Here is a 144,179-nt window from a genome sequence, read left to right on the forward strand (position 1 = left end):
TGGAAGCAACCTAAATGTCCACTGACAGATGACTGGATATCAAAGTTGTGCTATATACACACACAAGCATGCATGCGCTCACACACTCACACACACACTCAATGGAATACTACTCAATCATAAAAAAGAATAAAATAATGCCATTTGCAGCAACATAGACAGACCTAGAGATCATCATACTAAGTGAAGTAAGCCAGAGAGAAAGAAAAATACCATATGGTATCACTTATATGTGGAATCTTAAAATGACACAAATGAACTTATTTACAAAACAGATAAAGACTCACAGACATAGAAAACAAACTTATGGTTACCATGGGGAAGGGGGTGGGAAGGGATAAATTGGGAGTTTGAGATTGCAGATACTAACTACTATATATAAAATAGATAAGCAAGTTTCTACCATATAGCACAGGGAACTATATACAATATGTTGTAGTAACGTATAATGAAAAAAGAATATGAAAAGGAATATATATATGTATAACTGAATCACTATGGTGTACACCAGAAATTAACATATTGTAAACTAACAACACTTCAACAGAAAATTTAAAAATGCTTATTACCTTGCAACCCAGTATAAATGTGTATATGTTCAGCTGTAAAAATGTTTCACAAATCATTATTTTCCTTCACTGTGTTCCATATTCTCTAGTTTCTGTGCTATTTGATATTTTTAAGTCCTGGTCACAACCTACTAAATTGCTTTCTCATCTTCCTAATGTGACAGGACCTACAGTTGGAGAACTGTACCACTCCTCACTCAAAAGTGCACGTGCTCAGTAGCAGATCAGCCAGCAGCTCTAAATTTGTTTAACAAAGACTCCAAAACCAATTAAAGCACCAAAGTTTTTGTCAGGAGTGGAAACAGTTTGCTTTTCTTCAATTTTATACAGACACTTTTTGGATTCATTTCTGTTTCTGATTGAAGTTCAGAACTACAGTGTGGTAGGTAAAAATGGTCCTCCAAAAGATGTCCACATTCCAATCTCCGGAGACTTTGAATTTGTTACTTTACATGGCAAAGGAGAATTAAGATTGCAGACAGCATTAAAGTTGTTAATAGCTGCCCTTAAAATGGGGACATTATCCTGGACTCTCTAGTTGAGCCCCATAGGGTGACAAACATCCTTAAGAGTGGAAGAGGTAGACAGAAGAGGAGGTCAGAACAATACGATGTGAACGAGACTCCACTGGCTTTAGATACAGGAAGGGGGCCACCAGCCAATGAATGTGGGGCAACTCTAGAAGCTGGAAAAAACAGGAAGTGGATCTTACCCAGAGCCTCCAGCAAGGAATCAAGCCTGGCTAACGCTTCGATTTTAGCCCAGTGTGACCCACGTCAGACTTCTGACCTACAAAACTATAAGATAATAACTGTGTATGTTTAAGCCACTAAAGTTTGTTACAACAGCAGATGCAAAATAATCTGTGAATACATTTAGAAAATTTTAATCTAACAATTTGCCAAGAAACTGGTAACTACAGTTCCCATAATCCTTACCTCTGAGGAAGGAGCTCAAAGCTGCAGACAAGGTATTACAAATGCAAGTAGAGTTACTTAGCAACCAGAAAATAAACAGTTTCAGAAGCAGCCAGCTGAAGATTAGACTCACCAACATCTTCTTCCAGACTGCGTCTCTTGGTACAAACTTTTTTTTAACTACTTAAAAAAAAATCCAGAGAGTTAATTCAAAAGATATGTATAAATCATCATTCATGATAATCTTCTTAAATATGGGAATTTATTGGCTGGTAAAAATGGTAGAAACAATGCCTCTCAGAGTCCCTGGGTAAAGATAATATCTAAATCAGCAGTTAACGTCTCTTGGGCCACAGATCCATTTGAAACTCATTTTAGAAAAATATACATATATACCTACACACAAAATTTTGCATTTGTTTTTATTGGTTTTACAGCCTTCGTCATGATTATAAACTCAAGTTCAAGCAGCTGATTTAAATGGCTATTTTCACGACATATTTGATTTCAGTGAGGAATAAATTTCTTGGCAAACATTCATGTAACAGAGCACAAATTAGCACACTAGAAATAATATTATCTTTATTCGAGTTAGCTGTGAGGAACTAGATTTTCTTCCAAGGGCTTATCTTTTTGTTTTTGTCATCCACAGGATCTAAATCCAGTTCTGCATTGGGAAAGGATGTGGGCCCGTAAGCCCTACAACTGTGAGCGCTGCGGGAGTGATTTTGTCAGCTGCACGGCTCTGAAGCATCACTTTCAGCAGAAGCATCTTGGAAAAGTTCACTGTGAAAAATGTGGCCAAGAAGTCCTGAGGGAGAAGCTCCAAGATCACAGTAAGGTATAGTGGGAGAAAGTGGGGAAACCCTCCACTTTTTCTAAAATACTCATACCTTTTGTTGGTTTTGTTTTTTAATTATCTTGTGGAGAATCATGAACAGAAAACTAGAAGTTACACAGAATTCCTGGCCATAGGCCACAGATGGGATGCTGTGGTTAAAGCTGTGTGTCTCAGTCTTCTCAGCTATAAGGGGCCCATCTCTCAGGGCTGCTGCGAAGGACACCCTGCAGAATTCCCTGGACACAAACTACAGCCAGGGAGCTGCTATTATTGTAATTATTATGCCAAAGTGCCTACGTGGGGATAGGATTCTTGCAGCCCTAGAATTTTTTACTTTCAATGTGACCTTAGAGGTACATTAATGTATTTCCCTCCTTCCTCCTTCCCATTTTACAAATGAGGGATCAAAGACCCAGTTAGGTTGAATGAGTTGCCCAAGGCCTGCAAAAGTGGATGTCAGAAAAAGAACTAGGATCTCATTCTTCTGATTTTATAAAAACAAAACATAGTGCATTAAAAAATGTATCTTTTTTTCAGTGCTGTGGTTCTCATGGTTCATTGCTTTATTAATCTGCAGCAGTTTTCCATCTGTGTCAAAAAAAGTTAATGGACTTTGCTATGTTTTGAGAACACAGAATGAGAATTCGCTGTGCCCATGAATGGGAGCATTTAGTGAGAAGCCAAATGAAAACCAGCAGATCCCTCAAATAGCTCTTATAATTCCTGTGTTAAGTATTTACTTTTTTCAGTCCATACATGACAGGTCAACCATGGAGACACACAAGCTAAACTGGGAAAATCTTGAAGAAAGGAATATAAAGAACATGGCTACAAAAATATCACAAACCTGTAGGATGTGTTCTAGGCACTTTGGAACAATCCTTAGCCGGGAGAACCACGAAATACAAGAGCATCACTTCACAGCCAGTAAAAGAGGTAAACGAGGTGTCTGGTGCTTCCTTTCTGTGGATGCTCACAAAACATAGAAACCATACTGTGGTCTCCCTCACTGAGGTGTTACAGGTGGTTTCCAAGAGTAGCAGATAGAGAAGAAAGAGGATGGAACTAGGATGTGGCTTGAGACTACATATACTTGGGGTGGCAGGGGCAGAGGATAATTCTGCAGAGCCACATTTTATTTTTTCAGTGGAGGCTTTGGGAATTGAATCCAGGATCTCATGCATGCTATTCATAGGCTCTACCACTGAGCTATACTCCCAACCCCTCTGCAGAGCCACATTTGAGAAGGAAGCTGGGAAACTGAGGCATTGTGCAAAGAGGCAACTCAGACGCACCTTTCTAGGGGCTTCCAGTCAGAAATGGGACAGAGTGTCAGGATCCAGGTGGGAGTCAGATTGTGGTCTGTCAAAAATAACCACAAAACTAATATACTATATACCTTTTGCTCTCAAATTTATGGGTCTGTCCTCTAAACAGACTGGTGGTTGCTACTCTATGAAAGTCTTCTAATAAATTTAAATTTTTCCCAGGAAACAATAATTGACTCTGAATGCAAAGTAGTCACTGAAAAGTGATCAATTTTTGATGAAATGTCCCTAAAAAGAGTGGTATATAAATTGGCTACTGTTTCAAGCAAAAGAATCAGTGTAAAACAAAAAAACAAAAAAACAAAAAAAACCCTAAACTGTTAATTTGGCATAACTGATGAAATTTAAACAAGAGACTGTATATCCTGAGTGTTGGTATAAAATTTGTTGTTACTGTTTAGTACTGTGTTCTGATTTACATTATGGTTTCTTCTGTGATCCATGATTTATTTGAAGTATAGTTTTCTTTAAATTTCTCTATGTATGGGATATTTTTAGTTATTTTCTTACTGACTTCTCATTTAATTACATGTATTCAGAGAATGTCATCTATATGATATCAGTTCTCTGATGTGCTGAATTTTATCTGTAACTGAGTATATATTCAGTTTCTCTGAATGCTCCATATGTGCTTGAAAAGGAAGGTCCAGTTGCAAATTCATTCCCAGAAAGGATTCCTTGAAGAATTCAAGGCACTTGGGCCCTCTTGGCACTTGGGTCAGAGGCCACTCTAAAATTAATTCTCAGTGATAATACAAATTTGTTGTGTAAACCCAAGTGAGGGCCACTTTATTATTGCAGATTCCTGGGATTTTTTTTTTTTTTTTTTTTTTTTTGGTGATCTATCTAGTGCAAAAGTTATGGAAGTTTCTGTGCTGTTGAAGTGGATCAGGATATGCCACCCAAAAATGTGCCAATTTGGCATATTGATTATTTTGATCCAGAGGCAACTGAGAAACAGTAGACGCAAGAATAGCTCTTTGATCTCTCCCTTTCTACCTAAAAGTAGAGCGTAAATTCTATCCAACCGCTACTTCCTGTACCAGGAAGAGGATGGTGGCCCTTTTCACTGGGAACTTCCAGCCAGCATGTGAGTCTGTATAGACAAACCTTAATAAAATATCTTTTATCTTCTATTATTCCCCCGTATATATTTCCTAGTCACTTACCCACCATTTACTGGCCTTAGAAGTCCCAGATCTCCTTTCCTTTGTCTAGTCACTTCTTCACAATTTCTAGTCCTTTGTTGCAATGGTATATAAGTACTTGCATCTGTTTCTTTGAAGCTTACATTTCTTTTCTGTAAAGGACTCTGTGCACATAAAAAAAATAACATCAGTAAAATTTGTATGCCTTTTCTCCTGTTAACATGTCTATTTTCAGTTTAGTTTACATGCCCCATTCATTGAACCTAAGTTCAGTTATTCAGTTCCTTTCTCTGTAGGGTGTGATCAGTCTTCTCAGCTCTTCTGGCTTAAAATACACATACACACACACACATACACACAACCCTTTAATGTCCTCATTTAAAAAAATGTACTATCTCCTGATTTCTAGATGTTGGCTCAATTTTGTCTTTTTAAAAACAGTGCACAGGAGTAAACCAAACAACCTACACGTAGAGTATGGCTTATGGGCTGACAGTAAGACATTTAGAATAGATGGCTTAACTTGGAGTTCTTTACCTTGGGATCATTTTATTGAAACTTGTTAACATACATGTTTTTCACCTAGAAACTTAGAATGATTCATAAACTGGGGCAAAGACTTTTCTGACGTAAGAATGAATATCTCAGTTTATCTCAGAGAAATTGAGCCACTTCTTTATTGAGACATAGGGTTAACATGCCAGCTAAGTCTGGAGGGAGTAAAGTCTGCTGGTTCGCCTGAAGCTCTATCAGCAGAGAGAGTAAGTCTCCCTGTTATCACAAGGCAGTCCTGACAATTAACTAGACATAACTTGCATACAAAACTAGATTCTTGCCTTAGACACACACACACACATCTATTTCTGTGCAGTGACTATCCAATGTTGATCATTCTTCTATGCAGCCCAAATGTCCACAGGATTTTCACCTCATAATATGTTGGAGTGTAAAGGTCCCCAAGAGCTACAGAGATTTGCAGACAAAAAAATCCACCCTGCCTCGGGCTCCCAGCATGCTGCTTGTGTGGCTGAAGTCGGCGCCCTGCTCCAGCTGATCCAGGGTTGCTTTCCGGTGCCGGCCTCCCGAGTCATCCAGGTAATCTGAGCCCCCTGTCCTCTGGCTGGGCCACGTAGCCCTAAGAAGCCATTCCTTTCTCTTGGAGGTGATGCACATCAACCTGGGATGGGCCACATGTTTAGAGGCCAGCTTCACCTTCTGCATGAGGTGATGTTCTTGCCCTTTGAAATGCCAGGGCAGGCTGCAGGCTGGCGGCGCAGCCTCTCAACCATGCGACAGCTGGAACCCATTAAGGTTGGCAGTTTTTGCCCAGGGGGTGAAAGTGCCTTTACATTGGCAGGGCCAAGGACTTGGCTCACACTTAACCAATATTTGTAAATGCTTAAGGGAATTTCAGGCATAGGAGGTGAGCCTACCCCCTGGGGTGCTGTTTCATGCTTGGGCAACATGCCTGTGGAAGTAATTAGGTGCTGTGCTGATGGGCTCACGGTCAACTTAAAGACAATTCACTGTGTCCAGGAAATGGTTGTCCACAGCACAGTGTCATTCTGTGAAAATTTCCTTGAAGGAAAATGGCCTGAACACAGGGAAAGGATCCAAACAATGATGGTGTGGTTTCCCTTCTATTATTGTTATTTTTAATGCTAATACCTTCACTACATACTATCTAATGAGTGTTTAGGAAAGAAAAGTACAGGACATAGTTCTGGAGACATTTTTTCTGACAATTTTTCCATTCCTTCATTGAAAAATTCACACATAATTATTATAAAAGTATTTTAAGCCCTGTTAATTTAAAAATTAACTTTTAATGCAACAATAGCCAATATGATTTATGAGTATGATTACATTCTCGTTAATACAGCTGTGGGAAAGCCTGAATATGAAACAACATATTTTCTTCTACAGACATAAAGCATAATCACAGAGATTGAAATTGAGAGTCAGAGTTTTATTTCAGTACCACCAGGTGCTGGCTGAAAACAAGGATCAATGATCAATTAAGGTGCAGAATCTCCATGCCCTATATCCCATTCTTGGAGACTGACAGTACACGTTAGCATATTAAGAACTCTCAGGTTAAGCAAGCATGAAAAACTCCATTTCCCATACACTGTTGCCACTATGACAAAATAGCTTTCATTTGGCTGCGATACTGCAAGACTGAGTCCAGAACTGAGTTAAGTCCCAGGAGAGGCAAAAGGGCATGAGGCACCCATTTTAGCTAGTCCAGTTGTAACAGGTACAGGATGGCTTTAAAGCTGAGTTCTGGCAATGACTTTCAGTCCCTGGATTTACAGTAGGATGGGGGTTCCAGGGGTGCACAATTGCAGAGGCAGCTTCTTGATTCCTCGATGTCAACTAAGGCAGTGTGGTCCTGGAGCCAGCAGTTGCCATAACAGCTCTCAGATTCGCAGTTCTCTGATGGTAGCTGGGTCAACATGTCTCTTAGCAGGTGAGCTCTGCTGTGTTATTCTGAAAGTCGCTCCTAAAAGTTCAGTCTAGAGCCTGTTCTTCTAGCTATTCCAATGATTCCCTGAATTAAATACCTTTCTAGAATGGTTTTTCTTGCCTGCATCTGAACCCTTTTGATACACTGTGATTCTCTCTTTTGGCAATGTTGTTCTGAAGTGTGAAGCCATGAAGTGGGAGATACATACAAGCGCTTTGCACTTCATCTACCCTGCTCTTGTTGGTAGGCAGTATTTTTTCCTCTATTTTCTTTAGTAGTAAATACTTTCCGTAATCCATTAATTCTCCCCTCTAGACAAGCTGCTGTGTCTCTGTGAAGAGCTCAGTCTCCTTCCAGGGCAGCTAGGTCAATGCGAAGAATAAAAATGACACATTATTGCTTACTTCAGCGAGCCACGCAGTGACTGAATGGGCTGTTGGAAATCCGTAAGAGATTAACATACAATAAATGGCAGAGGGTTCAGAGCCTTGGAATGTTTTCTAACTTCACGTGAAATCATGTTGTCACTTTATGTGTCACAGTCTACTTTTGAAAGATTGCTTTTGCCTTGTGGACATGATGCTTCCCAAATCATAGGTAACAGGTTTTTTTTTTGTTTTTTTTTTACTGCTAAAGAGCCTCCTTTGGGAACTTGCAACCTAAAGTTTTCCTTGAGTGCTAAAGAAGGCAAAGATGTACTGTTAACTACTTAAAGACTTTTATAGAATTATGTTTAGCAGGAGATTTGAAATAAATTGACATTAATTATAATTACAGAATATTTATTAAAATCATTTATGATCTATCTAGAAACATAGTACGCTAACACCCTCCAGAAACACCAGTCACTTAATGTTCTAACTCTCACAGGTACGGTTTGTTTCAGAGCACCTGTGTCCCAGGTTGTCCATCCAGGTGTTCACTGAAGGCTGCCATGTGTGTCTTGGGCTGGGTTCTGGGTGTACAGTGGTGAATTTAATTCCTGCCTTCATGGATTCATCACAATCAAGTGGCTTTCAAGCGGAAAATCTGAGAACTTCTAGCACTAACTCTTCATGAGGATTTTCAGGCTTTTTCTGCAAATTGTGCTTTCCTTTCCATAACTGAACCTAAATTCTCAGTAGACTATGATAGATTACTTTCTCCTTCTACTCCTGTCTTTTTTTTTTTTTTTTTTTTTTTTTTTTTTTGGAGTCAGGTGAGGTCGGGGGGATAAACTGGCACATATTTAAGCTATTCACAGTGTTAATTGACCCTAAAAATGCTACGACTAGAAATCTGCACTTCCCTTGTGGTTAGTTGAGGTTTCCCCCACATCTGTTGTCTTCACAGGGTGGCTCCTATGTAAAGGGGACTGACACCCAAGGACGCTCTGAGATTGACATTGTGTTGCTCAGTGATTTGTTTGCCAATGTGAACCCTTGCAAGAAACAACTGAGAGAAGGGTTGGAGGCTCTGAGAGAAAACTTAAAGCGAACTTCACATGGGAACAGGTCTGAATGTGTTTCTGCAAATTCTTTTATTACAAAGGTGGAGAAGACTGCTAAAGGAAACTTAGCTTGGCACAGAAGACCATTATTGAGTAACAATTACTTGTGCATGCTAACATTAAATTCTTGGAAGAAAACTTGGAAAGATTGCCCCAGAGGCTTTTTTTTTTTTTTTTAAAGACTTCTAGCTAAACTTTCAATGAAATTTCATGAATTTAAGATCCTATGATTTAAGGACTAATTATGTCTTCTCCAAAGCACCTTTATTTAATTTCCATCCCTTAGCTGAAACCTGACTCTGGAATGCAAACAGGAAGGGCTGAGAATGGTGCCTCCAAGAACGAAGAATCTTTTGAGACACACTTGTCTGATAAACATTCCCTTCAGCGATGTCCTGGGGTCTTTTGCTGAAGTGGTTCTACTGACATTATACATAATGTCTTTTTGCCTCCAATGTTGAACTAGTCAGGACTCTTTTTTTTTTTTTTTTTTTTTTTTTTTTTTTTTTTGGTGAGTTTCAAAAAGCAAAAAAGAAAGAAAAAAGCCTTGATGTATTGTTTTTTATTTTTCTATTTTATTTTTACATCTGCTATTTTTTTGCAGTCTAATGAATTGTGGATGAAGAAAAATGCAAATAACTATATTGTAAAGTGAATAAAACATTTTTCTTGAGAAAAACAGACTAGGCTGTGTGCCACTTCAATTCTAAAATAAGATCAATGTTTTAAAAAGAATGTCCCAGAACTGTTTATTAATTTAAATAATAGAGTCATTACCAAGCCCTTGCTTCAAATGAGCATAGAGAACTAGCTTGAATGTGTCTTTTAATGAAAAACACTACCTTCAGGAATACCAAACACCTACTAAATTGTGGTAGTTAGCAAAAGACGTCAGATGAATGGCATGATGGTGACTATAATGAAGCATGTCGGGGTTGGAAAGGCAAAAAGGGAAATGATGGAGTTTCACATATGATTACACTTTGTACAGGGAAAGACCACCTTTAAGAAAAAGAAAAAAAAAGAAGAAATGGGAGAATGTGTTTTTCATTTTTACCCATTGCTTCTTCCAAGTGTTCCCCATTAAATTTGTAAACTATATTGTACATTATATCATTGTTATTATTATTTATCAAAACAGGACAGTTAATGTACTCTAAAGGCACATTAAAAATAAGAGTTAGGGTATACCCTTTCCATGGTGCCTTATTTGGGATCAAAATCTTTGTCCTTCATTGTTATGTCCCATTTCTATCCTCCCTGCCCACCCAATGACAAAGACCCTTATAGATGAACTCTCCCTAGCTCCTTTACCTCTCCTCTGTATCTCAGGCAGGCACCCTGCTCCTGGACAAAACAGTGCTTGAAGTTTTTATTTTGTTAGAGTTCCAGAACAGATTTTAAAGTAGAGCCAATGAAAAATAACAGCTCTGAAAACCTTTGTTTGCTTGCGCTAATTGTTCTAGAAAACAAACAAACTCATTTTCTAAGCTCTGTTCCTTCTATTCTTTCAACTCATTAAATAATTTAATTGAAAAACGTTTAAAGTTGACCTGAATTCCCAGATAACCACTATCCTTTAAATGCCTGTTTCTTTTCCCTTCCTTGGAGTGATTTTTCAAGGGACTGTAATGGTTTTAATTCAGCCCAGAAGGTATTTTATCCCATATTTTATTTTGCTGAACAAGTCCTGTGGCAAAAAGGAAGCATATTTGCAGAAGAATGAGACTTCAAGACAGACTGAGGGAGAAGGATTGTGAAGTCAGAAAAGGAGACAGATTGTCCACGAGGTTTCCTTTGTACTCATGTCTTTATGCAGCAGTATTTTTCTGGCTTTATTCTCTGCTTCTCAGAGCAACCAAGACCATACCATGATTCATTTGAAGGGAGAATTGAATTAAAAATGGAAAAGAAGCAGATATGCGAGTCTGACAGTTGGTTTTGACTCCCACCCACTGAGAGAGTAAAGAAGTTTATTGTTCCAGTTGATACCTGGTTTTTGGTGATATATTGTTTGTTGCTGTTATTTTTAAAGCTATTCAGTTACTTTATTTTGAAAGATGGGTGTGAGAAAAGCCTTTCTTGTCCCCTGGAACTAGTCCATGTCTTAACCTACCAGTAACAGCAACTGTTCTATGTCAGTCATTTTCCGAGCCCTGCTTATGAATGAAACCTCAGGAGACTTGGCCAAAAACCCAAGTACTAGAAATCATTTACACTCCAGGGGCACCGTGCTCCCCTCTGCACATACCAGTGTGTTTATCATTGAAAACCACACTGGGGAAGCATATGCTGAGCTTTTAAGGAGACAGTGCTGTAAAATATGTGTCATGCCTCTGACAGTCATAATTGGGATTTCTTCCCATTAGCTCTTGTTTCTAATTACTTTAATTTAGAGGTATTAAAAACAAGAATCTTTTTCTTTATACTATGAGGTCAGATAGTCTTAAGGCTCTTCTCTGATAAATAGCCCTTTTAAAGTCTCATTGCAGGACATGGAGTTGTTCTGGTAAGACATGGCCAAGACAGGACATGTCCGTGGACTGAAATGAATCACCTGAGGACTCATGACCAAGCACTACTAGGACCCATGCCCCATTTCCACTTATAATAATAGCAAAAATCTTTCGGGATACTCATTGGACAGTAAGGTTCATTTAAGTTACTTTAGGATAGTGCTGACATTCTCATGACCCATTCTAGAAGCGACCTGAACTCCCCAATTGATTCAGTACCTCACCTAAACCCTCTGGTATCCACAAGTGTAAACTTCACCCACCTAGGGCTGTGTCTCCTAAACATAGTTACCACATTGAGCACAGCAAGATCTGCCTCTAAATTGTGACAGAGTGTTAGGCTACTGATTTATTTAATTCCTTCTCACTCTCTCCCTGACTGAGAGAGAAGGATATACTCATGAGAAAAGGTGAGGACATTTAATAATGATTTTAATGTATTCCTTTCGTGGTAAATGGAGTCAATTAGAACTTCACAGCCTTGACATTAAAAAAGAAGTATTGAGGAGTCATAAAATTTCAGAAACCTCTGTTCAATTTAAATGAAAGATTGAATATATATGCATATATATGGCTATATATAAATACGTGTATATATATGACTGTATATATATTTTGGATGATGCCTATTGACCTTACAGTTCACTGATTCTCTCTTCTCCTATATCTAATTTTTGTTAAATCAATAAAGCTCTTAAGTTTAATTGTTATTTTTTAGTTCTAGATGTTTAATTTCTTTTTTTAATATATATAAAATCCAACTCTGATTAAACTTTTCATCTTTATGTCTACTTTTACTGTTGATTTCTCTATTCTTTGAACATATCAATCAGTTAAAATCCTCATCTACTTATGGCAATATTTGGATCACCTATGAGGTCTGTTGCTACTGTTGGTTTTTGTCTGTTAGTTTTAAATCTTATAGCCCTATCTCTTGAAATTCCTAGTGATTTTTAAAGATTAAAACCAGGACACTGTGCATTAAAAATCCGATGTTATCCTTTTCCAGAGAGGATGTACGGTTTCCTCACCAAATGGATAAGAAATGATCACCTAGGTCATATCCCTGTACCCATTAAATAAAAACGCCTGGAGGTGAGAGCATCAGTACATTTTAAGGATCCCCAGGTGATTTCCAATATGCAGCAAAGTTAAGGAACAATTGTCATAGCCCAGTAGTTTCACCAAGGACTTTCCCCTGATCCTTGTATCCTCAGTTCCTGAAACTGAACCTAATCCATGTTACTTCAGCCTGGGGAGATTGCCAACACTTCCACTTAGCTTTCCAAGACATTCTGCTTCATTTCATAACCAAACCTGTCTCAGGCATCTTCAGAATTCAGCAAACGTTTGGAGGGAAAAGCAGGGCATATCTTGTGCTCAATTCTCCACTTTCTCTTTTTCATCAGGATTGTGGCCTCCAAGTCTCTAGCATTGCTTCAGCCCCATATGCTTGACAAAGTTCTGCTGGGTTTTTTTAACCCCAGAAGATTCCCTTTGCCCAAAGAAAAGTCCATATTTTCAGCCTCTTGTCTATTTCTCAAGTTGACATATGTCCTCAGGGAAAAAAGGCAGCAGAGTATCAGTCCATCTGTCCGTAATCTGCTGCCCCACTCCTCACTATGTCTTTTTTTTTTTTGGAGGGGGGAGTGTAAAACTATATCTTGACCTTTCTAGCTACAGCAACTCTCCAGTGCCTCTAAATTACACATGTAGTTTTTAATCAAATTTTCTAGTTCTCAGTGAGTACTGATTGGTTGTTAGCTACTTCATCATACCCAGAAATAGATGTCTGAGTTCTTTTTACTTAATATTTTCTTAATCATATTCATGATTCACGGTATCTTATGCTCCAATCCATATTCAGAAAATAAGTCATTAAAAATTGTTAATCATCTATTTATTATATATCAGATACTAGGGACAGAACAGTGAACAAAACGAACACAGTTCCTGCTTTTGTGCTCCTAACACGTGAGAGAAATAAATAATATAGTTCTAAGTAGTAATTAAATGCTACGAAGAAGCACAAAGCAGGGTAAGGGGGCAGGGAATGTGGAAGGAGCTCTTGTTTTAAAGGGTGTCCAGGAAAGGCCAAATGGTGCAGTAGAGAGCTGAATGAAGCCAGAGTCCAGCCATGTGAACTATCTAAGTATAGGCTAAGAATAAAAAACCTTAGCAACTGAAAAGTCCTGAGAAGGGAACATCCCTGGAATGTTTGAGAAATAGCCAAGAGAGAAGCAGGACTGGAGTAAGCGGAAGGATGGTGGAAAATCATCCAGTGTTTTCTTTTTTCTCTTTCTATTACCTCTCATATCACATCATGTTCCTTTTCTAAGGATCCTAATGGGGAAAAGAACACCATTGTCTTTAAGATTCAATTTTTTGTGTACTGAAAGTCTTCACAGTCACTCTTTTGAGATCATGGCCTACTATGATGTCCTGGGACCTACACCCTCCACAGGTAAGATTTATTTGTTTTGTTTCACAGGAAGCCTTTAAAATGGCTGTTCATTCAACGTGTATTTATAGAGGATTGACCACATCTAGACACAGTATCGAGCTAGGCATACAGAACCAGGCTGCATTGGTGGCATTGCTGCTTTGGCTGGATCAGTGCTTTTGATAGCTGCAGCCACAGAAGGCCACTAAAGAGCAGAGGAGGATAAAGCAGAGACCATGTGGTACTGAAGAGCCTGCAAGCACATGTGAGATAGTCCCTCGGGACTTGAGTAGGTGAGGGAATTTGAGAGAGTTGGAACTACTAAAAGAAGAGGGAAGTAATAAAGACAGAGTGATAGAATGACGTTGTTGTGGCCATTATGATGTTATTTTTATTCCTAAGATGTTGTGGTATCTAGACTGAGTTATGAAATAGAAAATCTAATCATACTCATAAAAGGGGGGACAGAGTATCTCCATTTTAGGCAAAAATATAAAGTCCCTCTTATAGACTGGATATTTTTGTCCCCTCAAAATTCCTATTTTGAAGCTCTCTACCCACGAATGTAATGGTATTAGAAGGTGAGGTCTTTGAGAGGAAATTAGGTTTAGATGACATCATGGAGGTAAGGCCCCAGTGATAGGATTAATGCCCTTGTAAGAAGAAAAAGAGACACCAGAATGTCCTCTCTCAGCCAAGTGAGCGTACCGTGAAAAGGTGGCCATCCGTAAGCCAGGAGGAGGGCTCTTACCAGGAACCAAATCTACCAGCACCTTGATCATGGGCTTTCCAGACTCCAGAACTGTGAGAAAATAAAGTTCTGTTGTGTATGCCACCCAGTCTATTGTATTTTGTTTTAATAGCCCAAGCAGAGGCCCAGATGACTAAGTGACTTATATAGATGTAATGTATTCTCCAGAGAACTTGGAGGTTGAATCTAAGCTGCTGCTTGACTTAAAACATTTATATATTCTCTGTGTGGCAAAATGACAGAACTGAAAATGCCATAGCAACTTGTGAACCAATACATGACCAGTGACCCTGCTCTGGCTTAGCAGCAGGTATCAAATATTTTCATTGATCTATTATTCATTTATATATTCCATTCAATCATCATTTCTGGAATACCGACCATGTACCATTAAATACTTCCAAAGAATTCGGTAGGAGCTCAAGATTTTTGCTGTTTGGGGGCTCACATTTGGTAGAGAAGAGATTCGTGAGCCAGTAACCCTAAAATATTTCTCTTCTATCTCTATGTCTTTGCACAATGCTTCCACTGATATGCTGATCTTAACCTAGCCCATCCTACACTCTGCCTTGTAAGTTCCTGCTTACACTTCAAGACTCAGCACAACTCCAGTGAACTTCCTTCCCTAGTCAGTCCTTCCTAGTCCTGCCTCCCCCACTTTCCCATAGATCCCTCCCTGGTTTACTGTTGGATCATGATCCTCTTGTCATCATGCACAGCTTTGGCTTCCCATTGCATCTGGAGCTCCTTGAGGATAAGGTTTATCTTGGAACCTAGAACTGTATTATTCAATAAACATGTACTGAACAAAGGGAATGAACTGAACATGATGTTGGTCCTCCCCTCTCTCAGCGAGACTCCAGAGGAACATGTAGACTTCCCTGAACTGGTTTTTTTATTTATCAGCACTGTTGGACAAAGTGCTGCTCATATTGTATAAAATAAAGTTCTCTTCTGCTGCGCTGTACTTTGTCAATATACATGTACTGCATGCCTACCATGGTCTAGGAACTGTGTTAGGACTAGGAGTACAAATATGAATAAGATATGGTGGGGTTTATAGTCTGGAGGGGAAAACAGACACACAAACAGGTCATTGTATGGTATGGGGACAGAGGTATGGGGAGCTCTGAGATAAGACAGGATACTGGGAAGGAGAGCATGAACTCTTAGCCCAACCTGAGATTTTAGGAAGTCTTCTTATCTGATAATCTTGCTGGGCCTAGTATGAGATTTTTAAATGCTGTGATTTATCCAGCACCTATTATGTGCCATACATAATTCTTGTCCTAAAATTAATCTGATTAAATGAATCCCTTTCGATTTGTACAACAAACCTGAAAAAAGATATTACACCAATTTGAATATTTAAAAACTGAGCCTTAGAAAATTTAAGCAACTTGCCCATGGTTATGTAGGTAGTAGGTGTAAAAGCTAGGATGCAAATCTAGGCCTGTCTCACCGGGTAGGTCCTATGTAGACTGACATCAAAGTTGTATAATGGAGAGGATACACTGGGCTTAAAATCAAATCCCAGATCTATTTCATATTATCTATGTGACTTTGGGTAAATCATATAAAATACTGGAGCCTCATTTTTTTTTTCATCTATAAAACTGAGATGAGAAATTATCTCATAGGGCAGTTGTAATAATTAAAATATGAAGTTTGATTTGAAATTATGTAGCATGTGCTTAGCGAAATGAATATTTATTAAGGAAAGAACTTCCATCTCCCTAGGTCTCACCATAGGTCCATGAGACTCTTGTATTTGTGCAAAATGATTTCTTTCTCTTGTGTGCAAACTTCAAAAGCACAGTTGTTAGCCAACCCTCGGGTAATTGTCTTGAGGATTTGAGGTTCTATCAGTAGCTTTCAAGCTAAAATGTCTCCCAGAGGAGCAAAAGTGTATTTTTACTCTTGCTTCTAAGTCCCCTAAGTTCTCAAAGCACAGCTGTGTGAAATGAATTCTAAAGGGACGGAAATTATTATGTAACCCCACTTCTCTCCACTGATGAGGGAGAATGGGTTTGTAAAGAGACCAGCAATTCAGACAAGTCCTAGGATTTCAAGGGATTTTAATGGGCAGCTGAATGTTGCTAATAATTGTCAGAGCAAGACTCAGATGATCACATCAAATCTTCACAGGCATTTTAATGTAATATTCCCTGCACATCTTACATATGTGCTATACCACTAACAGCTTGGCCCACATGTCATAATGCAGCCCAGAGCCATGAGATTTGAGAGGACATGGTTGACGATATTCCTGATCCAAATATGATTCTCAGATCAGCAGTATCAACATCACTTAGGAACTTGTTAGAGATACAGACTCTTGGGCTTCACTCCAGACCTACTAAGTGAGAAACTGCATTTTAAAAGATCCCCAGGTGACTCTTGTGCTCATTAAAGTCTGACAAGTATGGAATTAGCCACTGATTAGGAAGCATTTGGGCTCAGTAGACTGGCAATAGATGGCAGCTGAATGTCCTAGCTGTGTGACTTTGGGCAACCTACTTAACTTCTCTTACTCTATTTCCTCATTTGTAAACTGAGGATAATAATAGTTTCCATGTCAAGTGTTGTTGAAGAGTAAATGTGTTAAATAAATATAAAGCACTTAGAATAGTAGGTGACTCACAGCAAGACAGCTAAGAATTCTTGTTTTACAAACGATGATGATGAGAAAATAAAGCTTAACAAGCTCAGCTGAGTCACACAGAGTAGAAACAGACAATTATAATCCTCAAAAATAATTTAAATTAGAGACCATCAACTTGGTTCCCTGTCGGCAAAGCACCTTGAAGGGGGGAAATGTTGATACAGAGGCGGCTTTGAGTAGATAGTCTCTAAGTCGGCCATGGCATCTCATCAGATGATAGGAACAGGTCATCAAATACCTGACGTACCTACTGCGTACCAAAATTTAAGTTATTGTTCTGTCCATCTTTCCTCATCATAAACCTTAGTTTTTGACTAAGTTTGTTTGCTAAGAAAGGTAGACAGCCTGTCAGTAAAATTGAAAGTGTATTTTAATAGTTATAATGACTGTTGCCTTGTAGATTTAGGACTAGAATGTTTGTTGTAACCGCATTTATGAAAATATTTGCCATAGACAACTCTATTTGTTCACCTTTATTTATCATAGGGATTTGATTTTATTCTCTAACCTGTTGATAATCAACCTACTATTATAAGTCTGACTTGGCTCTCAACAACTGGACCAGTATAAAAGGATACTCTTAAAATTAGGTATCAAGAGAAAGGCATAAAGCTTTTTTTTTTGTCTTTGGTCTTTTGTAAAATGTATTTACGAGTAAACTTGTAGTTTACTACAAAGTTACTTGCTTGTTAACTTTAAATTAACTTTAAAATGTGTATTGCAGAAGCTAAATTTGCCATAAGTAATGAGTGTGCTTTTGTGTGACAATTTAATTGGGCAGAAGGACAGGTACATATAAGGGGTGTACAAAATAGATTCATATTAGAACTCCTAATTGTGTTGAATTGGGAAACTTTAAGTAGATTATGATAAAAGATACTGAACACTTATATGTCATACAACTAGAATGAGCACAATCTGAGTTAATGATGTTTTATGAGACTATAGTATTAAGCTATAGATGTTTATTTGCTTATTTGCTATAAATCTAGTTTTCTTCCCTCATTAATGTATCACTAGCTGCATAGATTGTTTTCAATTTGACCTAAATACATCTTTCAAAGTCATCTCCATCTTTATAAATATAATCAATCCCTTCAAGTGTCCAGGTGGTGGAATCTCTTCTGCAAATATATATACAGATGACAACAATTTAGATAATAAACAGAGGGAATTATATAGGTTATTGTGCACAAAGCATAGAGACATTTGGTTTCTATTGCTAGATGGTATTTGCTTAAAGTAATGAAATTTGCTTCTAAGAAATAAATTTCCTCTGCCAATAGAGAGAAAATCGCTCATCTGATGAGAGAGATTTTCTGGTACCAGGGTTTGCTCAATTTGAACTTCTCTGGTATCATAATGTTGAAGGTTTCTCTTTTAATCACTTGGGTAAACTGGAATAACTCTCCTAAATACAGAAACTGCTTTGTTTTTTAAATGCTCAGGGTCTATAATTAATCAGAGTAACACAGCTTGTTTGTACCACAAGAAACCCAGAGAGGAGAAGGGGGAGGAAATTCTCACAGTTGTCTTTGTTCCTTGGTGTTAACAGATTTAAAACTTCACCTTTACCGCAAACTGCACCTCTGTAACGACAGTGACGAGGCCCAGCTGTGTGCCTTGGCCCTCTTGCCATACCAAGTGGATTTTGTCAAGGCGTCTGTCTCGAGGGTGAAGGAGCTCATTCGTTTAATGATGCATTGGTTTAAGACATCATTTGCCAGCACCACCGAGGAAAATAAGTATGTAACCAGCACATGGGCACCATGTGAGCCTTTCTCTTTTCATGTCCTTTCTTTATTCTTTCAGACCCTACCTCTTTCCTTGGTAGGCAGAGGGAATATATAGAGAGATGGAAAGAGAGAGAGGGGCTTGAGAGAGAGAAAGAGAGAGAGAGAGAGACTGAATGACGGCTTTTAAAGAGTATAGAATATCTGTGTTACATTATTTCCAATGGAAGAGTTTGGTAGGAACCAAAGAACAGAAACCAAAATATTCAGTGGCATAACCAAATGGATTGGTACAAGGAAGGAAGGCACAGAAATGGAAAAGGGAAACAACCAGCATGATTTGAATGAGATGTTTAATGTTCAAGCTTCTGCTGTTCTAACAGAACAGAGCTGTCCTCCAGAGGAGGTGATCCCTAAAAGTTGATATGAGCATGTTTCCGTATCTTTCCTATGGTAGCAACAGGCTCAAGTGTATGGTGAAGTGATGTGAGGGAGATTCAGATACCGGTTTGAGTATTTTAAAATAAACTTTTGAAAAACAGGGAACTAAGATATATTTGTATGAATTCTCCATTTGGCAGAAATAGAAGAGATGGAGGATTTATTAAAACATATTTATATATGGTCACTTTCTACAAGGAATATGTTTTCATCTTTGTATGAAGCTGCAGTACTCTTGATTTATTCATCTGAATCACACACTCTGTTTACTCTTTGTGTACTTTTGTCTTTAACATTGACAAAAGCATTAGTCACTTTGTAAAAACATGTATTACTTCTGTATAATTTCCCTTACCTCTAAGCATCTCTAGCCATTCTGTTTTTTTTCTCATTTGGTTGAGGAAAATTTTATTAGTGAAAATAGGAAAAAAGGAAAACAAAGAAATAAAGCTTCTTGCCTTGAGTAGATCCTTGGTCAGATGATTGGCCTGGTTTTGGCATCTAACACTTTTTTTGGTAGTGGAGAGCATTTGTAAGTCTGAAAGAAGAAATTTATCTATTAATGTAGCAGAATCATAATTCTAAGGCTTAAAAGAGGTGGTATTGTGGGGAAATTGGACCACATATGTTCAAAATTTGATAATTGGTTTTCTATTTTGGGAAAGTAATCTAGTAATGTGTATTAAGTATTTATTATGTGTTAAGGATTTTAAAATATTCACACCATTTATCAAGTTAATTCCCCTCTTTAAAAAAAAGGTAAAATTAAAAAGTAAAAAAATATTTATTATATTTTTAAAAAAACAGGTGAGGCCATTATTTATATTAAAATATGTCATAAAAAAAGAATACTCAAAATAAATATTTTAAAAGAGAGCTCAGAAATACTTCAATGAACTACCTTTATAAAAATAATTTGAATAAGTAAATTAGGAATAGTGCTACTAAATATAATGAAAAGTGGGAATGAAAATTCCCCTGAAAAGCAAATAAACTTGTTATAGAAGTATGATGAAATACTATTTGAGACAAGTTTGGGAAATATAGTAATACATAGATAGATTTACATGAAACAACTTTAAATGACTAAAATAGGACACAAAATAGTATGAACACATATCAGTGCTAAATAAACACATACGTAAACATGCTATAAAAATGTTAAGTAAAATGGTTCAATGCTTATTAAGTCTTTTACCCCCTCTAAATTTTGCTTCATAAAATTTGAAGAGTATCTCCTGCTTGAGCAATGTTCAACCATGGTTTACTTTGTGCAATTGGGAGCATCAGATAATTAAAGCAGAGATGGGGTTTAAGTCTTCTGTCAATTGTTGTCAACCCCTGAGGGAAAATTGCAAGAACTGAGTTACTGATCAGCTGAACTCTAGTTAGCTGTTCAATACTAGGACAAGAGGTTTTGTCCACTTTCAGTTTTTTCTATTTCTCTTGTTGAGGTAAAAACAAATGATTAATATCATACTAAGAAAATGTTACCATTTTATTAGGGGGAAAATTGCATGATTTTGCAATGTATCATGAAAAGATATTTTTATGGCTAATGAATGCCAAGGCAGCACAAACACATATTTGGATGTCAACCACCATGTAATCCTGAAAATGTCATGTTGGCTGTTTTCTTTGGAGTTTCTTTTTAATCCTCAGCTTTAGTTTTTCCCCTGGCGTATATAAATAGCAATTTAACAGACTTAATGGTAAAAAAAAATTTCCTTCTTAACCCGCTATCCCCAACTCCCCACAATATCTTTAGAGCACATTTTCTAAATTTGTTTTTTTATGTATACTTAATTAAAAAATATATTTTCAGTTTATTGCTTTAATTTGTTTTTCAATTAATCTATATCGTATCTTTATATCTGTACATTGTGATCTTGCTTCTTGGAATGACTGAACAGTATAGGTCAATGCTGTAGAAAAAAAAGAGTGTGATGTTCAAATACAAGCCACATATGCAATATTATATATTTTAGTAGTCACATTAAAAAGGTAAAAAGTAATAGGTGAGATTAATTTTAATAATTTATTTACCCAGTATATCCAAAATGTTATTTCAACATATAACCAATATAAAATTATTAATGAGATATTTTACTTTTTATATATGACTCTTCAAAATTCAGTATATACTCAAGTAAGACTAGCCATGTATCAAGTGAGCAATAGCCACACGTGCCTAGTGGCTGCCAAACTGAACAGCAAAGTTAGAGATGTGCCATGAAACTATCTAACTAATCCTCTGTTGATGAACATTCTAGTATTTGCTATTTCAAGCAATAAGATAAAAAATATCTTTTTGTGTATATCTTTAAGTTCTTGTAGATGTTTCTACAGAATGAATTCACAGGAGGGAAAAACGCTGGATCAAAGAGATGAAACATGCCAAATTTTAATAGAGGTGCCTCCAAAATAGACTATTAATTTAGCATCTCATCAATAGAGTGGAGAGTGCATTTCCTCACAAACTCACTAATGGTGAATATTATAATTCTGTTTTTTGCCAGTCTGATTGGCGGAAATATTATTATTGCTTGGTAAGCTGTGAAATTGAAAATAGAACTTCTACTATAAGTAGCCTTTTGAGCTTGGATTTTTCTTGTAACTAAATAAACCTGTCTTCATTTTCTGGGTCAGTGAAAGTAGGCACAACCCTTCATTCTGTGTTTTTAGATTCCGGAGACTTCCCTCCTCTTACACAGTGGAGCTCCTCACCATTTACATCTGGGAACGGGCGGAAAAGCCCCTGTTCTTCAGCCTGGTGCAGGGAATGAGGGCAGTCCTCAAACTTCTGGTTCGGTATGCAGAAATCGATGTGGTTTGGCACAGACACTATCATCGCAAGTTCCCCATTTTTGTAAAGGTTTACCAGAAACACACAAGGTAACTATCTTTTCTACACCCTTAGGATACAAGAAGCAGGTCTGCCATCAAGGAAAAAAGTCTGAAGCAAAGAGTAGCTTTATGGGGATTCAGTGCAAATGGGAAGGACTTAATTACTCCAAAGTCAATTCCCTTCCATTACTTCTCACAGAACTTGAATTCTAAAGTGTGAATTAAGAGTAATTTGAGTGAAATGAATCGAATGTGGATATAGACAACAAAAGAGGAAGACACTGGAGGCTGAATCCAGGAAGGACATGCCTCCTCAGGTGAAAAGGGAAAATGGGAGAAAGTCAGAGTTGCTGTGGCAAAAGCAAGTGACTGCTAACAGGTGTGTTTACAAGTGTGGTTAGTCCTCCGTGGACTCACTCCCAGGGTTCCCAGAGAGTCCTTTTCTTAACAGAATTCCTTCTTTAACTCAGACATTCCCCTCTTCTACCTATTGAAGTTGAAACTAGGTTTAGAGATGCACAATTTTAGGTTTGTTTTGTTTTATTTTAGGCCGTTCATTTTAGACCCTGTAAATCCTACCATCAACGTATGTGACACCTGCAATGCCTGGGATGAAGTTGCCCACGTGGCAAGACGCAGCCTACTGAAGCCTCTTTTCAGCAGAGTGAGAGCTGAGCCCCCCTGGCTTTTCACAAATGACTGGTAAACTGGGCAAGGAGCTACTATTCTTGCATTCTATGAAGAAAATAAAAAGGATGCAAAACATATTGCCAGTAAGAACACTCTGGATAAAAGGCAGTGTGAAAGAAACTTGTCCTAACTTAATTCCCGACTTTAGTGAACTCAATCTTTAACAAACATCACTTCAGCTTTTGAGATAACTTACTTCCCCTCCACTGTGTTTTGGATTTATTTGCTTTGGTGGCCTTGCAACCAATAAACATAAAAAAAAAATCCAAGTGGCTGCAATAAATAAATAAACAAAACATAATCCCCCAGATCCTTTGAGAGAAGATTAACTGAAAGAGTAAAATAGCTCCTAGCTTCTATTTCTAATTTATTAAGTTTCAGGTTGATACCAGATTGACCAGATTCAACTCTCCTGGCAATCCGATATTTCCCTGGGTCACCTGTGTTTTCACAATTTTCCTATGAAAATCTGCTTGCACTAAGTACTATTTACTTCCAGACATCATATAACAAATCATTACATGGAAATATGAAAATATCTGGGAGATTCACAATTGATTGCCTCAGAATAGATTGTTTCCAAAATCATTTTATAACTACCTGTGTCACAATTCATGGGTCAGAGTGGAGCCATACTTAAGGTTTGCAAGTTACTCAGTCATGGATAGGGATGAACAAACTACCCAGGCTATTGAATGGTCCGGTTTCACCACAACTGTTTTCAATTGTTGGGATCAACTGTTTTCTTTTCTATTAAAAGCATTAGCAGCCACTGATAATGAAAGCCAGGGCCCACCAGAAATAGACCAGAGGAAATTTCCTGACTCACTAGCATTGCAACAGTTCATCAGCACTGAAGATATATGAAGTGTGACTGCAGAGTAATGCCAGTGATTAGACTTCTCCACACAACAGAACTCTTACATATAAGTGAGTGCCGTCCCCTTCAGGACAGTGCTCAGAGAACCTGTATGCTTATTCCAGTGATGTGATTGGTCTGGAAACACTTTTGGATTTCCTCTCTAGGGGAAAATGTTCTTTTGAACAACCTTAATGGTGACAAAATTTGTCCTTTGAGGGTGAATTTGATTTTTGGAAATGGTACAATGTATTCATAGTGAACATCTGTTGTTTTTTGTCTGCCTGGAATCCTTTTCCCCAAATAATGGCCAGGGAGACTTCATTTCTACTATTGTTCATTGTCTCTGAAGGCTCTCAAAGAGAAATAGTTTCAAAAAGTCTTGGGAAATGGCCATATTCTCCCCATTTTGGTAACTGGATGCTTTTTTACCTCAGGTGACTACTCCTCCCCGCCTAGGTCTAAGTCATTCAGGTGGGATGACTTCAGCACTAGTTCCAAGGGAGCAGACATGTGACTTGGGCCTGGAACAGCAGTTGGGTCAACTGAAACACCCCTGTGACAGTCAGTTCTGGAATTTAGATTTGAACTGCTGGGAAGAGAATTTCCCATTCTACTCCAATGTAAGAATGAAACTGCTGGCCACCATCTTGCTGCTCCAAGGAGAGGGAGCCTGCTTAAAAATGGAGCAAACATGAAGGAAAGATTTGAGAAATAGGCAATGATACACATGAATGTGCACATAGAATATATCCATATAATGAGAGAGATCAAGTCCTGGTTTGTGCTCCTGGATCCAGATGTACTTGGAGCAAAAACTATCCCAGGCCTCTGTTGTTTCAGTGAACTCCCCCTTTGCCTGGTAGGTTTGACTTGAGTTTCTGTCTTACTAATCCTGACTAATTAGTGAGTGATTCCTGACTAATCCAGTAGAACAGAGCCAAGTCTGAATGAATTAACTCATCAAGCAAGGAGTAAGGAAGGCACCAAGACACTGATGACAAATTTCTACTCAAGAAACATTCATTGAGGTGGGTGGGTACAGCTCAGTGGTAGAGTGAATGCTTAGCATGCACAAGGCCCTGGGTTCAATCCCCAGTACCTCCATTTAAAAAAAAAAAGAAAAAGAAAAAAATATCCATTGAACACCTGCTAAGTATTAGGCGTAATAGTCGAAAGATTGAAATAAAATAGTCAGTTCAGGAAGGTAAGGTGCTCTCTGCTGACAAAAGAGACTGCTTTTCTCCCTTTGCTCACACAAACTCAGAATACCACTCCCAAGGAGTTCATGACAGAAATGTCTTTAGCAAAGACAGCACTCTTGAGCATTGTCAGAGTGTCAGAGCACATTAGTTTTCCAAGGTGACTCACTTCTTAAGGAGACAACAATAATTTGAGGTCATGAATTCTATCCTTTAAAAATGGAATCCTATTTCCCTCTGTGTTCATAGCTCCTGTGGAATCAGACAACACGGGAATTTCTATGTAGGGGAGCAACAACATGATGGTTAGCACATAATGCATAAATTTATTTCAGATTTGGGAAGGACTCCTGACCAGTGTGTGACCTTAAACTGGAATAGAAGGAGCAGTGAGTAGGGAAAGAAATTAATTCAGTAACCAGTCCTAAGTCTAGCTTTTTTAGCAGCATTTCTATTGCTTGAAGAGGTTTTTTCCTCATGGCAGCTTTCTTGGTCTGTTCTTAGGATGAAGAGTCCAGGATAGTCTAGAGTAATTTCTCTCTGAAATTAGTAAGGTGGAATTTCTTTGGCTGCAAAGTGTGTGATCCCCTTGGATAAAGACAGTGAAGTTACTGCAGGGTACTTGGGCCAGCAGCTTTCACCATTTCCTCATGGGCCTCATGCTTTCACCTTCTACTTGTGTTTCTGCCTCTCTGTGCATCTGCTGTCTACACCAACCACCTTCTCCTCTTTCTATGGACCAGCTTCCTCTGCTGACTCATGATTCCTACTTTCTCATCACTTCAGCCTGCACAGACATGACTCTTCCAACTTCAGCTCCCAACTCGAACTGCCAAATTCCTTCCATGTTTCTTAGTTCACGTGCCTGAGGGGGACAGACCAATCAGTCCAGTTTGTAGTTTTGAGCCAGACTGCACAGAATCACTGGCTAACTATGGGGTATCTGTGATCAGGATAGGGCAATGCCACATGGAGCCAGTGAGAACACCAAAGCAGGAAACCTTAGGGGTCTGCGTGAGGAGGACAGATTCCATGATCAGCCTGCCCAGTGCAGTCCTGCTTTGCATGCCTGTGTGTTTCCCTACAGGACCTACAGAGAGGCTTAGTGGCTGCCATTTTTAGGTCATGCAATGTTCCTGTTTCTAGTGATACCAACTCTCAGAAATTTTCAAAGTACTTGTAGGGAAAAGCAGGAAAAAGACATCTCTTCTTCAATAAGTCAGCAAGTAGAAGAAACCACGATCAGAAGAAATAAGATGTAGTGGCAGTGGTTGGGGCATTGTCAAGCTAACCTGTGGTGGTACAAAGAGAAAATAAAGGGAACTATCTAGAGAACCAGCTTGAGACTGGGAAATATGCCCCAGGGAGGTCTTCAGTAATGTGCTCTAAACCCACAGCTGCCCTTTGTTCCATCTCCCTGCCCACTTACAACCTAGAGCCATGTTAGTCCCATAGATCAGTATTTTAGGCACCCTATTGTTTATATAGGCTAGTCTGGGAAAGTTGCCATCATTTAGACCTTGCTCCTGTAGAAAAATACATCCTCAGGACTGAATAACTTACTTAAAAATGGACTTGTAGACCATAACTGCTGCGAAAATTGGGAACTGCCTATAAATAGATAGCAATTTGGGACTTTCATTTGGGAATCAACAATCTCGAGAGATTCAATAGTTCTCAGGAAGAAGTTTCTGCTTGCCTTTCCCACAGCCTACTTTGCTCCAAGGAAGAAAGTGCTGTTAGAGCTTGGTCAGGTTTAAAAGAGCGACTATAAGCATAGAGATGCACTAGTAGGGATTTCCATGGTTTCTAGTAACGGGATTAAAAGTAATTCCAAATGTTGGAGCCAGAGTGATAAAAAGAGTGGAGATGCTTTCTGGGGAGAGAAAAAGCAGCTATTATCTCTTCCCCTTCTGCTTCTCTCTAGCTTCCAGGAGGGGTAGAGAAGCAACCTCCCCCTCTCTCCTTATGCCTTTCTGGGCTCTCTGTTGAGAGGCTGGTTCATCAGAAGGGCCAGGGCTGTGCTGCCTACTAAAGAATGTGCTCGGTAGCTTTAGGCCGAAACAGCTCAAATTAGACTGTGATCAGAAACACCTGGTGAAGTGGTAAATAATCCAGACCTTTTCCTGGAATTTGGTCTGCACATATGGGTGTGGCCCAGGAACTTGTATACTTAAAGGATGATTCTGGTGCAGATAGTTTGCGTATCATATTTGAGAAAGAAAACCTGGACCCTGGAGCAGAATCTGGCTCTCCTGCTGAGATAAGGGGAGTGTGTGTGTGTGTGTGTGTGTGCATGTGTGCACGCACATGCTTGCCCTGCTTTAGTTCTAGGCTCCAGGAAAGCCTCTTGCCCGAGCAAAGGGTTTTACTCCTACCTAACTCAGAAGACCTCAACATTTTGAATTTGGGGCCAAGGCCAAGTGGAGTAATAGCTCCTGGGATTTAGATCAGAGACCTCTGGACCAGAACTTCCTTGTTAGTGCACAATGGTTCTCAACCTTCTTGCACGTTGGAACTACCTGGGGAACTTTAAAAAATACTGATGCCTGGGCCCCACTTCCAGGGAGTCTGATTTCATTAGTCTGGGTACAGTCTCAACATTGAGGGCTTTTTTTTAAAGCTCCTTAGATAATTCTAATGTACAAAATTGAGAACCACTGTGGTAGGAAAAATCATCTTTATGGAGCTCTGGCTAAAAATAATCTTAATACTTACTCTTTAACATGGTGGACACCATAGAAGAAATATTGATATTTGCATTTCTCTAAGGTAAAACAAAAAATATGAACAATATATAAGAGATAATGTCTTTAATAGTGTTTACCTGTAAACATAGTCAAGGATAATAAAAATATTCTTAGTCTTGCTTCTTTTGTCCTTTGGAAAGAAAGAAAGACATGGCATGATGTCACTGAGAACTCTTTAAAGCATTTCAGAGATAAAGCCAACTACAACAATACTCCTGACTTCAAAAGCTTTCCCTAAAGAAACCAGAAAGTGTTAAAACTTTATGTCTTCTTTCTCCTTTTCCTGAGACCTAGCCTATCAGATTCATAGTTGATGTAGGTACAGTATTTCAGGATTACATATGGCTTGATTCATTTCTGTTTCTAGAAATAGATGAATGAATTTAACAGCAAACATATCAGTGGATTATATCACTTTTGAACAAATAGACAACTGAATTCTGATCATAAAAGGAACAATGACTTTATTAAATCTGTAATATTCTGATAGGTTCACACAAGTTTAGTGACTAATTTGCATTAAGCAGCTTTCTCATAACAATCTAGTAATGTATCTGGATTTTGCGAAAATTAAACTATCTCTTGTCAAAATACAGTGCAATTCTGTATTTAAGGATGATGACATTTATCTTAGAGATAGGTTAATAGGGCAATGTCTGAACTAGGCTGGATTCCTGCTGAAAAGTTTAAAAGACTATAAAGTATATGCTCAAAATTAAGAGTTCGTAACTGGGGGTCCTTAGAGCAATCCATGTGTTTAGGGGAGGTCCACATCCTCTCTGAAACTGTGTAATTTTGAATGTACATGCTTTGTTCTCTTTTCCTAGAGAAGTTTCATAGCTTTTGTCAGATTATCAAAGGGTTTCTAAGCACAAAAGGTTAGGACTCAGAGCACCATATATTTAGAGAGAATCCTCCACTCTAGACCCCTTCAACATAGTATGTTATTAAGAACAAGATATAGAAAATGAAAAATTATAATAACCTACTTTGCTCTTCAATGCTGTTCTTCTCAGGGCCAGGATTATAGATGTTTATGTGATGTACTGACAGTCATTAGGTCTTAGCTGAAATTGATTTGCTATAAATGAGCATCAAAGGGACCTACCGTGGCAAAGATTCTGACTTTTTCTTCTTTTGCTGTAACTTGCACATCATTCCAGGCAGTGTGCAGTTTTGACCAGCCAGGAAAATCTGATGGTGGCCAAGGGAGAACTTCTGCTTTTAGTGTACAGAAAGGGTACAGTTTTGTCACTGCAGGGCAAAGAGTAAATTTAATATTTTTCCAGCTGATTTTTGTTCCTGCAGCTAATTAGATGGTGTCAGCTTGAGGAGGTCATTGTCAAAGGCTACAAATGTAGTACAGACGTACCTACCTTTAATCACACCCAACATGGCTTTTTGGAAATGATAAAGAGTACTGACTTTATAAAAAAATTACTTTAAATAGGAAGTAATTTCATTTTAAAATGTATTCAAATTATAAATATTAATTCTAATTCCTCTTCTGGAATATAAGAGAATCAAGTTTTCTTCTAGGTGACATTTAGCCTCATTATGGGGAGGAATATGACTTTTGTTAAAACAGTATTTTTTAATAAAATTTATCTAATATTATATAATACTACCTTTTCAAGACATTTGAGGAGGGCAGATATGTAGCTAAATTTTCCACTGGTGTGAGAAATATGATGTACAAAGTTAATTTTTTTATTATAACGGCTAATTCCAAGATACATGCTCAGTATACAGTAGTTTTCATGGGGATTCAAGAAGTGACAATTACCACTGCAGATATTTAGCTATGACGCTGAATTATCATGCTTTTGTAAACTTTAATGTAATTATAATTATGTTTTAGCTTTCATGAGAGTTAATGGGCATTTCCCTAAACAGGAAGAAAAAGAAACCTTATTTAAAATTGAGAAAACTGTTTTCTCTTATTTGAATTAATGGAGTAAATTCAAGATGCTCCTTTCCATGTTACGGACAGGAAAACACCTATAAGTGTTTGAAATTGACACTGTTGCCATTCTTAAATCTGAGTGACCAGGAACCATCTAAAAATTGGTTTGCATTTGCTTTTGGTTTTCTAATCAGTTGACTGACTCAAAGCATCTTCAAAGTGAGATGGCAATGTTTTATCCCTTCTTTAAAGAAGATTCCAGAATTTAAGCTGAAAAATGACACTACATTGGAGCTACTGGTGGCTTACGTTCTTGCACAACAACAAAGACAGCTAATGATTCCTTTTCTCTAATATATGAGAAATGAATCAAATGTAAATGTAAGCACTGTTAAATGCTAATGATTTTTCAAAATGTTCTAACCTTTGAAATGCCAGTAACTTTCTCCATTATAGGTATATGACTGAGGTGGCAGAAATAGAAACAAATCATTTCATCTATCTGCAAATTAAAAATGAACATGACATCATAGGACTCATTAAAAACTAGATATTATTCTTCTTGAGGAATACAAGTGAGGGTACTACTCTAGGTGACATTTATCCCTGTATGGAAGAGTGTGAATTAAAAAAAAAAAGTATTACAATGACATTTTAGGCCACATTAAATTTATCTAGTCTTTTCATACTATTACCACTATAAGATCTTTGACAGTGGGATGTTCAGATAAAACCCCACAGAAGTTTTGTATTACACCTAGTAGAGTGTAAGCTAACTTACTTGTAGCTTACAAAGCTTAGGAAGAAACTCTGACCTTTGGATATTTTTAAAAACAATTCATATTGTTATTTAATCCCAAATACTTTTTTAAATTGCTGTCATTCTAATTTCCATTTCCGGCTAATGTTCTTTTGGGGGATGCTACATTGGCCCATTCTTTCACACAACATATATAATCCAGCAAGGCACATGTCAACCAGGCCTCAGGTTGGAGCCAGGCCTGGAAAATATTTTTCAGACAATCCTGTCTCCATCTTTTCAGTCTGAGGTGTAACTACTGAGAGTGTGATGGGAAAGCTGCATGGAGTGGGCTGTTGCGTCCTGTAAGGGTCCTACTACTCTGAGATTCTGTGGCTGGAATGGGAGGGGAGAACTAGTACAGCCTTCGGGTAGCAGCTATAGGTACTAAAGCCTCTGATGAGCTCCTTCCATGGGCTTCCTAATATTAGAGTCCGGCCTCTGCTCCCCTCGGGGGCAGCTGGGACCTGGCCTTGCTAGTGATAGCCACAAAGGGCTGTGAGGCTCAGCTGATCATCACTGGGTGAGGAAGTGTCGGGATCACTGTAGATCTGAGTCAGGGCTAAACTCAGGATTTCTTTCTTTTCTTTGTAAAACCGTAGTTCTTGTCCTGCTTTCCTGGCTTCCTCCAACTCCCTCAGGGCCATTCGCAGCTCTTGGGAGAGAACTCCTGGCAACTCCCGCTCCTTCATGATCCAGTCCAGGGCCATGTGGCTGCGCATCTTTTCATCTAGGGAATACTGGGAATAGTAGGAGATGACTTCCTGGGAGCCAAGAAACAAAGTCCAGAGCGTCAGTAAAGAGAAACAAAGGCACCTGTGCTCATGGCCTGCCAACATCTCACTTCCTGCGCCTCCACCCCCACCCCCCCCACATCCATGGGTGTTCTACCAACAACTAAGCCTCCCTGATGTTCATAACCCGAAGCCAAATCCAGGTTGAATCAAAACACTACCACCAGGAATGACTCAGTAATGTTCACAGAATAGAATCCTAATCTTGTTTGCTTTGAAATGCATTCTGACAACATGTATGAACATTACCTCATTTATTCATTGAACTCTTCTGCTCAGTGTTATCTCCTTTGGCAAGATAGACAGAGGGAAACAGCTATAGGGAAGGATTCAGGCAGAACTGGGTTTGGTCATACCCATTGCAGAAAGCAGGAAACCTTGAGTCAGGACAAGACTTAGACACCAGGAAAGTCAAATTCCTAACTGCTGTGTTGTTAGCATAAGGAAGATGACAGTCTGAATAGCATATGGGAACTACAGAAAGAACTTTAAAAATGTATTATGGAACATAGGCATCATTATTATAGATACATACACATGATTGATATGTACTTAATGTACATTGTCTCTTATTTCTGCAAAAATCAAAAATTAGTCATTACCTGTCAATTCTCATGTTTAAAATTTGCCAATACATTGTAACCTTACGTATAAGTTTGATGGATGCACTTTAAGAAGATCTTGTGGAGTGGATGCATTGCTTATTTTTATTTTCAAAAACATATGGTATTTATATATGACCTTAACAAATTAAAAACGATCATGGAAAAGTGTTTATAACCAACCCAGCATATTTCAAAGGCCTTTTATAAAATCAAAGAAAAGAAAAAAAAAGCCAAAGCCATTGTCAGCTACTCATTTCTTTTCCATCTTAGACATATTTAAAGCCAGGCTTTCTAAGCAAAGAACAACTTAAAACTCCAGGGGCTGCAATGCTTGGAAAACTCTTATATCCACGCTCATCTTGCTGACTAGTAAAGGCTTTGTTTCCCAGACAAATTCCTGTTGGAAAATTCTCAAAAACAAACTACCATCTACAAAGTCTAATGGTGGGTAAAGGAAGAATAAATGTAGGGAGAAAATAGGTGAGAACCATTAAGTGCACAGCAAAGGGTTTGCCTTTGCCATTAAAAAGAGGGGATGAGTGCTTCTCATAGGCAGCAAAGAAACAGTGAGATGCTGTCTCTGAAAAACAAAGAAGAAACTTTCAAAGTGAAAAATTGGGAGATTGAAATGCCTGGTTGCCCACCTTTATAATCGTTTCTGTTGTCCACTGGGGCCACTTGGTGGGGGTAGGAAAAATCCTCCCATCCACAACCAACTCTACCTGAGCTCAGTGAGGAGGTTCAGAAGCAGTGCAGACTCCAGTTTCTTTCTGCTTTGGAGAGTGGAGGAGGTACACACTCCAAGCAGGCAGGACAGGTGCATAGAGTAGACTCAGTATTCGACTTAGAAACTAAGTCTCTCTTAACGATCCCGCCGTTCCGGCATTCAGTACAGTTATCTAAATCAGTCCCGTGCCCAGCCAAAATTCTTCTTAGTGTGCATATCTGGTTAGTCCCTGATGCAGCATATTTGGTCATATGTATGTCCTCCGCTCTTAATAAATAAATTACTAAGTTTAAACACAGAAAAATCCAAACAAGAGAACCTCCTTGGAATATGATGAGCCATCTTCTCGGTGCTTACAACACAAACTTGTGCTTGATTGGAAAATCTCACCTGTCGGGAACACTTTGTTTCACGAAGGGCTTTTAGGCTTCCATTCCAGTGCAGAAGTTGGAAAATGGTCATCAGCTCCTGTAAAACCCAAATACCTGTCATTAATCTCAAGGCAGAAATGTGAAAAAAGGTGCCTCAGTGATTGCTGAGCAGGGCAACTCTGATCCCCAGCTGTATCAGGGAAATAGAATACACTGTACTGTCAGAACACTTTGAGACTTCTCAAACTCCACAGTTTCAGGCTTCTGAGCACTTTTCCTTCCCTCCCCTGCTATATCCATATCTGGCACAATAAAACGATTAAATAATTGACAAATACCTTTCAATATTAAAAATATATATGCTCTAACAATTATACACTCAAGAAGTTATGTGAATGTACTGGCATGTCTGAGAATAATGTACAGGCAAGGCTATTTTTTTCATCATTTGAAAGAACTGCCTTAGACTGGGAATATTTTCAAGTTCATTTTTAAAGGAATGGTTAAATAAAGTATGATACTGAAGTGCAGCAGAATTTGCCACCCCAAAATATGCCACTTTGGTATATTGATTATTTTGAGCTGTAAGTACTTAAAAAACAGCCAATGCAGGGAGAGGCTTTCTCTGAATTCCCCTTAACTGCCTAAAAGACAGAGCCTCCCACTTGTCACAAATCCCCTCCCCAGGAGTTTTGTCAACCAGGGAAGACTGACTCTTATCATAGAAGTGGAAACTGAAGTCTACTCCACACCCAGGCAAACTTAGTCACAAACTATCATACCTCCCATCTATTCTTCTAAGGGCCCATTCTTCTTTCTTAAAGATTACTCTCCCCTGAAAGGCCTACATCCCCTCTCCTTTCCCTAATAAGATACTTAACTCTGAATGCTAAGCCACCTCAGCAAGTACTCATTTTCCCCTGTGTATCTGTCACGTATACATGAGATGTACTTCTGTTTTTCTCTTGTCAATCTGTCTTTTATTACAGGGGCCTCAGCTAAGAACTCAGAAGGGTAGAAGGAACATTATTCTTCCTCCCCTACAATACGTTTATACTATCAAATATGTTGCAACTGTAAAGGGTGAGAAGGCTCTCTAGTTCTAATATAATCTCTATGAGGTGTTAAAATAAAAGCAAGGCACACAACATGTATACTGTGTGCTATTATTTGATTAAAAAAGAATAGAAGATCCCTATAAACATTTGCTTGTAAACGCCTAGAAGAGTTCTGGCAAGATACAAAAGAATCTGGTAACCGGAGCTGCCTCTGGGGAAAGAGAAGGAATGCCTGGCGGGGAAGAGTGGGAGGGAGAACTTACTCTGACATTCTTTTGCACCTTTTGAGTTTTGAATCATGTGACAATATTACATGTTAAAGAAAACAATTGAAATCTTTAAAAATTTAGGCCAAGAAATAAAAATAAAGTATATAATGGACCAGCTACAGAAACTGTAAAATACCCCCCAAATTGATAAATTCAGTTGAGAAAATGCCTTAAAATATGGACAATAAGGACATTAAAACCCACCCATAGCTTTCACATTCAGCATTCAGGCCTGAGCACAGCATTAAGCCTTTCTGTCTGCATCATCTGTTCCCTGCACGATACCAAGGGCAAGATAACTGAAGGTTTTATTTTCCTAATCTGATTAGGATTAGCAGTCTTCCATTGATGTTATCTACATTTTTTGATTTTTGATCAAGAAAACAACAATTGTGGATCAATGATACAAGTTACAACCCATAAAATTATCAGAAAATAACAAGGAAATTTCCGGTCATGAAACTAATTAAGAAAACAACATTTAGGAGATGGCCTATGCCCATTGAAAAAAAAAAGCACTTTTATTGTCTTTATGCCTGCTTCCTCTGGAAAATGTTTTCATTATGAAAATCAGGAGGTACAAAGTGACTCTGAGATTCCAGTCATCTTAAAATGATGAGGCAAAATTTAAAGCCGTAAGACCATCAGAAGAACAAACAGCACTATTGTCTTGTCTAACATTGCCATTAGAATGTAATGCTTTTCTTCTTTTCAGCTTGGGGTCCAGTATGGGATTTTGTGTATGCACAGTAAGCACTCCAAGAGTCCATAGAGACCCCAGTCAAAGCAAAACTGTGTGTTTCTGTTAATTAAAATATGACATGGATACTGGCTGAGCTATGCCTCCTGCCCCAAACATGGACCTCCTGGTCTGCCCAGGGTCCTGGATCCAGTGCCCAGGGAAGCCACCCCTCCCATGCCTTCTCTTCACTTCTCTCTGCCCCCATCCAGATTCCCACTCTGTCACATCACTACGTTAATCTGGAAAAGTGATTTGCTTTGTTCTATAAGCAAATCTTGCCTAATCTGTCTGGCTCTCACAACTGTGCTTCTTATCAAAGTAACCCCAGTGACCAAGGAAGGTAAATTTATATTGTCCTTTTTACTGTACCCTCAAACCTACTCACCAAATACTCCACAGCCATAAAAATGAATAGGAAAAATAGAATTAAAAAATGCTCTTTAGGTCCTGATATAGAACAGTCTCCAAGGTGTTACAAGAGGGACAATGTTTACAAATAAGACATTTGTTACATGTTCTATCTACTTAAATTTTATATCCAATTATATATGTCCATTTAAAAAAAAATAAAATAAATACCACTCCACTCCTTTACCCTGCAATCTTTATGTAAAGTTGACAGCCCAGAAAGATACACCAAGTTTATTCTGTGGCTTCCAATAGCCCTCTTGACATTGTCCCTACATCCTTTGTGGCCCAATTTGAGAAACAACCTATTGCTAACAGGGCTCTTAATTCCATCCTCCAACGATTGTTGCCTTAGTAATATATTTTTCCTCCAATGTTCTCTAATCTCTCATTCTTATCTATGCACTGAGTCCCTCTTCCAGATAAATTCCAGTCATTCCACCCCACAATCCTTGTAAGACTTTCGAACCCACAGTTTTGCTGTGAACAGAACCAGAAACCTTTCTCATGTCCCTTGGCAACCTACATGTCTCAAAGACTTCCCCACAGAGACTTGAACTGGTTTTACAAGCAGGAAGAGGATCATCTTCCTTACCCACTCTGGTTTGTCTAAATTTCTATTCTGTCACCAGGCAGTTTTTCCATCTGCCATAACACAACTGCCTCGTCCTCATTGTTGCTTGTTTGTAAAAATCCCTCGGGAAAGATGACCTTCTTTGTGCCTTCTTACATTATGCTCTGGTCGAGTTCTCACCCTCCACCGTGGAGATACAAATCTCACCATCATTACGTGAAATATATTGAAATATTCCCACATTCTTCCTGTCCCACTTCTTTTCCCTTGGATGACCCAGTTCACTATCTTCAGATCTTCCTGAAGCTGTGTAAGCCCTGGGCTCAACCCCAGGAAACCCTTGATTCCACTGGAAATCCTCGCATTTTGGCAGACTGGCAAGGAGAGGGCTGCTGGGGACTTCGGTAAGGATTCGCTTCCTAGTTTCACCATGATTCCTTGCTGCCTGGCCTTCACAGCACTGCTTTCTATCTGTCGAAGCCCTATCACTCTAAAGGAAGCCTGTACGACGAGCTGTCTGTCCTGCCCCTTCCTCACTATAGTCTTTGTCCTGTATTTGTTACACGGGCTGATCTAGAAGCCTGGGGAGTCTGAGTGGGCTGACAGGTAAACAAGAAGCTGGTCTAGAGGTGGGGCTGAGACTCGGGTGAGGTGAGTGAAGCAAGACTTAAGATGAGTCATGCTAGTTCAGGGGCTTTTATTTAAAATTCTACCTTTATTTAAAATGTTGATGTTTTGTTTGTCATGAATTTTTGCACATTTATTTTGAGTTTTAAAAATACCGCATTGTAATATTATTTTAATATTATCCTGATTACTGAATTTTTTGATGCTCCGTTAACTTTTGTGCCTGAGTTGAATGCCTGACTCTCTTTACTCTAGTCTGGACCCTTCTGGGGTCCATCTCAGGGAGCAAGGCCGCTTCACAAGCTTGTGATCTGTGCAGTCATACAGGGTTCCAGCTCGGTTTAGTGTTCCACTGTATAAAAATTCTCAGTACTTGTTGAACAAAAGGCCTTGCATTTTCATTTTGTATTGGGCTCCGCAAATTACATAGCGGTCCCCATCAGCTAAGTCAATTTAAAATCTATTGGTAAATCAAGCCCTCTGTTTTCTTTCTCTTCAGGGAAAATTGCAGTTTCAGCTCTCATTCTAGAGCTTTCCTGGTTCATTTTGTCATTCATTCAATTTAAACCAACAACTGGGCTCTGTCTTCACAGTGTTTCCTGGTGTTACCTCCTATGAGAAACAATGTTTGGCCTTTCAGCTACGTCGTGGGGGGAAAACGGACACTGCTTCTCTCTAGAACTCTGTCTGGGAGACTGGCTTGGTTCTGTGATTCATCAGAAATAAGAAAAACAAACAGTGTAAATGGAGAACTTGAAAAACAGGTGGGCACCATCTCCCCACCCAAGAGAACGGATTTAAGAGGAAATTTGTTTATGGAATGAGGTTTTAAAAGGCGACCTGGAGAATTTAGCAAAGATGTAAATAAACAACGAGTCTTTGGATTGCATTAGGCTTCAGAATAAATATATTAACCAGCTCAGTCAAAGTCGGCCTCAATTCTGACCCTGACAAGACCCAGTGGCTAGGGCTGTCGCCATCCCACCCTTCAAACACCAGGCAGTTTTCTCTATGGCAAGACTACCTTAACAGGCATCCCAGCTTCCTTCCCACAAAGTGAAGGTAAGCAGAAGCCTATCACATTTCCTTTGTGCGCTGTCCTCTTGCTGGCCCACCCTGGGAAGGCTGCGGGCAGTTAGGAGACACCAGCCTTGTTTTAATATGATATAGTCATCCATAGCTAGATACAAACACACATCTATTACCCACCAGGGGTACAGAATTGCTGTGTTGACTGCAAGCAGCCCAGGTCTGTGGTCAGTTCCCATTATGTGCAGAAACAAGCTGATGCATTTAACCCAGGCCACCAAGGAATGTGTAGGAACCCAGCAGGCGACCTGGAGCTGGCTGAAAGAAAAGGGATGTGCTCCATGGCCCTCCTCCTGGGTTGCCAGCATCCCTACTGGGAGGAGGGAAGGGGGATTTTTTTCTGCCCTCACATCTTCCTCTTCCTTTGTCCCTCATCCAGCACGCAGCCTCCTTTATGAGAATTTATGAAGCATTTCCACAGTATGATTTAAATTATTATTTCACACATTTAAATACCTTGCTACAAGGACCACACAAAAAACATGTAGCTCATAGCAAAGCAATTAAAATATTACCAAAAGGTGGTTGAGTACAGCCTTTCATAGTACTTGGACAGAATTTTAAGCATAAAAAATTTTTTTTGCATTCCTATCTTTGGCAGCCTAACTTGTGGCATTAAAAAAACATGCCTGATTTTCTGAAAATAGCTACTAAATCCCATACAAGCTACCATATACTGGGCCAGGCAACGCTCATTCTATAATAAAAGAAGTACAACATTCTTTCGTCAGCATTGAAGGGGGAGGAAATAAACAAGGTTCTTCCTTGGGGAAATCACTGTGCTAGATGCTTTATAGATGTCATATTATGTAAGTCCTACAAACATCCTACACAATGGGCATCATGATGCTTATTTTACAGGAGGGAAAACTGAGTCTTGGAATGGTTGAGTTCACAAATGCCAAATGGTAGTGCAGGCTTCACACTTAGGTCTGTATTTTTAAAAGTTTGTGTTCCTTCCCTTCTGTCATGCTCCTCCCTTTTATTTTTTTTCTGTTTGATTTTAGACTGTTAAGGAAATTAAAAAAAAAAAAAAAAGACCCCTTACAATTCTACTATTTTATTCTATGGCAAGGGCCCTGAGACATTTAGTGCAGGGGAGTTACCATGTCCTCTGAAGCCTTTATGCTAGATGCTGTTGTCAAGGGGATCTTTCCAGGAGCCTCTGGCATTTCGAGTAAAGCAGTCCTTCTTCAGAAATAAATATAATAGTTGTTAACCTTCACTGAGCAGTTACTATATGCCGGGAGCTGTTCTGGACTCTCTGTGTGGTCCCATTTAATCTTCACAATGCACATCGAGGTAGCACCACTACTACTGTTGCTACTACTATTCTTCCTGATTTACATACAAATGAGGAAACAGATTTAGAGGTGAGGAAATGAACTAGGCTAAAATGGACCTGCCCACTCCCAAGCCTGGGCTCAGAACCACTGAGCTGATGTGTGCCCCCATCTACACCGGAAGGTGAGATTTAAGATCTCTTCCAAACCAAGACAAGCAACATCAAAGGTCAGTGAGATCACAGCCACTTAAGGAGAAACCTGGGTGACTGAGATCTTCCTAGGACAGGGCATTTTTGCTTTAGAGTATTTTTGCTTTAATCAAACAAGAGAATGATGAGGAAATGGCTGATTATTAAAAACAGGCAGGGGGGCATATCCACCAGGAGAAGTGGCTATGTCATTTTCATCAGAAAAAAGAGTTTGAAAGGTAACAAAGAAGGTATTTGAAAGTTGGTGGCTTCAGGGCTCAGCCGGAACATCACTGTAAATTATACCATGATGGACATTTTTGTCCATAAAACTTTATATGTCTGATTGCTTCTTGGAATTTAACCCCCGCCTCCAAAAAAATTCAGGGGGTAAAGGCTCTCATTATAACATTTCACATTGATCCCTACTAGTATTGATACACATGGATGGTTAACTGCATTCAAGTTTAGATTTTTTAGCACAATGTTCATTCTCAAACACTACTGAATTTTCGTCTGGACAGCACAATATAGGATGAAAAGTCAGGAGTGTGAGCTCAGAAATCAGGCTGGCTGTGCCATTTACCAAGCTATATAGCATACCTCCTTCAGTGATGACATGGGAATAGTAAATACTCATATGTCCATTGTGAGGGTTAAATTCTGGTAAGATTTATTAAACGCTTAGCATAGTGCCAGACAGAGTAAGCATCCAGTAAATGTTAGCTACTATTATTCTTATTGTTACTAATACAATTATTTAATTTGCAAATAACAGGTAGTATATTTCCTCAACTCTATTATTGCTTGTTGGCAGAGGAATGAAAATGGTTACAGCTTGCTCCGTTTTTTGATTTAGTTAACGATAGAGGGTGGCAGATCTTGTTTAACAGGAAAACCGTAACTGAGGGGGGAATTGTTTAATATACATTGCAGGCACCTTCATCTATGACTTCTGAAAATTAAGAACCAGTCACAACCAACACTTCAAACTGTTTGACTTGGTTTAAGGGAGAGTTTTATATCGAAAAGCTGGTAAAATGTTACAGAGTCGTAAGACAGTCATGTTCCTCACCTGTTTCTTAAGTCTTTTACTTCCCTTTAAGAAAGCAAAGATTGTGTGTTGTTTGCTTGTTTGTTTTAACCTACTGAGGTGTGGCTAAAAAGGAGCTACGGTGCTGGATCCTAAGAGGGTTAAATTAAAATGACCAAAACAAAAAAAGTGAAGATTATTGGGACAGGAGACGTTAGTGGTAAGAGTAGCAACCTCCCAGGCTTCTGGGTTGGGTAGCAAAACTAAGATGTGGCAGGAAGTCAGGTACCTGAAATTCCAGCATGGTCTTCCCCATGTTTGACTCCAACATGTAGTGATAGGCTCCGATGCTGGTGCTGGGGTCATCTGCATCATCCAAAGTGCCCTTGGGAAGGAAGCAGAAAAGGAAAGTATTACAGAGTTTTCCTCCTCTTCTTTGAGTGGTCTTGAATTAATCCTGTGGCCGCAAAGCGAGCCTTTCATTGTCCTTCAGGTGTGCATTCTACAACCAGTTGATTGCTGATAAAATCCTTTACCTCATTATGACTTAGAGTAAATATGATTTTGTCATCAATTTGAATCTAGCTTTTGATTAGAACGTTAACTGATTATATAACCGCTAAAAGAATAATTATCCCAAAGCAGAAATCCCCATATCTCTCCACAGGGTTTTTGTTGGTGGTAGCGTTAATGTTTGAGCGGTTGCCCTCTGAGGCTGCCTCCATCCGTTATTGAAATCTTGAAAAGCTGACCTTGCTCCTTTGGATTCCAATGATCACCAAGCAAATTATGTAGCTGACAGGGAAAAAAACTCTCCGGTTGTATGGACCATTCGTATTTTACCACCATGATTCTTAATGGGAGCTGTTCATAATATGCCAGTGTTCGGCCTGGAGACATAGATTTTTATATATTTTTTCACTTCTGGACCACTTAATCTTTCGGAAACAAGGTGGGTGGGTGATGGGAAGAAATGAAATTCCTCTTCAGTTTGGTTAGGGGAAGTGGCATTAAAAAAGCTAACATGAGCACTGGAATGGCATTGGGGCCTGCCCTTCAATATCCCACGGCCTTGGATTCCTGGGAAGGTGGGCGATGGCTTTGTGAGACTGAACAAACAACTGCCAGCATCAGATAGCAGCAAATTTATAGCTTTTGAATGCAATAACATTAACACACTACTGCTGAAATATTTATGTTGGCTTTTTAAATATCCCAGAGGAAATCCATCCAGAAGCATGCAAACCATATATATTCTCTTTCCTTAGAAATTTCCATGAAAAAATGATAAATTACATTTATACTGAGGGCCCTTCCCTGCTCCTGAGTAAATTCCACACATATAAATCAGGCATCATTTTCCTAACTCCTCTCCCTCAAAGGCACTTGAAATTTACAGGGCAGGAAAATAAAGGCTTCCTTTCATCCGCAGGGCAGATATAGAACAGAGCTCCCTGACATCTCTCTGCCAGGAAAACCACTCTCTGTCCTCTGCCTCTTCCCTTATCTCTCCCCTGTATGATAAGAGCATTTATAAGGGGAAGAGGAGCAAAAAGATCACTGCTAGTGTGATAATATCACCCCCATTATCAGCAGCTTCTTCAGAATGACAGAACCTTTAGAGTCAGATTAAGGGAATCAGAGAATGAAAATCTCAGATGGGGTTTACTTATGCTAAAGGAGAAACCAGGAGGTCGCTAATCCCTTTGGTAATGCCAAGTTCCTGCACTTGGAGGACACCAGGGTGACACCTGTCCCAGTGAAGACCCAAGGCTTCCTCCATGGCTTATAGTTTGGAGGTATAAGGATTAGGAGCTCCAAATAATTCATGGGGCAAATCATCGACTCCTGGGTTGTGGAGAAAATGTATCATCTAAATGTCTAAGACAGAGTTTTTGGCTCTTAAAGCATTTTGCATTTAATTATGTCCATTACAGAAATTTCCAAAGCTCTCTGAAAAAAAAATTGGTATTAAGCATGATAATTCTAACAGCTAACAAATATTGGACACATGACTTTTCCCAAATCTAGGCAGTCAGTGTTTCCTCATGCTGGCTAGGGAATCAGCCCTTTTAATAAGGACTTCAGGTGATTTTTATGATTAGTCAAGTTTGGGGAAAATTGAGCTTCCTTATCTCTAGATTAAAGCACTATTCCACTGCATGCATTCTCAGGCCCTAAAAGAATCAATGCTCCCTAAACAGCAAATATTCAAATAAACAAATCAAGGTGGATCAGATTATCTACCTTGATTTGAAGCTTGATTAACCATGATCCAAGGAGGCTAAAGAATATTACTGAGACATGGAATAGGGAACCAGCTCCAAATTCAAGATTTCCAACCTAAGAGTTCTTTTTGCTGAAATTATTGATTTAATGGGTTAAAAATTAAACCTGAAGAATTCTTAAAGAACTTGTTCACATTAGTATCTCCCAAGATTCAAATGCCTCAGTATTCTCAGCACAGCCCACTCCTCCCTTCCCTAGTTGGTACTCACACTGGTGGAGGCAACTGCTTCCTGCACACTCTCCATTATGAATTCCTTGGTGATCCTCCGGGACGGCAGCTCATTGAAGAGGGAGTTGATTAGGGCCACTTTAGCTGCATCCCGTCTGGCTTCAGCTCTACTTAAGCAGCACTTAAGAAGGGAAGGAGAAAAGGGAGTCATTAAAGGATTCAGCATCTCACCATTTTACCCTGCGTCTCTGGACATTTCTATTTATACATTTGCTGTCTGTACTTACTCTTTCATACCCATTGCTAATTCCCTGAAGACCATGAAGATTTTCTTTCAATACCTAGAGCCCATGCAAATATCTTGTTTGGTCTTCAAATGCTTTTTGTCTTATTTCTCAGTCATTGAATGTCTACTGTGCACCAGAGGCTTTGCATACTCTCTTGATAAATAATAAGAAAAATAATAATGGCTACTATTATGTGCTAGGTGATTACATTCATTATCAGGGTCTTCTTCAAATTGTTATTTCACTGAAAAAAGAAGGAAAATGGGAGAAAATTTTAACACAGTAATTAAGAACACAGGTTCTGGAGTCAGACTCTTTGGGTTCAGATCCCAGCTCTGGAACTTGCTAGCTGAAAGACCTTGGGCAAATTAGTCTTTCTGTGCCTCAGTTTCCACCTCTGTAAATGGGAATAATAGTAGTTCCTATGTCACAGGGTGAGGATAGCCTCAATTAGTTAATACAGACAAAGCACTGAGAGTATCTGTCACATGGTAACACTCCATGAGAACATCTCAGGCTTATACTTTCTTAGCTTCAGGTTAGGAGGAGGGGGCTGCCATCAAAATCTCTTATTTTAGCTTTTCTAGCACTTATTCTTCACCCTCCTTCTAATAATAGTTCCCAGATTTTCCTGAGGACCACCTTTTCTACTTTGCTCTCAGTCTATGCAGTTTGGGTAGGACATACTCTGTTTGGCCTTCCAAAAGTTAAGGGCCATAGGCAGTCTATGATTAGTAACTCACAAAAAAATTCATTTTTCTCAAATGTAATATTGCTCTTCATCCTCCTAGTCTGGCTTTCCTGTGGCTCACATGGGTCTGCTCAGTTTATCCTGAGTCTTTTTTGTCCTCTCTGTATCTTTTATTTCCAACTCCTCTTATTCAGTTTCTGGCTTGGCGTGGATCTGGGGGTGGAGGGTCAAGATAGAGGATGAAGCCCTATGAGAACTGTACTATCCCCTGAACCCACACCTGTTGGAGGACCTCAGGGTGTGATGGCCTCTCTGCTACAGGCTCCTGGGAACTGTCTAGGGTCCTACACACTACTCCAGGACTCCTAGTGGAAAACAACCCCCAGAAGAGAAGCCTAGTCCCAGGTCCTGGTCCATAAGGTGGCCATGCACCCCTGGCTTTGCCACTCAGTGACTATGAACCTGGGATGCCTGAACTTTGGAGGTTATTTCCTCACTGGACAAACGGGAAGGCCAGACTCTCTAATCTCCAAGCCTCCTACTACCTAAAATGCAAGTTTCTCAGAATCAGTACTCTTTGGTGACTGATGTTGAGGAAGAGGGAAAGTACCAAAGATCCCACTTCATTTTGCAGTTAATCAGCCTCAAGGGTTTGGTAGCACCACTTGGAAAAAGCCAAACCCTCCTTTTGCTTTTAGCACGTTCCACCTCTACCTCATCTGCCCCACGATGACCATCCTTGACTGACCCAAGAACACTCCAAACTCATGCTCTTGTGTCCTCCAGAGGCTGCCTCTCCTCCCCTTCTCCACAAACCCAGTATGAGTCCCCCGAGGTAAGGCCCTGGCCCCCTCTGATTTTCCCACTGCGACCTCCCTTCTGGAACAGTTCTGACTATTAATTCTTCCTTTCCCTCTCCCAATCTCCAGGCCAGGGAAGGGCCTCTTATACATTTCTTGGGCATCCTCCAGAGTGCCCACTCCCAGGGTCAGCTCTTGGAAGTGCTCACACATGGTTAGTATATAGGTGGAGTAATGACAAGACTTCTGAAATGGTAGGAACATGACACCTAGGAGGATGGGGAAAAAAACGTGCAGGGAGCCTAAAAAACTGAACAATTAAAGGCAGCTATTTTACCTTACAACACAAAGAGATTTCCAATATTTCCTTTAAATGAAGAGTGGAGCTAAAGTTCTAAATGTGTATGTGAGAAGTGGTTTGGGGTTTTTCTCCTTAGTGTTGAATGACAAGCTAGAAGGCTTTGGGGTAGCTTCAGGCAGCAAAGCCATTCAAATTTTAGACCATTCTCAAGATTTAGGCCACCTGCAATAAACCCAGGAGCGGGTCAGGAAAGTTGGGCAGATAGGTTGCCTTTGCATTATGGACTTGGCTGGGTATATACAAGACATTGAGTTCTGAGTCAGCAGGCTTTCACTGAACCTTGTATGCCAACTCTTCCATGAAGCTTTCCCTGACCATTCCTAATTGCAGGTTGTGAGGACCGCTGTTCATGAGAGGCACATATAATACTGCCATGTAACTGTCTAATAGTGCTCTCTGCCCCGACCCCAGGCTGTGGGCAACCTAAGGGCAGAGTCTGTGACAATCATCTCTGTGTCTCTATACCTGCAACAAAGTTTGTTGGATGAATAACTGAATGCAGCCTAGGAAATTGAAACACAAGTCAGTAAAGTGCCTGACAAAATATTCAAGAAAACCTCTTAAAGAAGAGAATTCAAGATATATATTTATTACTTTAAAAAGTCCCATTTCAATAAACCCTTTATAGTATTCATAAACCAGTAATATAAAAATATAGTAATATGTGAATTTCAGAGGGAAAATTGGCCATTAAGTTCAGACACTCTGAGAGTACTATTTTTGCCTGAGTGTAGGAAATGTTTATTATTCTTTGGAAAATCAGTTCCCTGTTAAAAAGCAAACAAAGTTTTTGCAAATATTAACCTGACATCTGTAGGAACAGCTCATTTTAATAGGAATTTGCTGTATCAAATCTATAATAGAGCTGGTGAAGTTTAGAATTTAGAGAATTAGATTCAGATACAAGCACTCTTAAGAAACTTTATATAACTTTCTATCTAAATAATAGCAATTTAAACCATCTTTCATAGAGAGAGACCTAGTAAACACTACTTAGATAAAAGAAGCTATCTATTTTAAATAAGACCAGCTAAGTACTAGATCAAAGGCGCCACATACATTTACAACCAAATGGCACCGCTTCCGAGATCAAAGTGCTGCAGGGCTGAGAACAGAAAGAGCCTTTACCCAGAAAGCATGGAAAAGGACTATGAGACTTAACCAATATCAAGATTTTAAAGGAGACACATGTCTTTAGTTATTTTATTGTTTCAATGTACAGAATCTTTGGTTAAAATTGGGGAGAAAGTGTACCAATTAATAAGTACATAAAATAAAATAAATTCTGAGCCATCAAAGGCTTTCTTGCTATTGTTCTTTGCATTTCTGAAAGACAAGTACTTCAAAATGTCTATAATACTAACCAGCCGCTTGCTTTTACATTTTGAAGCTACAAATCCAAGCCAGTAAAGCTGCATATTTTCCTTTAGGGATCTTTTAATGGGACCTCTCAAACCATAAGGACCTGTGCTTGGGCAAGAAATTTAACCAAAGGCAATCTACTTGGCAAATCTAAATCAGCACGTGGAGTCTGCTGTAAGAACAGGCACTGTTAGAGTTACCATCAAACAGTGGGAAACTCTGCAAGAAAATAAAATATGGTAAGTGACAGGACGTTTTATTGATGTGTCCAAACCGGTCATCAAAGACATCAGTTGGGGAGTGAATGAAGTATGATGTTATTTCAAAGCAACTTCCTGCTGGAATTAGACTTCCCAGGTTGTATGGTTTATTCTCACTGTTTTTCAGCCAGACCCCAATCATAAATACAGATTTGTAAACCATGCCTTTTCCGCTAACCATTCTTGCTTGTTAATATAGAGAGACAACTTCTGTCCTTTGCACTCTGTGAAAGTGCAGAGCTGGAATATTTAATAGTCAAGATTTTACTAAAGTCAGCTGTGGATTTCTTTGGCATGTGGAGTCACATGCTTTTCAAGTGGCTAGCAGACCCCACTCAGACAATTATTTTGATGTTTAGATGACTTTCATTTGTTGGTAGATTAAAAACCACTATAATCATTTCAAAGCCTCCTGGCTCTAATCTAAAATTAAAGCCCCCCCCCCAAAAAAGAGCATGTGGCATTGCTCAGGAAAACTATTTAAAGGTGGTGGTCGCCAGCCTCTGAGACAGCCCCTGGCATTCACACACTTGTGCGGTAACCCCGACACTGTACAGGGTTGGTCAGTGTAACCAGTAGAATATGGCAAAAGCTACGGTATGTCACTTTTGATGTTAGGTTATAAAAGGCCCTGTGGCTTCCATCTTGGTCACATTTGCTTTCTCTCTTGGAAAAGTCAGCTGTGTTGTGAGTAGTCCTACTGAAAGGCACTAATGCCTCCTGCCAACAGCCTTCTGAGTGAAATTGGAAGCTGATCTTTCAGACTCAGTTAAGCCTTCAGATGACTGCAGCTCCAACTGATGGCTTGACTGCAACCCCTGGGAGACACTGAGCCAGAACTACCCAACTAAGCTGCTTCCAGATTCCTTATCCTCAGAAACAATGTGAAACCATGAAAGTAAATTTTGAGGCAATTTGTTACCCAGTCATAGATAGACAGTACAAAGGTTTTGCTCACATCAGGTAATTAGGAACTCCCTCAGCCCATCCTTGAGAGAGAGCTCACTAACAGTAATCCTCATTGCTGACCCTATGTGCTGGGCACTGAGCTAAGCACTTTATATTGACTGTCACATTTAGTTATTACCACAATCCTATGAAGTTGGTTTTGTTGTTATTCTTATTTTGCCCATGAGAAAACAAATGTTACATATCCCAAGGTCACACAACTAAAAAGGGACCAAAACAATATTAAACCCCAGATCTGACTTGAGAGCTCAGAGTTTTAACCATGACACTATTCTAGTTGTCACAGAAATGGTCACCCACCACAGACTAGAGAGGATACATAATTTGGCCAAAGTCTCATAGCATTCCCCAAATCAGTATAGATAGTACTTTAGCCCAGGTTCCCACTTTGATATTCCATGGGTCAGTTTGGCATAAGACTCCAAGAGTATCTCCTCCCATCCCCACATGATGAACTCAATGTCATTTAGAAGAAAAGGCCAAGGAGGAAGCAGTACACTATAGCAAGAAACTGCCCAATGATGAGGGGCGTGTGCTGACAATTATGTTAATACCCTCTTCCCACCTATTGTCCTTTTGATGCTTTCCCTCACCTGGACTATAGGGAGAAAGAAAATGGAGAGAGAAAGGCCAGCTATGTCTAGACGAGAAGATCAAATGTCATCCTCTGTTGGAAGTTTCTTGTGTTGGCTGGAAAGGACCACTTGATTAAGTATAGAGTCAAGACAATAAGGGATTTTACCACATAAGATTGCTCAACAATTTTTAAATGTGTTTGGTAACAATGTGGTAACTCTTCAAGAGCAAAAGCCGTTCAAATTAAAAGTCCCCAGCTCCACTGGATAAGAAATTCTTTCCAAACCAGCTCATTCTGGCTTTGCATTTTATTTTGGATGTTGGCTCATCAACAAGCTTCTAGGAGCCCAACGGCTCCTAGGCCAGGAGTCCAAACCAATAGTTCAAAAACTTTAGTGTTCATAGTAAGAACCTCTGGGGAATTTGCTCAAAGTTCATATTCCCAGACCCCAGTCTGAACTACTGAATTAGTCTTTTCAGATGGATTGTGATGGGGAACCCTACAGTTTAACAAGTTTTCCAGGTGATTCTGAGGCAGGTGGATCCAGGACTATTCTTAGAGGAATGTTGCTCTAGCTTCTGTCCCTTCTGTGACACATTTCTAATTGGCAGAGGCAGAACCAGGTTTTGTGGGGCCTGAAGCTTACACAATTTGTGGGACCTTGTTTAAGAAAAGCAGTATGGAATCAAAAATTTAAAATATTGGCATAGGAGTTGAAAGGAGCCTACACAGAAGCTTCACTGGCTCCATGGTTGAAAGGGAGAACTCTCTCCTCTACCATAACACTCTACACTTCTATACTCTGGTCACCAACCCCCACACCAACTAATTCTCTGACACTAGCTAGGTGTCCTACAGTTTAACTCAATTCTGAAACTGTCCATCTGAGATAGCATCAGATTCCACAGATTAATGACTCTGTCCTACAAGTCTGACCCCACTTCAGATACAATCACAGGTCCAGGTTGTCACCTGTGTTTCTGACCAACCAGCTAAAAATGGCAGAGTCCCACGACTCCCTCTTCTGCTTCCATCATTTGCTAGAACAGCCTACAGAACTCAGGAAAACAGTTTACTTAATAGATTATTGACTAATTGTAAAAGGATACAAGTCAGGAATAGCTAGAGAAAGAGATACTTAGGGCAAGGTATGTGTGAAGGGGTTTAGAGCTTCCACGCCCACTCCAGGCAAACCACCGTCCCAGCACCTCTATATGTACACCAACCTAGAAGCTTTCTGAATCCTACCATTTAGGATTTTCATGGGGGCTTCATAATGTAAGCATGATTTTTTAAAAACTGAAGTTTAGTTGATTTACAATATTGTATTAGTTTCTGGTGTACAGCACAGTGATTCAGTTATACATAAATCTTTGGCCATTGGTGATTAAGTCAGTCTTCAGTTCTTCTCCCTTCCCTGTAGGTCAGAGGTTGGGACTGAAAATTATAGACTTCTAATCACATGTCTGGTTCTCCTAGCAACCCTGCCCCATCCCTAGGAGCATCCCCAAAAGCCATCTCATTAACATAAACTCAGGTACAGTATAAAGGGGTTTGTTATGAATAATAAAAGATTCATTTATCATTCCTATCACTTAGGAAATTCCGAGGGTTTTAGGGGATCTTTGCCAGGAACCAGATCAAATGTATGTTATTATAAATCACAATATCACAGAGATATAGCCACCTCTGCTAACGTCAAATGTGCTAATTTCTCACTAGAGAAATTGCTTCTAAACAAAAGTCAAGGACAGCAGCATTCATGCTGAAAAAAAAAATCTGTTATGAATGTTCCTCTAAAATTAGGCCCTTAGGAAGTATATCCGCACTCCCAACTTAGCTGAGGTCTCAGTTTTCCTTTAACACTCAGCAGTTTTTATCTCTTCAGTGATAATATTCCACGTGTCACACTATGCAATGGCAAAACTAAATCAAGATTGAATTTGTGGGTCAGTAGGCTATTTGGAAATAAAACAGTGACTAGTCAATTTTTTTGGATATACAGAAGTTCTTAAATTAACTGAAATAAAATGTTGGTAGTCATGGACATGTTATAAACGTAGAGATGTATAAGATATTAGTTTTATTGTTAGTTATTTATTAAATACTTTAAAATTATTGATAAGTGTGTTATTGTTTACAGAAACATTTTTTAGCCAGGATGACACAATTTATACTCTGGACAGTAACTTTCCTGGCAACCCACATTTTATTACTAATTTTGTCCATGCTTTGTGTTAGAAAATAGGGAGGACACATGTGTTGAGTAGCTGCTTCTGGACATTAAGCTTTTTCTGTCCATACATCCCAGCTTTTCTTTAGAAAAGCATGTGGAAAGACATCAATATAAGTAACTTCTCTCCATCTTAAACAAACAACAGACTTCTTAGAATTTTTCATATTTGTATTTTAAAGACATCAAGGGAAAAAAAAGTCTGCAGATCCTAAATGTATAAAACCAAATTAGGTACAATTCATTCTGTGCCTACCAATGGTATTCAAGGAATTGAAAAGTGGTTTGTAAGGAGAGAGATTTTCTGCATAAGATCCATCATGTATCATACATGTGACAGGTTGTACCTACATGCAAACTCAAAGATGCTGTCCTCCCTGGGGCCAAGGGCAGGTCAGTGTGATTTAGGTGGCATTTGCCCAATGGCACTTCAGACCCAAGGGGCTGTCCTAAGCTGGGACTTTGCAAGTGGCAAAACCAAATAAACGGACTCTGTAAGAGGTGAGAATTCTTGTCCAGATCCTTTAGACTGTCAAGTCTGTCATTCAGGTGGTTGGGAACATTTTGCTTTTGTAACTCAGGGTCCAAGTCTCAGCAAGTGACTTGCAGAGTTTGTGTGTACAGCCTGCCAGCTCTGGTCAGTGTCACCAACACCTCAGTTTCATCCTGACAGGAAGCCATCAGCACAAAGAATGCCACAAACCAGGCCCTGCTGCTAATTTTCCCCCTTTTAGTTCTTTAAGACCTTGACTGCCCTGGTCTAAGCATGAACATTTGCATGTGTTCCAGTTTATCTAATTGTAGATATATTAGCATTTTTTCCCCTTCCAGATGGTGATGTGAAAAAGGGCAACCGTTGAAACTCAGTCACCCAAGTTAATATTGTGTCTCTTTCTGTGTTGGTCAGGCTGGCTGCAAATACACTGGGAACAATTTGGAGCTCTGTGTATTTGGGAATTGGGGGGGTGTCTTTGCTAGGTATGGGGGAGGGGACTGGTCTGGGAGTCCAATTTTCAGAGAAAACTCACCAGTTCCTGTCAACTGAAAGAAACGTTTCATGCACATGGTGGGTCAGAATGTTATTTTTATAATATAAACCACCTGGCCTCCTCCTCGTTTACCTCTGCCGCAAATGCTATTCTACACACATACCTAGACCGAAGTCCCTGGTAACTATTACAAAACCATGTTGTGTTTTGCTCCTTGAGGTTTTTTTTTTTCTTTTCCCTTTTTTCTTTTCTTCTTATTCTTTTTTCAAGTTAAGGTGAAGACAAGATGAATTGATCAGGGCTCAAAGTTTGGGTTTATTTTTATAGTTGCTTTGATGTAAAAAGACTTGGCTCTGATTGCACCTAGAAGGGTGGGGGGTGGGGTAGGGCAAGAGGGAGTCAGTCTTTCTTCCTCACTCAGCAGCTCATGAGACAATGAGCATCTTCCTAGCTTATCAACTAAGGCTAGGAGACTCCCCCGGAGACTACCCCAAGTCTGTTTACCACGGAGCCTTTTCCCAAGTGTACCTTTCACTACACACTGCTGTTCTATTTGGAACAGCAATATGTGAATATCTCTATTCACTTTGCTTGATAAAAAAAATTAAAGTTAGGAAAGGAGTCTGGGGAATAAATAAAAGGTCTCATTAAAACAATATGCACTCCCAGTTTCATGGGCAAGCCATTAAAGCCTGATCATTAGCCTACATATGACTTTCAAATAGGAAGGGGTTATAACTAACCTTCCTATCTTTGAATCTCATTAGTTGCAAAACAGGATGCTTTCCTGTGGTGCTTTCTACCAGGAAGCACCTCCTTTAGAAGTTAAGTTACACTGCATAGGGTGTGCATCTGCATCAAGGTATACAGCTCTAGAGACAGAGAAGAGGTCATGGCTGTTTTCAAACAGTAATAGTTGGCATTAAAACAGCATTAGTGCAGGGCAGTAGTCTCAATTTTATGGCAGGAACTAAATCTCTATTTGGGGCATGGAATATTAAGGCTAGGCCTGATTTAATAGTCAGTAAAAAGAGAGCATTACAATTCCATTTAACCAAGTCTACGAATTAATCAAATTTTCTCTTGGTCCTTCTCTCTCGGGAAAAACTTAATTTTATAAACTTAGTTTATTGTGATTTAAATATACTTCTAATTCCCTGGACTTTGAAAAGAAGAATCATTTAATGCATGAAAGTATAACATATGTGTTTTATATCTGAAAATATAGGTGATGTGTGCTTACTGCCTTAAAAGTAAATAAAACAAAACAAAGTTAAATACCCCTATCCTTCTTTTAAGCAGTATGTACTTTGGAAAAGTAGTTTTTCCAAGTGTCTTTATAGGCAAAGGCTTTGGTTTGAAAACCAAGTGGCATAAAATTGGAAGGCCTTTCAGAGACAGAACTTTGGAAGAAACTCATCTGTTCTCAGTGTTCCCTCTCATGTCTCCCAACTGTGCAGCCCTGTTACACAACACCAAATATTGGTTGAAAAATTTAAAAAAATCAATCAACAGTTTGCCTATGGAAATATTAAATCTCTTAATTTCACATGGTGCCTAGCATGATACAAACAGCCTAAGTACCCGACCCCAGTGTTTAACACCTATTTTAATGTGAAGCAATTTTAACAATAAAATATTTATATAGAAAAAGATGTAATATCCCAATGAATTAGTATTCTACATTTCAAGTAAATCGAGTTATCACATCAACATTGTAGCCAGGGGATACATTTTTTATTCAATCATACTTGTGCACATAAATAATCACATGGTCTAGTACTATACGCAAAGGAATTTTTGCTTTTTATCCCAAACAAGAATAAAATTCATTAATCCAAATCATTCTAGCAGACTATATGGAAGACCATGTAACTGGCTTTAAAACAAAAAGCAAATCACAAACCTTTTAATCAAAATATAAAATAAGACAAAACACTAAGTTAAGTTCCCCTTTTGGATTTGGAAACAAAAACAGCTGCTGAAACAATGAGAGGCTTTCCTTCTGAGTTCATCAAGAGGGGAGCCAGACATTGATCTGTTGGCCCTTGTGTTGCTCTTATTGTAAAAAATGGAAATTACTGCAAGTTTTCATGGTCATGATATGTGGCTAGGGAAGGATTAACTGCCTAGACAAAAATGGCATAGAGAAAATACGTCCAAAAATGCATGAATTCTTACTTAATGCCTGTAATATTAGAAGATGGTTTCTATATATCATATCTTATAAAAGATATTATAAGCATTAATGCCTTTCAATATAACTTTCTAAAACAAAAATAATTTAGTAACAATAGATCATTTCATTTATTGTTTAGAAATTCAAAAATGAATCATGTTTTCGCTTCTCTTTTTCTATACTAGAGTAAGTTTATGAAGGCATGGTTAAAAGGCAGGCTTATGGCTGCTTTCTTTCCCTCTGGCTCTCTGTTTTGTTCAGGTGGTGGCGTTAAGACTAACTGAAAATTCTTTAATTAGTCTTCTTGGACCCAAGCCTCCCATTTACTTCAGTGGGAGGTTTCTTTGCATAAAACCAATGGTCTGTGTCCACCAATCCTTTTGACTGCTTTCCTTTGATTAATCAGAAAACTAAAGCTCAGTCTGAACACAACTTTTCTAAGGAATGAATAAGCATAATCTCTTACAGCTTTCATGAAGCCAGAAGGATTAATCCTGAAATCCAGCCCCATACTCCACTTCAAGTATTTTGAATTACTTGGCACCACTGGAGGTGACGTCCACGGCTCAGTAAGAAGGCTACTGCTGGCATAATGGTTTCTCCATGTTCCAGCACATGGTCTTGGCATTAATAATCCATAGTGAAATGATTTGCAATGCACAAGGGTGACATTTGATTACGTGAAAGGCATTGCAGGAATGAGCATGGCGGCTCTTACAGGCCAACTGCTGGCAAAAATATGATGAAATGTTATATGGTGAAAACAGCATTTAAGACAGTTTCTGAACTGACCAAGAAAAGTGTAAGAACACTGCTTAAGGAGAAATTTTCTTTCTTTCTTATTTTTTTCCTTCCTGGTTTTCCTTTCTCAAATCACATTTTGGGGAGTCAAATGGGTTAAAGGGCCAGATTTGGCAGCCAATCACCCAAACACATTTTCAAAACATATTTGATTCAGGAAATTCTGAATCTTTTAAAGCAAGGATGTTAACAATCCTCCTGAGAACCTTAAAATATGATGATTTAAACATAAGGAAAAGGAACCCTGAAATGATCAGAGAGATCACCAAGAGGCCTCCCTGCTGAAGAGTTCAGTGTTTTCTTTTTCTTTTTTTTCTATTTTTTAAAGACCACAAGGAGGATGCTGAATATGCCACCTATGAGAAGTCCTATCATTTGGGGTAGAAATTTATTAGGCTATTGGGAAATCCATAATTCTCAAGGTAGCAAGAACAAAATAAGAACATTAGAATTTCTTAGACTCATATCCTTTGAATCCATTCACTGATCTGTCAAATGCATTATAGTCTAGGTACATTATAATGAATGTAGTTATTACATATGAACAAACATAATGGATACCTGGGTGTGAGTATGGCCCAATCTTGGTTACTTGAGGTCATAAGTATAGGGTAGAGGAAAAGTTACTATGCATAAATGAAATTCAGAGAGAATTAGAAGGTTTTTTTTAATGAATAGTTTCAAATTAATTCACTTTCAAAACCTGAACCACAAATGTGAACATAATAATATCAGCTGATTTTAATGTTACTAATTTTTCCTTTGTAGCCCACCATCTTGCAGTTTGCTGAAATATCTTAGTTGCTATATTATATATAATAGTATATACTATATTGTATATCAGTCAACAGTGATTATATTAAAAAATGGACAAATATAAACTTCATTGATTCTTAGGATTTGTTATTCATCATTTACATTTAGCTATTCATTCAACATTTGTTAGGAACTTACTATATGCAAAGGACAGTGCTTGGTGTCCCCGTCCTCAAGGCACTTACATTTTATTATAGAGACAGAACATGCACACAAGTAGCTGTAGCATAAGGTGAGAAAAACATTAAATACTAGAAGAGAAACAGAGATAACTGCTTTGGGAAGTCAGAGGAGGTAGAAATTTCTAGCAGGGAGATTTAGGGAAAATTCATGGAGAACGTGATATTTGAGTGAAGTCCTAGAAGATGGTCAGGGTTTAGACATGAAGAAAGGTGGCAACAGCACTTGAAGAATAGCCCACAGTGTGAGTGTGGGAGTGGCCAGAAGAGGTCAAGTCATGGGTAAGAAGCAGTTAGGCTGAAGCACTGAGTGTCAGAAGAAGAATTCAGGGAGATAAAGCTGGATAGGCTGGAGCCAGCTGTAAAGTCTTTATTGCCAGAATAAGGAATTTCAACTTTAACAAGAAAGTAATAGGGAGCCACTGCAGCCATTTTTTTTTTTTTTTTTTTTTTACTTTTTATTTTGAAATAATTTTAGGCTTATAGAAGAGTTGCAAAGATAATAATAGAGAGTCCCAAGAAAGTAGTCAATATTGTCTAAGTTTTCGTGTTTTTTTTAATAGTTCATGTAGTATTCTTGTATTAACGCTTCTATGACCTTTCTCATGCTTAGTGTAGTATATGTCTTTTTTTTTTCCTTAACTCAGAGATGCCAAAGATTTGTCTTTCTTACTTATCTTTTTAAGGAAATAGTTTCAGGTTTTGTTGACCACGTTTGCCAGTTTTTGCCCTATTTCATCAGCTCCCTCAAAGCTATCCTACATATAAATTCAATCTACCTTAAAACAAAACAAAACAACCCCCTCCCAAAACAGTGACATCAATGCACAAAAGTCCTTTGATCCATCTTTTAAGCAGTTCCTAAATCCCATATAGCTACAGAGCTTTGTGATTTTTCGGTCATGTCCTGCTTGGAATATGGTAGGCCATTTCAATATGAAAATTTGCACTTTACTTAAACTCAAAGAAAATTGCTTCCGTTATTAATTTCCTCCCCTTTACCTCCTTTGTCTCTTTATAGGACTCTTATTAATGTTTACCTCCAGGATTTATCCCCATGTCTCCAGTCCTATTTTTTCCATCTATTTTTCTCTTTTGCTCTAAGTTCTAGAAAATTTACTATTTACTTTTCGCTTTTTTATTCTTTACTAATTTGGCTGTGATCTATGTCTACTCATCTATTTATGCCCTTTTTACTTATTTATTTATTTATCTAATTTGGCAATCACATTTTAAATTTCCTGTTCCTTGCTTGCTTCTTTTTTCATAGCTGTTTTAGGGATATTTACTTTCCCACAATTTTCTGAAGATAATCACTGTAATCTCCTCTTATATACCCTGCTGCTTGAATTATTTCTAACTCTTATTTGCTTGCCTTGGCCTTTTTTCTTTTGCTTTCGGTTTTCCTCACTTGTTTGGTGATCTTTAGACCACTGACATTCATGAACAAAAAAAACCCAGATTCATTTGGGCAGCTGGCAGGAACTTGCCTGTGGCTGAGTAGGTCTGTTTTCCTAGGAGTCCTCCCCTGAATGGGAAGAATGATGGGAGATCTGAATGAGTGGGCAGCCTTCACCTTAGAATGCTTGATGATAGACCCGCAGGCTCACATGGATTAGAGAACCCCTTCCTCAGTCGCTGCCTTTCTCCCCCCTTTCTTGCCTCTTCACCCCTCTCTAGTGTCTGTGGTTACACCAAGCTCTGTTGTAAGGCTTCTAGACCCACTTTCAAATCATCCTCATCAGGCAATTCACTTTCATTAGTCAGAGGTCAAAATCCACTGCTGATCACTGTTCAGGACAGGAGAAGGCAAGACCTCACTGGCTGGTGGTGTCAAGAGTTTTGAGTTTCGAAAACAGTTCTTTAAAATTACCCCATGCTCCTGCGAGACAAGTCTTTCTGAAACACATGTGAATATATCACAGTCCTGCTCAGAATCTTTCAGAGGTGTTGATTTTTATATAGAATAAAGCCTGTTCTTTGCAAAGCATAAACATGCTTTATAGTTTGATGTGAGTGCCTAACCATCATCTTCCACCGTTTCCCTGTCACAGACACACTTATGTTCCCAAATTCCAAAAGTGGTTTTCTCTTGCTCCACGCCTCTGCACACACTGTCCCCTATGCTGGGAATGTCATCTCCCCTTGAGCGATTGGCAAAAACACCCTCAACTGCACCTTAGTTTGTGACTGCATCCGGTGAATTCTTTTTTGACTTTCTCTGGGCAGACATAGGTTTGTGGGTCTGTTTATTAAACTACATCCTTCCCTCACCCCACAAAGGATTTAGAATAACATAAAACAGATACATGGTAACAGGATAAAATAAATGAGAGGCACACTAAGTTCAAAGGGAGAGTAAAGGTAGAAATATAAATAGTATCAGGTATGAGGTTAGTCCTAAAAATTACTTAACACTAAGTTTTATAGACTTAAACTACAAAGAGATACACTGAAAATTTGCCTCTGGGCTCCTTAGTTGTCAAAGCTAAGGGGGAAAGTGGAGTGCTTGTGAGTTTCACATTGTCCATAAACCATCAATGAGGCATTTTTGCCACTTTTTGAAAATTGAGAGGTAGTTCACTGCACTAAAGGGGTACTTATAAGGGTGACTGGTAAACTAAGTTCCTTCCTTTATGCTTTCATTGACCCTCAAATATAACTCTATGTAATTACTGTAATTTTTTGTACATTTAGTTACTCAAGGTATGGACCATATCCTCATTACTCAGACCAGTGCTTGATATTTTCTAGTCACTCAATGAGTATTTGTTACACACACAGGATAATCAGATGCTGATTGTTTATGCAGACAAATATTTTTGTGTGAGTAGGAAGACAACTAGAAATGTATCATCATTTACACCCATCATAAACATAATAAAGAATTAATCAACTGGAAGAGCCTTTATAACAATTATCAAAACAACACTTGGAATACCTACTATATAAACCAGATAAATACATTGCATGTATATTTCATATGACTCCCAACCAACCCTGTGGGCATTATTCCTCACCTCAAAGTCAGGGAAATCAAAAAGTTAAATAAGTTTCTCAAGGTGTGCAGTTATTTAGAGGCAGGATTTGGGATTAGCACAGGTTCTTGAACCCAGTGTTGTGAATCTCAACCAAAGTTGGTTCATGCTTTCGTATATAGTAGATTGATTAGTAATTGATTACAAATTTCATGAACATCAAGATATTCTACTCATGGAAGGACCCTGATGGAAGGGCTTTGCCCAAGTTCCTTTGTTCTTTCAGATTTTTTCCAAAATATTTTGAACAGAAAGGCAGCAGCTATCAGGTAAATAAAATGCTATAAAATTCACTTTATATAAAGAAATATCAGGGGACAACACCCTAATAAAAAATACTTCCATTTGAAAAACCTGGAACATCTGACCAATTTTTCTGTTACATGATGGAATGTGGCACAAGTTTTTCCACTACAATCAAGAAAACTTACAGTGTTACCATTTTATAAAAGGGCTTACTCTATTTTAACTGGTTAATTTTCACTGATTTATGATTGCCTCTTACCTGGAAGTTGCCAAAACAGCTTCCCCCTGGGAGGGTCACATAACTCACGAAGGGTGGTCCAGGAGATGGCAGCGACTCATAGACCACCACACCTTCACTTGGGAATGCAGCCCTCTGTTGCTGCTTGCTTTCCCAAAATTCCTGTAACATTGACACAACATTCACTGGAAAAGACAAGAAATAAAATCAATTATTAAGGATGGACATACCCAGCAAAAACAACGTTTTATTTGTGGGTTGGATTGTGTAACACGTCATTTCCAGTTAAAGCAGAATGGAGTACGTATAGTGTTGGTAGGGTTGGTGGGGTGGAGGACGGAGTGTGTGTACTTTCGGTTGAAAGAAGCAAATACTATTTAACACAAATGTGTTTATTTTTTCATGAGCTCAAGTAGTTTGGCGGCATGATTCTAACAACACTGTAGTATTAAATTTACTTTATACTTTTGTATGTCAAATTAAAACATCTCACTCTTCTTTGAAAATTTTCCTTAATAATAAAATTTGTCCAGAGCTAAGATTATCCATGACCCGACTCCCGTTTCTGTAGATTCTTAAATCTGCAAAGTGAAAGCTAAATTCAAAGATGTAAGCAATGAAATGAAGCATTATAATGTACACCAGAAATTGACACAACATTGTAAACTGACTATACTTCAATAAAGATATATACATAAAAAAATAAATTTAAGAGGAGAAAGGCAGAAAAAAGAAAACTCTTTCATGTTCCTATTCACCCCGTTCTAAAGGAGAGTGAAAAGCAATTGTGTAATAAGCAGGAGGCTGGGGAAAAAGACCCATAAGTGAAACTAATAACATGGAAACCTTGTTAAGGGCCACGTCTGTTAGATGACTTCAGAAAACATAGTAATGGCTACAGCCATGTGTTTTAGATTAAATGACCTGTGATAGCCTGCAGAAGTTCCAGATCAAATTAGGTTGGTTTGTTTATCCTGTACTGCAAATTGAATTGTGGAAATTAACAAGGATAATAGAATTGTAGAGGCAAAAGAGACCTTACAGGTCATGCAGGCAAAGCTCTGCCTGATGCAGAAATTCCTTGCACAACACTACTGACAGCTGCCCATCTGGCCTGAGTCTGAACATGTGGAAGGACCTGGAACTTGGCACATCTTGAGGTAGTCCACTTCAACTGCTAATGGTTTTTAACTGTAAAAATGTCCGTTTGGGGAGTGAGCTGAAATCTGCTTACCTATAAGGTTCATGCAAGTGGGCCATTTCTCATTTCTGGGGCCTCACAGAAGTTAGCCCCACTATCCACAAGAGAGCCCACCAAGTATTTGAAGGTGGTGTAGGACATCTGTTGTTTTTATCTGCCTGGGCATTTGCTTTCTTTCTTTGTAGGAACAGCACAAAAGTTTTCCTTGAAAAAACACCTTTCCTTCAATCATGTCTTCTCCAAGGCTGAGCGGTGGGGATTTGACCAAAGCCAAGTCATTTAGCGTCGAGTCCAGGATTTTTGTTGGGAATGTTGGAAGACTGGATTCTTCTTTTTCACTAGAGTTGCTGAGGATATAGGATGGAAGTGTGCTGCCTGAGCAAGGGGGAATCATGGCTGAGAAGAAAGCCAACACAGAGAGGGGTAGAACCAAGAGAGGGAGAAAGAAAAAGTTCTGATGACATAGTTTGAGCTCCTGAACAAAAACATCTGCTTTTTCCTTAAACCATTTTGAACTGGTTATCACTTACTTGAATATGAAAGTATACTAATATTCACAATGCTCAGGTTTCTTCAAGCTCTAGATTAAATAACTTTTGTTCTTCCAAATATTCTTTGTGTGACATGTATCTATGCCATTTGGCATTCTCCTGAATACATGTGCTTCAAAATGCTGGGCTTTGTTGTTTTTCTGGGAATCAGAAGTCACAGAGTTTAACCTGGAGGCAAAAATATTGCACAACCACCTTCTGAGCTGCTGACTAAAGCACCTGGCTCTTTCACTTCATCCCTAGGTCACCAATCAGGTTCCAGCTTCACAGGGTGTTGTTCAGGCAAATCCTCAAGATGCCTAAGGAAATGGATACCTACGTATATTTAAAAACTGTAGTTTTTAGTATTTAAGATGTGTTTTGGGAAAGAAACTGGGAAATGTAAAGCTATCAGAGGGGATAGTTGAATTAACCAATAAAATACATGCTTAAGTGGTCACGGTGAACTTGGTAATTACAGACATTTTTCATTCCTTCAAAAATATCTGAAGTAATATTTTCTACCAGTTGATGTGACTCAAAATAGAATTGGAACTTTTATTTCCCGAACTGTTTATCTGTTCCCCATCTTCCCCTCCCTCCCATGTCCAGGAAAACAAGTATTTTTTGAACTGGCCGATTTGTGTTTCTGCTTGCAGTTGACCTCCAGAATTCAGCAGAGGTGTCTTAAAGATTGAAGCCTAAAACCAAAGCCAGCGGCTTATTGTTCTGATAGTCAACAAGGGCCATTAGTCTGCTATTTTAAGTTACTTCATCTTTGAATGCTGTTTAGCTGAGAACTGGAGTTGGCAGATGAAGACTCATGCTTATCTAGGTAAAATGAACACAAGAATTTTGGCATGTAAAACTATATGGATTAAAGGGTTCAAAAGTAAGAAGTAAAATTTCTGCATGAATAAAAGTAGCAGTTTTAAATTTTTTTTATTCTGCAACCTTGGAGGATTTCTTTGATGGTCTTATGTATGTCATCACCTCTAAAGTGTGCAACATATATTCATGCATACACACAATCCATCTTTCTATCTCTATCTCCTCTTGTCGACTAGAAAACCAGATGAATGGAGTGCAGAGGGAAGGAGGCCAGCTTACTGTTTGGAATTTCAAAGATGGGTATATCTGAAGATGCTCTATTTATCAAACATATGCTCCTTTAAATTTTGAAGTAGCAACAAGGTTCATGGACAATGTCAATGAAAATTCGAGCAAAGGGTCAAGTATTGCTGAAGAAAACCACCCAAATGTGAGGAAAAGCCTCACAAGACAGTTTAGTTTCTAGTTGTGGTTGCTCCTTCAGTGCCCAATGATCCTGCCTTCCATATTACAAACTCAGGCCACCAAGCATGCGATATTCATCCCAATATCTAGTGACCCATCTGCACAAGTGTCCAGCTCCATTTTATTTCCTTCAGTCTCAAATCAATTTGTTTTGCTTCTTCTGGACGTTGTGTTATTAGTCATCCTCTCAACCTCCTATTTCAATTTTATTTTTTAAGGTTAACAATCCTTTATTTATTTATATGGGGGGGAGAGGTGATTAGGTTTGTCTGTTTGTTTATTTATTTGTTTTAATGGAGGAGGTACTAGGGATTGAAGCCAGGACCTTGTGCACACTAAATATGTACTCTACCACTGAGCTATACCCTCCCCACTTTAACCTACTTTTTAAAAATCAACTGTACTTCAATTAAAAAACAACCAACCAACCAACCCATCCATTTAAAATATGGGCAGAAGAACTGAACAGACATTTTTCCAAAAGCGGAAACACAGATGGCCAACAGGAACATGAAAAGTTGTTCAACATCACTAATAGCATGGAAATGCAAATCAAAATCACAATGAGACATGATCTCACACCTGTCAGAATGGCCATCATCAAAAAGAACACAAATAACAAATGCTGGCAAGGATGTAGAGAAAAGGGAACCTTTGTACACTGTTTGTGGGAATATAAATTGGTGCAGTCATTATGGAAAACAATATGGAGTCAATCTCCTATTTTAAAATGTTTCCTCTTTACTCTCTCCTTCTCAGTAGCCATAAGTATGCTCAAGATGACAAATAAATGAATGAATGAATCAATTAATTAAAAGAAACTCTTGGGACTATTTTTTAGCTACTAGTTATTAAAATTTTCCAAATTATAGCCAAACTGCTATAAAGAATATTCTATATTACTATCTCTGCTTCCCTATCTTCTTTCATTTTTAATCCACCACAATCTGGCTTTCCTCTGTATTATGCCACTGACACTATTCTGGCAAATACCACCAATTTCTAACTTTCAGTCCTTATTTACTTGGCCTCTAACTGCATTTTTTGACACAGCTGATCAGTTTCTTTTAGAAACTCTAATATCCCTAGGCCTTTCTGACAGTATTCCTCCTGATTTTGCTTCTCTATTTCTGATCACTTCTTCTCAGTCTCTTTTCTGGCTTTCTCTTCCTCTGCTTAACCCTCATGTTGATTTGTATGAAAGTCTTGCCCTTTCTTGAACCTATCTCCATGACTCAATCTACCATAATACATGCAAATAGTTCCCAAAACATTCTCCTGTAACTCCATCTTTGTTAATAGATACTTCCATTGGATGTTGCAGAAATTCAGCATATTCCCAAACTCAACTCATTTTCTTTTCCATAACCTCTTTTCTTTCCCCAAATTACTTAGTGATATTATCATCTACCAGTCACATAAATCAGAAACATGGCAGGAACTTTAATTTCCTATTTTCATATCTAATAAGTGCCCAGGTTTTGTCAATTCCATATCCTGATGTCTCTCTGATAATCATCACTTCCTCTCAGTTCATATTACTGTGGCTGCATTGGTTCATTTCTCACCAAATATACCACAATACCCTCCTGACTCCAATCTTCCTCCCATCCAACCCATCCTCAATCATTTCCAGGGTAATCTTTCTGAATCTTATAGCTGATCAAATCACTCACATCTTCTTAAAATCTTTCTGTGAGTTTTTCATTACCTACAGAACTAACTCCTTGGCAAGTCATAGAAGACCCTATGTCTTGATGTTCTTTCTCATTCCAAACTTCTCTCCTCAAGTCACTCTCCAGGTCCCTCACACTCCCATACTTCTTATGCTACTAACAAGCCCCCTACTTCCATTCCTCCTCTTGGAAAGCTCTTTCCACTCTCTGTTGTCTTCCTGGCTGGCACCTACTCATTCTCTCTCTTTTTTTTTTTCCTTCAATTTTAAGATTTACCTCCAGCATTAACTCCTTAAAAATGAAACCAAACACAAAATAATTTCTAAACCCTCCTGTGGAAACTGCTGTACTTTGAGAGACAGCATGAACATCACTTGAGGACTTGTTAGAAATGTGGGATCTCGGCCCCCTCCCAAGGTCTACTGAACTAGAATCTAGTTTTAACAAGATTCTCAGGCAATCTGATGCACGTTAAAGTTTGAGAAACCGCTGCAGAAAGAAGCTGCTATTCTCATCTCCCTTATCGTGTACCCATTATATGCCAGGCACAATGTGTTTTCTCACTTTAATTCTTACACTACCCTCTAGAAATAGGTATTACCACCCACAACTTGAAGACAGGAAATAAAAGGTGCTCAGAGCACAATCACACAGCTACTGAGTCTCAGACTTGGTATTTTTAACCGAGTGCTGTCTGGGTGTGTAGCCTATGCTCTTTGTTCATCCTGAGATACTCCTAATTATAATGAAATTTAAGTGGTTTTCATGCATGTCTACTTCTACTAGAGGGAGTTAAAGATGCATAATAAATGTTAGTTGAATATTTGAATATCATCAAAGGTATGGAAGATGTGATGCCTTTGTGAGGCTGTTGGTAGGGAAGGCATAGGAGGCTCTGCACAAGAATTACTTCTAACTTTTCTTAGGGGCCATTTTTCTGATACTTGTTCTTGAAAAAGTCAAACAAAGCAAAGGTCAATATTTGTACTTTTTTCATGCAAGTGATGTTTCCAGCTTGTAACTATCAAGATGAATGAGCAATCTGTGTCCATATGAACAGGTATCCTGATCAACCTTGAGCCAACAATTTGCTTTGGTTTAAAGCAATGGTATAAATACCCACCAACTGTGAGCTTAAGAGGGGACTGTGATTAGGCCTCCCATTCCAGTCCCTTCTTTCAAGGAAAAATGGTTAAAGGAGACCACAAGGGAAACAAGAGAAAATGACAAAAGACTGAGGAGCGCCTTAGAACAGGCTTCCTGGGAAGAAGGTCATGAACAACAGTCAAGGTCAAGTATCTCTGCCTGATTATGCCTTTCACCTCAGGGTCAGGAAGTAATAATCTGGAACACATAATTTTTGGCTATGCATTATTTCTCCTAAAGTTCAGTGAAATTCTTTTTGAAAAGTTTCTACTTTGTCTCAGTGGACACTAAAGAAAACACTCACAGGTCATCTATTGGTCTTGCCTTGTCAAGGTAACTGATGTTTAACTGGTAAAATTACTATAACAAAGTAGAAAAGCAAGTGACTGAGGCTGGGGGTATGGGAGGAAGCAGAAGGAGAGAGAATTTTGGGGGAGAGCCTGAGAATAATAGCATAAAATCTAAGTTCCTTTTTGTGACTTCTATCAGTTTACAACATCTGAGAGTAAAGAAAGCAATTTAACCTCTGAACTGACTCTGCACATCAAACTTCTTAATCCATTCCATTGCCCCAAATTATTTTCTCAGACACATGTAATACACCTTGTTATGGACCAAATATTTGTGTCCCTGACAAATTCATATGTTGAAGTCCTAATCCCCAATTCAATGGTATTAAAAGGTAGGGGCTTTGGGAGATAGGTTTAGATGAGGTTATGTGGGTGGGGTCCCATGATGGGATTAGTGCCTTTGTAAGAACAGAAAGAGACCAGAGCTTCTTCTCAGCCATGTGAGGACAGAGCAAGAAAGCAGTCATGTGAAGCCAGGAAGAAGGCTTCCACCAAGAACCAAATCTGCCAGCAATTTGATCTTGGAGTTCCCAGTCTCTAGGCCTGTGAGAAATAAGTTTCTGTTATTTAAGTCACCCACTCTATGGTATTTTGTTACAGCAGCCCAAGCTGACTAAGACAAACCTGTTCAGTGGTTTTAAATATTTTGTGTATTAACAAGAAGACAATTTGCTATGCAGCTTATAGACATTAGTGTGGATATTCTCCTCTTCACTGTGTTTTGAAATTTGAACTTGACAAGAGTTTTCAGTGGTATGCAGATTCCCAAGCAAGTCTGCCAAAAACAAGGTTTTCATCTTCCCCTTCCTCAAGCTTTCTTTTTGATTATAAAGTTCAGCATTGAGACTTTCACAGAAGGCAGCTGACCAATGGAGAAATCCAACAATGTGAAACACCTTGACCATCCAACCTTGACCCTTTCTAGCAGAAATCTTCAATTAGGTTCAGCAAAAGCAGTATCTTTATTTGTCCTTGAACATATACTGCATTGTTTCCCCCTGGGCTTTGGTTTAAGTTCTCCTTCCTATCCTGAATGTTGTTTCTGTCCTTCCCCTCTAGCCATCCAATTTACTCTCATGCTTTAGAGGAAATGCCACCTCTTCCATCATGCCTTACTCACTGGTTCCAGCCCACATGAACGTCTTTTTCTGAGCTTCTGTTCCATTAGTGGCCCGATGTCTTAGCACTTAATCTCCTATAACCCACGCTAATAAAAATGGATGTGATGCTCCTGGCTAAATTTATCAAGTCAGACTTGGCTGGACTTATGTCTGGCAAGAGGGAAAAAATGCCTTGTGATAACAATTCGTCTTATAGAGTACAGTTTTATGTTATTTACCTCGCAGCAGACTGTGATTCTAGAGGACAGGGAGGGGCTGGTTCATCCTTCTCTGTAGTAGCCTCCTTGGTATCTAGCACAGGGCTATTCATCTTGAGGCAGTTGTTGAACTCATTTGGAATCTAAGAAAACTAAATATCTGAACAGTGCAACTGAATGAACATACAGAAGATAAGTGCAGACACTATTACTCATGAAGAAGTCAAGACTTCCTTCTGGAATAGGAAGCTTCTTGTATGAACCACCATGGTGCCTACACAACCTGGATGTGGCAGTGGCAGCCATGCCTCAGCTGGCTGAATAGATGCAGGAAGATCAAATAGAGCAGACACAGGGACAGAGTAGACACATGATTGCTAGGTGCTTGCCAGCTGGAGATTTACCTCCATAATAACTAGGGCTTAGAGAAATCCTGAACAGAGATGGTAAGTACTTTTGTCTTAGAGTGCTAACTCGAATCCACTTATGCTGACTGCCTGGAGCACTCTGTTTAAAGGATTTGAAAGTAGTCTCTGGGATCAGTGGAATAGAATACCACAATTAACCAGCATTGTGGCACTGGTCTATTTGGTGACCCTGACCTTGATGGTATGAAGTAAAAAAAAGTTCAAAACAGTCCTCTGCCCATAAAAATTTACAATTTGATTGCAGAAATAATATATTCATAATATAATTTGTTAAATAATATTACACTGCTACATTGTAGAACAGAAATGATTTTAAAATAGTATTTAAAACTTTATAATTTAAGGCATAATAATTAAATTGATATGAGGGGAAACGTAGATGAATGTGGACTGAAAAGATCAGGAAAAAATCTGCATAAGAGAAGAGCCTAAACTGAGCTGTTTCAGAAAAATGAGACTCAGACCAAGATGGGGGAAGGGATAGAAGTAGTACTCCCAAAGGAGTGATAGTTGCATTTGACAAAAATAAGAAAAACAGTAATGCCTTAGCTGAGGAATTGTGCAAGGGAGCGATAGGAAAAGATGTCATTAGGAAGGGGTTACAATTTGATAAGAGACAGGGTAAGGGGACTTCACTTCTTTCAATAATTGGAAATCAACCCCATTGTTTCAGTGCTCCAGCTTTACTCAAGTGGGAGAGAAGGGCAGGAGCAGAGTCCTTTGTCCTTTGTCCTTTGTCCTTGCCTGAGGCTCTGTGCTGTCTGTAGTGGATCCATCCATGAAGAAGGGCCCAGACACTTGGAGAGAATGTGTGATTGCTCTTGTGCATCTGGGTGAGACCAGGGAGAGTGCTTCTCTGGGAGGAACTCGGGCAGAAAAGCTTTGAGAAGTGGGTAGGAGATGGAGCAAGCAAGAGAGCACTCTTTCTGCAGTCTGAAAGGAGCATGAAGCCCCTTCAGCAAAGGACGTCAGTAACTGGACACTGAAAGGTTTTTTATCCTAAAAACTCAGAACTTGTCTTTTCACAGTTTGGACACGATGGAGATGCTGATAGGAACATGTGATCTATGTTTTCATATGGCAATTTTGAGATGCAGAGGATGTAAAAGCTCCATGGATTATAGAGTTTGTTGTAGAAGAGTCCTCATGTACAGGCTGTGGTTCAAACACAATAAAATGTGTACTGCATTTTGTCTCCCCGTGTTTTATCAACAGGCAGACAGTTTACTTAGGTAGTTAAAAGTATGGACTCTGGAGCCAGAATGGCTGGGTTTGAATCCTGTCTCTACAGCTGTAAGATACCTGCCTAGTGCTCCTGTTCTATCTGTAAAATGCAGTACTTAAATCACAGGGTGCTATAAAGCTTAAAATGGAAAATGTTCAGAATAGAGCTTCACACACAGTAAGTGCTAGAGTGTTAGCTACTATTTGTGGTTAGAGAAGGTGAAGGAAAAAAAGAAAAGGCATGATTATATGCTTGCATGTTGCATCTTTGAAACTGTTCCTGGACTGGAAACCATATCATTAAATGTTCTAAAAATAATCTGCAAGTCTGAAAATTCTCTAATTGTACACATTGTGCTATTTAATTTATTTCCAAAATATGTGAAGAGTTCAGAGATGGAAAAGAAAAGCTCTTTTAACATCATTAACTGGTAAAGTCAAAGCTTCAGAATAGACAGAAAACAAATGGATGAAATGCTACATTTTTCAAAATCTGGAAACATGGATATTTGTCCTAAATTTTCACTTTCTAATGAACTCTAATAGCAATAGATGTGCTCTTAGCAAAAACTACAGAGAGGAGCTAACTTTTATTTTAAATTAATGTTTAATGACTGCTTATGCTTCAGGAAAGTAGATACATTATAGTTCACTGCCCAGTTCAATTACCTAATATGAGGTAAGTCCTGAATGGAAGACAGTCATTTGTCAGCAATAAGGGATCTTAAAACTGTATTATCAATCTATCAGAAGAAAAGAATCAATTTCTTTATGCCTTACATGAGAAAAAATTCTAGCTGAGTAAAAGTTCTCTTGCCAAAAATAATTAAAGACAAATTGGAAAGGCTACCATTTAAGGATAAATCATTAACAGGCTTTCAAAATTAACATATTTTCCAATTGATTCTGTGCCTCCAAACAGATGGTTTTATGTTATGTAATATTTTAATATAATATTTAATTAAATTACCCTTAGCAGGTGATATTTTGAAATAATTAGTATTTTCTATTCTAGCAACTCAATTATGTGCAACTTGTTTTGCCAACGTGATTTCCTAGTTTTGTTGAAGAGAAAAAGGAAAAGGACCCCCAAATAATTTAAGGAGCAAGCACAAGGCATGATGCCAATTTGTCACTTATGCAAAATAGGCTGCAAAATGGTGTACCTTTGGGTCATGTGCTTGGCTTGGCAAACTCCAGGACACTGACCAATAGAGCCAGCTGTCTAAACATTTATAACCATCCTCAGGCTTTGCCAAGTTTTGACCAGACTAATGGAATCTTGCTGACACAGCTTGTGTGTCGGGTATAATACGTAGGAATCTTGGGCCCCTTTTTCTTTTGTGTAGACACTCTTTCAAAGGTAGCCACAGCCACACAGCAGGGCTGAGACAGCTTGGAGTCTTGCTTTGTTCCCAGCAGAGGAACTTTCTTTTAGTAAAGTTCCAGAGTTAGTGCCTAGCTCCTCCAGCAGCTGGGAAGCTGGTTGCGTTTTTTCTTTTGTTTGCTTTTTCTTTTCTTCTAGTCTGGTCCCTATCCTCTACCTTGAACACCTTCTTTAAGGGAATTAATGATCCTTTGAGGTGGTTCACAAAATTAACCTCTTGTGAGATTCTCCAAAATATGCAAAAAAAGTACACCATCTTTTTTGGGGGGGGGGGTCTAATTTTCACCTTCCGAATTTAAAATCGCTGAACTATAAATCATTTGGGGAGAGAGGTAAGTAACATTTAAAAAATACCTTTGGAAGTACAGGGTATTTTTTAAGAAGGCAGAGGGGAGAGAATATCAGAAGCAAGAGGGAACCACGAAGACAAATTAAAATAAAAGGTCATTAAATATACTACAATTAAACAGCAGCAGCAACAGCATGTCTGAACTCCCAAGTGTGGTTTTACGTGCACCATGGGTCAGATGATGTCATCCAATCACAAAAGCTACACAAAATAAAAACCTGATGTAATCTATTTAACCAATCAGGAAGTAAAGCTTTCCCATATTTCACTGGACACTGATGGTGCACTATATTTAAGAGATCTTGTAGGACTGTTGACTTCAAATAACAACCAAGGATTCAAGAAAACAAAAAACAAAAGAGAGCAAACACTATTGCTTTGCTGACCAGTTCTGTTTAGTTAAAATGGTCAGATCTGTGCACATGTGGCTTGAGGCATATAATATACCTTGCTTGGGAATGGTCATTATAAGAAAGCTCTCCATGACCCTACCAAAGAAACTAGGGTTTTGTGTAAGACACAGACAGTTTGGCTGTAAAGAGCTTGGTGCACAGCCTTTGGTGACCCAGAGTTGAGGGTAGACCCTGAGGATGAGTATGAAGATTAGCAATCTAAGTCACTATGCCAGTGTGGTAAATGGGATGATTCAGGTTACTCTACCAAGACCAACCCAAGACAGTGGTCCGGGGAAGTGGCTGGGTTTACTTTCAGAACCCCTTCCTCCATGCTCCCTCCTGTCTCATCTGGCTGTCAACTTAACCCTGTATACAATTAGGCTGTGATTAAGTTGTCAATGGCTTAGAAGGTCCCAGTACAGTTTATTTCATCATAAAGAAGAACATCTGACATTGGGAAAAATCTTCCCCCTTTTTGTGAAGGAGAAAACCATCCAATCAGCAACCAAGAAAAGGTCTGTTGTGCACCTGCTAGGTGCCCAGCCTTGTGGGAGGCAAGCTGAGGGTTACAAAGAAGTGCAAGGTATGGCTTTGCCCTCCTGGGACTTCCAACTTAGATGTGGCCAAAAATGTGCTGGTAAAACTATAACCCATAGAGCAGAGCCATGTGAGAAAAATGTAAACTACACTGTACAGGCCATAAGTGCCAAAGGAGTGGTGACTAAACGATGGGTTCCCACAGCTGCATAATGGGATGAGATCAAAATAAGGATCAACTGATTATCATCACAGCAGAAAAAAAAAAGCAAAACCATAATTCAAACAGTGTTCCACGGACACCAGAGAGAAAATACAGAGAACTACAGGAGTGTAATAATTGCCTATTTTGTCATTATTAAACTTTCAGTAGGATTCTTTTATTTCTTTTAAAATAGGATTTTTAAAAACTACCTTGACAGAATAAACTTATGTAAGAATTTGAACACGGAAGAAAAGAAGTAAGAGTCTTTGGGGTTAAAATGTCAATATGAAACGTATTAAATAAAGAAGATTCTTTTATGAAAGGCTTCTAAAGTTGTCTTACATTTCTTAAATCAATCTGTAGCACATAATCAGTACAACCGTATCATTTAAACAGAAAAATCGTAACTTAGAAACTCACCCTTGTGCAGCTGTATCCTATTATAGGCTGTAACTTAACACATGAGTTTCAGAAGTTGTTAAAGTTGTGTTCAGGCTAACAAATCTTAACTGTTAAAAAAAAAAGCCTATGGTGAGACGAGACAGCAGACCATGAAGAGGTACCAGATTTGATCACAGGATACGTGTCAATCATATTTTATTTTGATTTTTTAAATCTTATTTATATAGTAAGAAATAAGCGTATTAAGAAAGTTATTGCCATTAAGTGATCAAGAAGCCATTTCTTTTTTGAAAAATTTTCCTGTGGTGCTGAGACTTTTAGTATTTACACTCTGCCAAAGATATCTTTACTGAAAAAAGAAGAGAAGAGTGCATATGCTACTGATAGTTGAGCTGAAGTCTGCATTTTCTCTTAGTATAAATTCAAATAAAAGTAGTTGTATCCTGTAATTAATTAGCATTTGAGTAGGTTTCAGTATAACAGACATCCACAGTTTAGATGCTAAAATTATCAGTTCAAATTATTGTAATTAAGATGTAATCATTAATCCAAAATGAGCTAGCAAGCAGTGGAGTTTCTTTCTTTCTTTCTTTTTTTTAAACCATATTCTTTCCAGCACACTTTATGTGGTAGAATGCAATGCAATATGTATAGGTATTTTACTGCACAAGTGCCTTCAACTCTTATGTCCTACTCCATTCCTTTATGTGAAATGCAAAAACCATAACTGTATCATCGAATTTATAGATTTCAGATAAGTACACTAAAAAGCATGGAATGAAGAAAATACCTGACTCTTGAGAATTTTTGCTCTCTCGAGTTCCGTACAGCCAGATTCATGATTACTAAGATGTTTCCAATATCTCTATAGTCTGGTCCAGTTTTTCCACATTTTTGTGTGCTTTTTGAAGTATTCACCTATCTGATATAAATAAAACCTTTCATGTAGAAAAATGTCTCCCTAAATGGAAGATTTAATGCACCTCAAACATGTGAGAAACTTGCTTCTGTGCAATGTTTAGTAAAGGTTCCATGTTATTTTTTCATTATAAAATTTGGGGAAACATATTAGTGAAATCTAACATATCACTTTATAAGTCAATGCTAGAAATCAGTATATTCTCATGGCTTCAGTGATGACTAAGATAATTTTTAACAATCTGTTTGAGAACAGTTGCCTTGATTTTGGCCTTCATTTAGTGAAACTGATTTCTCCCTATAGACATGTTGACTTCCACAAATCCTACATCTTGTCTGAATGGGCAAAAGGATTCTTTCTGGGAAAAACTGCAATTCTCCCCAACTTAGTAACTTAGTATCAGGAAGTGTACCTCAATACAATCTCTTCTCCAATGCAACATAAAGCCATAAACTTCCAGAACTAATCTAAGATCTAACTCCAATGGCTCCTTGCTGCCTGCACTGGAGCGTGACTCCATCTGCCTTCCCAGCTTTGTCTCCACCTCCTCTTATGCACTTTTCTTGTATTGCCTGATCTGCCTTTGGACAAGCTGTTCTCTTTCCTCAAAAGTGCCCTACCCCTCTCACTCTCCTGTTACACTCCTGTGTCCACGTGCCTATCTAATGGGTTCCCTCCATACACCCAGAAGTGTCCATTTCAGTACCACCTGTTTTCCTAACAGATACTGCCATGACAACACAAAAGGCATGGTAATGTAACATCTCTGAGAGGCAATGTCTTGCAGTGGCTAAAGGTGAGAAGTTGGAAGACAGAATTTGAATCCTGGCTCTATCACTTTACTAGGTATGTGACCTTGGGCAAGTCATCAGTTCCCTCACCTATAAATCACAACAATACCTAAATTATCAGCTTGCTGTGAAGAATAAACATTGTTAGCATAGTGCCTGTCATCACATGATGAGGACCTGACATCCTAGCATTACTATTGATGCATGAAGGAAGAGCCCAGAGATGGAAGATAAGCATATTATGCTCTTGTAATTTGAAGAGTTGATACTCAGAGTAAGATCTGAAAGTGTAGCCATCTTGAAATCACATGATGGTGATTTCCTTTGAGAAAACATGTAAGAAACTGTTAAACAGTGGCAAACAGATAGTAAGCTCGTACGTACACTCTCAAATGAGCTGACAAAGCTACTTTCAGGATAGCTCATCTTTGGTTGTGACACATGACACATCAAAAAAATTTGGATGTTGCACAAAGCCAAGAATGGAAGGCGACATGGAGATATGCCTTAATTTCTCTGCAAAGAGATTCTGTCTGGTGGTGGAGACTCCCAGAGATACTTGTTACAAAATGGAGACATTTAGGTAGTGGAGAACAGTCCAGTGTCAGCATAGATGAGCAAACTTCAAATTGAGAGCCCACCTTATTTAAAATTTCTTTCCATCATTTCTCATTTGAAATGCAAATTAGGGAAAAGGAGAAAAATGTAATGAAATTCATTTCCTTTTAGGAAAGAAAATAAAAAACAAATCACAACTTTTGCCAGATGAATACCTTGTCTAAAACAAATAAGAGAATTTATGCATTGCAAAATGCCACTTGGAGGGCCTCCTTGGCTGAGAGAAGCATCCAAATTCTATTTCCTTAAATGAATGTAACTATCCCCATTTGCATCAGTCTCAGATCAAAAAACTCTCTGGATACTTTTCCTGACCAACTTGAAGAGAAAATTCAATTTACTATTGCTTGCTTTCAAACAAGTCAAAAGCCAAGTGAGGGCAACAAATTAATCAAATGATCATTTACATTTCTTGTATTATGTGTTTCTGAAGAACAGAGAGAGAAAAATCTGCCTTTACATTTACAGAAGAGAAATTTAGAAAAACACTTTTAGAATGTTTTTATTTTTTAATGGTCCTTTATTCAACAGTGTAGGGTTTTAAAAATTGATGGATTGGCTTTTCATCTTGTAGGAAAGCAAGATAGCAATTTTTCTTAAGGAACTGGCAGTGATGTGCTCAAGTGCTTAGCTCCTTCCTTCTGGCAAAAAGAGACTGGCCTGGGGTGGGGAAGAGGAGCCACGAGTGACTAGGAGAGGAAGCTGCTTAGAACCTGCCATTCAAGGCGGATGGCAGCCTTTTACAGGTTGTATAAAGCAGGAGTTTAGTGGCAGCAACTTACGGGTGTGCCAAAGAAAATGAGTCCGGGTGCTAAACCCTGGCACATGTATGATAGGTTGCCAAGGCATGGCATGGGCCCCAGGCAGACTTATGATGTCTGCTCCAGAACGTGAGTGAACATGTTCCCATTTATTCCGTGAGGATGGTGAGTGTTTAGATGTTTTGATATAAAAACCCCTGGCACAGAAATTTGCCATTTGGCTTAATTTTATTTAGTCATTTTTCAGATTAGAAACACCTGAAGGGAGAGGCTCAGCAGTTAAAATTCACACCTATTAAGCCATGCAAACAGCTGCAGGGTGGCAGCCCATTCTAGGGTAAGCAGGCAATGCTATCTGATCAAATTAGGTTCCATGTTAATGAATGAAATATATAAAATAGGATGCTTCTTTGCTTTTCCATATCAAAGAGTTCCCACAAAGGCCTGGAAGAGAACATAGTGTATGCTTTATTTTAACCTTTTTCTATTTTATTCTCTCTGCTAAACTGTAAACAATTGGTGGTATTTAGTTCAGCTCAAAAAGTGGGCCATATAATTTCAGATTAAACTTCTTAAATTCACAATGAACTCAGTGAAAAATTTCCCTTCTGTTTCTTTTTACTGTTTCCACTATCCAAACCCTCAGCACAAGACGCCTAGTCCTATACAATTTATCCAAAGCCTTAGGCAGGTCAAGAGCCCTTTTACTCTACAGTAGTGAATTCAGTGCTATTGTAGGAGAGAGACATTCTTTCCTTCCCTTTTCACTTAAGAAAACATGCCAAACCTGAATAGACTCCAGGCTAGACTGGGGGAGGGAGTAATTTTTATTAGTGCTAACATAGCTATTGACACTTGCTTAAAGGCAATATTTTTTTAAAAAAGCAGAAAGGAAGAAAGCAAGGAAGAGAGGAAAAAGGAGAGAAAGAAGAAAGAAAAGAGTGGACTTTCACTTTTTGTGTTAGAGGGCAGACTGATTACAATTTAATTTCTAAGAAGAAAATCTTATAGAACAAAATTGCCTACCATTTCTTTTTCTTCAACACACATATGAGAAATATAAACTAAAGGGACATCTGGAAACTAACATTATTCAGCAATCAGAAAGCAAAAATCCAACCCATTGATGTTTTGATGGAGACAAACATAACGTGATTCACAAAGAAGAAAGCTGTAACTTACTGAAGTTAAAAAAAAAAAAATAGAGTTCCATATGCATTTTACCTTTTGGGCAGTTCCATAGCAAAGTTCTATTTCAGAAGCCCTTTGTAATATGAAACTCACTGTAGATAAGATACAAGGCAAAGATAGTCTGTTTTGCAGCAGCAGGAAATCAAATTGGTTCCAGAAACAAAGTTATATGACAAATGGTTTAATAGTATTGCTAGAATTGGAAAGCTTGATTGAATTATTTTCATAATCATTAAAAAAGATTTTGAAATAACTTTTCTATAGTCATTTAGATTTTGGGGGGCTGGGTATTGTTGCAGAGATGGAAAGACATTTAATTTTATTGGCCTTTTAATTAGTGTTATAATTTGTTATCAAAATTTAAGAGCTCAGTGGTGATTTATTGTTAACTTTTGTTTGCAACAAAAATTTTCAAACACAATGCTTAATTTAAACTAATATACGGTATGGAGGATTAAACAGGTTTACAAATATAGATATATTTTATCATATTCAAGTTATTTTTAGTTTTAATCCTAGTACCAATCAGCATTTATTTATTTTAAAACATAGGCAAGCCGTAGATTTTAGGAGAGACTTCTAAACGGTTAGCAAGAGGTATCACTGACAAAATAACCCAGCGACTGATACCCGTAGGTGAAATGAAATCATTCTCCTGACTAAAGTCAGGAACAAGTTAAGTATCACTTAGACCACAGCAAACGACTACAGAGATTAAGGAGAAAACGTACTTAAATAGGATATGACTAGACGTTTAGGACTATATTCAAAAAGTCAAAAAACTTTCCCCTTCAGTACTTACAGTCTTTGAAGACTAGAGCCGGGTCTCTGTGAGGCAAGACTTGGGCAATGATGTGTCTCAGGGATTCCAAGGTTCTGTCCATCTTGGGTCTGCCTGTGCAAGCCTGCTGCACAGTGTCCTCATGCCTGAATTCTTGCAGTCCTGGTCTGAATTTGTGCAGCTCATTGATGCACAGGATTACCAAAGAATCTCTTTTAACATCTGCCAATCAGACATTTCCCAGAATCTAAAGACCCCTCAGGGGGCCCTCCTCCCAGGCTCACTTATCTTTGTTGTATGCTGAGCTAATTAGCTCTAAAGGCTGGCTGACAGGCGGGTTCCCATTGCTTCCTTCTGTTAAACACACCCACCTACAGGCTGGCTGGGGAAGCTCACTAATCATGGGAACAGTTTTCCTCTCCAACCAGATTTTGCCTGAATGGTGTGCAGTTTTCTGACTTTGGTATTTCTTTTGGTTCCCCATCTTTAAATATGCTGTTACCAGGTATATAGAATCAAGACGGTCATTTCTCAATAGTTTCCTTAGTAGCAAAGGAGTTTTCAGCTCAGGACTTCCAGCTCAAAATCTTTATAATCTAAATTCTTTTTTGGTAAAAAAGTGCTGTAAATATGGTGAATGTAGCCAGGCACCAGATTATGCCTACTATTTAAATTTAGGAGCAACTTTTTCGAAGCCAAGTTTTTAATTTTTTTCACTCCACTCAAATTATAGTCACTTTTTGACTCTTAAACTGCCTTTTGACTTCCCTGAGAACATTTCTCTCTTTATCCTTCAAGGCAAATCATTCCCAAGATTGACTTTAATGAATTCTGATATTATTCACTTCCTTTCATGATAACTTTTCATATTAAAAATTTCAGAAGCAAAAAATATTTTTCAAAAGGATATAGGTAGCTATAAAGAGATCTGAGAAAAAAATTTTTTCTACGTTTGAAGAAAAATTCTTTTACTATGTCCTATACCACTCACAATAATGTTGAAGTCTTTTCATAAGAGATATGTGTCACAGAATTACATTGCCATAATAAGAATTTATACCAGATACAAGAATTGATTTTAATGGCTGTAACCCATGTTCATTGTTGAAGACTTGTTGGTTACTTCTTCACTTTTATTTAAAATATTTCTTCAGGGTGGGCACAAGAGACCGCTTTTCAATGTTCTTTCCAATTTTCAGATTCAATAATTATGTTGCACTATATGATTAACTGAAACCAGTCCTTCAAAGTCTATGTAAAAATAAAATGTTTTCCATGTGATCAGTTTCTTCAGCTAGTTGGTATAGCAGTGGGCTTAATAAAAGCAACAGAAGGAATGGGGCTGTAATAATATTTCCTATTATAATGACTATCACTAAGCAAATTCCCACAGGGAGTACATATATACCACACACAACAGAGACATGGGGTTGCCCCACAGTGAAAAGATATTTTTATAAAAAAAGAACTTGAAAGAAGTTGCACTACACGTTAAGACACTTGTTTAGGGTCCCAAAGGATATTTTATATGTGCTGTATCAAATGGGAACTCATCAACATCCTTGCCATCCAGTTTATAATTTAAAGAGAAATTAGATAGTCTGTAGACAGAAATTAGTATACACTGATTGGACAAAAAGTATAAATAAATGCAGATATTTTCAGTGTGGTATTGAATTGGAAACTAAGATATTTTAGGTTCCTGTTAGAGAAACAGAAAAACATAACATGGAATTCTCAAAACAGTGAAACTGATAATATAAAAGTAGAAAAATGAGAAAAAATTGATGCTGGGATTTTGATCAATAAATGGACTTTTTATGAGATTAAATTTAATTCCAATAGTACATGAAAGTATTTTGGTTGTATAGTGTGGTGGAAGGAACACTGAATTTGGCATTAGTAAGATCTAGGATTTGATTTTTGTTATCTGTGTAACTTTGAAGAAGCCACTCATCTCTGGACGGAAGAGTCCTCATCCAGAAAATTAGGGATTTGAGCCAGATGCTCTCTTTCAGATCTGACATCTATGATTCTACAGCTGTATGACACGTGAGCACAAATATTATCATGTATTTTCTAGCCTTCTGGAAAGTCATATATTTGTTCCCTAAATGCTGGCCTTGCCTTCAAACAAGTCACTTCTATTCCCATAACCAACTTCATATCCATTCGTCAATAATGAGGGACACACTAACAGGCTGAACTCGAAGACACTCACTGCTAATGCTTACTAAAGGAAAGGTGATAATTTGTTAATAAGACTTATATTCAACCTCCATAAGAGCTTTCTAAAAAAGGCAAACTATGATTATCAGCTTGGAGAACCCTGAAGCAGCTTTGCAAAGATAATTTCATAAAAATATCATGACCTTTAATGTATTATATTTTAATAAATAAAAAAAGAATTCTGGACAGGTGGATATACAACGTTCCAGTTGGAAAGTATAGTTTCTTCCTTCTTATTAGGCCCAATCCTTCAGCAGACGTTTTATGAAGTCTTCGCATATGCATTTCTTCCTTGTCTGCCCTTAAAGACTTCTCATGTTAAAGTGCTGTTGTGAGACAGTCTAGAAAAACAACTCAGTGGTTTTCCACTGCTCTCTGTGTTTGATGTAGAAAACGCCTGATGAGGATGGAAGAGCCTGAGAAACCCCTGTGCAGTGTGTCCATTTTAGTGCAAAATCTTCTCTGAAATAATTTCTTTACTCACTTGCTAATGCCTTGATGCTTAACAGCTCACGTTACATTTCACTGTCAACCTCAACCATCTGTAGGCATAAGCCAAAAGCAAAATCAAAGTACTGAAATTAGGGTAGGTGACTACAGTGGAAACCGAAATGATGTTTTTAGAAATCCTGTTACAGTACTATTCAGAAGTATGAGAAATGGCATCCAACTGACATATCTGGTGTTCAAAACTTAGCACCCAATGGTGAAAGTCAACGGCAGTGTAATAGCACACTTACCAAGCTCCCAGAGATAATACAGATCAGTAATATTTTTGTTGTTAAATAGCTCATTAAAGGTATAAAAATGATATGGAGGCATAGGCCACAAATTGAAATAACATTCACAATGTTAGAAAACACAATAAATGCAGCAAAGCATCATCTTTAGTTAAAAACAGGAAGAATCTCCACCATCCTCCTTGCTGCCCCACTTAATACTCTGCTGGGCCCTGGAGGAGGGAGCTCGGGTAGGTGAAGCAGAAAAGATGGCCTGTAGAAGAGGCTGCAGTGAAGCTGGTAAGGGTTCAGGTCCTGAAAGATTTCAGTACAAGGCATGCAAACTCCAAAGAGTAGGCCTGCAGTTACTGAGCTGGAGTCAGTTTATAACTACTTACCTCTAGGAAGTTGACTGAGGGAGGGAGATGATGCTGATTGAGATTTAGGAAGATTATCTTCCCTGAAATAATTTCTTTACTCACATGCTAATGCCTTGATGCTTACAAATTTACAATTTAAGATAAAATAAATAAAATGAAAAAGAAGTGGAGTTAATATAGTTAAATAAATTAACACAGAGAGCAAATATCTTACAAAAAAAATGGGGGAATGACTGATGGCAGTTCCTTCCAGATGCCAATGGGAGGTGTGTGGAGGGAAGAGGAAAGTCCGAAATGCTGGATTGGCCAAAGAAGGTCAGAGCTGTGCACAAGAATGTTGCTGGGAGTGTGTGGGATGGTGAAGAAGGGCAAGGCCAGGAAGAAACTAACTTTGCAGAGGTAATGACTAATGACTGTTCAGTGTCAGCTTTGTTTAGCCTCAACTAGGAAAAGGCCAGTAGGAGGAATGAATGGCTGGTTAGCATCAACTTTGTTTACTCTCAACTGAGAAGAGACCAATGAAATGTTTGAATAAAGGTACTTATGAGAGAGTCAATTGGAAAGGCAACTTTGGATTACCAGACAAAACACAGGCAACATAAAAGAACTTCATCTCAGACATACGTTCATTGATATTTCACTACTTTCAGGAAATCATCAGTATTAATTTGTTGAACTACATGAATAATTAGAAAATTGATCAGTATCCCATCTGCAGATTAAAGGAATGTACATTCTCTCATTTTTATAGAAAATTAGGAAAAATGCTTTCCTGAAATAATTTCCCTCCCCACCGAGTAAAACCATTAGTGAATTACCCTTTATCTTTGCCAGGAAAGTCAGAGTCAACACTCTTAACCAAAAAGCACAATGAAAGTAAATCCCTCATTTACCTGAACCTTGTTTCATATATATATGAACACATACATATACATACATACATACACACACATTTGGGGATCCTGAATCAATGAGCCCATGTCATCTTGATTGTTTTGTGTAACCAATTATCCAGCCCTCTTTTGGTATTTGGTCTCCAAAGAGAAGTAAAATTGATTCTTCAAGAAACACTTTAGAGGCCAAAGATAGCATTGGGAGAGGCTTTGCTAGTACATGGGTTAACACTTTCAGGGTAAACTGTTATTCAAAGGTGGAAAAATCTGTATGTTCAAGTTTACAAGACTGGAGATAATGATGCTAAGCCCTTGGGCCATTAGATATGTGTTCTGTGAAAACTGAACTGATTACCTTAACTGTGGCTGGCTGATTTCCAGCATAATATATATTTTGAAAAGAATAGTAAATTTTTCAGAGTGGATTTTGCCAGTGGCTTTTTACAACATTTTATCTTTCATAAAAGTGTGTCTGACTATTGGTTCCTCTTCCTTTCTTTGCATTTTCTCACAGGACTACCACCCCTGCTTCCCACTGTCCAGGACAGAAATTTATTTTAAGGGGCATGCTGCGGGGTGAGACACACTCCCAGTTTACATGGGCTAACTGGAGCCTACTCTCTTTCTTCTTTAGATAAAATCATGTTTCTGGGGCTATGAGTTGTATGGAGTGTTTAAATCTTTGCAACAGTGAGCAAATTAAAATGAAAATCTAGACTATGAAAAGAATTAGTATTAGATTAAAACAAACCTAGGGAAAATGTTTATTGGTTGTAAATAAATGACAAACCTGAGATTAGTTGATGGTGATGTTAGGTTCAAGCAAGCCAGTAATTTCATAGCTCCGTATATTTTAGATGAAGTTTCCTGTAAAGACTGCATCATTAGTATACTCTTAATTCAGTTCAGGCCACACTTACAGATATGCTTACATTACGATAAAAGCCTTGTGCCCATCCATTTCACACTGTAAACTATAATTTCCATTTCACTTCCTATGCAGTCACCACCAGAGCACTGCACTTAGCATGCATCCTGCTGACACAGAAGAAACATTATTTCTTTTCAAAATTTGTTTAAAGAAGGAGGAATAGGAAACTGCATAGAAAGGGGGCCTATTTTTCCACAAATTGAAAACTGGAGAAAGACCAAGTTAGAGAATAATATATTCTTCTCATCCTCTTAAGGTACCTCAGTAGCCTTAGCACAAGGAAAAAGAACTACTCCAACAGCACCACCCTACTTCCCTTCCATGTCCCCAAAAATATTCCACTAAGGGCTTCGGTCTACTGAGATGGCTTTTCTTGGGCCTGTGAGATGATGAATAAGCCTATTATGAAAAACAAAAAACCCCAAAACCCCCCAAACTCACAACTTTCTAAAAAGGGAAGAAACTTGTTGTGGAAGATAGGACTCGAAACCTGGACCTGATTGTGAGCACTGTCTCTTCTCGTATCTCCACAGTACCAGGAAGACAAGTCACAGCTTGTAGACCTTAATGACTTGCAGAATTTAGTCCTTTAGGCTGGATACAAAACTTTAAACCACCCGAGTTCACTGGTTTTCCTACCATTCTGGCACCATGAATTCCATCTTTTCCTCTCAATCCCAACCTATTCAATCTATGTGACTTTGGGCAAGTAACTTTACATTTAAAGATGTTTTCTCATCTCTAAAATAAAAATGAGGTAATAAAGACTGTAACTCTAGCATGACAGAATAGGATTCTATCTGAGACTTCTTAACCTGAATACCTAGGCTGACTGGACAACATTTTAGATTTTAGTTTCCCTCCAGTCTATCCACCAACATGGACAAAGTCCCCTTAGTTCTACCCCCTCCTCCCTTTAAAGTCAAATCATCGCACTGCCTAAAATCTAGTCACTTTTTTTCCTAATACATTAAACTTAAAAAAAAATTTCAAAATCATCTTTAATTTGGTCCTTTGCCACACAACATCCTTCCCTAAGTACAGCATAACAAATATGCAACATTGATTTATGTCTTCTGGATTTTCTGCATGATTTCTTCTTGCAAACTCTTTTTCAGTCTACCTATTCAACCAAATCCCCCTTCCCTAAACAACTTACCAAATCACTCTGGCCTTTTACTTACCTACTGCCTGTCCTTGGAATTTCCTGAGTACTAGAGCAATGGTATCAAGCTCTTTAGTATAGTCTACTTTGTATTGTCATGTAACTGCTGTATTTATTCATGTCTCTCCAAAAGACCTTCCGTCAACAAGAGTTTTGTTAAAAATCTGTGTACTTCTTCCCCTGCTATCACCTTACACAACACCAAGCACTTGGAAAACTGATGTGAACATGCGTTTTCCTTCCTAATGTAGGCCAGATCTCTTCTACCAACAGCAGATTACAGTAAGCTCTTTTTTTTTTTTTTTTTTGATTCATTTATTTCAAATGGCCAGTAGAATTAATTTTGCAAAGGTGAAAGGGAATCTGCTGTTTTTATCAACCTCGGAAAACAATCTGTGATTTCTCCTGGCCAATCATAACCACCAACGGAAGTAATTTAAGGATCTCCTGTCTGGTGACTGTGGGGTGACACTGCCATCTAGTGGCCATTTTTCAATGCAGGGGATGTCTCTCTTCTGGCCTACTGGGCGATGCTGATACTCAATAGACTACACTACCATCAGGGACACATACTCAAACACTTTCACCTCTCACTGGATTATACAGTTTTGAGGCAGAAGCCATATCTTATGTATTTTCTTTCTTTCCTACACTCAGTGAGTACAGTTGATCCTTGAACGTGGGATTTAGAGGTGCTGACCCCCACCCAGTTGAAAACCTACCTATAACTTTACAGCCAGCCCTCCCTTATCTGCAGATACAGCCAATCTCAGATCACGCAGTACTGCAGTATGCATTTATTGAAAAAAAACCTGTGTATAAGTGGACCCTTTCAGTTCAAACCCATATTGTTTAAAGGTCAAATACATTTGCTAATGTTGACGCAAAAAATATCTAGACTCCCCCAGCTAAAACAATCGGAAACAACTTTTCCCTCCTCATCTCTTCTACCTCCCTCCACCCCTAACTCTTCTACTTCTGCTCAGGCTGCATAAAAACTGGGAACTGTAAAAACCATGGTGGGACTATCTTAAGTTTCTGTTCCCATGACCACATTACCAACTAAAGTAGCAGAAAACAAAATTAGGGCATTATTGGCTTATCCTTAAAAATAGAGACTAAAAAAACAGATGGCAGTAAATTCTTCCAGTGGCTACATAAAATGCAACCAAGCTGTTAGCAGACTTTCAGAAAGATAAACTTCATTATAATTATCATTCCAATAGCTATACCTTAAAGTGCTAGGCATTGTTCTAAGTGCTTTCTGAGCACTATCTCATGTAATGCTCAAAACAATGCTACAAAGTAGTTATAAATCTAATTTTAACAGAGAGAAGGAGAGATAGAGGGAAAAACTATGATTTGCCTAAGGTTGTTTCCACTAGTAGTGGAAAAGCTGTTACTATGAAACCAAATAAATCTAACTGCTTTTGGTAGAGAACAAAAACAACAAAAACAGTGATATTTAGATTAAAAAAAACAAAACAAAACCTCATATATTCCTAATAGAAATTACTTGGAAAATTGGATTGCTTTAGCAGAATTACCATAGTTATTCTTTAGAAGACATGTATTGAATGAGTCAAATTTATCAATGAAAGAGGGTTTATTTTATCTATTTATGTATATCTGCCTTGGTCCAAAAAAATACTAAAGGTGGCTAAAAAATGGACATAGTAACTTTTTGGAAAACTTTCAAGATCTTATATAGATTATTCTCCCCAAAAGCTAGCTGCTTCCAAACTTGATTTAATATTTTGCATGTTTTCTCTCCGTTGCTTGGTAAATATATTTGCTTCTCCTTTCTGCAATCGACGTCTGACAGCTGATTTTTGCTGTTTTGTCAATTGACGTTTCACCTTCTGTTTCACCAATTCCTGGAAAGATTTCATGAATTAGTATCACAGATAACTAACCATTCTGATAAGGAGTAAATATTCAATGAAAGAAAGATCTACAGTGATAATATTCCTCAAATTTCTGTTAAAAGCATGAGTTTTAAAGATTCCAAACACTGACAGTACTAAATGTACAAGCAATAAAATAAAACACTAAACTGTTATAGAAAATGTGGAATTAAATTCCTAATAGAAATAGAGATTATAGCAAAAGGAGTACACTGCCACAATTCTCTGAATAACAAATCATCATAGCACCACCTAGTGTCTATCAGGAAAACTGGGAAAAACTAGTCAACCAACCAACCAACCAAAACGCGAAAAAACCCCAAAAGCAAAACCCAGCAAGATTTAAAACAAACAAACAAACTCCTGCTTATTTCTTTGCTTTCTAGGTAAAAGTAGGCATGGATTTGTAATGGAAAATTATGTTTGAAAGCATTTTCTACTGGTCAAAATATATTCAAGAGTGCCTTCATAACTTTAGGTGTAGAAATGACCTGATGGCAGCAGTTAGCCATGGAAAAGTCCTCATACACTTCATGGGAGAAACAGCTTGTTTTCACATGGTGAATAATCATAAATTCTTATCACTTAAGGCTGTCAATGTCACATGACTTGTAAGGAAAAAAATCTGCACATTCCATTCACAATAACTTTTTTTTCCCTCTGAAGTACTTCAGCTATTATTCAATTGTATATAACCTGCATCATCCAACTTGTCTCCTGAAAAAAGAGAAGTTAAACACTAAACTGAAAACACTGAAAAGGCTGAAGCAAGAATGTCTCTTAATATGCTCCACCTTATGCGAGGCACAAAGAATCATTTATTAACAATCTGTCAAGTTAAAAATAATTAAAAATTAATGGATTTGAAAGGTAAAAAGGGTCTATAAAAACTAGTTTCTTGGACCGTATATGTATAAAATAAAACTCTGGATGAGATGAGTTAAATGCAGGCTTTGGATTATTTTACATAGTTAGGAAGACAGGACAGGCTTTAACAAGTTATCCCTCTTAACTTTAGTCTAATTATTCTTGATGGGAGGAAATATAAGAGAAAAGAAAGGGAAACAGAAGAATCAGAATTCAAGTTCCTGCAGAGGCTGATACCCTCACAAGATCCAGTTCCAGGAAGGCCAGAGTATTAGAAGGACCTGGATGGTATTCCAGAAGTTTCAGAACTGAAAGCATTAGGATTGAAAGTTTAACATAGGAGTGACTGGCCTCTAGGAACCTTCTCTAGCTCAGGAAGCCATGCAACTATTACAGCCTCCTGACTCCAGCAAGAGACCAGAATCTTTAATCATAACAGTATCACCTTAACTACCACAAAGACAACAGTGCAATACCTTCAGAATTCTGAAGGAAAATTATTTCCAAATCACAACTCTAATATTTAAATTCACAATCAAGTGTGAGGACAGGATAAACAGAGCTTTTTTGTAATAAAAAGTCCCCTACCAAATTCACCCAAGTAATTATTAAAATCCATACTACCAGATAAAGAAGTAAACAAGGTAAGAAAAAAAAGAGATGGAACAAGGAAAGGAGACTAGGGCAACAGTAGAGCATGCACCACATTTAACTAGAGGAGTTCGACAGAGGCCTCCAGAATAGTTCCAAGAAAATAAAAATCAATCTCTTTTCTAAATATTTTACATGAATTTCCCCTTGGTTCTTTACTTCAATAAGACCACAAAATAATCTTATCAAGAATCTAAAGAAAGTTAGGAAATAATAGATTACTATGCATGTACTTCCTCCTAATCCATAACAATTTACAAGTCCTACGTAATTTTCATGTTAGAAAAAGGAGGGAAAATCCACATTAGTCTATTTTTAAAAAAATGATAAAGTGGGAAATGCAGCTGACCCTTGAACAATGAGGGTGTTATGGGCACCAATAGGCTGCGCAATAAAAAATCTGAGTATAATTTACAGTCAGCCATATATATCACATCAGAGGTTCCTCTGCAGCTGCGGACTCAAGCAACTGCAGATCGTGTAGTACTGTAGCATTTACTATTGAAAAAAATCTGCATATAAGTGAATCCACATAGTTCAAACCTGGGTTGTTCAAGGGTCAACTGTACTTGTGTATTATTTCAGGGAGTACATATAAAAATCATGTACTTTATTGATGTTTTGTTGTTGTTGATGGTGGCCGTGTATATATTTATTTAAAAACAACATACCTTAAAGGTTAATTATAATTTAATTGTTACATACTAGAAAAAAATATGGCTTGTAAATGGCAACTTTGCCAACAAATAGGGATCTACAGAAGTATTTTAAAGAGGAAAACAATTTTGATTTTAAAGAACACTTTTGCAGACACAAAAGCAACAATCATACAGTTTGTTTTCTCCTAACCTTTTAACAAAATGGAATATGATCTCAAGAATAACAATGTGACCAAATTTCCAAAAGAATGTGAAGTTAATATGGTCAATTTCTTTCCAATGATAAGAGGGAAATCTTTTTGATCAAGCTAGGCTAAAAAGATCTTTTTTCCCCTTAGACTAAAGGTAGATTTGTATTTTATAATGCAAGTCATTATAGGCTTGATTCCATTTTAAAAAGTTTCTGCTGTTAGCTGTAAATTAAAAAGGATAAATCAAAACCAAAAGACAATGTTACAGTCACCATCCTTATATACAATAGAGAGCATCACCTAGAATTTGAGGAAATAGCAGGAGTTAGCAATCCAACTTTTCTTTAGATGTAACTGCCAATTTTGTACCACTGTAATTAGATATAAAAGCACTTATGTTTTGAATCTGAGAAATCAAAGAAAGGAGGGTAAATAAATCTCAGTAAGTACAGAAAATACCAAAGCCAAGAGTGGACAGGCAATCATAAAATGTGAGAAATTCTTAATAAAGATGGGTGATAATACTTCATTGGAGATCTCACTTATCATAATTAACAGATGTTTCAAAGATTTCACAGATTTAAATTTTATGTCCACAAAATCAGGTAAGTTATGAGGCCATGAGAAAAGAGTATATAAAATCAGTGCATTTATAGAATTTTATTCTTTGTCTGACAAGTTCTAATCTTTCTATTATTGAGTAAAAACCCCAGAATTACTAAGAATGCACTATATTACAAAACACAGTACTGTTATTTTTAGCTTATTTGATAGTTCTGATTTAACTTTGCAAATGTCCCCTATTACCCACCACAGAGCATACATTTTTAACTTATTAACAATATATATGAACTTTAAAAATGAGAAGTTCAGGGAAAAAAAGTTCTTTTCTTTTGAATTCACTTTCCAATAATTTTATTTCCTCCCTTCTACCTTCTAAACTGTTTTCCTTCTCTTGCTCATTTTAAGTAAAGTTATCACTAAAAACTAGTTTCAATGGTATTATTCAACTTAGTACTTTTAGCCAGAAGGAAAAACACACAATACACCAGTTATGTAATTTTATGTCTCTGCTTAAAATCTACAAAGGAAACAAACTGATTCTTCCTCCTGGGTAGCCCCTAGAGAAGGCTGGTAGGCAGAAAAGCTTCTCAGTAGGAAATGGACTACGTGTTCATTATCCTGTCCAGAAAATGTCCCTTATGCAATTTCTTTTGGACATTGCTGCTAAATGTCCAACAAAAGCTTGAGATCCCAGAAGTTTTACATTACCTATTTTTCTCTTTCAAAATTTAAGAACAAGCTAGCCAGTGAAGCATGAGCATCTTCACTTACCAGTTTCAGTGCTGTCACTAGCTGAGGCACCTTCAGCAAAGTCATATAACTTGTCTGGGTCTCAATGTTCTAACTGATAAAATGTAGGGATGAGACCACACGAGAATTTTTAATGTCCCCCGGGACCTAAATTTCTATGATTTTTTTAATCCTTCAAGTTCAAGCTAATTTACATGCAGCACTTTCCCTGAAATCTCTGATCATTTCAGCTAAAAACAAACCCTCTTTTTTACTAAATTTGTATGTCTTACAATTTCACACTGTTAACATGTGCCGTCTAAATGGCCAAGGTGGTCTTGTACATCATGTAATTCTCACAGTGCCTGAGTTCAGTAACCTGTTATGGTAGTGACCTAATAAACATTTGGAAAACATTGAATAAATACTTACCGGAGGAATTGTTGAACAGCTTAAAATACTGCTCGCGGAAGTAACACTCAGAGTTCTTGCTCTATATTGTTTAGTATCTTCCATATTTTCTTCGTCTCTAAAATTAAAACAGAAATCAAAATTTACCTAGTTAATTTTTAATAGTTAAATATGCTCGATTAATTTACATCATTCCTTACATGATGGTTTAAAATTTATGAGGGTAGAAGTAAAGTTACCCACAATTCAGCCCAATATATTAACAGTTTTCATTTTTAGCTTTCTGATAGTCACTATCAAGATTTCAAAAGGGTAGAATGCTTCAGCCATCAAAATTTATTATCACTTTCCCACAATTCATTTGTCTCCTTTCCACTTATGTTCTCCTCTTCTTTCAGTGAACTAGAAACAAAGCTACCTCTCACAATCTAAATCCTTGGAACACATCCCTGACTTTTCAGTAGATGTAATGAGAACAGAGACAGTATTCTATGGGTAGAAAAACTGCAACGATGGAAACTAACTTGTTCTACACATTATTCAAAGTTTTAATGTATACAATGTATAGGAAATTCAGACAATATTAACTCCTTATAGGCAGTATTTTTCAGCACCATCTGTTGCTTCCACTTTGAATAACAAAAAATTTTGCCCAACATGCGTTCAAGACTGAGAATTAGTTTGTGCTGAGAAAATTATTTAAGCTATGTAGTTTCTTCTATTACTTACTCAACATCACAAGCCACTGCCATCCTTAATTTTAATTTTACATGTTTAGTATTCAAGTGGTAATAGCCCTGAGTCTCAAGATACAGTTATATGGAAAAGGAACAAAATTCTCATGTTTGGCTTCACAATAAAGCTATAAAGATAAAGGCTGCCTTAGGATATAAAAATATGCATTGACAAATGACTAATAAAAGTATTGTTGAATATTTTTGTCCTATTACTACTTTGAAAGAAATCAAACCATCTTTCATTAAACTACAGTTGTTTGATTCTGGATAAGTTATTCTAAATCCAAAAATGGAATTTTAGATCTTTTGCAAGTCTAAGCTAAGCCTGATTCATTAATATTTGAAAAAAATTCTTAAAAGAAAAGTGATACATTAATTTTAACTGTACATAAACAAATAAGGAACAAAGTACCAGAGAAAATTCACTGCAAGCAGATATATTAAGAGAACATTTACTACATGTTTATTGAACTAAACATTAATCAAACATACATAAGATGAATAATTGTAAAAATATACAAAAAATGTACCCATTTAAAATCTGATTAACTTATCAAGAGATACGTATTAAATATTTGAAAGTAACCAGTTTGTATTTTAAAGCAGAACTGCATAAAATTAAATCAGTAGGCTATATGGGATCACGTCAAATGCTGAGGGTAACTTAAATTTTAAAAACAAAAGTTATTTGCTTTTGTTTTGCATACAATGGTACAGAATACAGCTGTCACCCCATATGAAAACAACATTTACCAGAATCAAAAGCATAGGTCTTTAAATTAAAGTAGAAAACTAATCAACAGAAATCTACCTGAAAGGTCGGAATTCTTTGTTTAATGATGACAAGGCAATCAGATGCGGGCACTCATCTTCATCCTCCTCAGAGCCCATGGGGATTCCTCCTTGACCATCTTGCCTGGTGTCATTTTTAGCCTCCCCAGAAAACTCAGTTATAGAATTGTTTTCAACAATCTGCCTTTTTACTTCTTCTAAAGCTTGACTGAATTCAGTCATTTCAAAACTGTGTGGATTAGCACTCTCCTCTGACAAACTGTCTTCCTTTATTTGCTCAAGGTCTCCAGATGATCCGCAATAGCAATCATCTATAGTGTTCAGTCCACTTTCATTCTCTGACCTACAATCCTTCGCTTTTTCTGACACCTCTTCATCAGAAAATGAGAATTCAGATTCCTCCTCAGTTTCAATATTTTTATCATCTGGACCTACTGGATGAAGCAGTTCATCATCTGCCTGCATTTCCTTTGTGTAGCCACTGGCAGAAACCTCTACATCAAGAGAGTCCTCCCTCCTATGAAAAAAAGAACATCAAGCATTTAGAGAGGAAAAAAAATCCATCTGACATGGATAAATAGTTATTATTCTGATAAATTATGGTTCTCAAGTGAGTTTAACAGTTTATATATTTTAAAGGATTTTCTCTGCCTAAAATGTAATACTTAAATCATTTAAGAATACAAATGAAAAACACATATGCTTGCTGTCACTTAAGAATGAAATAGCTGTGAAAAGCAAAAGATATTAGTAAAAACAGTTTTAGAAACTTCAGTTGATATAAATTAACTTTTATTTTAAGAGGGCTAAACATTTTTTTTCTTTAGGTTAAGTCAATCGTCCCAAATCAGAAAACAGTATCTTAACTAAGAATATAAAATGAGAAAATTTGGCTTTGAGGATGTATGTGTAATTATGCTCCATGAATCAATTAAAGACAGCTCCTATAGTGAGTAAAGAAAAAACACTAATTCTGATCAACATTTGATTCTTAAAAATGGGTTATTTACACAGCATCCTATATTGAATAAATGTTTCTGAATTTATTAGAAACTAGGCATGTTTCTCTACCAAATTCAGTAATGTTAATGGACCATGGGCAGGCATTATCTAGTGTTTAAGTTCACTTATATACCATACAGCAATGATACTCAACAATGGTTATGTGTCAAAGGTCACTACTTGAAATTTTTTTAGATGAAAGTGTTAACTTCTAGAATGAAATAAATCTGGCATTTAAACAGAACTCTATTATTTTAAGCAATATAGTATACAAACCTGATATCACTTAAGGTTGGAAAAAGCTCACTGTCATAGCTGAAACGTTTCATGAAGAAATCTCTAATGCATTTAACATCTCTATCAAAATACCTGCAAAAGCAAGAAACATTTTTTATATAGCTTTTGTTACTCAACTTTTTCTTTATTAGCCAATGACAACACCTTATTATGACAATCCTACTCCTACACAAAAGAGAAGTAAATGTAACTCCAAAAAAACAAATAAGTTGCCAGTGTGTTTCCAAAACTAAATAAAAGCAGAGGAACTAACAAGGAATATAAACTGTCAATAGCATACAGTTCCTATGGTTAGAAAACTCAAATTTTCTCATACTATGACAGACATAGGAAGAAATGAAAAGCACAAATCCCCAAAAAAGACCTAAGGGCCTGTAGTTTGCAGGCACATTTCCAGTTTTCCTGTTTAGTTTCCAGTGTATCTGGTTATACTTTTCATCAGCTATGTCCACTAGAACCTGTAGTCAACTGGGAAAGCTTAAGATAAAAATAGACTAATGACTCTTTAGAAAAAGTATGGGGACTAATGAATGTTATGTTTATCTATGTTTAATACCCATCAGCTGATATGCAATAAATATCTAAAAGAGAAAAATAATACTGTGGTTTATAGTGATCTGAAGACATGTTAATCTGGACCAGGAGAGGAAGAATCTCTGAATATGAGGTTTCTTTTTAAGCTACGATAAGGTAGCAAGAATAGATTGAATTCTCTAGGTTTTCAGAGAGGGAGAATTAACAGACCGGATGACATGGAATTGACTCTCTCCTTGAATTTTAACGAAACTATTTTAGAGAAAGATAAAGTTTGGAAGTAGGAAGACAATGCCACTATTCTTTCCTCTTAGGGTACCCTGGGAAAAACCTCAAATTATTTTAAAATTATCTTTTTACATATCTTTATGTCTCACCTATTAGATAGTAACTTCTTCAAAAGCAGAGATAGGTATTATTTGTATTTTAATCTCTAGTGTTTAGTACAACTCCTTTACCCAAGTACTTGTCCATAAAATTTCAAGGTAAATCACAATGTCTCCCTATAGGATAATGCAGCTTAAACTTAGAATGTCATATTGTGCCATTGTTTCCTTCTCTAATTCTGGTGGTTCCTAGATATTCCTTTATTTTATGACTATATTACTCCACATTAATAAAAGAGGTAATTAGTCATCATCCAAAGATATATTAACCACCCAAGTGCCAGGCATTAACTTACTAGTATTGTTTGTTTGGAAATATTCCTTAAATTCATTTTTAAAAGACATTTTTCCCCTAGAATAAGTATAAACATCTTCTAATTAAAATCACCAAGAAAGCTCAAACTTTGCAAGAATGAATATAATCTATTATATCAGTGATAATGGTTATTATCTTTGAGGAAAAAGAGAAATTTTTTCATATTATCAACTTGGAACAGGAGAAAACAATTCTCAACCTTAATTTAATTATTTAGCTCAATTGCATCATAGAATACAAACACATAAAGGAAAATAATCCAATCATATCTCACAACCTGGATGGTTTAAATGGTTAAGAAATGTGAGAAATAAGACTACCACAGTATATAAAGTGATCCAGTCCTGTCTCAGGGATGAAGTTTTATGTGAATTCCTTTCTCTTAAAACAAAAGCTAAAAATGACATGAGAGATATTATTGTTCTGGCAACTGAGTCTGTACAAAACCACAACTTTTACTAAAGCCATAAGAAATTATTAAATTATGCTTCATGAACTCTCTTGGAGACAACCAGGGAGCAGAGAGAAAAGGGCAGAGAGGATGGGGTTCTAGGGCTCCCCCCTTCATGTCCCTACTTCTTCTGAGCAAGCTTTTATTTGTTTTAAAAACTGGGCTTCCACCTAAAAGTTAGTTTGAATAGAGCTCCACTGCTAAGAAAGTTTGACTTTCAAAAGTCTGTCAGATTACAAGAGTAATTCAAAATCTTTAGATGATTTATAAAAGTAGGCAGTTTCTTCAGATTCCTAATATACAGCATAAATTTAGTGAATAGGTTTTAAAAACAGGATCAAAGGACATTTTTTCCCCACTTTAAAATACTGAGGAATAAGAAAATTTCTTAGGGAGAAAATCCTAGTAGTTTGATATCTTTTAATAAACCCCCCAATTTTTAGATTTTTATCAGTCACTTTAAACCTGTTATTGACCCAAATGGCAGTATTACAAAGCTGAAAAATTATGACTAAAAAAATGACTGCACCACACATAAACACACCCACATCCCGAATATACCACTCAGCATTGGGATGAGATGTTGAAACCATTTGTGGAAAATCAATCATGGTGATGTGGTCATCTTTATCCAAAATGAGATTGAATTCATTGAAATCTCCATGAATTAGTCCATGATTTGCAAGTTTAACAATTAGTTCCATAGCTTCATCATATACGGATGCAGGATCTTCAATATGATGTATCTGACATCTGAAAGTATTTCAAGTATGAAAACGGGCACTCATTTATCATTTTAATGAAAGCAAGTATGTGTGTATTTATATATAAATATTATTTCCATTCCATGTCTCCCTAGCAGCTTTCTCTTCATTCCTATCAGCATACAGATATGATATAACAGCTCTTAAAAAACAAAACAAAACAAAACAAAACGCCACAGCCCATCTCTATTCTGTATCTTCTTTCCACTACAATATCCTTTCTTCAATCTTCTTTAAATTCCTCTACATGTTCCTTCTCCCATTTTTTCCCTCTCACCCTTGTGAACCCATTTCAAACAGGCTTTCATCCTCCTTGTTCCAATGAAATAACTTGTCAAGACTACCAATGACTTCCATGTTACTAAATCCAATGATCAGTTCTCAATCTCCATCATATCTGGTCTGTCAGTTAACCTCCACCCTCTGCTTGAAACACTGTCTTCACTTGATTCTTGGTGCACCAACTCTTCAAGCTGTCTTCTTTCTGCACTGATCATTCCTTCCTAGTCTTTTTGGCTAGTTCTTCAATTTTTTTCCTGAACTGTAAATTTGGGGCTCCTCAAAGGTTAATCTTAAAACCTATTGTATTAACCATCCTTGGTGATCTCATCCAGGCTCATACACCAACTTCAATCTAGACTTCTCTGAACTTCTAGGCATCTCAAACTTACCATGTCCCAAATAGAACCTCTGATTCTGCCTCCCCCTCCAACTCTAAACTGTCCTCCTGCAGTCTTTCCCATTTCTGTAAATGGCAACTTTATCCCTCCAATTAATTCATTATTCAAGCCGCAAACCTTGGTATTATCCTCCTCTGCTCCTTCCTTCATAATAATATCCAATCCCAAACAAATCATGTACGCCCCAACTGTAAAACATATCCAGAATCTGACTTTTCATCAACTTCACACCTACCATTCTGATCTAATCTAAAATCACCTCTTGTCTGGATTATTATAACAATCTCCTAATTTTTCTTCTTAATCCTATCCTAGTCTTTCAGTCTATTTGCAATACAGCAGCCACAGCCAGAGTAACATTAAACATTAGTCAAATCATGTGTCTTTTTAATCTGAAATCTTCCAATGGCTTCCTGTCTCAATCAAAATAAACGTCCTTGTGCTATTGCTACAATGGCAATCACATTACACATACATAAATGTGTAACATTAAATTTACAGTTATCTGTCAAATATATCCCCTCCACAAAATAAGTAAACAAACAAACAGATAAATAAATAAAACACCTTTGCAATGGCCTACAAACCCTACACGATCTGGTTGCCTGCTGCCTCACTGATGTCATTACTTACAATTTCTCCCCTACTCACTCAGCTCCAGCCACAATGGCCTCCTCACTGTACCTGAACATGAAGGCATGCTCCCATTCCAGGACTTACGTACTTGCTCTTGCCCCTGTCTGGAATGTTCTTAGATATCTGCATGATTCCCTCTCTCACTTCTCTTAGGACTCTGCTCAAAAATCCCCTTATCAATGAGACTTTCCCTGATCACCCCATGTAAAACAGTAGCCTCCTACACCTACCTCAGTACTTCCTGCGACCCTTGCTCCATGCTTTATTTTCATCCACAGCATCTACTACCATCTGATGTATCATAAATTTCCTTGTTTAGCTATTTAATGCACTTCTCCTTCCATCAGAAAGCTAGCTCTATGAGGGCAGGGACTTCGTTTTGTTTACTGTGGAGCTTAGAACAGTGCTTGGCACATACTACTAGACCGTTAATCACAAAGATTACAAAAAACATACTGTCAGAATGAAACTGAATTTTCAATTTGCCTTTAAGTTTGCTGCTTCATGTTAATTTCCAACCTCCCAGAAGTAATATTCCACTTACTGAAAAAAAACTTTTTAAAAAACTAAAACTTACAATTATTTTTTAGGACTCGAGGTTTCAAGAATAACACCTACTTACAGAGGATAGCCATTTATGAGTTCCATGACCACTGCATGGCGATTATAATCAACTGGCTTTGGAACTGGAAATTTCCTTTCATACAATGCCTAAAACAGGAAAACAGGTAAAAACAAATGAGGAGGTCATTAATTTTTAGGTAACAATAGAAGTAAATGTATCTGTCCACAACAAGAAGAAAAATGTATAAGCCTTTACAAAATAACAGCTAACACGTGATTATTTATGTATGGCTTATTTACAACACAGAATGGGCTATACATAAAATTGTAAATCAGTTTACTTAACTCATTTCTTCACAGAACATTCATTTATTGGGCACTTAAGAAATAACTAGGGTTATTTACTAGGGTTACAAAAATGAGTGTGAAAATGTCTCTGCCTTCAAGAAGTATAGGATCTCAGGATATGTATATCTTCTTCTATTTTGTAAGTTTCTGCCATTTATTGCTTAAAAAATTCAAATTGAAACAAAATTATGATTGAGGAACTATTCTGTCTTTTGATGTATGAGGAAATGAAGTACTCCGATAGATTAGGCATTTTAGCTTACAGAACACTAATCCTTTTCTCCAGACCACAAATATGTGAGAAATAGGAACACTGTAGTAGTCTGAGTCAAATGTTACTACCTACCAACAATAAATCCATTTTTCCCCCTATACTTAACTTTTTCTATCCTATTACTTACAAAGTCCCGTTGTTATTACTGCCTTCAAAATATCTTAGATTTATGCCCTCTGCCATTTGGAAAGCCACCATTTCTAAGCAGGCCTTTGTCATTTATATCTGATCATACCAACAGTGGTTCCAGCTCATGCCACCACAACAAACCTTTATTCTGTGTACCAGTACTAACAAAGATGCTTAAGTCAACGCTCCATTAAAAAAAAAAAAAAAACTACAATGGCTGTAAATACTGATTTTAGTCTGAACTTTTCCTAGTTTTTAAAACTCTCTTTAATACACTTACCCAGTTCTAGTTCACCCAATACTCCGTATAATAAACATTCAGTGGAGTGTGATCAAGATAGTCACCACAATGACTGTCACCTATACACAAAGAGCTCACACTGACATTCATGTCTGTCATACTGGCTCCTCTTCTAATTACACTGTCTTCCTGTCTTTTCCTAATAGACAAATCATATGCAACTCCATGACTAATCAACTCCCACTCAGTTATGAAATCTCCTTCATCAATTACTCTGCTCTACAGAAGTTTCTCTAAACTCAACATATAATTTGACTTCTAAACTGTTGTTTATCTGTTCGTGTTATCTTCCCAACTTTAGGACAGAATGCATTTGTTACTCCTTTGGTATCCACCCTTCACCCTAACCTACTAAATACAGTTGTAAGCACACAGCTGATACTCAATATATGCTTATTAACAGGGTTAATTTTGGGAGGCTGTCTACTCAACTTCCTACCTTCTTTGGACAGGAGGTGAACTACTTCCCACTCCCTAAATATTTTTGTTTGTTTGGCTGTAAATTTTTTATTTTTAAATCCACATTTATTTTTTCATGGTTTAAGATTTTATTTAACTCACAAAGGAACCAGGCAGACGGTAAAGTCCCTAGATCAGACACATTAATAGATCAGGAATGTTGAAATGAATGGACATGAGGCAAAATTTCCACTGAACCTCTAAGAGGACAGAGTTTTCATGTTCATAGACAAAATTATTCAGTATTGACGTTAGTCATCTACAGTTTACACAGCTGTGTACATTCCTTAGAATCAGATAATCCAAGAGGTATTGTCAAGGTGGAATCTAGACTGTGAAGTTTTCTACTGAAGCACATTTTTTCCCCTCATATATACACATTCTTTCATACATATAAAATATAATGCACATCACCTATGAGATATTAACCATACACTCTCACCTAAATGCTCCCTTCATCAAACTTACTGAAGTAAGTTTGTTGCCACAATTTCCTCCCTTCTCAGTCATCCAACCCACAGTAATCTTGTTTCAAAACACCTATACTGCTACATCTATTTAGTCTGATCATATCCATTCCCTACTATTGCAATTTTCCTGACTATGGAAGACTAGCTGAACATGTCTTAAAAACTCAAGGAATGTCTGAAGAAAATCAGATAATGTAGATAAAAGTCTAATTGCTAGACTGACTGCAGATACCTTGCACAGTAAATGAAGGCAAAGATTAATTCTTTTATACAGCTAAATGTTAGCTTTAATTTTCCAGCTACACACATCAGAACTCATTTCTGACACTTCTATGCAGTCCAAGAATACAATCAGACAGAACTGCAAAAGAGAAAAGCTAATTCCACTTGGTGACAGAGCACCTAAAGCCTCAATTACCAAGCAAGGAGGAGTCAGCCTGGCTACTTCCCCCTCCAAGTGGCCAAGGAGTGGAAACAGAAAGCCAGCCCAATGTCACTCCAAGGACTGTGGGGATCCAGACAACTCAGCATTCTGGGCTCAGTGCCTACCCAGCCCTGATTCGAGAGGGTCTCGGTTTGTGGAACATTCAGTCCACACGGGCTCGACTGGAGCTATAACTTACAGATGTCCCAACCACCCTATTTCCCGTGCACCCCAGGGAACGTGCCTCCTCAAGGGCTACAGCACCAAGGTCCCTAGTGCCTGGGGCTGCCTACCCACCGTGCCCCCAACCTGCTCCATCCTGCCTTCCCTCCCTGCCTCCAACAGGCCTCTCACAGAACTCTGGGGGTCCTGTTCCATTCTATTCAGGCAGCAGGCTCAGCAGGGTAAGTTCCCCATGGAAAGTAGCTGAGGGTGGAGAGTATAGCTCAAGTCCCTGGGGAGGTTCTGGGTTCAATCCCCAGTAGCTCTTCTTAAAATAAATAAATAAACCTAATTATCTCCCCCACCCCAAAAAGAGAAGGCAGCCAAGCGGCATCCCTGGACAACCCTTGCCAGGAGCTGGGCAAGCCAAAGTCCCAGGAGGCTGGGACAACTAGCCACAGGAGCCCTGGGCTGCGAACCCCTGGCTTCTGTTCCAGGCCTGTGCGCACCAATCAGAGCCCCTAAATCCACATGGTTTTGAACGTGGCAAAACCGTGGCAGCTCAATAGCATATAACAACCTTAACTATTGTCATAGTGGTCTAGCCCTTGTGCCGTAGCTTAATCCTTAGTTATATAGCTCAATCTTAGTTTCTCTTAGGAAAAGAGAGAATAAATCTAACAGGCATATTTATGCACAAATAGGCTCTATTCCTGTACCTTCATAGAAATACACCAAGAAAACACCTAATTATAGTTTGGGGAAAATGTGGAACAAGCCCTACCAAACTGCCTATTTACTGATTGACTATTGTAGGAAACAAATCATTGGCATAAGACAAAAAACACATAGCATGTATGATATCGATATCACACTGATTTCCACTACCTTGAGGAGTCTTCCCTAATGATTACTAAAAATCTAAGCATATGAATTAAAATAACCTACTGGTAGAACACCAAACTGAAACTCCCAAGAAACAACTAGTCATGCAATGGAGCGATTTTAATCATTCAAACTTTTAGAAAGGTAAGTTATAACAAATCCTAATGAAGAGAATAATAAAAATGCAATGTTATTTTCTGTTTAAATTATTAGCGAAGATATTTCATTTGTTACTATTAAAGCTATTTAATGTATCTATGCTGAATATAATTTGGAAGGTAAGAGGTTAAAGATTTTTACCATTTCTAACACACATACAAATTCATAAATTGACATTTCTTCCATTATGTGAAAAAAAAAATACTAGTCAACTTATCTGAGACACTAAGGATTCTACAGAGGGCAATTATCTGTTGTTTTCAATTAGAGATAGATATATGTATAGTTATATACACTGAATAGGTACACATTCACACATACACACTTGTGAGGCAATTATACCATTAACTATTTCAGGCTACTCTACCTTGTTAATATTGTAGAATACAAGTGTCCTTTATGCATTTGTGTTAAAAATACCTTCTAGTGGAAGGAAATCACCAGAAAAACAAGTAAGAGAAATAGTCAACAGTTAAAAGTGACTGTGTAAGGATTGGGACAGGGGGAAGGGAGATGTAGAGGCAACAGACTGATGCTGGTCACTACAGCCTTTTCACTGTACATACTATTTGGTTAAAGAATGTAAAATTATTTAAAAAATACCTTCATATAAGCAAATTCTTTCATGGCAGACAGACGAGATAAATAGAGCCAAGACATGCTATGCCTGTGTTTATGGTAATCACGCTTGTTTTTCAGATTTCGAAAGGAGGTTCTTCCCAGTCTGTGAAGCTTTAAAGCAAATTGCTGCCCTTCTTCATTTGCAACAATGTAAATATCTAGAGCCAAAATTTTAAAAGGAACATTATTATACATTTATTCCAATAAGTTGAAACAATTCTAATTTTCTAACTTTGATTTTATTTGTATCAAATTTTATCTTTCCTAATAATCAGAATACTTACAATTCAGTATAATTATTTTAATTACAATCCAAAATGATGACGTAAATTAATGTCTACTACAAGAGAAAACAGGGATGCAATGTGTCTAAGGTTATTGCATTCAAAGATTCTCAATACTCAATTCAAGTTAGTGGGAAAACATCTAATTGTTGCTTAGTGTCCTACATGTTTGAGAAGTGATTAATGTCTTCCTTTTCGACAAGGTGAAGTTCAGTTCTTAAACTGCTTCAATGAAAAAATACTCGGTGTTAGAATATAATCCTATAATAAGAATAGAGCAGACTTTCTCATAAATATTCTAACTATCAAAGCAAGTTATTTGTAATAGTGACATTTAGAATATGACCTAATTATTTAAGAGAAATTTCAATAATAACATTCCTATCGAGAAACAGCCTCTCTCTCACACTGGTGGGATTACGCTTTGGCACAAACTTTTTGGAGGGAAATGTGGTAATATCAAAATTTTAAATGTCTATAACTTTAGCTCTAGTAATTTAATTTCTGGGAATGTAACACTCTGCAACTATGAGAAAGACAACTCTGCTGATATGAAAGGTCAGGGATGCATCAAGTCGAAAAAAGTCAAGGTATAGAATTTTAAGTACCGTCTGCTTTCACCTATGATTAAAATGACATGAGAATGTATATACATACACCTTCAGTACATTACATAGACTATTTCTAAAATATGTAAGAAATGAATAAATAGTAATGGCTTTGGAAAATAATAAGAGGAGACTGAGACCTGGGTTAGGAGTTAAGAATCACTTCTTATTGTATCCTCTTTTCTACTTTATCATTTTGCATGTAATGAACTTCTTAAAAATTAAAAAAGGAACTTTTTAAAATTAAAAAAAACTGGACAAAAAAACTAAGAGGAAGTGTATCTCAAAAGAGGTGTTTTATTACCTTTTTGCACATTTTATACACACACACTCCTGTATTTAGGCCTCTAATGTTACTTATCAAATACATACCATAATCTGGATGTTAATACAGTAGACATACAAACCATGTGCAATACCACAACAACCTCCTTTGGGATAGGTTTCCCAATAGTTTATTTTACTTCTAATTTTAACTTTGCTTTCTCAGTTTAAATAATGTAACTATACAGGATAAACTACATAGGATAAAAAAGTGTGTAAGAGGGCATGGCATAAAGAAAATCATTCCCTGTCCTTTATTTTTACCACACATAGAAAACAAAAACAAAAGTTAATGCTATTTTAGAATTTTTTTTCCTGTATTCTACACATACCTAGCTTTGTCTTTTTGATCATACTGCTGTGATAGAAAAATGTGGTTTGTAGTACTTCCTTGTGTTACTTACTTTAATTATTATAAATGTCTGATTTATCAGATATTAAAATAAGAGAAATTAAATATTTGCCAAAGATTTCATTTACTAGAGAAAAACTAATTCTTGGTATAACTTAACTTCTAGTGACAGACTTATGAAAAAACAACAATCTACTAAATAAAGGGTAATTTAATAACCTGTGCTGCTTCCAACCAACTTTCCAATTTACTGTTTAGTTAGAAAAATAGAAAAATTAAAAGATGAATCCTTTCTCAAGGGTAAATATAAACTAAAGCAAAGAAAATGCATTCAATAGTACTATGAGCACTTACCAGATTCTTTGCCAACACCCATCTGGTTTCCAACAGACTCAACCACCTGTCTAGAAGAAAGTGTTTTCAAAGCTAGGTAATCATAGCCTGCATTTGTCAATCGATAGCCCTGGACAGCTAGACAAAATCAAATGAGAAAGATCGTATTTTAGTTACACTGTACCATCAAGTCATATCAAGTCAAGTCATAAGAATTTAAACATGGGCAGTCTTAGCTGGAAAGACACTGGCTACCCAGTCTTATGAGTTTGGCATTTCTTGCTATTTTTATTTCTTTCCTAGAGCAGTGTTACTTCAAGTGTAACTCATAGACTAACACCAGTCTATAAATGTTTGTTACTAGTCTGTGACAAGATACATGAACTGAAATGAAGTGGTTAAGTTCAAAAATTTATATAACAATCTAAGTTATTTTATGCCTTCAATCCTGATAAGGAGGAATTTGTGCCTGTATTTTGTCACTTTCTTAGTAATTATTTTTATTGTTATTTTATGAACGTATGTATCTGTTGTAAGTGAAAAATGGGAAATTCATCCCTCACCACAGACAGTTTGATAGGTAATGTGCCAGAGTCCTTTGGCAGACTGTATTTTCCAAATATAGTAGTAACAATGGCTCCATCTACTTGCTCTTGTTAATCCCCTATCAGGAGGTAGAAACTATTTTCTAGTCTCTGTGATCTGGGTGGGTCCTGTAACTGCTCATAGTAGAAGTGTTCTCAGTTCTAGGTCTAGTGCTTTCCTAGTCTGGCAGTTTCTATTTGCCTTTCAGAATACCTGTTCTGGGGAAGCCAGTTACATGGAAAATCACAAATGGTGCCTCAAATACTTACTTTTGGTTCGCTCCCAAGCTATGAGTTTGTGTTTCACTAATTCTCTTAAAACTTTGTTACAACCACCATGTTTAAGGCTGGCTATAGAAGCAACCAAACTGCAGGGAACGATTTCATGGTTCTTCATGCCCATTTCAACCTGAAATTGAAGAAATCAACACATAATCATAATCAACACAGAGCCACTGTCTACCAAAACCTTGTTGAAAACTTAAACATCTCCTCCAAACTTCTGTGACCATGCAGTTACCCAACCAATTATGAGACACAATTATTACCTTCTCTGGACATATTTTTAATCACAATTTGGTATACAATCACTGATATTCATATTCTCTCTCTCTCTCTACTACTATATTATATGCACTTCAAGAGTATGAATTGTGAGTGCTTAAAAGCTACAGGTATTCCAGATATTTATTAAGAAGGTATTTAATGAGAAAGTACCATATGGAGGCACTGTGAAGGATTGAAAAAAAATGAAAATACTCTGGAGAATGTATTATCTAATTGTGGGAGTAAGTATACACATCTAACTCTGTTACAAGGTAAGAAATGGTTAAGTGTTTAAAAAGAGGTGGCTTGGGGCAGAAAACCCACACTGCTAGCTGAGGGAATCAGTTTCAAGGAAGAAGCAGCACTTCAGATTGACTTTGAGAAATGCAGGAATATAGAAAAAGCAGACAAGATCTACCAGAGAAAGACAAAAATTTTGGAAAATGCTACTGAGTAAGAGATGGAAGGACCTGAAACATAGACCAAGGAGTTTTAGATTTTTATACTGAGGAGAGTGGAAAACTCACGAAGATGTTTAGGCAAGGGAGATACATAAACTGAGCTGTTTTAAGGACATTAATCCAGCAGGAATATGCAAAGTGGTTTAGAGAAGGCAAAAACTGGAGGTAGTGTATTGAAGAACTAAGACAACTGTCCAGGCCAGAACAGGGAAGAAGTAATGGTAATGGAAGGAAAGAATTAAGCATCTTTAGAAATTAGTATGGAAGGGACTGGCGTTGGATGTAGGAGGGTAAAGAGAATGAAGAATCAAAGTTCAAGTAAAAAGAAAGAATAGGTTTTAAGATAACAATAAGATATAATAATAACAAGAAGATATAATAACAATATTTTAAAATAATAATAGTATTTATTATCATTATTTTAATGGAGTTTGAGAAAGGAGTGAGTGGGTAGACAAAGTTGATAAATTTGACTTGAGCACACTGTGTGTGAGTTGTTGGAAGGTCCTTCATGGAAGGTACATCAAATGAAGATGTTTAAGGAAAACTGGCAAGGCTAATCTATAACTTAGGAATGCAGCCATAGCTACAGGGAAAAAACTGTCAATTATTTGATAGAGATAAGAGATAAAGCCGTGAAATGGATGTGATCAGCAAGTGAGAGATAACGGATGAAAAAGGAGGGATGAGGGACAGAATTTGAGGGGAGTTCACACTGAAAGGTAAGAGCAGCCAAATTATGATTACTGACGTGTAGGCACCAGAGAAGTAAAGGGAAGAGGGTCAAGGAAAGGTGGCCACTGATATCAAAGCTGGTGAGACTCAACTGAGACTGAAATATTTAATAAGTAGGTCATTCCTCGGTGAACTTCAAAAATAACTTAAGTATTGCAGAAATAAAATTTTGGAAGACAAATCTGGCATCGTTTTAATCTTGCAACCCAAACCTCACACTTTAAACTTAATTTATCTTCCATGCTTTGTTCTGTTTCTCCCAGTCTCTAACATTCTCTTGACTCCCCTATTTGTTAGAGCATTAAGGAATGAGTGAATGTGCTGAGGAAGCAGAGAAGGAATGTATCTTTCAGAAGTGACAGTTGGTATTTAGAGAAAGTTCAGCTGAATTTAAGAATCTATAGGAGGATGGGGAAAAAAAGTGTCTTCCAAATTTTACACTGAATTTGCTTCTGATGGTTTAGTCCTTAAGTATAGCCTATTTAAGCAAGAGATAATAACTCCTAAATAAATTTGTTTTATTCTGCAAATGCATAATCTATGTGTTGATCTTTGTGCTTTAAAAAGACTAAGATCATAAAAACAGTTTTTGTCACTTTCCTGCTTAGGAACATTCAGTGGTTCCTGTATACTTAGAATATATTACAAATTCTTTACCAAGCCTGCATGGTTCTATTATCTATGGCACATGATCTGGTTCTCACCTTTTCCAGTAACAACTCCAACTATTCAGCCTGTTGCTCACTAAGCTCCAGCCCCAATGGCTTTTTCATTCTTCAAAAACTGTTCCTATCTCAGGGCCTTTGCACTTACCACTGCACTTTCCTCTGCCTCCAATTCTTTCCAAGGATTTAACTGGGCTGGCAATCCCCATTCAGTTATTAACCCAGCTCTCCATACTTTCTTTTACTTAACAAGTATTTATTCAATACCTACCAAGTGCCAGCAACTTTTTAAAAAGGCTTTAAAACTTTGGTTACAAAAATCAACAGACAAGATTCTTGCACTCAGTCTTTTCTAACTACACAATTGTAAAATGGTATTCATACCACCTGCCCCAACGATGCATAGTTTCTATTTCGTTATTCTCTTTATCATTTTCATAACACATTATCTGATATTATCCCTCTTATTTATCGTTTACTTCATGATAATTTGCCTGCCAAGATGTCGTCTTTCCTGTATCCGTTAAATTCTTTAAAACTGTTACTAAAAACTCGACATACATGTATTGACTGAATAAAACTGTAAGAATGTTATGTGACTGACTCAGTGAGTAGGGAACTCACTGCTGTCAATTCTCTTCAGGAGTCTTAAACCCTTCTCAGCTGATTCGAACCCCAGGGTCAGAGAAGCTTCCCAGGCCACAGATTCGAGCGTGACTCCGGAGAAGGGGAGCAGAAAAAAAGGAAATGATTAGAGATTTTTGCTCTATTTGTGGGGAGATAAAAGCTTCCGAACAAAGGCTTTTGAAAAATCCGCCTCTCCGGTCCTCTTTCCCTTATTCCCAACCTCGGCTGCGTACCAAAGCCTGGAGCGCGCTCAGCTCCCAGCAAACGGAGGAACAGGAAGAGGACGCGCGGTGGAAAAGGACAGAGGACAAGGGGAAATGGTGAACCTCTTACCGCGGTGAGGACCCTGAAGTCATCCCGGCTCATGTAACGCAACTTGGCCACATTCACCTTCCCCATGGCGGACGCAGACCCAGGCCTGAAGGCTGCTATACTAGACGAGAACAGCACAGGGAAAGCGGCGCTCCGCGTCTCACGCGCCTCACAACTGCCGGGCGGCTCGCGCATGCGCGGCTTATACTACAGGTCCTTGCTACTGAAAAGGACCATATTCACCGACATGAGGCAATAAAACGTTTTCTAGGTATTTTCTAGGTAAGAAAAAGTATTGAACAAAGCATAGCACTTTTTAAATAAAGTTATTCTGTCATGTGAATGAGCCGGCGGACAGTAAATGGTCTCTACTTTATGCCATTTATTTTTCATCCGTCAGGACCTGCTGCCCAAAGGACGCGACCCGGCTCTCACAGAAGGGTGGTAATTTAATGGGAGGAGCGAGTTTTTTTTCTAAACAGTAACTCCTGCTTTAGGCTAAGTGATTCCATCGAGAGAGGGGAAAATGAACCTGACCGGACTGCAGACCAACAAGACGCTTAAAGATAACGTAACCACACAAGTAGTCCCTCTTCTATCTGCGCCTTCTCCGGACAGGGACAAGCGTGGTTAAAGGGAACTCTCCTGCGCCTGCTCAGTACTCAGTTTCGGTTGGTCCGCGAGGCTCTGGAGTGCGCATGCGCATAGTCGGGGTGGGGCTAGGGGTGACGTGTGAAGACGGCCCTGTAGTCTTCGCTTCTCCCGCGCATTTCCAGGAAAAGTGGAAATTTTGATGGTTCGGAGCGGACCTATGCGGGTTGGATATGGGAGACCCGACTTAATGGCTTTAAGAGAGCTACCCACACGGCCTTTGGGGCTCATCCTCACGTCAACAAAAATGTAACCGGAGCGGTATGGTAAACAGCTTGCACCCTGACAAAAAGGGTGCGTACTCTACTATACCTTACCTACAACAGCAAGGATAACAAAACTTGTATGGTAATGTCTGCATTTATATCTCGTTTCCTGAACTATATTTTAAACTTTTTAAAGGCAATTATTTTGGTTCGCCCCTCACGTGAGGTGCGGGTGCTACATATGGTCGCGGAGGATTGTGGGACACTTTCCAACCACTACTGTTTATCTGCTCTCGGGGTCTGGTCTTGAGACTTGCGACGAAAATTCTGGAATTTAGTATTTACAGAATTATAACACCGCCCCCCCCCCGCCCCCCCCCCCCCCCCCCCCCCCGGTTTCACGGACCCATGTGCTGATTTTGTCACCTCCAAGGCCCTACCGGGTATGTTGTTCGATGCACACACACAGCTAGCCCTCTCATAAAGCGCGGACTGGAGTTGTAAGGCAGGCAGTTGAATCTATCTTTCCAGCCAGAATAGTTAATATTATGAAATCATAGAACACAGAAAGCAGAACAACACTTTATCCTCTTGACTCTAAACCTCTGAACCTCTGTCTTCTTTTTTATTTAATGCAGTAAACTTGTATCAACCATGCTCAACTAATGGAAACCTTCATTGAAATGAAAATTTTCTTTCTATAATCCACATAAGAAAACATAAAAATGAAAATTTAAGGAAACCAAATGACTAACTTCTGGAGCAAGCATAAAATCGGAAACACGACTCATTTGGGTGTCTACTCCTAATCCAACACTGTAAGACATTAGTAATCAATTATGGCACCAACCTTAACTTCTCAAGGCTATCCCAGACAACCACCTCTAATTGACTGGGTTTGGCTAGAATTGCTGTCCTGGTTCTGGAGTATTCCCTGGGCTTAGTCACACTGAGACAAAATCTCATGTACCTTCAATATTAATGTATATATTTTTATAAATATATCTTAATCAGTACCTTGAAGAGTAAAAGTGATTCAAGTAATATTTAGTATTCTGTTCTACTCTATACCATGCTTAATAATTACTAAAACAAAAAATGCACATTATTCTTCATTCACTCATTTACCATTTATCAAACATATATGCCAGAATTTTTTCTGAGTCCTGGGAAAACTCATTCCCAACCTTTAAATGTTTTGGTGGAAGGAGATGAATAAAAAGTTAGAGAACAGTATGCAGAGGATTTATCACGTAATTATTACTTTTTCCCAGATCCCCACTCGTATCACACACACACACTCCCACAGCTTGTTCTTACAAGCTGCAGAGTATCTTCACTGTCTAGAGATTGAAGTTCAAACTTCTTAGGCTGGCATTCAAGATTCTCAATAATCTGTATCATTACTTACTTTCAAGTAGCATATACTCTTGCCTACTAATTGAACTACTTTGTTTTTCCCTTCTACATCTCTCTTGATTTTCTGTCTCACTGCCTTTTCCTTCATTTGTAATGCTCAGCTTCCCTTCCCTTTTTCTTTCTTTTCTTTCTCCTTCCATTCACTCTATATGTGCATCCTACCTACTATTATTAAAATGCTCTACACCCCATAAAGCTTTTATTATCCCTGTATTAGTTTCCTAGGGCTCCTTAACAAATTCCCACAATCTTGGTGGCTTAAAGCAATAGAAATTTATTCTTTTATGATTCTGGACCATGCTCCTTTCAGAGTCTCTAAGGGAGAATCTTTTTCTTGCCTCTTCCAGCTTCTGCCAGCATTTGTGACTGCTGGCATTTCTTACCTAGTGGTTGCATCACTTCAGTCTCTTCCTCTGTTGTCACATTGACTTCTTCACTTCTGTACGTGTCTCCCTCTGTCTGTATCTTACACGTGATTGCATTTAGGACCCGCTCAGATTCTTAATCACATCTGCAATCTTTTGTTTCCACAGAGGATAAATTCATAGGTTCCAGGGATTAGATCATGGATATCTTGGGGGGGGGGCGTTATTCAATATATCATAATCCCAAAGAAAAGTAAACTCTCCCTTCCTCTCCCTTCTCTACTCTTCTCTGGTCCTTTATTTTTAATGATTCTGGCTACCTTTTAACCTCCACTGCTAGCCCATAAATTAGATTAACTATAAAAAAATTTGAACAAGGAAAATGAATAAAAACTTTAGAGTCAAAGAAAAGAAAAATGATATATTTTTACTAAAGCTATTATACTAGCTAAAAAATGTGAAAAATTGTGATACACTTCACTGCATATAGGCTATATAGCACTATACATTTGGGCATTAGAGGTATCAATATTAGGAAAAGACAAAGAATGGAATATATGGATGTGTGGAATTTATTGGAAGTTTCAATGAGAAACTCACGGTGCAGTTTTATAGGATTCTGCAGTGTGGCAGAATATGCAGCAGAGAACTATATACCTTTTGAAAAACAGCTCCTGGTTTGCTACAGAGCTCTGAGAGAGATGAAGTGCCTGCATTGATATACCAAGTGACATTGTGGTCACAACTGTCCTTCCTGATTTTTGTTGGGTAAGCCATGTTATGAGGTTGGCAAGCTCAGCAACAATCCATCAGAAGGAAAAAGTGGTACATTGAGGATTGAACAAAAGCAGGACCAGAGGGCATAAAAAACTACGTGAACCAATAGCATGGACTCCCATGTCATCCACTACTGTTAGCCAGGTACCTCGCCCTCAGTTCACACCTCTATGGGCAATCCTTTATGATCAGCTTGTGAAGGAAAAATAAGCCTACTATAGGTTCATGGATGAGTCAGTTTCATATTGTGGTTGAACTGTAATGCACTTGGGTGGCCTTGAAAGAGAAGTAATCAGGGAATATTCTCTTTGTGGGCTGAGCCTTGAGAGATGCATCTGGTCCTCTACTTTGTGTAGCAACAGAAATGGCTGAAAGTTAGAATATACATGTGTTCAGAGGCAGGAGTAAATAGCTTGCTGGTGTGTTGAAGGTCTGGAAAGAAAAACTGTAAATTAGTGGTGGTACTAGGGATGGAGGAGGCTCTGCATGGGTCTGGCAACATGGGCTCCAAATGACAAAGGCTAAAACAGCTAGTGCTGCTCCTGAACATCCAATCCACTTTCAGCAGACACTAATGCTGAGATGCCATCCCTTGAAGAGACTAGTCAGTCACTTGGTGTCAAAGTGATTGTATTGGACCCTTCTACCATAAAAGGGCCAGAGCCAGAGATTCCTATTGACAGTAATAGATATAGATTATGGGCATGGAGTTGCTTCTTCTGCCTGTGTGCCTCAGCCATCACCAGTATCATGAGTCTTACAGAATGTTTGCTGTGACAGCATGGGGCTGCACTTTAAAGGAGATCCAGCAATATGCATATGACCATGGGGTCCCTGTTCATATTACATACCACACTATTCAGAAGCTACTGGCATGATAGAATCATTGGAAAGTCTATTGAAGGAACAGTTTGTTGAAAGTGCTGCTAACGTGTCAGTTCAGAGGTAATACCCTATGAGTTTGGGTTGTCATCCTCTATAAGATCGACAACTTTTATATGGTTCCCAATAGGTAGAATACATGGATCTAGAAATCAAGGGGTGGAAATAATACTGTCTCTGTCTCCTGTCATTATCAATAATCCACTTGTGGAATTTACATCTCAGCAACTCTGGGCTCTGAGGCTTAAAAAGTTTTGATTTTCAAAGGGGAAAATTTCTACCAAGGGAAACAGCTAAAGTTCAATTGATCAATTAATTATGGCTGCTACTGCTCTTCAGACTACTGATTCAAGGAGATATGGCAGGAGAGGGCATAGGGACCTTGGGATGAGGATCTGGATTTTGCCACCAGACAAATCATGGATATTAGCAGGTATGCCAGTTGATGGTGAGAGGAATCTAGAATGGATAGTAAGTGAAGGTAGTGATCATTATCACTTACAGCTCAAGACTAGCTGCAATGATGGGGGCTCTAGTTTTCCCCATTTACCTTCCTCTTCTAAGATTCCCCCAGGAAGAAAAGCTAACTGGAATCCTGAAGAAGCTTATCTTTCAGAACTTAAACAAAAGTGGATCCAAGCAACACAAAGGTCGGACTATGGTAGACACTGTGATATACCACCCAGCTAGACTCCTTCAGGAATGAAGGACGTACTCCCCACAGCTACCGAAGCACTGCCAGCAGAAAGTTCTGAACTGTCAACCTCTTTTTAGATTGCATAGGCTGAATGGAGCTACCTCACCCAAAGTCACTGGGTTTGTCTGGATCTAGTGACTGACTGACATAGGTGTCTAAAGGCTCAACCTCTTTGCCCCAGCTCAGCATAACTCTGAAGGATCATTCTATCTTCAGAACTCCTTGCAGAGTCAACTGAGGCTTCCTGTAGTGCTGCATCACAATTCAACCCCTTCCTTTGCTTAATCCTGTTTCTTTCTCTGCTCTCCTCCAGGGGTTGATTGTAAGGGTGCTCCCTATCTTCCCAACACAGTACAGGATCTGCTGTCTGAACCTTCACCAGTGTTCTTCTTGGCCCTGAATTTAGTGTTAATGGGACCCTGCCAGAAAAATGGGATAGCCAGGATAAGACCTCCAACTGAGATAGGTGGTTGGCTTAATTCTGCGACTAACTAGTTTTTTGATCTTGGGTAAATTTGTTTCTCATTCATACACATTTTTAATCTTGAATGTTTATTATACAACACATTTTGGTAAATAAAACTCAATTCCTTTCATCAGGGAACTTATAGGTCTAATGGATCTTAAATTCTTTATACTATGAAAGGGGTTTGAATTGGTGTTTCTAAGCTTTTTGTTAATTTAAGTCCCCATCTCAGCCCCATAATCTCCATTCTGTTCTGGTTAAGAATCACTCCGTTCTATGTGTGCTTAGGAACCAGGGATATTTGGTTAAGATTTGTCTTATGAAAATAGTATTTTTTCATTTTACAAATAGAATATTATATAATATGATATTAGATATGCCTTTTTAAACTGTACCTTCCCAAGCCCTTAGTGACTTTGATAGCACCATTCACCTTAGGAACTAGTGGACAGGTCAGTCAGACCAGATTCAGTCAAAGGACAGAAACCATACTAGTTATTTAAAAAGAATTTAATATTAAAATTATGGATTTGATATAAAGCTAAATAGAAAACTTAAAAGAGGACAGGAGAATACTGAGACACTACAACTACCACTACTAAGGCTGGAGCAACTAAAAGAAGAGATTGAAATGAATAAACTTAGAAGCTTAGAAAAGAGGCTCTGTAAACCCGAGATCAAGACCTCAGAGGAGGGAATACTGCCATGTTGGGGCCAATAGCTCTGGAACAGGAGGACATGATCACATTTGTTTAGCAATTATTGGTGAAACTGTAAACCAGATTCGTATGTTGCTTTGGAAGAGTGTTGCTGCTGGGCTGAAGTGTTGGGACAATGCTAACGAATGGCATACCTGAGAAGCCTAGAGGAAGCAAAGAGGAAGTAGATAGAAGGAACAAATTGATGCTTTCTCCTTTTAGGATTCTTTTCGAGCAGAATCCAGTATGGAGCTAGCTGGCAAAATAGAAACATTCTTTACAAGATCCCATCAAAAAGTGGAATGTGTTAAGTCTGGGTCTGGAGCTAAGAGACGTTAGGTTAATATCTGGCACAATCTCTGAGATATTTTTGAGATTTAAGATTCTATTTATCTGCCTCTTAGACCTGCATAGGATAATACTCAAGTAAGAATCTTTATGGTTTGCTTTTTTTTGAGATATGTTCCTTTTATGTACATTGAGTCAGAGAGTAAATAACTTGTTTTAAATGTTTGATCTTCTGCTTCATTCTTACTTGAATTAATGAATGTATTTCGCTTGTCCTGTTCTTTTTTGTTGTTGTTGTATTCTTTTGTTTACAAGAGTTAAAAATAATCCCATTATTCTAATAGAGATTTTTACTAAATAAGGGCTTTTGGTTTACCTAAAAAAAGTATAATTGTCTTGGTTACAAACTAAAACACTTGACATATTATTCCAAGTTACTCTTTCAAGTGCTGGAATTTTAAGTGTTTCCACATATTAAATTTTACATAGTTTTATTATTTTTTCTTTGAATAATGAATCTGGATTTTAAAAATATTTTTCAGACTATGGGGTATTTAATTGGTCCTCTATTAGAACACCTTTTTTTAGTCTAAGCTACTGCCCAACTTTCAGCCTTGGTTAAACATTCTTACCATTCCCCTTTTAACATGGCTTAATATGCTACTCTTTAACATGAGAACATTATTTGCTCACGAGGAGTTCTCATGAAAGTAGACTTTATATAAAATGTGATATTAACCTTTCAGTAGGAAATGGCCAAATAGAGAATATTAAAAATGAGGCGTTTAAAAGTGGAGTGGTGGTTTAATTAGCTAAGGAATACTTAAAAATGTCTAACATTAAAAATATGAAAATGTAGTTATTTAGTCACTTGTTTTTATCAGTTAAAACTTTATTGTAAAGAATAATCTTTGAAAAAATTTTTCTTTTCTGTATAAAATGTGATGGTCCAAAAATACAGATTCTTAAGATACCAATTGTGAAAATAGGTTTTAGTTAAGCTTAATGAAAGGCAGCAACTGTGCCAGGTCCCCAAATGCAGCAAATTCTTTTCCATTGGTAAATTTATAAATACCTCAACATGCTTTTTCAAAGTCCAACCCGAACAGGCAGTTCTTATACTGGGTTCTTTTATCCTAGTTTTGGGAAACCATGGTTCTTGAGACATGTTCAAATGGTTCTACTTTTATTACTACAGGTGCCCAAGGACAAGATTGTTTAGTTATCTTAAAATTTCTCCATTTTGTTAAACCACCATCTATAGTCAGGAGATACCTGGATATGCTGGTATTAGCTTTTTAGAAAATGCCTGGGGTTACCATAGTCACTAATACTCTGATATTCCAAACTCATTTATTAACCAACTAGGGAGTTCTTGTCTAGGAAGTCAGAAATTGGCTTTAATTGATCTGTGGTTACTGCCTGAATATTAGTTCATGTTGAACTGATTTGTTTTCTGAACATATCTTAACATATGTTAAGCCTGTATGGAATAAAGCTCAAACAGTGTAGTTTAGCCAAAAATAACCTGTTGGCTGGTAATTTTCAGAACTTTCACTATTTCTATAAATATTAGAGGTGGTATCTTCTAGTACTTAATAGGTGGCCTCTTTACAGTTACAGTTACTGGAGGAATTGATTATTTAATTTGTGAATAAACTGAACCCCTCTCCTGTGTTTTTCCTTATGGCTCCTGCTCTAGGCATTTTACTACTGGTTTAACTCAGGGTAAGTGGATTAAAAAAGTGAGGTGAAATGAAAACTAGGCTATTTTTTATTATTTTTTAAATTTTATTGGAGCTGATGCAGTGTTTCTGAAGAGTGTGAAGGCATTAATTACACTGAGGGTCCTGGTTCGCCTAAGGATCTTTTTTGTTGTTTTCACTATTTCTTTAGATCACTGAAAGTAAATCTCAGTGATCTCAACATTAGTTTCTTAAATATCAAGATAAGTAATAATTTATGCATGTTTAAGGTATTTTAGGACTGAATTTTAAAAGAAAATTTTATATTTTTAAAAGTATATTCTGAACATAGCATTAATGTTAAAATTTTTCAGTAATTTCTTTCAATATTAATTTTCAATTTTGAACTTATTTATAAGTGATTATTAGCAGAATCTGCTAATTATTCCCAATACCCATTCTTTCTTTTTCCCACTTAACAATAAAAGCTGCTGATCTCCAGCTGGGCACATGAGCTAGACACTGCATTTCCCAGCCTTATTCAGCTGGATGTGGTTACATGTTTTTATCTATGGCATGTGAGTAGAAATTATAAACGTACTTTTTGAGTCTTGCCTTTGAAATATTGAGTAGGTAGATCCCTCTACTTCATTCCATTTTCCTGTGGGATTGACCTTGACTATTACAGTAGTGAGCCAGCTTCAGCTGTGCAGGTGATGGGGATACTCTGAGGTGATGTCTGAAAAACAAGATGACCCTATGGAGCAGGTTGCCTTCCCATGAGGTAAAAGTTTATTCTTCCATAAGGTAGAATTTTATTGCTCTCTCAGGTAAGGCAGCAATAAATTCTACCTTATTTGAGCTGCTGTATTTTAGGGTCTTTTGTTACAAACGATTAGTTCATAACCTAACTAATACACATAGGGTTTTAAGTGAAAATTTTCCTGGTGATTTGGAGTTTCAAAGGAGGCTCTAGAGATCAAGGCTCATAAATGCTAAGTATCTACATCCTAAATGTAAGCACCAGGTCATCTATGCATAGTTGGAAAAGGGGGCTTCAAAACTGATTTCTGCTCTTGTAACCTGTCACCTTGCTACATTAAAGAAAAAAAGGCTGAGGCATATTGAAGACTGAAAGATGGAGACCTGTCCTGAGTATTTCTTAGGAGAGAGATATCAGTATTTTATGATGTTTCCTTGTCCACCTTTCCCACAGAGAGGAGAGTGGTGCTGACCTCTACCTCAAGTCTAATGATAGGGCCTTGAAGAGACCCATTTAGAGAACTTACATTTAGCACTGGAAATTTAGAGGATATGGAGCCTGGCAACTGTCTCATTCCAAATAGTCTTAAGTCAAAAGTTGGGCTGGAGGGGTATACATAAAAAACAAAAGGAGAAGGTTTTGTTGAAGTTGTCCTGTGCTTCCAGAGTTTGGTTGGGCAACCATCAAAGGGATTAAATAAATAACTTTGCCCATTTACAACAAGTCACTGAGTGTAAAGCCTTTATGGACACTTGTACCATGCCAGGTGGGTCTCTTTGTTGTTCTACCTGTTGAGCATGAGCTTTAGGATAAATTCTACAATGTCATATTCATGGGCTATACATTAGGTTTTTACTGAGGACAGTGAAACTTATAAGGTGAATCAGTCCATCTACTCAGGAAACAGGAATCATACTAATTATTTTAAAGAAGAATTTCATATAAAGAATTATTAACCAGGTATTAGAGAACAGATAACCCCTTTAAGTCTGGGGGTACAAAAGGGAAGAGGTTGGTATTTTAAAGTCTTAGAGGTTTGGAGAAGAGATCTTGAGCTGGGATTCAGACCTCTGAGGAGGAGTCATTGCCTCATTACTACTCATACTTTAGGAATATAGGTGCCAGGCTGAGAACGCTGGGAAAGGGCACTGGCTACCTGGTACTGGTATATCTGAGGGATACAAGGAAGGTGGTTTTGGGAGTGACACTGAACCCACTGGTGGTTTAGGATTAACTGCTTCTGCTGGGGGTTAAGTGTCATTGCTGAGTGATGCTGACAGAAATAGGAGGCATATGGGAAGGGACCAGTTCTTTTCTCCTCTTCCTTTCCTCTAGTTTCCTTTAAGTGATCCTATTGACAGAATGACACAGGAAGCCAGGTATTCCTTTTGATAGGACTTTGGTTGAATGTTCCCAGAGCAACATACCTACCATAAATTCCATATTTTGTCTTGAGGATTCATACATTTTGATGTCATTCTCAGGTGCAGCCCTGTCTATTCTGCTGCCATGATCTGCTTTAGTTTTCTCAGGAGCAAGTAATTTGATAGATGACCTTGTTATGCAACTTCAGTGAATACATAAGAAATTTCACAGGTTTCCCCCACTCCCCCAAGTCCCTCTTTCTAGGCTTAGGGTAAGGTGAAGATACTACCTAATCCTAAATTGGATTTCATAAAAACTTTTCATAAAAACGTTTACACTAATCTTCATAGTAGCATTTCTCATCATAGCCAAAAGGTAGAAACATTCCAAATATTCATCAATTGATGATTAGATAAACAAATGTGGTATATATTATGGTAATATTTTGCCATAAAAATGAAGTACTGATACATGCTATAAGATGGATAAACCTTGAAAACATTATACTAAATGAAAGAAGCAGACATAAAAGGCCACATGTTGCATAATTCCATTTGTGAGAAATGCCCAAAATATGTAACTTAATAGAAGCAAAATGTAGATTAGTGATTGTCAGAGGATAAGGGAGGAGGAAGGTGAAATGACTTGTAAGTGGTATGGTATTTTGTGGTATAATTAAAAATAAATAACTTGGTGTTTGTCCCTAGTATCTAGCATAGAGCTCCTAAACATCTTGGAATTTACTGTTGTTAAAAGAAAATTCATTGAGCTTAGCTTGATATGAATATTATATTGAACAAGAAACAATTTGCCAAAAGGGAGACTCAAATTCAAAAGTGGTATGAAGATGGGAGGCATGATATTACAGAATGGATTATGAAGTGGTAATGAAGCGTTGTTTAACCTTTACAATGACAGGCTATTACAATGGAGATTTTCAGATGGCAGAGGATTGGTTAAAAGTGATTATCTTATATTATTTTAGAAAGATGATTTAAGTTTCTTTTATGATTATCAGAGGCATTTTCAAGAAGTAACCTAAATTAAGTTTTGCCTACATTCATAATATAAAGATTAAGTTTTGCTTACATAGTTTAACTGGTTTTTATCTGCTTGAGGCATCTTTAAGGCTGGTCTCCATTTTATTTTTAACACTGTCTTTTGTGTGGTAATGAAAAGACTCATGGGAGAATTCTAGATGGCTTCAGGATGGGAGCTGGTTACCAGGGGATTAGAACTTTTAGTCATACCCACTGATTTCTAGGGAGGAGAAGAAGCTAGAGATTGGATTCAAAGATGGTCAATAATTCAGTCAATGATGTCTACAATATTAAATCTCCATAGAAACCCCTAAATGGATAAGGTTTGTAGAGCTTCTGGGTTGGTAAACACACTGATGTGCTGGGAGGGTGGCATGCCCAGAGAGATGTCAGCCCTTCTCTCCTATACTTTATTCTATATATCTCTTCCACTTGGCTGCTTCTGAGTTGTATTCTTTATACAATCCAGGAAACGTATGTAAAGTGTCTTCCTGTGAGCGATTTTAGTGAATTATCGAGCATTATGTGGGTTGTGGGATCCTCTGAATTTGTATTTGGCTGGGCAGAAGTGTTCATAGTCTGGTCACCCCATTTGCAGCTAGCATCTGAAGTAGGGGCAATCTTGTGGGAATGAGCTCATAATCTGTGGGATCTGCAGTAACTCCAGGAGTTGGTATCAGAATTGAATTGAATTGTCAAATACCCAGTTGGTGTCAGAGAATTGGTTGTTGGTGTGTGAAAAAAACTCTATGTAGTTGGTGTCAGAAGAAGTATCAGAAAGAACCACACATATTTCTTTTTGAGATGATGAAGTGTTCTGGAATTAGATAGTGGTGATGTTGCACAACTTTGAGACTATACCGAAAGACCCTGATTTGTATGTTTAAAAAAAATTACTCTGCTTTGAGGATGAAGGAGCCAACCTGAAAGAACTAGAAGCCAAAGTTGGAATAATTTGAGCAACAAAATAAATAGCAATGGATTATAACCCAAAGAATAAAATAAGTATCTGTGAGTCCATACTGACATAATTAGATGATTGAACGAATAAATAAATGGAGGAGAAGGGACAAATCTTCCTTACAAAAGAATTTCAAATAATAAATGCAAAAGGAATATGGGAAATAGAAAATCACAATTAGCATAACTCAGTAATAGTTGCTGCAAGCAAATCTACGGATGAATGCTAAAATTAGTGGGCAACACTTTAAGGAGAAACAGGATATTTGCATAGCCTGTAAGTATCTCCCCCCAAATATTTATTAATTTCTATAATGATTTAACATATGTTCACAAATGCTTTGATACTCTTTCCTCCAATAGGTTGAGTTTAATTCTCCCCTTTGAGGGTGGTCTGGATTTTAGTTACTCACTTTTAATAAATAAAGTACAGAAAGGGAAAAATAGTCATTTTATAGTAAGAAATCTGGCTGACATTATTTTAATCAAATGATTAAGTTACTATCACTAGGTAAGTCATGTTGATATCATGTATCTTGTGATATGATGTGATGGTAAGGGCTCTTTACCTCTACAGTATTCTGAAAAATTCTTAACCCTAGTATAATCATGAGAATACATCAAGTAAGCCCAAACTGAGGAATACTACAAAGTTCCACAAGTACTCTTCAAAAGTTTCATCATGAAAAACAAGGAAGGATTAAGGAACTCACAAATATTGGAGGAGACTAAGTAGACATCAAGACTAAGTGTAACATGGTATACTGGTTTGGACCATGGGATAAGAAAAGGGAATTACTAGAAAAACTGGTGAAATCTGAATTTTAGTTAATTGTGTTGTACCAATTTTAATTTCTTAGTTTTGATAAGTGTACCATGTTTATGTAAGATGTTAAAATTGGGAGATTAAAGGAAGCTGTATCTTCTTTATGACACTTCTGTGAACCTAAAATTATTTCAAAGTAAAATTTAAAATATGACTATAATTTGCATGATCTGTTATTTCCCATTTTTTTCCTGCTGGGTAATTTATGATCTTCCTCACTCACAAAGAATCCACTTAAAATAATACATGATTGGCCCTGAATTCTATGGGCTATTTATTATTCTTATTTAAAAGAAAGCCTTTGTAGTCTTCATCAATCTAATTATTATATTTTAAAACCTGTAAAAATATAATTTTGTTTCCATGATTCCAGAATATTATATTATTTGGTTGAAAAATCTGAATGTTATAGAATTCTTGAACCATCAAATAATTTAAACATATATTTAAATTTAAGTGTTATATTTCAATTTATCATAATTTATAATATGTGGATTATTTTGCCTTTCAATAATGATAAAAATCAGATTAAACTAATATTATATTATGTGGGTTAATATTTATTTATATTTTATATTCTACCAATTTCCAAAAAATTCTTAAGTTAGTTTATAGTAAAAAAGTACACATAATTATTTAAAAGCCATGTTTTAGAAAAATATTTAAGGACATGGAAAGGTAATTTTTACATCTAAAAAATGTTACATAGAATTTCTACAGTATTTTCTTCTACTAATTTTGGAGATTTTTGTTCTTTCTCTAGCAGCTTTAGGTGGAAGGGTAGGTTGTTTATTTGAGATTTTTCTTGTTTCCTGAGGTAGGCTTATATTGCTATAACCTTCCCTCTTAGAGCTGCTTTTGCTGTGTCCCAAAGGTTTTAAATCATATGTTTTTGTTTTCATTTCTCTCAAAGTATTTTTTTGATTTCCTCTTTGATTTCTTCAGTGATCCATTTGTTGTTTAGTAGCATATTGTCTAGCCTCCATGTGTTTGCAGTTTTTGCAGTTTTTATCTTGTAGTTGATTTCTTTTCTTTCTTTCTTTTTTTTCCACCATGCAACAAAACCTTTACTAACATTTTGAACAGGTTCAGTTATTATTGAAACTGATAATTTCTAAACTTAAACTGGGGCAATTCTTGTAGTTGATTTCTAATCTCATAGTGTTGTGGTTGGAAAAGATGCTTGGTACTATTTCAATTTTCTTACATTTACTGAGGCTTGCTTTGTGGGCCAGCATGTGGTCGATTCTGGAGAATGGTCCATGTGCACTTGAAAAGAATGTGTATTCTGTTGCTTTCGGATAGAATGCTTTATAGATATCAATTAAGTCCATCTGGTCTAATATGTCATTTAGGGCCTGAATTTCCTTATTGATTTTCTGTCTGATGATCTGTCCATTGATGTAAGTGGGATGTGAAGGTCCTTGACTATTATTGCATTATTGTTGATTTCTCCTTTTATGTCTGTTAACAGTTGCGTTACATATTGAGGTGCTCCTATGTTGGGTGCATATATATTTACAATTGTTACATCTTCTTGGATTGATCCCTTGAGCACTATGTAGTGTCATTCTTTGTCTGTTGTAGCAGTCTTTATTTTAAAATCTATTTTATTTGATATAAGTATTGCTATTCCAGTCTTCTTTTGGTTTCTATTTGCATGGAATTTCTCCTTCCATCCCCTCACTTTCAGCCTGCATGCATCTCTGGCTCTGAAGTGGGTCTTTTGTAGACAGCATATATGTGGATCTTGCTTTTGTATCCATTCAACCAGTCTATATCCTTAATTTTTGTCAATTTAATTACTGTGTGCCTTGGTGTGTTCCTCTTTGGGTTGATCCTGTGTGGAACTCTCTGTGCTTCCTTGACTTAGATGGCTGTTTCCTTTCCCAAGATAGGGAAGTTTTCAGTTATTACCTCTTCAAATGTTTTCTGAGGTCCTTTCTCTCTCTCTTCTCTTTCTGGGACCCCTATAAAGTGTGCTTCATGTTGTCCCAGAGTTCTCTTAAACTATCCTCATCTCTTTTTTAATTTTTTTCTGTTCTACGGTAGTGATTTCTACTAATCTGCTGTCTAGCTCATTAATCCATTTTTCTGTCTCCTTTAGTCTGTTCTTGGTTCCTTACAGTGTATTATTCATTTAAGTAATTTTATTCTTCAACTCTGTTTGGCTATTCTTTGTATTTTCTAACTCTTTACTAAACACATCCTCCTGTGCATCCATCCTCCTTCTAAGTTCTCTGAACATCTTCACCATCATTATTCTAAACTCTTCTCAGGTAGATTGCCTATCTCCTTATCACTTATTTCTTCTTCTGGAATTTCATCTTGTGCCTTGTCCTGGAAGATATTCCTCTGCCACCCCATATTGTCTATCTTTCTATTTGTATTTATAGGTAGGTTATTTACATTTCTCAACCTTGGAGAAATGGCCCTCTGTGAGAGACATCCTATACATCCTAGCAGTACACTCGTCTCTTGTCACCCAAGGGCCAGGGTCCAGCTGGTCCCAGGGTAGAGTCTGGCCTGCATTTGTGGATTCCTTCCACAGGCTTTGGGATTGTTGTTTTCTTGTTTCTGGTATCTGCCCCGTGGTGGATGAGGCTGCACTAGAGGCTTATGCAGGTTTCCTGGCAGGACGAATTGGTGCCTGCCCACTGCTGGGTGTAGCTTGGTCCTGGTCCTCTGGTGGGTAGGGCTGTGCCTAGGGGTGTGTCTAGAGGCTGGTTGTGGCTCAGGAAGTTTGCTGATGGGTGGGGCTATGTACCCACCTAGTATGTTGTTTGGCCTGAGGCTTCCCTACAGACTGTTAGGTGGGGCTAGGTCTTGGTGCTAATGATCCAAGCAAGATGTCAGCTTCCAGGAAAGCTCATGTAGATAACACTCCCCGAATGCCTGCCACTAGCTTTTATGTCCCTAGCGTGAGCCACAGCCACCCCCTACCTCTCCAGGAGACCTTCCAAAACCAGCAGGCAGGTCTATCTCAGATTTCTATGAAATCACTGCTTCTGCCCTTGTACCCCATGCTTGTGCAATTCTGTGTGTGCTTCCCAAGAGAGTGAATTCTCTGTTTCCCCCAGTACTGTAGGGCTCCTGGAATTAGGTCCCTCTGGCCTTCAAAACCACATGTTCTGGGGTCTCTTCCTCCAATGTTGGAACCCTGAGCTAGGGAGCCTGACATGGGGCTCAGAACTCTTAACTCCTGTGGGAGGGCCTCTGTGGCTTAATTATGCTTTAGCTTATGGGTCTCCCACTCCAGGGCAGGGGTATGGGGCCTGATTATATCATGAGCACACCCCTTCTACTGTCCCTCTGTGGTTCCTTCTTTATGTTTCCACTTGAAGAAGATCTCTTTTGCTAGGTTCCAGTTTTTTTGTGTTTTTTTTTTTTTTCTGATGGTTGTTTAGCAGTCAGTTTTGTTTTTGTTGGTTTTGTTGTAGTCAAGAGGAGAGGCGAGCTTGAGGTCCTGCTACTCTGCCATCTTGACCAGAAATCAATTTATAATATTTTCATAGCTTTGAAAAATCTGGGAGAACAAATACCAAAAGTTTAATAGGAGTAATATCCTTGAATTGTAGTATTTAAAAATTTTCTTTTCTCTTTTCCACATTTTCAAAAGTACAATGTATGTCGTTACTTTTGCAATCAGAAAAACATGATAAATGTTAAAAGCATACATGCATACAAATAATAGGATAAAAATTGGAATAGCACAGAGGAAAAAAAAATCAATATTTTTTTTTCTGAATAAATGAATCTAAAATTTACAAGATTTGTTCACTTCCTGAGGCTTATAAAACATCCAGTTCATGCTTAATGTTTTAGTTTATACATGCACATTCAGAGTCCAGAATGGAACCTACACCATGGAACCTATACATACACGTTCAAACAGATACAAATCTCATATGTGTCTCCATTTGCACAATAGACTCATGCCCTATATTTAGTTCAGTGAATCCTCAATTCTTAAAGAAGTTGTACTTTAAATTTTTAATGGCTGGCTGACCATTATACTGTACAGTAACATTCCATTTAGCCAGTATCATATGGATAATTTGGAATTCTGAAAGTTACTGAAGCTTAAATCTGTAAATATTGGCTCTTTTGTTTTAGTTATTTAGAATGAAAATATTTGTACAATGCTTGAATTCACTGACTTAAACAAATCCTATTTGGATCTCAAATATTGAACTAAATGGTGATGCATTGACACATTGTTGAGTATGTTATCATTCATTAAAATTGAAGGCCTTAAGAGTGTATAGAAGAACCAAAAAGAAGACAAGATTAGTCTACTCTTTCTCAATTGTCTACTAGCTTTTACTTCTCACTGACTATTGTGTCCACATATAATTTATCATGGTGTAGCTTACTTAATTGTTGGTGTCTGCATGTAACTCTGCTTGTCATAATATAAAGTTCATGGATTTCATGATAGGTCTTTCAGCCTTTTTTTGTTTTTGTTTTTTCTTAAAAGCAACTTCTAGCACAAGACTAGAGATTGTTAGAGGTCTGACCTGAGTTATTGGGAGTATTACTGTATTTTTATAGCTAACCTAATTTTTAAAAAAATGACCAAAAACCCTGAGGCTAGTTCTTGCTTGCGATCTAAAAACAAATTTCTTATATTTTTGATAAATCTTTATTATAGAAGGCTTTAGTTGAGGTGCATGTGGTGAAGCCTTTTATAAGGCACTTGGCTCTTCTATGGCAAAGCACTTACTTCTTTTGTGGAGATATCATCCTAAAAGCTTTTGAGGAGATTAAATGAAATGTATATATAAAGTACTTAACTGAGGCATAACAAGTGCACAGTGATTTTTATCAGAGACAGGAAGAGAAACTGAAAGGTCTCTTTCATTTGTGAATGGTGAGAGGCAGAATGCTGTGTCATTGAGGAGAAAAAGTAGGCAAGAGCCAGGTCATGCTGTGTTAGGATTTTGAACTTTGTTCTAGGGTAAAGTGGGAATCACTGAAGGGTTTTAAGCAGGGTGTGACATAACCAGATTTGCATTTTGAAAAGAACATACTGGCCACTGTATGGAGACTAGAAACTAGAGGAGTTAGGGTACGTGTTCTTTCCTTTGGACATGTCTGTGAGTTGAATATCTTTGATTTAAACCCATGGTTTTAAATCCTTCCCATGAGTATATGGCAGGAATCTTAGCTTCTTTTATTTTGACATAGTCATAGTGCACTTACAAATCATGCAGTTCCTATGTTGTTGGTATTTTATGAAAAAGTTTGTCTGTGTAGGGCCACCCACATTTGGTAGAGAACAGGCAGAATGCCAAGGAGCAGACCAGCCTTTCATGTGGTTCTGCAGTATGATGCACATTACTTTTGACTTTCTTCTGGCCTCCTGGATTCTCACATAATGCCTTCCTTTTACATGGAAGCTAAGTTTCCTTTCCGGGTTTTATTTCTCTAGCTCCCAGAAAAGAAATGGCAACTCTGTGGCATAGGTGCTACTATTTCCCTATTCTCCACAGATCTTGGATTTTTTTCTCTCCTTGGAGTGCCAGACTCCTTATAAGAGCATTCCAGGTAGCTTTCAAATTACTAGAGTTGGCAAGAGCATTAGGACTTATTAACATTCCTGAGACAGACACTTGGTTTATTACTGGCAACTATGTGGTATCATCTCACTGCTGTCTTAGATTACATACAAGTTTTAACTGTTAGATGTATATCTGACTACATCTACCATAAATGACTTTGTTTTTTACCATCTTTTGGTGTGCAGCCCTTGGCCTACTTCTTCTTGCCATGGGGTGCTCGCCTTATCATATCTAGATCTTGGATGTATGTTCTGGTCCTTCACATTACTCCCTTACTTTATGTAACTAATCTTATTCTGTTGTTGCCCAATTCTCAGGTTGATCATATCCAGTTCATCCTGAATAAATTTTTTAGGGGTAAATACATAGGAAAAACTGAAATATTAATTGGTGAAATAATATGTTTTCTGAGATTTGCTTTTAAATACCCTAGCAAAACCACCAAACAAAAGAGTGGTAGAACCAAAAATGAAAATGACAAGACCAAAATTGAAAGAATATTGATACTTGTTAATGCTAGGTGATGGCTACGTTATACTATTCTATTTTGTGTGTGTGTGTAATTTCCCCAATAAAAAGTGAAAAAGAAAGACACATGGAGGATTCGAACGTACTGCCTTTCAGCCAAATAGAGGTCCTGGACAGGTGGGTCAGAAGTGTGAGGAGCAATTATGTGATGGCTAAAAGAAGGTACTCTCTGTTTTCTTGACATTAGACTGGCCAACCAGGTTGTATTCTAATACATGGTCATTTTCTGAGGGATTCTTTATGGAGATCACTATCCTTTCTTCCACTGGACCCTGATATTCTATAATAGCTGACCCAGGGAGGAAGTCTTAAACAAAGGCATCTATCTGTATAGCAGGATGTCTCAACCTTCGCACTACAGACATTTTGGACTGAATAGTATTTTATGTGGAGTGCTGTCCTGTACATTGAGGATGTTTAGCAGCATTGCTGACTACCCACTAGATGCTGATAGCATCACCTTTTCTCCCTCCCAATTGTGATACCCAAAAAGTGACTCCAAACATTGCCAGATGTCCCTGGAAGGCAAAATCACCCCTGGTTGTGAACCACTGAAATATAGGGATGTGAAGTTTTAGTTAGACTATATCCTTGTGGGTGCTGGCTGACTTGATTTGGGTATTTAAATGCCATAAGTTTTCCATGGTATATTAAAAGGCTAATTTTAAGTACTATAAGTAAATAATAATTTGAAAATAGAAAATGTCAGCTCTCTCTACATGTTTGTCTCTCTATAATAATATAAACTTGTTTTAATCCCAGGTTCCCCTTGTTTTTCATCTTAATCATGTGGAGGAGTCTTGATTTTTTGCATAAAATATTCTTAGGATCATTCTTTCCCCAATTTCTGCATAAGATACTTTACAAAAATCTTTTATGCATCGTTTTCATCATTTACAGAATGTTTTTCTTTTTTTCTGGTTTTCAGATACAATTATTTAATACTGATTTTTATTTTTAAAATTAATCTGAATTTTACAGTGTCTTTGGAAATGTAGCCTTTATTTGGATGGGAGAGTCTGGAGATTTATTTGATAAATTTTGTGGTTCTGGGCACAGTGTAAATGAAACATTTTCAGGTGCTACGGTATATAAATAAATGAATGTTTTTCCTGGCTCAGTTTTGTACCATAACTAGCCAACAACTCTTGTATTAACTTCTTCAGCTGAATGGAAGCGTACTAGTACATACTTCTGATTTAATAAAATCCTCAAAATAGGTTTTTGTGCTAATATATTTATAACATGCAGGTGTTTGACATAGAAACATAAATTACATGTACATAAAATTGGTTCAGGGAAATACTGAAATGTGCTAGGGAGGATATTAAAATATATATTCAAATGTTTATTTTATAATTCAGGTTGAACATTTTTCAGAACTGTTAAAGAGTTCATAGCTCTATTATATGACTCATTTTTCTCAGTTAAACATTTCTAATCTTGTATGGCTTTTATCAGTTCTCTATTTTTCTTGAAATGATTTTATTTAGTTAGTCTGGTTGTGTAATTTCTTCTTTTTGGGAGTGCACACAGGGATTTGAGGACTGAAAAAATCTGTGTTATTATTCCCAAGAATCTTATTTATCATCTCTTTTTATTCTTTCCTATATAGAAAATTGTATAGTTTATGGTTATCTTGTTTCTTAAGAAACACATATCTGCTGGTCTACTTAGAATGACAGTCATATTTGTATGTTACACTGAAAAATATTGGTCACTTATTTAAGATTTTAGAGAGATGATATTAAATGTTATTTAAAAATATTTAAATAAGGTAAAGGGTCATCTCTGAAGTTTAAACATGCTAATTTAATTTCCTTCTTAAAAGATATTTATTAAAAGTTTATTGAGTGCTCACTAAATGGCAGTATTCTTTTTGATCTTTCTTTTTGATTGCTATTTCTCACAAATTACCTGAAAGAGACTTTTCAGGTAAGAAAGAGTAAGAGAAAAATGATATGATTAAAAAGAGGGTTACTAATTAGAAAATTAATTAGAATAGAGAATTAGTAATTTATAAATTAGGAAAATTACTGATTATTCATCTGTTTGTAGAATGGTATTTATATAGCCATGTTTCTCCCTTCCTTCAAATCTTTCCCCAAACATTCCCTTCCCAATGAGACTTACTCTCACCACCCACTTTGGAATTATAATCTCATCCTCACCCACCCTATACTTCCAGTCTTCCCATAGTCTGATCTCTCTCTTTTAAAATGTTAATCACCATATCACCCAAATCTGGGTGACAGCTGTGTTTCCTCAGGGGCACCTGATCCACAGTGGGTTTTCAACGTGTTAATAGCACTTATCACTTGCTGGCAGACCATATGGTGCATATTTATAATGTTTATTATTAATTGTCTGGATCCTGGCCCCTTTTCCCCAACCCCCACCAAATGTAAACTCTTTAAGGAGTTTTTGTCTCTTTCATATGCTTGTCATGCAGATGCCTGGTACACAGTTCTTCAGTGCGTTAGAAGAATCTTATTATCTGGAATTTTAGAAGTTAGGTCTCTGCTAACTGACATTTGTATTGTTTTATTATCATCATTCAAACTAAGAATTTTGAAAAATCTTGAAGTATAACCTGAATGAACAAAAAACAACCAAAACTCTGTTTTGTATGGATTTTATGGTTTAGGGTTTTTTTTTTTAAATTATTGTTATTAATTGTTAGTTCCTTATGAGGCTCTAATGTTTGTCAGTAAAACTCATTAAGAGGGGTTCACTAATGGTTGTTGCAGAACAAGCCAGACCTAGGGAGAGGCAAGAGAGGCTCCTAGGGTGAAAGTTTAAGGAGGCAATCCTTCTCAGGGTCAGTAAAGTACCTCCTTAAATTTTACGCCATAGGAACATCTCTTGTCTCACCATACCCCCAGCACTGCTTCTGAATTATTTATATATATATGTATATATAATTTATAAATTTTATAATTTATAATTACATTATATATATACTTCTAGCTTAAAAATAAAATATTGATCCTAATTGGAAATGCTACAAAAAGAGGAATCTAGTTTTGTTTTAAGGGAAACATGGCCAGAAGCAAAGATATTTTATTATTATTTTTTTAAATTTATACTTCTTGCTGGTTTAACAATTTTCTCTTTGTCATCCATTTAAAGTAACTTGATTATAATATGCTTGTGTGTAGTTTCTTCATGTTTCTTCTGCTTGGGGTTTGTTGAGCTTCTTAGGGCTATGAGTTTATGGTTTTCATCAAATTTGGAAAAATTTCAGCATTTATTTCTCCAAATATTTTTTCTGCCTTCTCTCTTCTCTAGCGACTTTAATACACGTATACTGGGTTCTTTGAAGTTGGCTCAGAGCTTACTGATACTCTATTAATTTTTTTTCATTCCTTTTTCATTTTGTGTTTCATTTTGGATAGTTTCTATTGCTATATCTTCAGGTTTTTACTTTGCTGTTTTCTGCATTTGTTAATCTGCTATTAGTCCTATCCAGTGTATTTTTCATTTCAGACATTTGTAATTTTCACATCTAGAAGCTTGATTTGGGTTTCATATGCCTTTTATATCTAACCATAACATACTTAATTTTCCTCTAGTTTCTTTATATATGGAATATATAGTGATGGTAACTTGTCTCTTAAACCTATCATTTGTGTCATTTGGGGGTTGTTTTTTGTGATTAGTTTTTCTCTACTTTATGATTTGTACATTTCTGCTTCTTTACCTGTCTGGTATTTTTCATTATCTGTCAGACTTTGTGATTTTTAGTTTGTTGGGAGCTATATATTTCTGTACCTAAAATAGTCTTAAGCTTTGTTCTGAGACTCAGTTTTAAGTGTCTTATAAATAGCTTCATCTTTTCTGGGTGACATGAACATTTAAGGTGATAAATGAAAATGAAGGAAACATCAGGGAATAAATATGTGGCAATAGAATTGCCTTAAAGCCAAGAAGATAGTTTTGAGAAATAGAGAAAGTAAACAGGTCACATGCTGCTGATAGTTCAAGTGGGATAAGGATGGGAAACAAGCTACTGACTGAGTAAGGTGGTTTATTTGATCTAGAGAATATTCTATAGTCTTGTGAGCAGAAGCCAGATTATAAAGGGTTGAGAAGTAAGTGAGGCAATGGAGAGGGGAAGAGAGTACCTGCTTCTTCTTTTACTTCTCAGTCTCTTCCTCTTCCTTTCCCTTCTCCTCCTCCCGCTTTTGCCGCTTCTGCTTCTACTTCAGCTTTTCTCTCTGATTCTCTTTCTCCTTATATTTTTCTCCATTCCTTTTAACAAATAGACTAACAACCTTATGATGTATACTCTATTTTAAAAACATACACTTTTTAAAATTCTGATATTATTCAGAGGATAAAATACCTTTACTTTAGGAGGTTGGTTGGTAACTGCCAACTTTTATTTAATTGAGTTTATTTTTAGGGATTGGAAGAATAGATATTTTTAGCTTTAGTTTCAAACTATAGAGGAAAATCCTAAATAAATTTCTTATTGATACTGATTTGGTGTTACTGTGTGTACAGTTTCCTAGTTCTGGTCCAAAATAGTAGCCTCAATTCCTTTCCATATAACACACTGTTAGAATTTTATATTAGCATTAGTCTTCACTGTTAGCAGTAAAATAGAGCTTGACAACAGCCAGAGAAGACCAAAGCATTCATTTATTACTTTCCTCAATACAAAATAAAACAAAGTTAAAAAGAAATAGGTATGTTAGAAGTAATAAAAGTGGAATTTCAAAAATTTAGGAAAATCAATCAGATGGTGCTTTATTTTAAGGAAACAGTAAGAAGATTTGATCATGATCTTCAGCATTGAATAACCATATAATGGGTGCTTTTATTGAGAGCTTTTTTTAGTGATAAATATGTTGTGAAATTAAATCTAAAGGTATGGATTTGCTGGTGGTAGAAATAGTCCTGAAACCATCATTAACAAGTTTGTCTTCTAACCTCTCTTCAGTTGCTTACTAGCCTTGTGACCTTTAGCAAGTTGCTTAAATTCTGTTATCTTTAGTTTTCTTACTTGTAAACTATGGTAAACTTTGACCTCCCAGTCTCATAGACTGGTCATGATAAACAAATGAGAGCAAATGATAAACATAAATATGATATGTCATGAAGTATTAGGTATATTCATAATATTTCAAACATTAAGTATCACCAGTTACCATTGGAACTCACTGGGTTCTAAAATTTTTTTAACTTATTTTATCCTAATAGCATTCATTTGTTGATTTTCTCCCCTAAAAGTATAGCACGGGGCTATTTTAAGATAGCAGTTCTACTTGAAGGAACTATGGGCACTGCAGGGCTGTTCTGGCATGTGATATTATTGAGGAACATATGAGGACAAGTTTGACGCTTTGGTCTCTTTCTTGAGATCCTTATGAGCCACTACAAAGTAAAATGATAGTCTCTATACTGCAGACCCTGTTAAGAGTGAGTAAGGATAATATAGTGGGATAGAAATATTGGTTGTCATTGTTTTGTTGCCTGTGTTACATTCTGCGAAGAAGGGAGAAATAAGGAAGAAGGGAGTAGCGATATTAAAGTGCTTTCTCAGCAAATACTTTATTCTTATGCCGCATTTTGTAAGAGGATATTTACATTGCTGATTTTCTGTTTTATGATTTGTGCTCTCTAGAGCCCATTCATTCGCAGTACTTTGCAAAGTTGCAAAGAGTATTTACAAAAAATGGAAATAATAAATTCATGTATTATAAGAAATTGAGAACTTAATGTTACAGAAAAACTGCAGGAGCACAGAATTTTATGAGGATATGTTGAGACTAGAAAACAGCATTAGGATCACATTTACAGAGTAGACCTTGTGTATATTGATTTATAGTAAATTATAAAAAAGTAGATGCTGTTATGGATAATATGAATGGTGTATTTTGTATTTAGAGTTTTTCTGGGAAAAGTATCCATAATCTTTACCAAGAATCCTAAGTAATTTTGTTGATCTGGCAGCAGTGTGACTCTCATTTGATATTTTACATGATAAGCGCAAAAGTGTTAGGAAAGCTTTTACATGCCTGTCATGGTACCTTGGAAGTCAGGAATAGCAGAATTTCACAAGTCAAATCAGATAGACACCACAATGTCAATATTTGTGCACTGATAAATGTGAGTTGTGAAACTTGGCTTCAGTTGCCAGATGCTTTTCAGCCTTCCAGTTTAAAATTACATTAGTAATGAAAACTAATGAACACAAAATTTCCATTTTAAAAAAACAGTCCTCTCCCCAACTTGTACATTTTTTGAGAAAAATAACTTTAGAAAGTTTTGGCAAGTGCTGATTAAATATTTGAATCTGGTTTTGTGCACACAGAGCACATTTTATTCATTACATTAACCACACAGTAAATAAATGAATACCACAGTCATTTACTTTGCTTAGTACAACTAAAAAGTTAAGTATTAAGTGTGCAATAAATGTCTAGAAATGGAAAAGTGATGAGGAATAAGCACAAAAACACAACATTCTTGTATCTATTACATTTTTCTTGAAATTAAATGGAATAATCCTAATTTTATTTCTTATGTAATTGTATAAAATGTTTTGGTTTCAAAAATAATTTTGATTTATTCTTTAATTTTTATTTAATATTCCTTTAATTCTAAGTCAAAACTTGTGCTTAGTTGTCTTTGTTAATAAAGACATTTTTAAATACTGAGAGATGCTTTTTAATTGGCTGTCAGTGACTTCAGATATTTTCTTTCTGACACAAAACTATTCTAGATATTATAACAAATTTGAAGGTAAATAGCTAAATCACAATTTTAACTTTTACACAGAAATAATATATTACCTGAGCTTCAATCAAGTGGCACTTAGAGTTGTTTTCCTTTTTTCTTTTTTTAAATGTTTTTTACATCTTTTTGGTGGATGCACATTGAAAGGAATGAGAAATGTGCTTTTCATAGACATCTGGACATAGATAGGTTCTTTTAGTCTTCCATTGAAACTGAAAAAATTAGAATTTCAGGTGGTATTTTGAATGATAATTAAATTTCATATTTTCTGCCTTAAATAAATTTATGTATATTTTTTCACATAAAATTAAAAATGGAGAGGTGAATTATTTGGAGGAAAGATTGATATCTATAGTTACTGAATATAAATAAAATAATGTAAAGTTATATAATATAGATATAACATATATCTAAAATTAAGTTGATGATAACATTTTCAAGACCTGTAAACAAATTTACATGTAATATTTTATCTCTGTGTAGGAGCCACAGTTGAAGAACTTTCCTTTAGGTTTATCATGTAACTAAAAGACATATCAAGAAATTGGTGCTTGCAGAAAAATTAAAATCAGACACATTTCCTTATCTATTTTTTGCTGGTAACTATTATTGGAATGTAATACAGTATATGGTGTGTACTTTTCCTGCAGTAATTATAAAAGCTGTGGTTCAGTAGGCCTTTTTTTTTCAAACATCTGCAATATTTTTAGGAAAGGGTGAAGTAAAAAGTGCCACCCTTGCTTTTCCTTTCAAGATGAGAATTGGAAAATTTAACCTAGTATGAGGTCAATGATCAGAATATACGATGTTTTAAAAATTTTCCATTGATTTAGTATGAAAAATATGAATCTGGAATTGAGTTTTTAAGGCAAGAAGAAATTTGTTTGGAAAAGAATTAAAGGGATATCTCAATTAAAAATCAAAATCATAGTAAGAAGCTATGCACAGTTTCTATTATATTTCAATAAAATGTATATTCAAATAAAATGTATTTCAAAGTCATTTGACAATATATGACCAAAGCAGAGGTGAGCTTATGGTTAAAATAATGAAGCTTAAGCTTTAGGGACTCTTACTTGAGTGAGCATTTTTAAAGGCTGACATGCTCAAAAAAAGACTAAATTAGCTTTCCTGTCTTCATAGGAAATTATATTTTAAATAATTGATATTTTAAGAAATGGTTAAAGCATATACAGTCAAAACATAGATGAAAAATGTATGATGGTAATATACAGATAATAAAAATATATTTGTCTCAATTTTTGTGAAGTTTTTATTATATATTTCAGCTTTTTAAAATCTATAACTTGTGATTTCTAATTTTAAACAAATTTTCACTTTAAAAAAATTCTGTATTTGTTACTTTTTTCATTAAAGAGGAGCCCCCATATTATAAAATTTCAGGCCTCCTAAAGCCCTCAGACTAAAGAAAGCTCTTTGCTATTGATAGATTTTTAAATAATGTAATTTCTAAAGTCACATTCTTATAAAGAATGAACTATTTTTAAATAGTTTATGTTGATTTTAGTTGTCCAGTGTAGTGACAGATGTGCCATTTTAAAATCAGACTCTTTGCAATCACCTTGAAACATATACTTTTTTAAGAAAAGTAAACATAATTAATTATTTCATATTACAGCTTCAGATTTGTACATTATTTTCCTAGTATGGATATATTGTTTGTTTTTCCAAAACTAAGATTTTTGTTTTGATAATTAAGGGTTATATTTTCTGTTTTTATTCCAAGTTAAACTTCTTCACCTTCTTTTGCTCCCTATTTTACTTTTTTAGTTGTTTGAATTTTTAAGAAATTTTAAGGAATGGAAAAACTTACTTTAGGAGCATAAAAGATTTCCACAAAATTCAGAGGAATTAGATTCATGGTGAAAAGACAGTTCTTCAAGTTCAAAATATAAGAATCCTTTCTTTATTTTGAAATTTATATTAAGAATATTCATAGACAATTAACGTATGACTTGCAAATGTTCTTCCCTTATATTGTTAGTCGAAGAACTTCTAACCATTGCATTTCACCTACATCTCTTTTAATTTCTTTAAATAAAGTATCGTCATTCTAAAGAACATTATCTTGGTGGTATACAATTTTTAGCACAGCTTGCTAGGAGGATGGAATCTCTGCAGTATTCTTAGGATCTGAGCATACATTTTCTCACGAGTTTCTGGAAGCTTTTCAGGGTAGTTGGAGCTTGCAGCCAGACTGCCTGGGTTTAAATCCTGGCTCTACCACTGGTGAATTTAGGCAGATCATTAACCTGTCTATACTTCTCTTTTTCGTCTGTAAGATGCCAGTAATAATCATACTCTTAAGGTGGGTTAATATATAAAAAAATGCTTTCATAGTATGTGACACACAATAAGTACACAATAAATGTGAGTTATTACTATAATGGTACAAGAATAATAGATAATTTGGGGACCTTTGGTTCTCAGTAGGGGATAGTACCAGGCCTTCTTTATTTTCAGGATGCTTTGGGTATTTTTGGAACGTTGATGTTCATTGTGTACATTGTTTAACCTGTTGTGCAGTCAGACAAACATAAAGGATTTGATCATATTTAGAGGAGGGGCTTTGCAAGGCATAATTACATTTTGAAAATAATTTATTGAAGATAGTTAATCTAACATTACTACATCTTCCAAGCTTGTATGAAAGAAAATCATAGATAGGATTTGGATTAAGAGCTGGGTTGTGACACTAATCATTGACTGATTTTAGACATCTCTGCTCCAAAGTCTTTTTTTGCAGAAATTTCTTGTGTAAAATCTTATTTTTCTCTAATTCTATGTCTATTCTAATTGTATTTCTGCTTAGTTATAGCAGACATTTTCTTAAGTGAGAGTTATTTTTAAACCCTATTATGTGAAGACAAATTATTTGGCAGTACACAAAGATGAGGTGACTGAATTGAGGGGAAGGTGGGATTTAGGAGTTACCAAGTGGGTTTGGAGGAGAAGATAGGAGAAGCTGGAGGTAGATCCATGATGAAATTTGGCTGATCTAAGATGAACAAGGAAATAGAAGGCCTTCTGAAATATTTGCTGATTACAAGTTGCGAGCAGTAAAGCAACCTCTGAAAATGTCAGGAGAAAATGGAAGGAATGTTCTAAGATTTATTCAAGAAGAGTTACCATATGTGGTAACTGTCTGATGGAGAGGAGATGGAAACAAGCCAGGATTGTGTGGTAAGCCTTTCCAATTTGGATTCCATGATTCCATGAGTTTAAGTGTTTGTGTCCTAAAATTCCTCATGTCCTGGTCAGAGATCTTTGCATTGAAAACAGGTGATTGAGAATTTTACCATATGATTGAATCTCAAGATGCAAAAAGACTGGTTTCCAGATCTTATCCTAAAGAGTAGTTTAATCTTTTGCTTATGGAAAATCAACAGAGGCAAACCAGAAACTTCTGCTGGCAATTTCCCTTAATAGTTTATTAAACCTCTCAATCTATGCTATTTTGTGACACATTTCTAGATCTGTAAATATTTAAGGCTTTTATAATATGTAAATACACCATGGCACATTGGAGTAAGACAGAAAGAAAAAGGGGCATGTGTAATTATGAAAGTTAATGTGAGATGGTTAGCAGGAAGAAAAATGCCATGTTACACGAAGAAATATTCTGCATCATATAGTTTGTTTAGACCCCTATTGTAAAATGTTCTTCTGTGTATTTTTTGCAGGAGTCTTCCACAGTGTAGAATCTATACTAAGAATGTATAATGCTTCACCCTGTTTTCATCCCTTTGCTTTAGGCTTGGGTTTGAACTTAGTACAATCTTTCATTTTAGGTCCCTGTTGCTGCCATCCCTGGAGAGAGAAAAACAAAGGAAAACGGTTATACAGTCTAAGAAGGGAATTTAAAGAGAGCAACAAATTTCAAGCTGCTTTTTCTTCTCGCCTTTCCTTCTTCCCTCCCTTCCTTCCTTCATTCTTTCTTTTCTCCTTCCTTTTTCCCTTTCTTTCTTCCTTTGTAAAACCTAGAAGTTTTACATGAAACCTATTGGGAAGATACGAGAAAGGCTGCCTGGTAGAAACATAGACGAGGCAGAGCCCATAACTCTTCCTGGGATTTAATTTAATTATATAAAAACAGAGACTGAGATGTTTAAACAACTTAACTTCTGCTTCTGATTTGGACTCTTGGGACAATGTGAGCATGCTAAAAACTCTTCTGGTAATAGGGAAATTCTTGATGTGGATTGCCAAAATAGCCATTGAAATTTTAAATTCTCTTCAATTTCTTACTTGGTTTTAAACTCCCTAAATTTTAAGTATGAATATAGTAACAAAATTATATGAGTCAATTTTGTTACCCACTTCTCTTTATAATTTGAGATCATATGTATTATACACACATAAGGTTGTTTTACTTTAGTAACTGGGAAAAAGTCTGGTAGATTTAAATCTACACATTTTAAGAAAACTAGCACATTTCTTTTTTCCAAGACAAACCTTTATTGCACAATTACAGTGCAGCTACATTAGTTAAAGGTTTATAAAAATTAAAGAGTTTAGCAAACTTTTGACAAATTATAAATTTATTAAATTTTTAAGCACTTCCTGTATCAAAGCTTTTTCTGTTTTTTTTTTTTTTGTTTGTTTGTTTGTTTTCTATGCCCTACAGAAGAACTTAAACCTGAAATTAGTAGGATAGTATGTGTATAGCACCATTACATTATCATGACATAGTTGCCTGCTCTAGAAAAACTCTTTTTCCTCTAGGGGGCAATGCTTCACTTTTACATCACTAATCCAGAGAAAAATTTGAGAACAGCTTGCTTTCTTAGGAGATTAGAAATTGTTCATTTTGCTCATTCTCTCTCTTTAAAAATATATTGTATAGCTGAGACATTTAACAAGACATGCTTTTAACCAAAAAATACTCAATATAATTAGAACTTCCATAAACTAATATTTGATTTGAATTTGTAGGGAAGATTTCTTTGGCTTTCCTTATTTTCTAAGAAAGCATAGGAAGAGCTTGACCTACACTCTAACTTTAGATATAATTGAGTTCTCTTTTTTAAAATATAAACTTTCTGTCTCTTAAAAAAACTTTTTGATTTAAGGGTCCAAATTTGTCACTTGACTTGCTAAAAAGACAAAAACAAAACCCCCAAATTAGAACCAAAAACCCAAACTCTCTTCTTTTGTTCTACTTTTCTATTTGTGTTTTTCATGCTATTTTATGTCTTAGACTGTTCCTCTTGTGCCACAGCTTGCTTTCTTTGTGGTATTTCCACAAAACAAATGAATTTGTTACGAACGCAAAAGCCTTCTCTATTTTCTTCAGCCCGCTCTTTCTCTATCCTTCTTAAAAGCAAAACTAAAAATATATTAGTGTAGTAGACTGAACTCTAAGATGGTCCTTAATATTTCTAGCCCCTGCTATACATACCAACCTTCACGCAGTTATTCAATCAAATCTACATACTGCTGTGAAGAGATTTTGCAGATATAATTAAAACCCCAGTTAATCTTAAAATTGGGAGATTATCTGGGTAGGCCTAACCTAATCATATGAGTCCTTTAAACATGTGTTTAGAGATCAGAGACAAGTCAGATTTGAAATATGAGAGGAATTCAATTCTAGAGAGATTCTCCATTGGTGGTTTTGAGATGGAGGGGCCCATGGTGCAAGGACCTGAGAGTGGTCTCCAGTTGACAGCCAGCAAGAAAACTAGGGCTTCGGTCCTATAGTCACAAAAAACTGAATTCTGCCTGAAATTAGACCCTGGGCTCTGAATGAGAAAGAAGCCCAGACAACACCTTGATTTTAATTTTGACCCTGAGGAGAGGACTCAGTCAAGCTTCTGATTGAGGCTGAGTCTGTGTGCAGACTTCTGACCTATAGAACTGTAAGGTAATAAATGGGTATTGTTTAAAGCCTCTCTTAGTTTGTGTTAGTTTGTTACGCAGCAATAGAAAACTAATACAGTAAGGTAAATCAATTCCTTTTACATTATGTGTAGAGAGTTGGCTTGAAAACTGTTAAGCTCTCATATGATATGATACTGACACAGTAATGTTCAACATTTGAAGATTTGCCATCCCTGCTTTAGTGGTGGTTTGCTGGCCAATATCTATGCTTTCATTTTCCTGCTAACATTCCCTCTTGGGTTGACTTCATGCCTAACCTCAGAGGTGAGATTCAACTAGCTTAAGCTGTTTAGAGTATGCATGGGTTCTAAACTGGTCCCTAAGAATAAAACTGAGGAGAATTTTGGTGAGAATGTTGGGGCACATACTCTCTTTTCTCCTCTGAGCTTGGTGATGTGAGTATTGAGGTTTATAGGAATTGAACACCAGGGGAGATCTGGAGTTTCTGGGAGACTATCATATGCACCCTAATAATTAAACCAGAGGAAGCAAAGATAAGAAAAGAATTCTGATTATGCTTGAGGGTGAGATCAAGCTGCGTGTGAATATAAATATCTTTCTTGACTGTTCAGTTATATGGGCCAATAAATCTTCCCCTTCCTTTACATTTTTGTTTGTTTGTTTAAGCCTGTTTGCATTGAGTTTCTCATTTCTTGCAACTGAAAAAAAAAAGCCAAACTAATAGACCACTCATTATCTCTTTGTCACAATATCTTTCCATCGTTCCATATGCAAATATGGAATATGTTCTAGATTAGTAAATTCTCATCAGCTAGATGTATTTTCTTTAGTCTTTGTCTAGTCTTTTACATCTAGAGATAGAAATTGGTGAAAAATAATAAAATGTTATAAATTTATTGTTTTTATATTTTAATCCAATTGAACAATTTAGGAAAATAAATATTGTGGATTCCATAATATTCTTTAACACATATTTGAAGAGTATTAACTTATTATTGTCCTTGTCTAAAATTTGTCCTTTTGAAATTATGTCAGTAAAGTAGAACCTGTTTTGTTTCAAGTCAGTGAAAACATAAACCATATAATTCTCATTAATTGCCATTATAGTTTCTTATAATTCTGTTGACTGAAACATGTTGGAGATAGTTGCAGATGAAAAAAGTAATTAATATTTGTCCTATGTAAAGATGAAAATAGTTGGTATGTATTGCTAAAATTAGAATTCAGTGCCTCATCATAGTCACAATCTTACTAGCAGAAGTGAATAGATTCAGTGATACAAAATGTGATAATGCAGCATCATAGTTCCTCTTTAATAATTTAAAGTACCTTGAAATGTGTGTATTATAAATATATGTATGTATATTGAAAGCTTTGTGGGTTTTAATTTATTTGTTTACTTGCTTTTTAAACTTTAAGGTCTTTTTTACTTGCAAGCATTGATTTTCCCAGAATTTAGTTGTGATAACAGACCTCATTGGTCTCAAGGTTTTCCTAGTTGAGCTAACCCTTCTCGGGTATTTTAAGTATTAGTATCTTAGCAAGTTAGAGTTGACTCAAATCCAGTATAGCAAAAAATACCTCCATTTTTATAAGCCTTAAAAGTAATTTTGAGATGAATAAAATGTACATGAGATATAGCAGGTTATTTTTAGATTTCTTAAGGAAAGACCACAAAGGAAATTTCTAGCATAAGTGGTACATATTTTTAATATGTAAATTTCAAAATGAAATTTGATTATTCTTGTAAGAGGAGGTAGAATATAAGTTGAGTGAAAAGGATTGATTGGTGAAGGAATTAGGAAAAACAAAATAGTTTTTTTTTTTTTATTGCAAGGATGAATTTATAGAGGAAGCTTTACTTTAAAGAGAGAATCCAGGGTGAATTGGCTTGAAGTGGCATGACTGAGGAGAAACATCTGTAAAAAGATCCCTCAGGTAATGGGTATGATTGAAGACATGGAGAGGAAGGGCAGAGGAGGAGAAGGAATGACACATAATGGGTGTCAGGGAAATTGCATGAACAGATAAAAACCCATAGCCAAGAGATAAACATGTTAGATATTTACTGTGGTGAGAGAAAAAGGGATCATTGGCCGAGTTAATCGATCAAATAATGAGATGGATGTTGTATTAACTTGCTAGAACTGCCATAACAAAATACCAACAACTGGATGTCTTAAACAACAGAAATTTAATTCCTCATGGTTCTGGAGGCTAGAGGTATTGAGATCAAGGTGTGGGCAGGGTTGGTTTCTTCTGAAGACTTCTCTCTTTGGTCATCTTCTTCAAGTGTCTTCACATGTTCTTTCCTCTGTGTATGTCTCTGTCTTCATCTCTTCATATAAGGACACCAGTCATATTGCTTTAGAAGGGTCTGTCCATATGACCTCATTTTACCTTGATTATGTCCTGAAAGGCCCTATTCCTAATACAGTCACATTGTGAGGTGAAGGACTTCAATATATAAATTTTGGGGGGGAAATATGATTCAGCCCATAACAGACATTTACTTCAAGTTTGCTCTGGATCTAGCCTAATATGATGGTTGTGGGAATTGAAGGGAATAGACTGGCCAATAAAAATAAGAATCATTAAGATGGATTATTTACAATGCAGGATAGATGCATTAAAATAACTTATGTCTTTATTTAAACTTTTGAAACAAAGGAAAAAACTTATTTTGAATAGGAAGATGTATTTGGACCTGTTACTTCTGAGACAATGGAAGGACTTCAAGATGTTCTATAGGTAAATAGTATTGGAAGCCAGCAGAAATTGATCTAGGACGAGTCTAAACCCAGGATCTCCTGAGTTATACCTTTTGTTTCTTCTAGTCTCATAGTGAACATTCAGGAATGTGTTGGGTTGTTTAATACCAGCCACTAGTCTTAGTGAGCAAGTAAGCACAGAAAGAGGAATCATGTGAAGCAGTGATGCGGATGGCAAGGCTGAACTTCTTGCCTTTGGTGGAACACTTACTTGCACTATTTGTTTTTATGGGGAATTGAGGAGTGGGAAGCCTGTTCCTTTATCTGGGAGTATGCTGTGTTATTTCTTGTTTTGTGTGACTATTTTTGTAAGTTTCCATATTCTTTGCTTGTTAAGATTTTCTATTTATTAACTTTTTCTATCAGCATATTTTTTTCAGTATCTCATAATCCCATGTGACAAGCATGATAGGCTTGATGATAGTCCAGAATAGGAATCATTCATTCAGCAAACAATCACTGAGCATCAAAATGAACAGTGTTCCAAGAAAGCACACTCTCTAGTAGGTAATATTATATGAGTGTGTGAGTTGTCGATGGAAATAAAAGAAAAAGAACCAAAGAGAAAACTGAGCTCTGTGAGATGACTTCGGTGAGGAATGCTGTTAGATTTCCTAGAAGATCTTTATAAAGTCAGGAAAATATCTGGGATTGTAGAATGCCACCCAAACTAAGACAATAAAAGTTATGAAATGTTAGTCAAAGAATCATTGAGAAGAAGATTTGTTAAAAAGGATGCCATTGATGTTTTGTGGCGAGACTGGGGATGTGGGTAGGATTTGCAGTATATGTTGAGATGGAGAGGTGTTGTGATTAAGGAGAAGAGGTTCAATTTTACCCTTCAGTAAATCCATCACAATCTTTCCTAAGTTGTCTAATACACTCATTTGTTATCTATAGCTTAACAAACATTTTGAGCTATCCTTATATTTCAGGAAGCTATAGCTCATATTTTAAATGATATTTAATGATCAAGTTGTGGTTACATCAAAAGCTGCAGTTGTGCTTTTCAGTGGTTACCTCAAAATTCAGTGCTTGGATAAGCAGAGAGAACATAGAAATCTTTATATTCTCAGTTTATGTCTAATTTTTGGCTCCAACTCTTATTCAAATCTGTTTCCAGGACCCTGGGGCTAAACATTTAATCCATGTTTATTCCCTTGAATAAGTGGCAGTATAAATTTTATGGTAGAATCAGTTCAGATGGAAAGTACCAGAGCCAGGTATGGGATTACTACCCTGAGAGTGGTGAACTACAGCCAAGGTCTGCAGGGAGGGGAAACCCATGTGCTAAGACTTGTCCACCATGGTGAGGGCTTTCTCCAGCTGGAGGGTCTGGTAGTATCTTCCTGGAGATGATTTTAAAAAATTAATATCTGATTCTGTTGTACTACAAAGTGTCTTCAGTAGACTTGCTTTCCTTGTTTTAATTTTCACTTTTATATTTTAGTTACTCATTCCACACTTTTTGTGGAATATGACAGGAAACAACTATGAATATCTCTGCCAGAGTGGAACTTATATTCCAGAAAAGAAGACAAATGATGATCAATAATCTGATATTATATTAATATACTATAGTTACATTAATTAATATATAATTAATTAATTTAAAAAATATTATATATAGTTAATAAATAAGAAAACAATGTAGACTGCTAGAAGGTGATAAATCTTGTCATCTTCTTTGGTCACAAATAGATGTACTTTACATTTTTCAGATAAACCTGTTGGCAAATAAAATATATGATATAAAGATATAACAGCCAATTTTATAACTATGAGCAAATGAAACCTTGTGATGCTCTTTATATTTACTCCCTACAAGCAACTTATTTTCAAATTTAGTACTCTTCTTCCAAATACTGTAGCTTGCATCTATTAGTTTGTCTTTTAAAATCACCAAGTCATTTACCCAGCTTTCTGATTACCCCAAACCTCTGTTCCATGAGATCTTTGAACACTGAGATCTGTTGGAAGGCTCAGGGTGCTTCTGAACACTCACCAAGTAGAATTCTCCCTTCACCTGACAAGAGGTGGGGCCGATAAAGTGCCTTTGTTTTTCTTGGAGTCATGGTACATCATAGCCTTTACTGTTCTGGCCCAGGACAAAATTGTTGCCTGTGTAAAAATGGAAGGAAAAGAAAACAAGGATAGGTCTGCACAACTCTTGCGTTTCTCTCTTTTTCTCTCTGGAGTCTATGTATGCATGCTGAATTGAAATATTTCTATTAGAGAACACAAAAATCCTCATTCTCAGTGTCTTGATTTGGAAAACAAATATACAATACGCAATCCCTCAGTTCCATAAAATTGAAATCCTTGAGGACAGATAAATTTCAGAATTCAGATTTTTTTGCATTTTAGAAAGGTAGTACAGTATCCATACTAGACATTTGTATTGCAGTACTCTTCGTTTAAAATTTCTAACCCAGATTCTTGGACTTTGAGATTATTATTAGTGTTTTATCACTTTATTTACTTGGGGTTTATAATTCTTAAGATGCATCTTTTAGTAAATTCAGCATTTTACTACTGAGCCAAGAGTTTTCACACCTTCTAAACAAATACTGGAAGACAATTCACCATTACTAGAATGTGTAAAACATTAGTGTGTGTGTGTGTGTGTGTGTGTATACACAGACATATATATATATACATTCAATATGTGATTGAAACCTTGTTGCTCCCTACAGGCAATTGATTTTCAGATTTAGTAACTTTCTTCCAAACAATGTCTCATGTATATATATACATATGTATTTATATATATACATATATGAGTTTATAAATATATATATATATATATATCAGTTTATAAATATCCTAGAAGGCTTAGCTGTTTTAGGCATAACAAATTGAGTGGGTAAAGCTGGAAAAAACAATGATTAATTTGATAGTTATCTACTTAGTTTATCAGAGATTGTGTATTGTTTTGGTGAACAGTCTGAGTAAATTTTTCCCCAGATTCAGTTACATTAAATAAAAAGTCAGAGTACTTTTTTTTTTTACTCTTTAGAGTTTGTGCAGTTAAGAGTAAAAAATCATGTATGTAAGCAACTTTTAGGAGCAGTAGTAGTTTTTTAGATTAGAAGACAGGAAGGGTATGTTCTCATTTACTTAGTCCTTGGCTTGGATGTCATACTAAGTAATTCTAGCCACAGAGTATTTGTGTTTGCTAATGAACTTTTAGCCTTTAAACTGAGATTTGTCTCCAATCTTCAGAGACGTTCCCAGATGTTGTCTTACTGTAAAAGTTGGTATCTAAGAAAAGTTTTCAGAAAATATATCTGCTCCACCAAGTCTTCTATTTTCTTTGAAGAAACTCAGCCAAATAATGTGGCCTATCAAATTGTTTCATCCTAATTCAGGGACAAAAGACAAATGCTGCTGTGGAGGACGCTAGCATATACCAAGTATTTTCTCCTTTTTGCCAAGAGTGCAGTTCATTGTTCGGTCACCTGTGTCTGAAAGTTTAGCACATTTAAGGCAGTTCTCAGCACCCCCATTCTTCTCTGAATCTTACATGGAGGCTTCCAACATTGTCTGGCTCATTATTTCTCAAGAAGGTTAAGCCCTTGACTGTCAGACCGGAGCCCTTCGCTAATTAGAGCCCTTGCTTTGGCACTGAACGTGTCACGTCTGTGAGCCTTCCCGCTGCGATCAGGGGCACGTTGCTTGCTCACATTAAGTGTCCAGCGCCGGCAAATCTCCAGGGAGGACTGCCTGCTACTTTCTACGTGACCAATTTTTAGCCTGCTACAATTCTAACTCCTCTTTTACAGGCTCTAAGTAGAGTTGGACGAAATATTCACCAGTTCATCAAGAAGACTTTGCTTAATACTGCTCTGCTTATCCTCTTCAGTTTTGGTTGCATCTACACTAGAATAATGAGAGTAATACTTTCAAATGTGGAAAAAATAGTAAAATTTCCTACTCTTTAAAAAATAAATGTGTCAGTATATCTGTTACAT

At 37.1% G+C, this 144,179-nt stretch overlaps 3 protein-coding genes across 9 annotated transcripts; 1 reads left to right on the plus strand and 2 right to left on the minus strand.

Moving 5' to 3' along the window:
• The first annotated feature begins 1,587 nt into the window (after positions 1-1,587).
• On the plus strand, positions 1,588-23,447 carry LOC123615187 (2'-5'-oligoadenylate synthase 1-like). 3 transcript variants are annotated; one of them, XR_012505543.1, is made up of 9 exons: positions 1,588-1,648; positions 2,139-2,327; positions 3,077-3,263; positions 5,708-5,898; positions 8,606-8,766; positions 13,618-13,742; positions 18,693-18,882; positions 21,997-22,537; positions 22,708-22,837. XR_012505543.1 is itself a non-coding variant. In XM_074360394.1 (9 exons), exons 2-9 carry the CDS (start codon positions 2,169-2,171, stop codon positions 22,862-22,864), a joined length of 1,380 nt encoding a protein of 459 aa, XP_074216495.1. In that variant the 5' UTR covers positions 1,588-1,648; positions 2,139-2,168; the 3' UTR covers positions 22,865-23,447. The 3 variants fall into 3 exon arrangements, 2 of the variants coding, with proteins under 2 accessions (XP_074216495.1, XP_074216496.1); XM_074360394.1 differs by having other exon boundaries at positions 21,997-22,206; positions 22,708-23,447; XM_074360395.1 differs by lacking the exon at positions 21,997-22,537 and having other exon boundaries at positions 22,708-23,447.
• A 4,659-nt stretch (positions 23,448-28,106) lies between these two features.
• On the minus strand, positions 28,107-83,882 carry LIX1 (limb and CNS expressed 1). Of its 5 annotated transcripts, XM_074360404.1 has the most exons (7): positions 71,854-76,128; positions 71,082-71,170; positions 58,641-58,804; positions 42,634-42,774; positions 40,425-40,520; positions 32,881-32,958; positions 28,107-31,128 (listed from the first exon to the last, which is right to left on the minus strand). In XM_074360404.1, exons 3-7 carry the CDS (start codon positions 58,788-58,790, stop codon positions 30,841-30,843), a joined length of 753 nt encoding a protein of 250 aa, XP_074216505.1. In that variant the 5' UTR covers positions 58,791-58,804; positions 71,082-71,170; positions 71,854-76,128; the 3' UTR covers positions 28,107-30,840. The 5 variants fall into 5 exon arrangements, with proteins under 5 accessions (XP_074216505.1, XP_010947840.1, XP_045368471.1 ...); XM_010949538.3 differs by lacking the exons at positions 71,082-71,170; positions 71,854-76,128 and adding an exon at positions 76,146-83,882; XM_045512515.2 differs by having other exon boundaries at positions 71,082-76,128.
• A 146-nt stretch (positions 83,883-84,028) lies between these two features.
• Positions 84,029-105,841, minus strand: RIOK2 (RIO kinase 2). Its single transcript, XM_010949537.3, has 10 exons — positions 105,664-105,841; positions 102,567-102,705; positions 101,734-101,850; positions 99,794-99,969; positions 95,638-95,726; positions 93,497-93,688; positions 91,228-91,320; positions 89,969-90,466; positions 88,442-88,538; positions 84,029-84,318 (listed from the first exon to the last, which is right to left on the minus strand). Exons 1-10 carry the CDS (start codon positions 105,835-105,837, stop codon positions 84,154-84,156), a joined length of 1,740 nt encoding a protein of 579 aa, XP_010947839.2. The 5' UTR covers positions 105,838-105,841; the 3' UTR covers positions 84,029-84,153.
• Positions 105,842-144,179: the final 38,338 nt, after the last annotated feature.

This window comes from Camelus bactrianus, chromosome 3 (assembly GCF_048773025.1).
Source record: "Camelus bactrianus isolate YW-2024 breed Bactrian camel chromosome 3, ASM4877302v1, whole genome shotgun sequence".
Classification (NCBI taxonomy): Eukaryota; Metazoa; Chordata; class Mammalia; order Artiodactyla; family Camelidae; genus Camelus; species Camelus bactrianus.

Bases quoted from the DNA above. Each gene is read 5' to 3' on its own strand.
- RIOK2 (XM_010949537.3), bottom strand. From the start codon at position 105,837: ATGCGCGAGCCGCCCGGCAGTTGTGAGGCGCGTGAGACGCGGAGCGCC. The intron at 102,706-105,663 runs GTAAGAGGTTCA...CTTCAATTTCAG, and splicing joins ACTTCAGGGTCCTCACCGCG to GTTGAAATGGGCATGAAGAA. The intron at 88,539-89,968 runs GTAGATTTCTGT...TTTTAATTTTAG, and splicing joins AAAGAATTCCGACCTTTCAG to AGACGAAGAAAATATGGAAG.
- LIX1 (XM_010949538.3), bottom strand. From the start codon at position 76,227: ATGGACAGAACCTTGGAATCCCTGAGACACATCATTGCCCAAGTCTTG. The intron at 58,805-76,145 runs GTAAGTACTGAA...TGTCTTTTCCAG, and splicing joins GGCTCTAGTCTTCAAAGACT to TGAATGTTGTGTCAATGTTA. The intron at 32,959-40,424 runs GTACCTGACTTC...TGGGTTTTACAG, and splicing joins AGACCATGCTGGAATTTCAG to GAGCTGATGACCATTTTCCA.
- LOC123615187 (XM_074360394.1), top strand. From the start codon at position 2,169: ATGTGGGCCCGTAAGCCCTACAACTGTGAGCGCTGCGGGAGTGATTTT. The intron at 3,264-5,707 runs GTAAACGAGGTG...TCTTCTATGCAG, and splicing joins CTTCACAGCCAGTAAAAGAG to CCCAAATGTCCACAGGATTT. The intron at 22,207-22,707 runs GTAACTATCTTT...GTTTTATTTTAG, and splicing joins GTTTACCAGAAACACACAAG to GCCGTTCATTTTAGACCCTG.